Raw genomic sequence first — 127,878 nt, forward strand, 5'->3', positions numbered from 1 at the left:
ACATGTAAAAATATTTTAATATTTTTAAGTGAGTATGACTGTTCTAACTGTACTTATAAAGAAAAGCATTAATATTAAAGCAAACAAATTTTAAAATTGCAGTAATCTCCTAGGTTTAAATAATAAGAAAACCCCTGCTGTCCCCCCCAATAAAACAAAAAGGAAAAAACTCTATTCTCAAAAATAAATTAAGCTTTTGTTTAAAATGTTATAATCCTTAAAGTGTGCCTCATAAATTAATATAGTCCTTAATAAAAGTTATGAGAAAAACTATTAGCCTGAATAAAGGCTTTTTAGATAGTAATCAGATTTCCATTCTCCTGGGAAGCTAATCACTGTAACATCAAAACAAGAAGAATCCGTTTTCTTGTGAAGAAATCTCCATAGACTGAAAAATGTCTCCACTTTCACGTAAAATAGTAAAAAACTATTTTAAAGATCTTAAACTAACTGAGTTGTTTTTGTACGTGTTTAGTGTTAAAAAAAATGTATGGAAGAAAAAAAAGTAGTCTCAAGTTTTATTCTAAGGGATTTTTCTTATGGTTTCTAGTAATAAAATTTATCGTTATACCATTTAAAGTAAAGCCTGCTTTTTGTCTTCCTCCTAATCCTACCTCACAAAAAAAAATTCAAATTAATAAACCAAAACTACTACATTTAACCTCAGTGATTCCAGGATTTTGATTTCCTATTGTCCAAGGGTGTCCTCCGCAGCCAAATGGTGATGGACTGGGGCAAAGACCAAGATTTTGGAGACAGCTGGGGGGAAACTCCTCCAAAAAATGTTCTTCCCTCCCTCCCAAGCACGTTAATCCTCAGCTCGCACAGACACAGAAATTCTTTTATTTTGGCCTTGATTTGCTTTTCATTTCTCTTCATCCCTTTAAAACATCCAACACTGGGGTGAAAATAAAGACACTGAACTGAGACATGGGTGGGGACATGGGGGGACAAAGACATGGTGGGACACAGACATGGAGAGTGACATGGGGACACATGGACATGGAGGGGGACGTGGCCATTCGTGGGGACATGGGGGGACACGGGCATGGATGGAGATGTGGGGGACAGTGACAGGGATGGAAACATGGTGGGGACACAGCCATGGGTGAGGACATGGTGGGACATGGCCAGTGACATGTGGGGACACGGCCACGGCCGGTGCCATGGGGGGAACTTGCAGGGGCTGTGGGGGATGCTGGCTTGGAGGGAGTTGAGGGTTCCTGGCAGGGACTTGGGGCTCGCTGAGGCCTTTGGGGACCCCAGGCCGAGCGGCTCCGGCTGCGCTGGGAGACCCTGGCGGAGGTTCTGGGGCAGCTGCTCAAGGACCCCCTGCCCTGGAGCCCCAGCCGGGCATTGGGCTCCTGGAAGGGAATGAACGTTCTTGTCCCCAGCAGGACAGATTTCTTATTTCTTGCAGGTGCAAATGGTTCTCTTACCAGAATAGCTTGTTGTGTTCATTGTTTTCAGGTTTAAGATTGTTTTCACCTGGGAACAAGCAAGTAACTTAGCTGCACATAGAAGAAGTGACAGGCTAGCTATTAATTAGCAGAGAGCAAGACCTGATTTTATGAAGCCTTTTATAATTTGTCTACCTGACTGCAACATCTCACCATTTTTCATTAACTCAAAGAAGGCTCATATGTTCTGATGATAAAATAGCTCTCTCTTGTGAGGGTGTTATCTCATTAAGGTTATCACTGGTTATCTCTTAGATATGGGATAGGATACATAAAAGACAGATTACAATCAACAAAACTTAGCAAATTCTATCATGTCATTGACACAGGGTTTCACAGCATGATAAATAAAAGAATAATGTCCAATGTCTCCTAGGCAAATGGGAATAAATGACCATTGTTTTAAAGTCCAAATAGTCCATTAGCTGGAAATGTTGATCTTTGACATCACTGAATGTGCTCTTGGATCCTGGAACAGGGAATAACTGAAGAAGGTTAGTAGGAACACTATATCATGATGATGACACAAGGCTTTTTTTTGCGATTTGCCTCTAAATTTCCAGACACAGCGATGTCTTGGCAGTCCTACTTCTGATTTTGTTCTGGCCACGAAGGCTGCATGGTGATTAGGTTCCTTTTCTTCTCACTGGGCTTCATTTTCTTGGAGGCAATTGATGTTTGGCTGAATGAACAGGTGACTACTTTGAACTTGTTGATGATAAAAACACATGCATACCTTCTCCTTAAGTTAATGAATTAATTAGACTTTGTCATTGTACATTCAATTGAAGAGCCTTACATAAAAATATTTTACTTTTTTTGGAATAAATATTGAAAAAAAATTTTATAAATATGTAAATATTTAGGAGCTAATTCCCCCTTCCGTGTTTTAAAAACAGCATTCATGACTCTTGCCATGAACGTGAAGGGAAGTTCAAAACAAAACAATACATGTACTAAAACAAAAACTTACAGTAACTGGGAATAATTCTGATACAACAATCCAAAACATTTCCGATAACAGATATAATTAAAAACACTTGTGAAATTAGATTATTACCAAAAATTAAAACATTGTACCATCATCCCAGTGTCTGCAACAGCTGATAAACCTAAAATCAGTGAAGAATTGGATAAGCGTCTGTTGGGGGTTGTTTTTTCCTTTCCTCTCTGCCTGTGGAATTTTTTTCCCATTGACATGCTAAGAAGCACTGATGGTTGGGTCCCAGCACCAGGGAGAGCCTCCCTGGTTTTTTGGGAGTTTCTCTCGGAGGGTGGGGGGAGGGAAAGGGGGAACACGGTGAGATTGGAAGCAGGTAAAGGAGGGTGGGGGGCAGTTGCTGTCTCTCGCTCGCTTTTGGCTCTCGGAGCAGAAAGGTCATTGCTACCCCCCCACCATCCCAACGCCGGGAGCTGCCTCTCTGTTTTGGACCCCGCAGCCCTGCTTGGACGCCCTCCTGCTTCAGCTTGCTGTTTTCCCAGCATCCTGCCTCTCCTCCATCCCTTCCCATCTGGGACACAGCTGCCATCACCCCCAGCCCCTGCAGGTGCCGGGATCGTCACATCTGCCCCGTCCACCGGGAATCTGCCAGCGCTCACTGCCAGCGGTGACGGTGACTGCAGCACAGGGGAAAAGTGCCTGAGGCCCAGAAGGACTGGAACTGGGTTCCTGTTCTGCTTCTTGTTAATTCCAGAGTTGTTCTTCTGTTTGCATTCTTAGATATACTAGTAAAGAATTGTCATTCCTATCCCCAAAACTTTGTCTGATAGCCCCTTAATTTCAAATTTATACTGATTCATAGGGAGGGATTTACTTCCTCCATTTCAGGGGAAGGCCCTGCTTTCCCTAGCACACACCTGTCTTTTATTCAAACCAGGAGTGATTTTGGCACCCAACGCTGGAACCTGTGGGCATTGAGTGGAAAGGCTGGAAAAGCAATAACAGTTCTTGAGTGACCTGATTTTGTGTTTTAGGTGGCACCATGCTGTCCAGCTTACCCTGGTTTGGGCTGCACGTGGTCACAGCTACATCTCTCCCATTTGCAGGCCCTTATCTAAACACGGGTCCTATCACTAAGGTTACTGTGACTATTATCCAGTTCATTTTGTGGGTTGATAAGGTGAGGAATTCATGGGTTTTTAACTTCCTCTGGAAGACGGCTACGTGGATTCAGAGCTATTGCACTCTAACTGTGTGTTTTTGGGGTTTAATTCAATAATGGTACTTACTGTGAGGAAATGACAGAAGGGGAAATTTTCTCCCAACCCTTCATCCAGTCCACCGTTTAGGTCCACTGCACCAGTTTTCAAAGGCTTCAAAGGGTTCAAATCTTCTCTAAATGCTAATGCATTTACAGTGGCTGGCGTTGCTGATATGCCTGTTAAACCTGTTCTATTTAACATTCAGAGATAAGGGGAGATTGATTTGGATAACAACCCTGATACCTACCCCAGGAAATTGGGATGCTGCTGCAGAGACTGACCCTGCCCCACAGCCCACTTCAGAAATGAAACACCCGGATTGGGTGGGTGTTTTAGTGAAGGAGATGTGTGAGATGGGCCAGATGCTGAAGGAGTACCTTTCCCCAGCTGGTGAGAAACCCTCCCCCTGCCTTCAAGAGGGAGACTCTGATGGTGCAGCAGTGGAACCCACAGACATTACATCTGTCCAGGTTCCAGCTGAACTGCAAGGGCACTCACAGCCAGCAACAGTCGCGCCTGTGGAAACAAAGAAGTCTAAAATGAAAACAAGGCACCTAGATAATAAGGATAAGAAAGGAGGGCCCTCACAACCAGCAGGAGAGCCAGAGGTTGAGATCATCACCAAGTCCCTGTCGTACAAAAGTCTCCATACTCTGCAAAAAGACATTGAGTGATGAGGCCGTGAGGCTTTTACAATCTGGTTACTGCAGGTGTGAGACCTTATGGGTACAGGTGTGCAACTGGATGGTCCTGAGGCAAGGAATTTGGGACCCTTGACCTTGACTCAGGTGTGGATCAGGTATTTGTAAGGGAGCCAGGCCTCCTTTCCCTCTGGGAGTGCCTTTAATGAGTGTAAGAGAGAGGTTTGTCCACAGAGAGAGAATGCAGGAGCACCACCATAGAATGTGCTGGAAGACCCTTGAGGAAGGGATCCAACGGCTGAGAGAAGTGGCAGTGCTGGAGGTGCTCTTTGGGAGGGATGGACAGCATGACAATGACCCTGACAAGGTCAGGTGCACAGGGCAGATGTTGTGGGATCTGACAGACCTGGGCCCATCTCAATACACCACCTTCATTGCAACAATTAATGCTGATAATAACAGAGACAGTGGGTTCTGTTGCCAACAACCAACAAGCTTAGAAATTTTGAGAGTATAATCAAGGCCCAATGCAGGCTCATGTCTCTGCTGTAATTGTCAGCCTCCAAGAGGAGATGAGGAAGATGAGGGAGGAGGTGAGGAAGAACAGTTCCCAAGCAACACCAGTGCTGTCATATCACGAGTTCCTGGAACATATTTTCAAGCCCTTCCAGCTGTTTCTGTCTTGCATCACAAAATTTGACATGTGTTTTGCCCTTTTAAAGGACTTGTTGCATGCATTAACATCCAAGGGGTTGCTTTCATCGTGCCCCATCCCTCCCACACGGCAGCTCTTGCCATGGCCTGGAGGAAGCAGGAGACAGCAAGGATCAGCTGGAAGGCGCTGGCCACGAATGTCCCTCCCGCAGGCCCCTGGAAGGTCTCTGTGCTCTGCCCACGCCGCCCCTCGTGCGCGCAGGGAGCAGAGCCCTCCCAGCCGGGACAGGATTCCTAATGGTTGCTGGTGTTTTTTTCTAGGGAGACTTCCTGCTCAATGCAGGCTTCCCCTCAGGATGCCTGATGGTCTCTGGTGGTTTCTTGTGGGGACAGCTCCTGCTCAATGCAGGCTTCCCCTTGGGATCCCTCATGGCAGCTGTTGCTGAGGTTGCTGCATGGTTGCAGGCCTGAGCTGTCGCCTGTCCCCAGCCCCTGCCCGCTGAGGGCCTGCTCTTCCATCCTGCTGGGCATGGGGCTGGCTGCTTTGGAGTTGGGCTTCACCTTTTCCTCCTCCATGTGCAACTGTCTGGAGCACAGAGGTCCCAGGAGCTGCTTCCTCCTGAGCCAGTGGCACTCCTGGCCCTGGGCAGCGCAGGGCCCTGTGCCCTGTATATACCCCTGCAGGGCGGGGCTGTGCCATGTCACCAGGACAACAGAATGTCCAACAGCACCCAGGAACCCGATAGAACGGCCCTGTGTCACAAAGCGCCCAGCCCAGCACCCCTTCAGCAGCCCAAGCCCCTGGAAGTGGCATGGAGCAGCAGCCAGCCTGGAGGGCTTCGAGCCCCTTGTTCTGATCCATTGATGAAAATGATCAGAAATGGCTCTGCCTCAATTAGGGTGCAAATGAGACCATGTGCCAAAGTCAATAGTATGGATTTTATTGAAGAGTAAATGAGAGGCAGAGAGAATGACAAAGAGAGAAAAATAGAAATTGAATAGAGATGGGGGGAGGGAAAGAGAGTGACAGAGACAGATTAAGTAGAAAACCTCACCACTCTGTGGATCCCAGTGGCTTCCTGTGGATGCTCTACATCTCTGTCTTCTTGGTGCTCAGGGTCCCCCACAAACACTGAGTTCAGGGGGTCCATACACACTTGGGGCAGGTGGGAAGGCCCAGGTTCCTCCCCTGGCAGGGACAAGTCTGACACAGGCTCTGGCAGCAGCCTCTGGCTCTGCTGCATCCCTTTGCATCAGGAGCAGTGCTCTGCTGCAAGGCCTCAGCAGTGAGTCTGGGCAGCGCTTTGGGGCTCTTGGATGGATTCTGGCACCTCCTCAGCTGCCCCTCACGGCAATGTGCCGTGGATGTGGCCTTCCCGGGGTGGGGATTTTCCAGCAGAGCCAGTTTGTGTGAGGGAGGATGGGTGTTCAGTGCCTGTGAGCAGAGGTTCCCCCACAGCCCCAGAACTCTCCTCCTCCCTGGCTGGCTGTGGGCAGTGTGTGCAAACGTGGCCTCAGCAGATGAGCCTGTGGGCTACGGCCTCCCCCAGCCCCAGCCTGGCCCAAGCTGATTTTCAGGACAGCTGCTGGCTTTGCCTTGCTTTGGATACATTCTCCTGCCTCAGTCTTGTGTCCTTGTCCCTAGACCAGAGGCAATTGATCAATGGTGTCACCTTGATGGTACCTCAGGTGCTGTTAGGCCGCTCAAGTCCCAGGCCAAAGCTCCAGTCAGGTAAAGGAGGGCTGGGCTGGGGTGGTCTCAGCCTCTTTATTCAGTTTAGCCATAATGTGCAAATCTCCTTCCTGGCAGAGTTTAAGCCATTCCCCATAACATTTCAGTGTGTGACACCGCTGCTGTGCCCAGAGCCCTGTGAGGCCCAGTGGCCCAGGACAGACCCCCCGAGCCCCACAGTGCCAGGCCTGGCTTTGCAGGCTGGGCTGTGCGGGGCCAGAGGAATTGGCCGGATGGACGCAGGCAGGGAGTTGTGGTCAGCGGCTCCATGGGCGGCTGCAGGCCGGGGATGAGGGGTGTCCCTCAGGGAGGGCTCTGCCTCGGCCCCGGGGGGGCCCAATGCGAGGGCGAGGGGCTGGGGGGGCACAAAGGGGGGTCCGGGCCCTGTGCACCGGAGGGTGGTCGGTACACGAGGGGGGGGGCCAGTCCCGGTGCCCGAGGGGGCGTCCCGGTGCCCGGTCATTCGTGAGGGGGTGTCCGGTGATTTCTGGGGAGGTCTCCGCTGGTCCTGGTGCATGACGGGGGGGTCCCGGTGACTCATGGAGGGGTCTCCGGTGATCTCGGTGCCCGAGGCTGGCGATGTTTGAGGGGGGGTCCGGCGGTCCCGGTGCACGATGAGGGGGTGTCACTGCTCGATGGTGGGGGGAGTCCCGGTGCACGGTGACGGTGCTGATTGATGGGGGAGGTCCTCTGGTGGTCCCGGTGCCCGGTGATTGATGGAGGGGGTCTCCGGCGATTCCTCGGGAAAGGGGGGCGGTCCGGTGATGCCGGTGCACGAGGAGGGGAGAGAGGAAACTCGAGGGTCCTGAGGGGGTCCCGGTGCACGAGGACGGTTAAATTCGGGGGTCCTGGTGCTCGGAGGGGGGGTCGGTTCCTGGTGTGTGACACAGAGAGAGACCCCGGTGACACTGGGGACCCTGGCACGGGGCTGGTGACACTCAGGGGCTCCAGGTGGCACAGAGACTCTGCCCAAATTCTCTGGCACGAGGTCCTGGTGGCAGGAGGGGCTCTCGGTGATATGAGGAGCTGGTGGCACTCCAGGGGCTCCTGATGGCACAAGGAGTTGGGGGCACTTGAGGGGCTCTTGGTGACAGGGCTCTCAGTGTCACTCGCAGGCCTCTCGGTGACACGAGGAGCCCCCCAATTCCTCTGGGTGACACAAAGAGCTCCCCAGACTGGTCTGGGTGACACCAGGAGACGGTGGCACCAGTGGAGCCCTATGCACGAGGATCCGTCGCACGAGGACGCCCAAAATTCCTCGAGCGAACCCCCTCGAAATCCTCGCGCGGGACCCCCCACTCAGAGCGAGCCCAATCCCCCCCCCCCGCCCTGCTCCTCACCCCGGGGGTCTCCGGGTGATCCCGCCCCAGGTCCTCCCCTTTCCCCCTTTTCCCCCAGGACTGGGAAGGTCGGAGGGACTGAAGGGGGGGTGCAGGTGCGGGTTTTTCCGGGGGGGTCCCGGCGGCCCCCGGGGCGGGGTCAGTGCTCAGCAGCGGGGCCGCGCCGCTCGCACCCGTTGTCCGAGATCGGGGGGGGGGGCGGCCCGGGGAGCCCCTGGGCCCCCAAATCACACCCGGGTCTGCTACTTTAGTCCTGTGCTCCCAGCGCTGATTTTTCTCTTTATTTAGTCTTTTGGTGTATTTTTTTTGCTAAGATTTAATAAACCTTTAAAATTTTACAAAGTCAGAGTCGTTTATCCAACCCTGCACTGCCGGGGTAGGAGGTGCAGTTGGAAGGAGGAAGACGTGTGGAAAGCTGGTTTGAAGGGTCTTCATTTACCTCTCATTATTATCCTGCTCTGAGTTTTTGGAGTTTTCTGACAGAAATCTCTCCCCTCTCCCACTCATCCACAGGGCTTGTGGGGCAGTTTTCCCTTTTTGGGGAAAATTAAAGCCATGCACAGACGCTCCTAATTAGGGGTAGCGGCACTGAGGCTCCAAGGCTGCGCGCTGAGCCGGAGGCAGCGAACACGCAGGGCTGGGAAAGGCGTGCCGGGAGCTGCGGAGAACTTTGTTTGTGTTTCCAGGCCAATGGCGGCTCGGGCCCGGGCCCGTTCCAGGGCTGTTCCTCATCTCCGCCTTTGCCCTCCCACAGCCCGGGGGGCCCTGAGAGCGCGGGCCGAGGCTGGGCCGTGTGCAGAGCCCGGCCCTCGCTGCCATTGGCTGATTGTGGCAATGTCACTCCTGGTTGTCGCGCGCTGATTGGGCAGAGCAGCAAAGGCGCCATTGTGGCAGCGTCTGTGCGGGCCCGGCAGCGGCGGCAGCGGCCGGAGCCCGGGGAGGCGGCGGCGGAGCTCGGAGGCGGCCCCAGCGCAGGTGGGAGCCGCGCTGGGTTGTGCGGGGGCTCGGGGCTCGCTGCGGGCCGAGGGGGCGGCAGGGGGCTCTGGCGGGTTGGTTGTGCCGGTGCCGGCCCGTGTTGGCGCTGGGCTGAGGGCGCTGCGGGAGCGGCTGCCCGCGGTCTCCTTCCCGCTGGGGCCTCGGCAGGAGCCGGTGCCGGAGCAGCGCTGGCTCGTCCCGGTTGCTGTGGGTGGCACAGAGGTGTCTGCCCTGTGCCCGGGGCTGTGCGGGAAAATTCTCGTGGCCAGAGGTTTGTGTGCCCGCAGGAGACAGAGGAGTCCTGTAAAAGTGACTGTATTGATGAACAAAGGGAGACGCCATGCGGCATTTGCCATGCGGTCTCTAAAACGCAGCCTCCTTTTTATCCTCATTTTCCCTTCTGCACCTCCCTCTCCACTTCCCTACTGGCTGAGGTACTTGGAGGGTTCAGACTTCCCGATCCACCTACAGCATGTCCCTCCTAATATGCACTCCTACTACGATATTAATCTTACTGCTTTCAATCCCTCCTTCTCTCATTTTCTCAAGAATTGCCTTTGCTAACTTTTAATTTCCATCGACTCAATCTCTTTTCCTGCATCCTGTTTGACGCAAGGTGTCGTGCATGGTAAAAAGCTGAGAGTTGCTGCAGCACGTCAGAGGAGGAGCAGCATTCGTTTAAGCCATGGTCTGCCAGGAAACCACGAAAACGTGTCCCATTCCCTTCCTTTCCACATTTGACCGGAATATGAGCTACTTTCTCACTTCCTTTGTTATCTGTTTCACCACTTTTCCTTTGTGATCTGTTTGCAAACAGCAGTTTGAGTCATTTAATTTTCCACAAACTTCTCCACTTTCTGTTAATAGATCATCTGATTCCATTCCATCGGGAAACGTTGCATTCCTCATCTGAGTGGATTGGTCGGGAAGAAGGTGAGGAGCTGGAGCTGTCTGGTTGGGTGTTATTTTGAGGACATTGTGTAATCTAATTATGCTATTGAAATGATAAATGACTTCTCTGTCTCCTGATATGAATTCGTTAGGGCTACCTGGGGCTGGTCCATGGTGGTGTAGGATTTGTTCTGGTGTCTGTTCATCTTTTTTCCAGTTTTGGGGTGCTCCCTGCAGCCAGGGCTGCATCAATTGACCACGTTAATCTTATGAAATCATCAAATACTTGGATCCCCAACTGGTTTCTCTGGATTAGCAAAAACACCCCAGTGCTCTGGAGAGAGGGATGATACTCCCCCCCCCCCCCCCTCTATTTTTCATGAAGGTTGCACAAAATTCTGCGTTTGCTGTTTCCCTTTGCAGCTTAACCAATTTCTGTTGCAGTCAGATATCCTCACTATGGGCTCTGCCTTTAGTTGTGCAAATTCCATCTGTGCAAGCAGGCAGAGCTTGGGGTGAGGGGCAGATGGAATCAGCCCAATTCCTCCCCAGGCTAGAAGAGTTTGGTACATCTTGCACACATTGCCCTAGCAGTGTTAGTTTGCATTTCTAATTAAATCGCCACATACTCGAATTTCCAGCTCATTTCCCTGAACTTGTGGCTGCAAAAACACCCCAGTGCCCCAATACACCCTATATAACCTGGACAGTGACAGCACATGTTGGAGTGAGGAGAGGGATGATTTCCCCCCCGCTTTTTTTCATGAAGTCTTCCCAACATTCTGCGTTTGCTATTTCCCTTTGCAGCTTAACCAGTTTCTGTTGCAGTCAGATATCCTCACTATGGGCTCTGCCTTTAGTTGTGCAAATTCCATCTGTGCAGGCAGGCAGAGCTTGGAGTGGGGGACAGAGGAAATCTGCAAAATTCCTCCCCCAGGCAAGAATAGTTTGGTAAATTGTCCATACATTTCTTCAGCAGAGTTAATTTGCATTTCTAAAGCTGCTCTCCTGACTCTGCCTGGAATGAATCTTATAAAAGTAGGATTATTAAGAAAAAACCTTCTAATGGTGTAGTCTTGTCACCAAAACTGCGGGAAGAACTAAAACTCTTCAACACCATTTCTACTGTTAGAGAATCAAGGAATTGCTTGATTCTGGCCAGGATGTGCAACAGAAATAATTTCATCCACAAATAGCCCGGGTGTGCAGAGAAAATCATTCCATGACACGTGAGTTTTACTAGATTTTCCCTTAACTTTTTACAGTTTGAACTCATAGAAATCCATTGGTTTAATGTTCATTGCTTCCAAGTTGTGTAGTTGTTACTATTTAATTTCTTATCGGACCCGGATTTCTTCCCCTCTATATTAATTAAGTCCGCACTCCTGGATTTCCTTCTCAGCCTTTTGCAGACCAGGCATCTCCAACTATGCCGGGGGCAGTGTCTGGGGTGGGTGTTCCTTGATGTTTGCTGATGGCCTTAATGGTCGTTATCTTTGTGAGTATCTTTTGGGCTATTCCCAGTCTATTGAGATGTTAAACTCCTCTCTGTTGAGTGGAGGAACATTCCTTAGAAATCTCTTTCAAATTCGTTTCCCCAATGCAAAGCACATGAAGCCTGAGTATAGAAATAGATTTTTAAAATTACACTCGGTATATTTTCCGACCATGGAATCCCGGGCAGCCCAGTGTGTGAGTGTAACTGAGGGGCAGAGTGGAATTGTGCCGTTGTCTTCCCCAGCAGCTGTGGCAGTGCAGGCACAGAAAGCAGCGAAGCTCCAGCAGTGGCAGCAAGGATTGGCCCCAGTGTGTGGAGATGCCAAAGGAGGGTGCCCAGGCAGAGGATTTCAGCAGAGGATCTGTGGGCAGGCCCAGGGGCTTGGCCCGATGTGGAGCCCTGGCTGCTGCTGCGTTGCCTTCAGTGCAGGGTCAGTGGTGCCCTCCCATGCTGCTCCTGCAGCCGGGAATTCCAAATCTCCGGGGCTTGAGAGCCCCTGAGCCCAGGGTGAGGGGTCCCCCCGTGTTGAGCTGTGCTGGCGGCTGTTTCTGTGCTCAGGGATTCTTGGAATGGGCCACGGCACTTGGCCACCAGTGGTGCTTCTTTGCACTCCTTAGGCAGGACCCGATGGCCTGGGTGGATGCTGTGAACAGCAAAGTGCCAAGGCAGGCTCTGTGCCAGCCCAGCTTCCTGTGGGAGAGATTTCACCAGAGACAGGATTCTGGCCACAGACTGCTTGAAATATACATCCCTTATCTCCACCCTGCGCTATGTGGAGAATTACCAGGGTAAGGAATTCCAAAGATAATTCCAAGGGAAATAATTGAATATCTGCCCTGGGATTGGCTCTTACTCTTGCCAAAGCCAATGGCAAAAGCTGTATCCATGGCATCTTGGTTTCTATCACCAGCTTCCAAAAGAGTTTCTTTATTTCCCCATTCCTTCTTTCTACCTGCCCAGAGCTCTGGGGGTGCAAGGGCTTGTGGAGGTCCCATTGTATTCCTAAAGCAGCCATAACCCCCTGAAGGATCTTTGCTGTGAAAAGAGTTCCCCATCTGAGAGTCTGTTTTTTCCACAATTCTTTATCTTGGAGTTACTTGTTTTAAAAATACCTTAATAAGTGATTCAGAGATTGCTGAAGAAGTCACAATAGCTTTTTTCACCCTGTTAGCTGCCATGCTGTCACCAGAAGATACTTGAGCCTTCCTGCTCAGGGCATTTCAGTGCCAGGCTCTTCCAAGCACACCCAGCTCTGCCGGTTGAGCTGACCATGCAGGCGGTAACCTGAGCTTGGTCTAATTCCCTTTCCTTCATCAGAGCTTGTCTTGGAGCTCTTTTTCCTTCTCCTGCCCTTGAAGAGCCATCCATAAACACATTTTGTCCCTCAGGCCAGTGAATGTCTCCTAAATCTCTCCCAGCCTGGCTCTGGAGCTCTGTCACTTGACTGCAGTCATGGTGGGGAGCGCCAAGGCCGGGCCCCCCCGCGCTGTGGTGGCGGCAGCGGCTGCAGTGGGGAGCGAGTGTGGGCGGGAGCGGCCGAGAGCCCAGCGCTGCCCCAGCCCGAGCTGCCCCAGCTCCATCGCTGCCCCTGCGCTGGGATGCTGTGGGTTTGGGGGGAAGAGGGAGCCGGCAGTGGGTGCTGGGCCTGGGGGAAGCAGGAGAAGGGAAGGAGAAGCAGGGATGGAGAACAAAATGTTCAAAGGATGCACGGGGAGGAGATGGTGGGATTGAGAAGGAGGAATAGTAGGGACACAGGCGGAGGAAGAGCAGAAAGATGAAGGAGCACAAGGTTCCCCCCTCCCTGTATCTGCAGCCTCTCCCCAGGCCTCAGGAGCATTGTCCCCATCACATGCAGCAGGTGACCGGAGAGGGGGATCCATGATTTTCACATGGGTTAATCTTGGTATTTCTGAGCTTTATTTGGTTAAATGTTGGTGCTTTGGTTTTTTGCAGAGGCTGAATCTCAGTATTTTGGAGAGGTTTTTGTCTAAATCTTGGTGTTTGGGGGGGTTTTGTTCTGTGTCATGATGGGAGGATTTTTCGTCTTAATCTTGGTGTTTTGGAGGTTCTTACGCAAGATGCCCAATGTCTTCCTGAGTTGCACTTGGGCAGGGAAGAACCCCCAGCCCAACACACTCTTCTCTTCTTTTTTCCCCAAACCAGGATTTTTCATTCCCAAGACGTTGGCAGATGGAGGAGGAGGAAAAGCCCCAGAGATTCCTCTCGAGGAGCGGCTGCAAACCCAGCCCAGGGAGCTGCGAGGAGGAAAGACCCTCCCTGAGCTGGGAAGGCGGCCGGAGATCCAGGCAGAGCTCAGAGCTGGTGGAGAAGCCTCCTGGAGGGGAGAAGCCCCACAAGTGCTTGAAATGTGGGAAGGGTTTTAACTCCATCTCTCAGCTGATCCGGCACCAGATGATCCACACTGGTGGAAAGCCCTATGAGTGTGGGGATTGTGGGAAGAGCTTCAGCAAGAGCTCCCACCTGAGCCGGCACCAGATGATCCACACTGGGGAAAAGCCTTACGAGTGTGGGGAATGTGGGAAGGGATTCAGCGACAGCTCCAACCTGATGCAGCACCAGGTGATCCACACAGGGGAACGGCCTTACAGCTGCTTGGAATGTGGGAAGAGCTTTGGGTGGATGTCCGACCTGATAAACCACCAGCGCACCCACACTGGGGAGAAGCCCTACAAGTGTCCTGAGTGTGGGAAGAGGTTTCAGAGAAGCTCCACTCTCCTCAGACATGAGCGGATTCACACAGAGGAGAGGCCCTTCCGCTGCCCCGACTGCGGGAAGAGATTCAACCGCAACTCCACCCTCACTCTCCACCGGCGCAACCACTGTGGGGAGAGGCCCTACGAGTGTCCTGAGTGTGGGAAGAGGTTTCAGACCACCTTCAAACTCCTCGAACATGAGCGCATTCACACAGAACAGAGGTCCTTCTGCTGCACTGACTGTGGGAAGGGCTTCACATGCAACTCGTATCTCATCAGACACCAGAGCATCCACACCAGGGATGCGAGTGCCCCAGGTCTGGGAGGAGCTTCGTGCTCTGCTCCAGCTCCATCCCCCATGGGAGGATCGGTGTTGGATGATCCCCAGTGACCCCCGTTGGGCAGAGCCCTGGTGATCCGTGGTCCTGGTGATCCGTGTTGGGAAGACACCTGGCTGGGGGGGCTCTGCATCATCCTGTCTCCCTGTGGGCACCTGGATGAACTCAGGGGCAGGAACGTCAGGACACGACATTGGGGATTCTTTGGGGAGAGTGGATTTGTTGACTTTCAACCCTAGAAAATCTTCTTTGTTCAATCCTATATTCCGATGGCATCTAGGAATACTGAATGGTCATGGAGGTCTTTTCTACTGTGGTGGTTTGTAAAGATTTCCTGAAATTTTTTATCTGCCGAGACCTGGCCAGTCTCCCTTGTATCTGACAAGTACCAATCAGTGTAGGATTTTTAATACTGACACATTGTTACACCAATACGGAAGTTTATGCCTCTTTGTGAAACACATGTAAAGACAAAAAACCCGGGAAAGTTCTCTTTCCCTTCCGGCCTCTCACAAAGTAACGCCGGCCCAGGCTCCCTCCACATGGCCAGGGCCGGGCAGGGCAGGCGGGCTCTGACGCAGGGCTCAGGAAGCTGCCGGGCCCCGTTTCCAAGCAGAGACCCCGATAGGCAGGGAAGGGACAGGAAAGCCCCGTTGCTCAGATCCTGCCCCCTCCTTCCCAGCGTGGCCGAGGCTCAGCAGAGCCCTGCCCTGCCGCCGGCCCGGAGCGGCTCCGAACGGCCGGGCCCGCTCTGCTGCCCACGCAGGCTGGGGGAAAAACAACTGAGCCCTGTTCTGGCAAGGCCCTACACACTCCTGCCTGCTGGGCAGGGTGGGGGAAGAAGCCCCGGCCCGTGGCTGGAATTGAGTGCAGCGGGCGCCGGAGAACAGCCATGAAACCAGAAACTCATCACGGCTCCTCTGACTAAACCCTACAGTCCTCACCCAGCCCCCAGCGTGGCCTTGAAAGACTCTTTATCCTAAATAACTCCGACTGCCCCACCTGGAAAGAATCACAAAAACCTCTGCTGCCTGGGCAAGGTATTAACTCTTTCAATGCCCAGAATAAAACTTTACAGATACTTTATTCTCGCTCCTAAATTGAAAAAAACAACAACAACAACAAAGACAAAATAGTAATACACACAGAAACAATATAAAAACACCAAAATAAAACAAAAAGAAAAGTCAAATCCTAAATAAAGAAAGGAGAAAAGTCATGAACGAAAATTTCTCTTTTTTTAAACTATGGACAAAATACTTTTGTTTCCCTATAACACATACAAATATTATGAAGTGAATATGACTGTTTGTTGGAGGTTGGGTGTTCCCCTTTTTCTCTCTGTGGAATTTTCCCCATTGTTATGCTAAGAATCTGTGGCTACCCCCTGGCTCAGACGGCTGGTTTTCCCTCGAGGGGAGGGGGAGGGAAGAGGGGGAAACACCGCGATGTGCAGGCAGCAGGTAAAGGAGAGGTTTGGGAGTCGCTCTCTCTCTCGCTCGTGGAGTCGGAGGAAAGACGCCGGTGCTGCTGCGCCACCCCCTCGCCATCCCAGCGCCGGGAGCCGCGTTCTCTGCTGTGGGACACCGCACTGCTCCCTTTCCCGCTTTCGGTCTCCCAGCTCCGGACACCCTGCTGGGCACCGTGACCGACACCGTGAGCAGAGAAGTCTCTGCCCATCCCTCTCCCACCCGGGACGAGGCCGCAGCCATTGCCCCGGTCCTCCCGCAGCTGCGGGGACGGGACCTGCCCACAGCCCCGGTAACTGCAGGGCAAGGAGAGGGTGTCTGCGGCCAAAAAAGGACTAGAACTGAGTTATTGTTCTGTTGGCTGTTAATTTCATAGCTGTTGGTTTTGTTTGTCTTGTTAGATATATTAGTAAAGAACTGCTATTCCTACCCCCCATATCTTTACCTGAGAGCCCCTTGATTTCAAAATTATAGTCAAGTGAAGGGAGGGGGGTTTATACTCTCCATTTCAAAGAGAGGCTACTGTCTCTTTTGGCAAATACTTGTCTTCCAAGCCAAGAGATATTTGGGCCTGAGGGCATTGAGAGGAGGGTGAAAAAGGAATAACAGCTCTCTTGAGTTACCTAAGTTTTGTGGTAGGTGACACCACGCTGTCCAGCTTACCCTGGTTTGGGCTCCATGTGGTCACTGCTATATCTCTCCCATTTGCAAGCCCTTTTTTGAACATGGGTCTTATCACTGAGGTTCCTGTGGCCATTATCCAGTTCATTCTGTGGGTTGATCAGCAGAGAAATTCATGGATTTTTAACTTTCTCTGGAAGACAGCCACATGGATTCAGAGCTTTTGCACTCCAAGTGTGTAGTTTTGGGGTTTACTTCAATAATGGTACTTACTGTGAGGAAGTGACAGCAGGGGAAATTTACTCCCAACCCATCTCCCAGTTTTTTAAGTCCTCTCCACCAGATTTGAAGGAGTTCAGATCCACTCTAAATGCTAATGATATCATACAGTGGTTGGTGTTGCTGATATGCCTGTTCTATTTAGCAGTCAGAGATCAGGGGAGATTGATTTGGATAACAACCCTGATACCTACCCCAGGAAATCGAGCTGCTGCCCCAGAGCCTGACCCTGCCCCACAGCCCACTTCAGAAAGGAACTACCCAGAGTGGGTAGGGGAAAGAGATGAGCCAGATGCTGAAGGAGTACCTTTCCCCAGCTGGTGAGAAACTCCCCCTGCCTTAAAGAGGGAGAGTCTGATGGTGCAGCAGTGGAACCCACAGACATTACATCTGTCCAGGTTCCAAATGTACCACAAGGGCAGTCACAGCCAGCAGCAGTCACCCCTGTGAAAACAAAGAAGTCTAAGATGAAAACAAAGCAGTTTTTCCAGTTACCAGTAGGAATCAGCTTGTGATTTGGATTGTAAAATTTTGAAGACAGGTGTTGCACATAAAGGTTGTTTTTGTTTTTAAAGTCATCTCTCACACAGCTCTGCAAGCCCCTGTGAGTTTGAGGACTGTGGGCTCTCAGACAGCAAAATGTGCACGAATAGGAAACTTGTAGTTCCTATCTGCATTACACACAGCAAAATGTGAAATGTTTGGAATGGAATAAATTCTAACCTTTTTTTTTTTTTTTTTTTTTTTGCTGCCATGCCAATAAATTGTGTCAGATTCATCAATGAACTCGGTTCTTTCGGGATGGAGTGTGCAAGGATAATCCCTTAGCTCCTGTGTGGAGCTGGTGTGCACCAGGCCAGACACAGCACTGTCACCCATAGCCAGCCTCTGTCTGCACAGAGAGCAGGGAGCTGCAGCTCTGAGGAACTCAGGGCTTGGTGAGCAAACACACCAAATCCCTCATTTAGATCAGTTACTTTACTGGACTATTTGTTGCTATATATTTAGTATATATTTATTTATCGTATATGCTGCTGGTATATTTTTATATCCCCACCCAAAGCTGAAAAAAAAGAACCCTGGCAGTTTGCTTTAGCTGTGAAGTCAAGAGACTCATTTCAACAGGTTCCAGCTTTGCTCCCTGTTTGAATTCAAAGCAAGCAAAAACCTCTTCTGTTGGTCACATCAAACCAGCATAAGTCTGTGAAAGAAGAGTGTAAAAAATAGTTCATTTTCTAGTACTTACAATCTTCTAATTCAGCCATGGGATAATTATGCCATAATTCACTGGATTAAATAACTGGTAAAAGCAATAGAAAAGAAATTTTTTTAAAGCTAGGTTTAACAAAAGTGGATTAATTTCATAAACAAAACCATGTAGTAAAAATACAGTAATTTAAACTTCTCAAAGCCCTTTGATAATGGAGCCCTGCACCCCAGTCATGTGCAGTGCAGCCTCAGCTGTCCCTTTGAGCCCAGAACTGCCAAGGATCAGGGCTGGGATAAGCCTTCACCCAAAAGTGAATCCAAAATCAGTCGAGAACAGGGCTCACACACAGAGCAAAGTCTCAAGGCCAAGGCCAAACCTCCATCAGGTTGGATTTGTTTAAACACTGAATTGTAGAAAATTTGCTCATCCTGTAACATCATTATTACCATGAAACTTTACATGAGCTGCTAAATAACCACATTCCCATCCTGAAATGCATTCCCAAATATTGTTGTGAACTTGCTCTGCCTCTGCCGCTGCTCCTGGGGCTGCTCTTGGCCACGCAGCCTCAGTGGGAGCCAGCACTGGCTGCAGCCCCAGCGGGCTCCCCAGGAGAAGGCCCAGCAATTAAGAGGCCAATTAAAGCACTGGGCAGCAGCAGAACCCTTATCAGAGTTATTGGGACAACAGGGACTTGCCACAGCTCCACAGCAGCATGACCATGAGCCAGGCTACCAATGCAATGAGCAGAGTTTTAATAAAACTGCAGAGAAAAATCAGCAACTTACCGTCCTATCTGATAGAGCTTCCGAATGCCAAAATAGCAGCAGAGCAGGACAAGTGGCACAGTGAACATTGTCACTACTGTGCCGATCATGCAGGTCCTGCGCACATCCTGGGGGCAGACAATTCTTGGAAGGCGCTCTGGATCCTGAGCATCTATTCCTGTTTCAGGGATAACATCTGTGGGAGCAATGGGGAGCGTGAGCCCGTGCTGTGCTCCACTGCTGAGCTGGCAGCTCGCTGCATAGGGCCAGGACGTTCTCTGTTTGCCCCAGAGCTGGGGCCTGCAGGCACCTTGGCACCCCTTGGCACAGGCTGTGCCACCCAACAAAGCCCAGGAGGCCGGGAGGAGAGCCCGGGGCCAGCGCAGCTGCTTGGGCAGTCGCTGCTTCCAGGGAGCCGCGCCCAACCCATCCCTGAGCAGCCACTGCCAGCCCCGACCCTCCCAGCCCCGTGACAGCTCCCCCAGCCCAAGGGGACAGAGCCAGGCCCTGTCAGGACACACTGGAGCCCTGCTCTCCCCCTCTGCCCTTTCCCCACCATCGTCACCCCTTGCAGCCCCTCCCAGGTTTCGGGCGGTGTCTCCCACGGAGGGATCCCAGCAGGATTGCTCAGCCTGGCTGAGCCTGGCACAGCAATCACCTTCTGTGGCTCTGCCTGGCATCTCCTCCCTTTGTGTACCAGGGGCTGGCACGGAGCCATTGCTTCCTCCAGGAAGCGCTGCCTTCACCAAGGCCTTTTGGTCCACCTCTGGAGAAAGGAAGAGGCGCAGCTGGATCAGATGGAACCGTTCCCCATTGGGGAGGGGGCATCTTCAGTGAGTAATATTTGTCCTAGACATGGATATGGATCAGGAAAAGGCCCAGGCTCTTGGGGTTGCCACGGGGCCCTCCCTCCTCCGAACAGCCACCCCTCCTGATCTACCCTGAGACCAGGAAATTTCAGGGATCTCAGGATGTGCATGGCCTGTGGGGCACTTTGGGATCCCTGTCAGATGATGCCAAATGCCTTCGAGCAGAGGCTGGGGAGAAGCTGCAGCCAGGCCAGGCTGGGAAACAGCCCTGCAGGCTGTGACAGCAGCAGTGGGACAGCGAGGCTGCCATGGATCCCTTCCCGCTGTGCCGGGCACGGCGTGTCCAGATGTGCAGAGAAAGCCCCCGGCTGCTGAGTGTCAGGAGAAGGCTGAGGGAAATGCACCCACCACGGCGTCTCTGCAGATCACTCAGCATCTGGTCCAGCAGTTTGGCTGCCTCCAGGGATTTCTTGTTTCCTGTTTCTTGGGCCTTGCCTGTTGGTGGATCTTAGAGCAAAGTAATTCCACTTCATGTGGATGGATTCCACAAAAGCAGTGCTCAGCTTGTGGGGTCAGCAGGTACACACTACTCACTCCTGCTATGGGAATTGGATTTGGACACAGCATCCAGCCCTGGAGCTGCCAAAGTGCTCCCTGCAGACACACCTGTAACTCAACAGCCACAGAAGCTTCTGTCACCTGGTTTCTGCCAGGTTGCTAATGATTATGCTGTGAGGGGAAGTTAAGAACTTACCTGCAGAAGCTCCCAAGAGTTCCAAATCATCTTCCACCCAACTTCCTTGAGAAGCCTTCCCAGGAACCTCACCTAGAAGGGAGCACAGATGAGAACCATTTCCATGGTGTGCTGGGATCCCCTTCTGCCTTCGGGAACTGGGCAGTGCAAGGAAAGGAAATGCACCCACCACGGCGTCTCTCCAGATCACTTAGCATCTGGTCCAGATGTTTGGCTGCCTCCAGAGATTTCTGGTCTCCTGTGTCTTGGCTCTTGGCTTTTGGACGACCTTAGAGCAAAACAGTTGCACTTCATGTATATGCATAGGGTAAGGCTGTGGGAACCAGATGTGAATGGACATGGCCAAAGCTGCAGAGGGGCCTGGGGAGCTCTGGGCTGGCTCTGGTCACTCTGCACACTCTCTCCATGCCCTGTTCAACATCTCTGGAGGGAAAACCGGGCCAGCCCAGGGCCCATGTGGGCTCTCTGCCTCCCACTGAGGAAAGCCTCCCTAAAGCCCTATGGAAAACCATCCCCAACGCTTCCTGGGGAGAAGGGAGCGCTGTCCCAGGAAAGGGGAGCCAAGCCCCGAGCTCACCTGCTCCCTGTGCTCTCCACGGTGCTGCCTGGGCAGCCCTGGCAGGCAGGGCCAGTGCCAGGAGGAGCAGGGGGAAGAGGCGCAGAGCAAGGGCCATGGTGCCTTGCCCTGTGCCAGTCCCGCAGCTCTTGCTGCCCCCGCTGTCCTGACACCGCTGTCCCAATGTCAGCACCACTGCCGCCGCCGCCGCTGCTGCCGCAGCAGTTGTGCTCAAGGCCTGACTGCTCGGTGCCTGTGGTGCTGTGCAACCACGGGGCTCTGGCACCTCGGGGACCTCACAGCCTGCTGTGACCTCAGCCTGCTGTGACCCCAGAGCCTGCTGTGACCTCATGGCCTTAGCTGTGCCCCCAGAGTGTACTCCCATCTGCACGAATGGATTGCCCTGATTGTAAATGTTTTGCTCCATCAGAGGCCATTGCTTAGCAAAACCTTTGGTTTGCCTGCTGACACTGCTGGTCAGGCTGTGTCTCTGGAGATGCTCTCCATGGCTCCCCTTTTTTCCTGGTAATGCCATTGGAGGAGGTCCAGGCCCAGATGTGTCCTGAGAGGGCCTGGCTCTGTCCCCTTGGGCTGGGGGAGCTGTCACGGGGCAGGGAGGGTCGGGGCTGGCAGTGGCTGCTCAGGGATGGGTTGGGTCCAGGTCCTGGAAGGAGCGACTGCCCAAGCAGCTGCGCTGGCCCCAGGCTCTCCTCCCGGCCTCCTGGGCTTTGCTGTGTAGGCACACATATTGAGAAAGCAAGAAAATTACAGCCTGAAAAATATTCCAGGCTGGAGCTTCTCAGCTCTGTTCCCAGCTGATAAGCTGGTCCAGCTGTAGGCTAGGGAGAATTTCTCTCAGGGTGATAACTCGTTCAAAATGTAAAGGAATTAATAACACAGATAGAACACCTGTTGTGGTGTGTGACCAGGCCCTGGCAAGGGGGTGTCTTCTCTCTGAACCAATCACCTTTTCTCTACTCTTGGAATTGCGAGTCATACTATAAAACCAAGTGTGTTTGTGAATAAACTTGTCTCTTACTTTCCTCTCATGAAAGACGGCCATGTAGCTGTGCATCTTATTTCCGCTGCACTTAAAGGGTTAAAACCCCTTTCCATGGCTACATTTGGAAGGTTCCACCGATGGACATCTGAAGGTCCACGGGACCTCTGTCGAAAAGGGCACTGAAGAATTCGGGGCCTGAAGCCTGCCGAACCGGGGCAGACCCAGCGAGGCTGTCGATAACCGGGGCTGAGCTCAGAGCTGAGCTTTGTCTAGCCAGAGCTGTGCTGGAGCAGGCTGGAATACCCAGGAAACCAGGACACCGGTCTCTGGGGCTAGGATCGGACCCGTGACGACAGCCGGGACCGAGAGAGCCGTCTGGGAAGATCGTGGACCCTTACCCGACTGCAGCGGGACAGGACATCCCACGGAATTCGTCGGCTGTGCCTCCATCACAGAGGTAACGAGAGCACTTTTGCTCCAGAGCTATTGTTTAGCTCGCTTTAGGCGGCGGAAACCTCAGGATTATTCCTGGGAGGACCGGGTTTTTCTTTAAGTATGGGAATTCAACATTCTAAACAGCAGGACACCGTTCTCTCAACTCTGAGAGACATTTTAATTGATTTAGACTGCACCGGAACCTTTACCTCTCCGTGTCTCCCCATCTGCGTCCCGGGGCCCTCTACCTGCCGGGGCCTCACGGCCGCCCATGCGGGCTGTGCTGGCACAAGCCCGAGCTCTCGCTGTGAGCAAGATCGCAGAGTCCAGGCGCACAGAAATGCCGGCTGATCCCTCTCCGCCTGCCGCCGCTGCGAGCGGCCGGGACGGCTGCGCGGTGGTCCGTGCCTCTCCGGGGGCCCCGCGCAGCCCAGCGGGGGCGGTGATCAATCCCCTCGTCCCCCACCTTCCCCAAACCAAGGGAGGGGAGGCGGCGGCGACCGCTGCTCTCCCCCAGCCGCGCTCCGAGGGGCATCCATTCCCCCCCATCACGGGATGAGGCAGCCGAGCCACTTTCGCAGCGCCGGCTCCCCGCTCACGTGTCCCCCTCGCCCGCAGAGACAGAGTTTTTTCCAAGTGGCGTGGTCACTCAATTCATGGCCGTGATCACAGAACAAGTTATGCAAGCTGTAAATAAGGAACTAGAAGTTTTAACAGCCACTCAACTCGGCGCAGCAGTGCCCGAGACGCTCCCGGGCACCGCGAGCGAGAAGTTGGCAGCTCCCGGGGACTGCGCGTCCCCGGCAGCTGTGCCCGCTTTTGCTGTCCATGCACCGGCAGCTGCCGGCTCGGGGTCGCCGGCGGGGCCCAGCCCCGGCGCCGCCGCCACCGCTGCTGCTGCGGGGCCGCCGGCGGCTGACCCGCCCTTTCTGTCCTTTCCCGGGCCGGGCCCGGGCGCCGTTTCGCTCGCCCCCTCCTTCGCTGGGGCGGGGAGCGCTCCGGTCGCCGTAGCGGCTGACGCGCCCGCCGCCGCCCGCCCGGAGCTGACACCGCTGGCTGCTGCTGGGCAGCCTCGAGCTCGCCGTGAGCCGCTCCAACTCAGCAGCCCCCCCCGAGCCGCTCACGGGGGGCGCAGCCTCACGGCCAGCGCCTGCGGGAGCTGCGCTGCCCTCCGGGGCCGCCCGATGCTGGGAGGGAGATGCGGCCGCCAACCCCAGCCCGAGGGGCGGTGGCAACTCCCCCCTCCCCTGCCGGGCTGTCGCCCTCGCTCTCAGAGAGAGCGGTGGTGCTGGCCCGCCCTTTCACGATGACATCGGATCCCGACCCGCTTGCTGCTGAGAGGGGGACGCGGGCACCTTTCCCCAGCCCGGGGATGGTGCCGGCTCCTCCCCTCTCCTCTCCCTGGTGTCAGAGCCTGGCTCCTTTGTGGGGCCTGGGTCTCCGCCTTCTTTCTCTGCTGCGGCAAAGGAAAGGGTGTTTTCTCTTTCCCCCTCAGCCTCATCATTCATTCGCCAAGAAGAGATGATTTTTTCCTCGAATTTGCTGACCCCAGCACCGATCTCATCGACCGGAGGAGACCTGTCTGTCTGTCCGGTCTCAGGGGGTCTCCTCCTACCGATCCACCGCGCTGCATCGCTCCAGCCCTGTGCTGGCAGCAGCAACAACCCTGCTCTCGTTTCGAAAGGAGGAGGAGCTGGGTCTCGGTCCATTCTTGGGGTGGGCATGGGGAAACGGAATTCTCAGGCAGATGTTTCTGTGCTTGAGTCAATTTCTGCAGGAGAATTCCTGACAAATTGCATGGATGACAGTCAAATGGGAGAAGCACAGGTTTTTCCTATAGCTGTTGCTGTCTCAAATGCAGAACAGCAAAATTCTGTTGCTGTCTCCAAGGCAGGACAGAGAAATTAGAAAAAGAGAAAAAGAAATCAAAATAATCCTGTTCTTGTGAATCACCTTTGCCTCATTACAGGCTTTGGGTGAGACACATCTGGGTTTCTACTGTGACCTGCAAGAAATGCTCACTCTGTCCTGTGCCAGCAAAAGCAGAATGTGGTCACTATTCAGTTTCCATGCTGCACAACAAACCAAACACCAACGGGATGATCCCTCTACATGTGGGGGATGGACATTCATCTGTTCATTGAGCTGTTGATATGTGTTTGGGTGAAATAGTCGCAGTTTTCACAATTGTATTAGTATAATCACTTAGTGGTGAAATGTCCATTGTTTTACTTCACTTACTGATGGGATTTAGGCAGAAAAAAGACACCAAACCCTTGGCACTCAAATATCCTCAGGTCTTTGGGTTGTGTTTGTTTTTCCTGGCCCTGCTGGGAAGCACAAACACTTATCTCTTCCTTTTTTAATATATTTCAGAAGGGGGACCTGTAGGACACATATTGAGAAAGCAAGAAAATTACAGCCTGAAAAATATTCCAGGCTGGAGCTTTTCAGCTCTCTTCCCAGCTGATAAGCTGGTCCAGCTCAAGGCTAGGGAGAATTTCTCCCAGGGTGATAATTTGGTCAAAATAAAAAGGAATTAATAACAGAAATAGAACACCTGTTGTGGTGTGTGACCAGGCCCTGGCAATGGGGTGTCTTCTCTCTGAACCAATCACCTTTTCTCTACTCTTGGAATTGCGAGTCATGCTATAAACCAAGTGTATTTCTGAATAAACTTTTCTCTTTCTTCCTGTCATGAAAGGTGACCATGTAGCTGTGCATCTTATTTCCGCCGCACTTAAAGGGTTAAAACCCCATTCCACGGCTACAGGTGTATTGTGTAGTCCTAGTTTGTAGAGAATAAAAGGAGAGGCCAGGTCGCCAAAGGTGTGCATGTTTTTGGAAGAGCTATCCACCATGAATCTCAGCACTGAATAAATACACACCTACTCTTATAACTCATTTTGTGGGTTATTGAGTGTTTTTCCACGCTTCAATGGGGCCATGGTCAGTTCATCCCCAGTGGCTTCTCCCTCTGCTCAGGGAGAGGAGTCGTTCCCCTGCTGCACCTTGGGGTCTCTCCCACAGGAGATTTCTCCTGGACTTCTCCAACCTGAGTCCATCCCATGGGTACCAGCCCCCTTCACTCTGCTGCAGCGTGGGTCACTCTGCCACGGGCTCAGTCCTTCAAGGACAGGCTGCTCCAGCGGGGGCCCCTCTGCCTACGGGGTCACAGCCTCCTCTCAGGGATCCCCGCGCTCCTGCGTGGCTCCTCCAGGGGCTGTGGGGGGAACTCTGCCTCCCCATGGATCTCCAGGGCCTGCAGGGGGATCTCTGCCTCCCCGTGGATCTCCAGAGGCTACAGGGGGATCTCTGCCTCCCCATGGATCTCCAGAGGCTGCAGGGGGATCTCTGCATCTGGAACTGCTGTGTTTGGAGGCAGCAGGAATAGGCTGAGCTCCGCCTGAAGCTCTTCTCACAGTCCCCACACTCGTAGGGCCAATCCCCAGTGTGGATGTTCTGATCTTTCCTCAGCTTGTAGCTCCACCTGAAGCCTTCCCACATTCCAAGCACCCGTGGGGCTTCTCCATGCTCAGGCTTCTCCACCAGTTCCAAGATCTGGCCGGATCTCCCATTGCCTTCCTGGCACAGGGAGGGTCTTTCCTCCTCACAGCTCCCTGGGCTCAGTTTGCAGCCCCTCCTTGTGTGGGATCTCTGGGACTTTTCCTTCCCGTTGCATTTCAGTGCCACGGAGCCACTCAAAACGGCCTCTTCCACAAGGTTCTGTGCCAGGGATTTGTTGTCCCTGGTCTCTGTCTGCAGCTCAATGTCTGGGGGAGGAAGGACAAGGAGAGGAAGGGACAGCAAGAAGGGAAAAGGAAAAGGCAGGAGAGGAAAGAACAAGAAGGAGCAAGAGAGGAAGGAGAAGGGAAAGGAACGTGGATGGATGAAGGACAGGAAGAGGAGAGGAAGGAAGGTGGACAAGGAGAGGATGGGATTTGCCTCCATTGCAGATGGAAGGGGAAGGAGATCCCCCCCAATCCGTCCCTGGCAGGAGGTGTCGGCAGCGGGGTTGTCCTGCAGCCGGGGGTGATGCTGGGCTGGGAGATGGAGCAGAGGAGAGGAGGAAAGGGGCACCTGCCCCTTCACCTGCCTCCTACCCAGGGCATCTTCCTTTTCCTCGCAGCCTCCTCCTCCAACATCTGAACAAAGTTTGGGATTGACAGATTCTGGCTTGGGGGGGAAAGAAAGTGGTGAGCACCTTGCGTTTTGTCAGGAACCAGCCTCACTCTTTAAAATTTTTAAAAGTTTAATAAGAGACAAAAGGGACAATAACAGTGCTGGTATGTAGCCACAGCCAGAGGCACACTGGGTAACCATAAAATCTTTTTCATTGCATTGGTCAAATACATATTTATAAGAATTATACATATTCAAACATTGCTTTGAATTAGTTTACATCTGGCAATTCTTTAGCTTGGTTCGACCCCTGTCCCCCTTTCTGTGCAGTTTAGAGGGTCCTGTGTCACTTGCTCACAAGGGTCCCCTGTTTGGTAATTTCAGTGACAGTTATTGACAGTCAGCAGCAGAGTCCTCCTTACATCTGTTCTCTCAATGTTATCTGCGTGGTTCTTTCAATGATGTCTGAACATGCAGACGGTTTCAGCTATTTCCACTACTCTAAGTTTATTATAAGTACTTTGAATCAACATAGACATTTCACAAATATATTTGAGTTATTCTAAATATTGTCAGTTAGTTATAAAAATAAAAGTATTATTTATTATTTCACAACTACATTTATTTCTGTAAATATTAATATTATAATGCACAATACAAAGCCTCTACTTAAATATTTTGGGAAAGTTTTAACTATAATATACATTTATCATGTATTAGTCTGTATGGACCCCCTAAACTACAAGTTTGTGGGGGACTCTCAGCACCAAGAAAATGGAGATGTAGAGTATCCACAGTATGCCACTGGGATCCATCTCCAAGAGATCTGTGGATGCTCTCCATCAGAGAGCAGAATTCCATTGGGATCCACAGAGTGGTGAGGTTTTCTACTTAATTTGGCTCTTTCACTCTCTTTCTCTCCCCCCACCTCTATTCCATTTCTGTTTTTCTCTCTCTGTCATTTTCTCTGCCTCTCATTTACTCTTCAGTAAAACCCACACTATTAACTTTGCCACATGGTCTCATTTGCACCCCAATTGAGGCAGAGCCATTTCTGATCATTTTCATCAGTGGATCAGAACAAGGGGCTCGAAGCCCTCCAGTCTGGCTGCTGCTCCATGCCACTTCCAGGGGCTTGGGCTGCTGAAGGGGTGCTGGGCTGGGCCCTTTGTGACACAGGGCCGTTCTATCGGGTTCCTGGGTGCTGTTGGCCATTCTGTTGTCCTGGTGACATGGCACAGCCCCGCCCTGCAGGGGTATATACGGGGCACAGGGCCCTGCGCTGCCCAGTGCCAGGAGTGCCACTGGCTCAGGAGGAAGCAGCTCCTGGGATCTCTGTGCTCCAGACAGTTGCACATGGAGAAGGAAAAGGTGAAGCCCAACGCCAAAGCAGCCAGCCCCATGCCCAGCAGGCTGGAAGACCAGGCCCTCAGCGGGCAGTGGCTGGGGACAGGCGACAGCTCAGGCCTGCAACCATGCAGCAACCTCAGCAACAGCTGCCATGAGGGATCCCAAGGGGAAGCCTGCATTGAGCAGGAGCTGTCCCCACTGAAACCAGCCTGTACCAAGAAGAGCCCCATGAGGAAGCGTGCTCTGTGCAGGACCTCTCACCAGCAGACGAGGATGAAGGAGATAGAGTCAGCCTCCTGGAGCTGTAGGAAGACCAGGCAGAGAGAGAACGCAGATGGGCAGGTCTGTCAGCAGGCGTGTTCCCCTGGGCTGCCCCTCGCCAGGCCTGGGTTGAGCCGGGACCAGCTGAGCCGAGCTCCCCAGGCCCGTGCTGTGCCTGCCCTGCCCGTGTGGAAGCGCCTGCACCCATCAATAACCATCGATCCCGGCTGCGGCGGGCACTGCGGGCGCTGCGCCGCCTCTGCTGCTGCCCCTGCCTGGCTCCACTGCCCCAGCAGGAGGGCTGGAAAAGGAGAAAAATAAGAAAAAAGAAACAGAAAGGATAAGAAAAATAAGAATAATTTTAAAATGAATAGGACAAAGAATAGTAATTAAGAATAAGGAATAAAACCCAGTAAGAATAAGAATGAGACTATAAGAATAAAAGAATATAAGAATAAGATGTAGAAGGAAGAGAACAGGTTGAAGAAGCCAATAAGAATAATAGTAGTAGAGAAAAATAATGGGAAGAAGAATAATAAAAATACTAAGTTGAAGAAGAAATAGTGGTAGCAGTAAATGTCATAATCATTATAAGTAGAGACAGAAGAAGAAGAAGAAGAAGAAGAAGAAGAAGAAGAAGAAGAAGAAGAAGAAGAAGAAGAAGAAGAAGTCCTGCATGGTTGGAATCCCTGTCCCTCCTTGTCCCTAGCCAAACCAGACTGGGCACCTCGGGGCTGTCCCCACCGTCCTGCTGAGGCCAGGCCTCGAGGGCTTCTGCCACAGGCACCAGAGACGCGTCGGGGAAGCGCCAGAGCAGCCGGCTGGCAGGAAGAAGGTGGCTGTCTGGGGGCTGCTTATGGCCTCTGCCACCCAGTTCCTCAGGGCTTCCCACCAACCCATCCACACAAGTCCTCCTGGCCCATCACAGCCTCCCGCCACCCAGCGCCACACGCATCCCCCTCACGCCTTCCCACTGCCTTCTCCGGGCAGGCCTTGGCAGCACCGCAGCCCTTCATGGCCTCCCACTGTCCCGTGCCCTCCACGCCTCCCCCAGGCCTGCCTGGCTGCTGAAGGAGCTCCAGAGGAGCCGCATCAAGAGGCACCTCAGAGCCCTCAGCGATCCAGCCAGCAACACACGGGCAGGACACAGATGGCGCTTCCAGGCTGGCAGAGGGGTGCTGGCCATCTCCAGGGACCGGTCTCTCAGGGATCCCCGCCGCAGCTCCGGCCTCTGCCCGCCCGCTCTGTCAGAAGCCTTAAGGCTTTCACAGAACCACCAAAGGCCAAGGGCCTTTTGGCCACTTTCCCTTCCACTCCGCACGCTTGGCCAACTTGCTGAGCACAAGCACCCTTTTTGCCCTCTTCCCCATTGGCCTGAAGACTCTGGGCACCAAAAGAAAGCTCCTGCACCTCTGTGTATGACAACAGCAATTTACTAATCCTACGGTGGGGTGAAAGAACGTCCTTGAAGTGCAGAGGTGTTCCCTGCAGGCTCAGGTGGCCCCAGCAGACGCAGCCTCCCAGATCAGTTCTCCACAGTGCTCACACAGGACAACCAGCCCCCGCGACACAGGGAAGGCCGTGACTTCCAGAGCCGGCGGAATCCATCTCGCATCTGCTGGAGTCGGGAGGAGGGAATGCTCTGTACAACTCTGGTGATATACAGAGTCTGAAGAGCCAGGCATGAGATGGCAGGGCTGGTGTCATCTGTCATGTCCTGAAGGGCTGGAAGAGAGAGGAACAGAGCCACAGTCAGAGCCTGCATCTGCAGGGACCTGGGGAGACCCTCCTGCCCCATCCATCCCACACGGCAGCTCTTGCCATAGCCTGGAGGAAGCAGGAGACAGCAAGGATCAGCTGGAAGACGCTCGCCACGAATGTCCCTCCCGCAGGCCCCTGGAAGGTCTCTGTGCTCTGCCCACGCCGCCCCTGGTGCGCGCAGGGAGCAGAGCCCTCCCAGCCGGGGCAGGGAACGCAGCTGCCAGCGCCAGCCCCCGCTGACAGCCCGCTGGCCTCACTCACCCCTGCACATGAGCTGCAACTCTCGCTGCTGCTCTCTCAGGAACCGCCCGGCCATCCCTGCCAACACAGAGCCTGTCACGGCCCCAGCCGCACAGCTGCCCCGCAGCGGCGCTGCCAGCCCTGCGGCCACAGCAGCGCCTTCCCCTGCAGGGCTCAGGCCGGGCCCTAGCCGCATCCTGACGCCCAAGGACACGGCTGCGAGAGGGCGGCAGCGGCGCCGAGGGCAGGCGGGGCTCCAGAGCCCCGGCCCGGATGGCGCTGCCGGGGCAGCAGGCGGGGCTGGGGCCGAGCTGCGGCGGGGCGGGGAGGGAGCCGGGCTTGTGGCTCACCAAGAAACCTGACGGCCGCCTCTCGCAGGGGCTCCTGTGGGCTCCGCAGGTACGGCAGCGCCTGGCGCAGCAGCTCGGCCGCTCGGCTCCTGTCCTGTGCCAGCTGGAGAGAGCGGCAGGGCACGGAGGGAAGGGTTGGCGCGGGCTCTGTCCCTTGGCCCCGGCCTGCTCTGCCCGCACAGCCCTGAGCGGGGCAGAGGGCCCGGCAAGGCGCGGGCTTGATGGAGCTCGGGGCTCCATCAGCTCCTGGCCTGGGGCCAGAGGAGCCTGGAGAAGAGCCCGCGTGGGCAGCCCAGGGAAGGGAGCAGCGTTCTTACCAAGCACTCGCCAAACCTCCACATCTGATCCGCCATCAGCAGGTGCTCAAGATCTCTCCTCTTCAGGAAGCTTAGTGCTGAAAGCAGCGTTTCACAAGAGGCCTGCAGAGCAGCGGAGACCCAGAGATGGCACCGCAGCCCAGGGCACAGGACCTGCCTCCCTGTGCCAAGGCCAGGAGGAGGCTGGAGCCCATGAGGTGCCCGGGTGCAGGGAGACAGCTGAGCCCCCTGCCAGGAGGACAGCAGCGCCCAGGAGTCCTCACCTCTGCCACACGCATGTTCTCATCGTGGCAGTTGAAGAAGAGTGGCAGCAGGCTCTTGCTCACAAGCATCTTGAGGGGCTTTTTACTCTTGGCCGCTACCAACCTCATCACCTCTTGGAAGAGGCGAATGGAGAGCAGCTGCACATGGCGGTTGTCCTGTTGGAAAGGAAGCAAAAGCTCTCCTCATCAGCTGCTCCAGACCCCTCTGTGCACAGGCCCAAAAATCCACGGGGCACCACACTTGGGGGCAGCACCCAGTGGCCGTGGCTGGGGGCACAGAGCCTTACGTTGTCCAGCAGTGGCCAGAGCGCGCCAGCCAGCCGCAGGGCGATGGGGCTGGGTATTGCGAGGTGTCTGTGCGAGAGCAGAAAGCTGAGCACCGCGACGGTCATCTCAACGATGTCTTCATCTGCATCCCGCAACAGGTCCACAAGGCTTTCTGTCAGGCTGTACATTCTAATGTTCTGCACGGAAGACAAGGCAGGGCAAGCCCACGCTGCTGCTGCTGCTGCTGCTGTGGAGCCCAGGGGCCGAAGGCCTGTCCTGAAGCACTCGGGCAGCTGAACAGCAACGCAGGAGAGCTGGGAGCAGCTGCCACAGCTCCCAAAGCCCAGCCAAGCCCAAGGGGCTGCTTTCCCGAGCCCCACGCTGCCAGCACAGCTTCAGCCGCTGCTGTCTTCTCACCATCGAGGGGTCCTTGCTGAGCTGCACGAGGCCTCTGAGCACCAGGCGACGCATCTCCCTGGACGTGCTCTGCAGGCGCCTTGCCATGATCTCCAGGAGGCTGTCACCCCATTCTTTGATGTCCAGGAGGTCCAGGACCTGAAAGGCACAAAGCAGTGACCGGGGTGCCCAGCTGGCAGGAGCTCAGACCTGCACAGGCCTGAGCCAAGGCAGCAGCACAGGGCACGGGCACCGTCCCAGGCAGCTGCGGCTGTGAGAGGGCAGAGAGGTGGGAGGCAGCTCAGCTGTGCTGCCCATGGGGCTCACCTCCACAAGGAATGCCATGGCAGGCAGCTGCCAGTCTGAAATGTCTTGGCTGAGGAGCTCCAAGAGGCAGGAGATGAAGCTGCAACACCAGATCATGGAGACACAGCGCATCTCCCTGGTGGGGGGGAAAAGGCATCATTGCCCCTGAGCCGGGAGGGCAAAGCTCTCCCAGGAGTGACCCACGGAGCTCTGGTCTTTTCCCAAGCACCCAGTGGGCGCTTTGGGAGGCGGCTGTTCCCGGGCACCCTCCTGTGCCAGCCTTTTCCAGTCTGCTCGTCCGTCTCTTTGTGACAAAGCCCTCTCACCCATGCCCATGGGAACTGTGTGGGGCACCCTGGGCACAAGTGCCGGGGGCAGCAGGGAGAAGGGGGTCTCACCTGGCCAGGAGTCCCACTGCATAGTGGTGAGTGTCAGTACAGAGCAGCGTGTCCCAGCCAGCCTTGCCTTCCATGGCTACCACAACACGCTCACACTGCACTCGGCAGAGCAGGACCTTCAGGGTCTGCACTGCAAACCTGTGTGCAGAGCAAAGCCCAGGTCATGCTGGCAGCCCTGGCTCCTGCCTTGGAAGGGATGGGGACACTGGGAGGACTGGGATGGAGCACCTTTGGGGGTTGGTGGCAAGGCCCAGTTGCTCCTGGCACCCCTTCCAGAAGGTATCAACCTCCTCTGGCGTATCCAGTGCGCTGATGTAAACTTGGAAGAGGAGACACAGAAAGAGACGGGGAAAATACTCCAACACTATAGGTGGGCACCAGGTCAGGTTGAAGACCCTCCACAGTGTCACGGTTGCCTGCAAAAAATGAACCACCCAGAGACAACACTAAGTGCCAAGACATCCGTGTGCCAGGGCCCGAGCATGCCAGGGAGAGGCCGGGGAGACACCGCGGGGTCACCCAGCCTGGTGCCCCTGAACCTTGCCCCTAAGGCAGGTTTCAGCCCAGTGCCTGAGGCAGAGAGATGCAGCTGGGGGGAGGACAGAGAGCTAGCTGCTGGAGAGGTGGCCTAGGGACAAGCAAAGGTCAGTTGCAGGAACTCACAGCCAGGGCAAAGACTCCTGTGCTGTCCCCATCGGAGGTGTACACACTGTCCACTGGCCAGGCGTTCAGCACATTGAGGAGTATCTGCAGCGCCGGCTCCGCAGTCCCAGTGGAGGACATGATCACTCCCCACATGGCCGTAGCAGCTCTGTGGGGTCAGAGCTCTGTGTCAGGGGGGTCTGGGCCACAGCACTGTGGCCTGGGCTGCTGCAGGGGCCCGCGCTGGCCGTCAGCCCTGCCTCTGCCCACCGGCCCTCGCTGGCAGCACCCAGCCAGCCCACGGGGGTGCAGGCATCTTGAGGGGCAGGGAGGGAGCGTGGCAGCACGCTCAGGGGCTGACATGGCAGCACTGGCAAACGGAGGAGCCAGAGGCTCCTGGAACTGTCCCCCTGTCTGGCAGTCACCAGGGACAGGCTCTACAGGGTAACGGGCCGGGGAACCCTAAACCCTCAAGGCAGGTGGGGCTGCCGTACCTGTCACCCGATGGGGCCCAGCGCAAGAGAGTCATCAGCACATCGCAGGGGTATTCCCTGGTCAGCTCCAGAAGGGCCTTGTCCAGCCTGTGCCCAGCAGACTCATTGGCCGTGAGCCACTTGTGGATGTACCTCACCATGGCTGGCACCTGCAGAAGGCCCGGGGAGACTTGGACACCTGCCCGAGCAGCAGGTTCCCCAGCTTCCCCTGAGAAATGCTGCCCTTCCTACCCTATTGGTCTGGGCCTCAAAGACTGAAGGAACCCAGCAGAGCTGGCTTGAGGTGCCACACAATTCCTGGGGTGATCAAGCCCTGGCCACAGGCTGCTTACTTGCTTTGGATTGGAGACACCCTTCTCCACAAGCAAATCCAGCATGGCAGCCCCGGTCTCAGCAGTGAAGAGGGGAAAGTTTGCCAAGAGCCCAGTGCCCACACCGGTGGTCTCTCCCCACCAAATGCACATGATGAATTCATAGATCATCTGCAGGAGAAGGGCAGGAAGAGAGGGAGAATCCATGGAGTGCTCCAAGCACGGTGCTGGGCTGAGCAGTGACAGCAGGCCCAGCCCAGGTGGGGATGGCTGCAGTACCTGCGCTGTTCTGCGGAAGCGGCCACGGGCAGGGTCCTGCTCTTGTGTCGGGTCCATGGCGGCACCTGGCAAAGAGCGAGCGCAGCCAGGGCTGAGGGGCTGTGGGAGAGGCCGGAGAACACAGGCCAGCCCTGCATTCCCAGGCAGGGACAGCCCTGGGATGCTCCAGGGATGGGGTGTGGCTGCCAGGGGGTTCAGCCCCAGCTCCTCTTCTGTCCTATCCATGGGCATGTTGGATGGGATGGGATGGGATGGGATGGGATGGGATGGGATGGGATGGGATGGGATGGGGCAAAGCTGGCTGCAGGCACCAGCTCTGTGACCCAGCTCTGCTACTCACCCTCCTGCAGCAGCTGGATCTGCTCCAGCTCTTCAGGCTGCTGTGCTGTGGGAGCTGCAGCCTCCTCCTCCTCCTTCACCCAGGCCAGCTTGGGCACTCTGGGTGGTGTCTGCTCCATGTCAGTGTATGGAGTTGGGACTGCTTGCAGGAGAGATGTCTCGGAAAAGCTCCAGATGGGCAAGTGCTGCAGTTGTGCCTTGTAGGCAGCTGCAACAGAGAAGCCTTGGGAAGGCTACAGGACACCGTGTCCTGCAGTCTGTCCTCGAGGCCACCTGCAGAGGAAACGCTTTGGAAAAGCTCCGGGTCAGTAGGGAACAAGCTGGCTGTGTGGGGGCTCCTCACAGCACCGCTCTCTCCGTCCTGTCCCGACGAGTGCACCGAGCACTGTGGTGTGGCCGTGTCACCGCCAGCACCTATGTCACGACGTGTCACAAAGGGTCACCCTTGTACGCTCTGTCCCTTTCCTATTGCACGGTGACCACGGTGCACTGTGTCACAAAGAGCCCTAGGACACACCTCCACGTGCCCTGGGGACATCCCCACCCCCCCGCAAAGTGGCTCAGCTTGCAAGGAAGACGTTCCCCCAAGGTTCGAGGACAGCCCAACAGGAATTTTAGGAATGGCTCAAGCAACAAGCAGATGCTCCTCTGCTCTGCCTGCTCAGGGCAGCAGAAGGAGCCCCCACGGTTGCCAAAGCAGCTGCAGCAGGAAGGGCATCGGGGCCTTCCACAGCAGCTGCCAGGGCCGCTCTGGGACAAGACCCGGTGCTGGGTGGCCGTCACACACACAGGAGTGTGACACAGACACGGGACGTATGGCCCAGGGCACGAATGCTGCTCTGAGTCCTGGGAGCAGTGAAATCAGCAGGTGTGGCAGAGTCCCTGCCAAAGGAGACCTGCCGCCCCCAAGGCCTGCCAATGCTGGTGCCTGCTCCTGCCACAGAGACCTGTGTCCCCTGGGGACTTCTCTGCCAGAGGACAGCCAAAGCCCGCGTGCATTGGTGTGTGTGCTCCTTTCTGCAGGCGGCTGTTGGCAGGAGCACCTGTAAGAAGGTAGAAGCTGTTACTCCTTCCTGGAATGATTTTTGCATGGAAGTGATGATCTGCAGTGTCCACGCATCTCCCCAGCCCATCACTGCCTCACACACGAGGTGACCACCAAGCCACTCTCCGGCCATCTGACCCGCAGCTGAGCCCTTCCCAGAGTGCCCGCACCCGCAGGGAGCGCAGGGCTGGATTTGGCCGCCAGAGAGTTGGTGACCCTCGTGAGATCCTCGGTGCATTTAGTTCCTACAGGAGTGTGGGCACCGCTGGGAAATGATCTGCATGCCTTGTTAATTGGATGTTCTTCCACCGCTAGCCTGGGGCAGGATCTCTCCTGCTCCTCCTCTCAACTCCCGGACCTCTCCTCAGCCAATCAGAGAAGGCACCAAAATAATTGAGCCAATCAGAGCGCGCGGCGCTGATGACTCCTCAGGCAGTCCCAGAGCGCCCAGAGCTCCTCACCTGGACTCCACCCGCGCCCCGCCCCCAGCAGCCCCCGCCAGGAGAATTTGGGGAGGGGAGTATCGCGTTTTATCTTTTATTCTTCCAGAGTCGAGATTAAATGCTCTAGAGACGGAATTTCATGTTTGGACTCAGATATTTATTAATTCTTATCTATATTACAGTGAGTTCTACAGCACTTCTACTAACAGGCTAAAAATGGACACGTATCTCTCTTTCTCTGTCTCCAAGGCCTTTTAAGGGCCAATTTGTCCAATTAAGAACAGACAGCTAAATTCTTTTTACTATTAACCCAACAACCAATCACCCCCGACCTGCAATGCGGATTTTTCTATCTAATTACAAAAGTACCACCTATACCCGTGAAGAAGGTGAAAAAGAAAGAAAACTCCACCCTAAAACCTCCATCTTGTTTTATATATATTAATATATTCTAAAACCACAAATTCTAAATTTTCCACCATGGGGCATTACAAACTTCTATTCAAACTACACACCAGTGATCCCAGTTCTATCACACAATTCTGTAAAGCTTTTTCATAGCGTCAGGTCAAAAGCAGTGTTTTCCTGGAGGCCAATGCCTGTCAGCACAGAAAGCCCAAACCCCTCAGTTTCCAGAGTTCCTACAGGGGGGAGGTGTCAGACCCTGCCCGGCGCTGGCCATGGGGCGTGTGGCGGGGGCCCGGAGCTCTTGGCTACTCTGGGCTGCTGGGGGGCACCCCCGGACCTGTGTCCTGCACACACAGCGCTGTTCCAGGAGATGGTTTAGTCCGAGTGTCACTTCATTCACGGCACCGACCGGCTGAGGTTCGTGGAGAGGAACATCTCCAAGCGGGAGCAGTTCCTGCACTTGGGCAGCGATGTGGGGCTGCACGTGGGGACACCTCCTTTGGGGACAAGGCTGCCAGGCACTGGAACAGCGACCCGCAATGGATGGAGTACAGACGGGCTGCGCTGGACAGGCACTGCCGGCACAACTACGAGTTGTCCAGCCCGTTCCTCGTGGAGCGCAGAGGTGAGCGTGGGGCAGAGCGTGTCCCCTCGGGCCCTGCCCTGGGAATGACCCTGGAGCCCCTCAAAACCTCCCTGGGAATCACCCGAGACACGTCAGCCCTTCTTGTGCCCATCCCCAGAGCCTCCTGCCCCCTTACCCCAAGTGACTCCAGTGGCTCTCCCAGTCCATCCCAGTCTCTCCCAGTGTCCTCACGGTCCCTCCCAGTGTCACCAGAGTCCCTTCCAATTCCTCTCAGTCCACAGCCATTCCATTCCCAGTCCACTCCCAGTCCTTTTAACTCCACTCCCAAACCTCCACCCTCTCTCCCATTGCCCCAATCCAATCCACTCTCTCCCAGTTTTCCCCCACACTCTTCAATTTCATTCCCAGGCCCTCTCCACACCAGCCCTCTCCTGTTGGCACCTGGTCCTGGTGGCCACCACATGCCCTGAGAGCTCCTGCTGGCCCTGGAACCACCTCACCTGGATTTCAGCAGGGTAGAAATCCATGGAGCAGAGCAGGGAGGTGGGGCCGGGCTGGGAGCTCGAGGGCCACAGTGAGATGCACGCACTGGGATGGGCACTGGGAGAGAATGGGGACACACTGGGATCAGCAGGGGGGAACAGGGAGGGATTTGAGAGAGCCTGGAGGGGATGGAGAAAGATGTGGAGCTGGAAAGCAAAGGTTGGAATGAGATTGGCTGTGATGGGAAGAGACTGGGAGGAGTCCTGGTGAGTCCTGGTGAGACCGGACAGGGACCGGGAGAGGGTTTGGGGGTCCTGGGGTGGTGGGGGGAAACTGGGAGGGAGTTATGGGATCGTGAGAGGGACAGGAGGAGCGTTGGTGGGTCCTGGGGAGGCTGGGAAGAGACTGGGAGGAGGATTCAAGAAGTCCTGGGTGGGCTAGAGGTGACTGGGAGGGTAATTGGAGTAGCTTGGGGTGTCAGTGAGAGATTTTGGGAGGTCTTGACGCCTGTGGACCCCCAGAGATGCCGCTGGACACAGCCCGCAGCAAGGTGCTGATGGGGATCGGGGGCTCGGCTTCTACCTGTGCAAGAAGGGTGAAGGGAGGGTCCCGGGAGTCGCGTTCCCACCCCGGAGCGTGTGCACTCCCCATGGGGGCCCCAGTCAGGTGCTACCCCCTTTTCTCTGCCCACAGCGCTCCTGACCCAGCAGCTGCTGCAGCCCCTCCCCATGGCCTCGGGTGCGGCCAGGACCCCCCGCTCCGTCCCCACGCTGATTTTGGGGGGGTCGTGTGTTCCCCCCAGCCCTGCTGTCACTCTGCCCCAGCCTGGCTGCTCCCAGTGTTCCCAGTAAAGTTTCCCAGTTCGCCCCGTCCCGTTTATTGTGGGGCGGGACTGGAGAGGGACTTGGGGGGACCCCGGGGTGGGGATCGTGACTGGGCGGGGAGGGCGGGTCCAGGTGGGGAACACTGGGTGCTGCAGGTCTGCCCGGCAACCGGTGAGTCATCACAGCTCCTCTCTCTGATTGGCTGAATCTTCTTCATCGCTTTCTCTGATTGGCTGAGAACAGGCCCGGGAGGTGAGAGAAGGAACAGGAGAGATCCCGCCCCGAGCACCGGCACGGGAACAACAGAGCCAGCCTGGGCACAGCGAGGGAATTTATTACCAACCAAATCACAGCAGCACAAGGAGAAGGGAAAGAAATCTCTACAACCCCTTCCCTCACCCAACAGGGATCACCAGGGCCACGGATCACCAGGGCTCTGCCCAACGTGGGTCGCTGGGGATCATCCAACACCGATCCTCCCATGGGGGATGGAGCTGGAGCACAGCACGAAGCTCTTCCCACACTCGGGGCACTCACAGGGCTTCCCTTAGTGGAGCCTCCGTTGGTGTCGGGTCAAGTGAGAGCTCTGTGAGAAGCTCTTCCCACACTCAGGACACTCGTGGGGCCTCTCCCCAGTGTGGATGCGCCGGTGGACAGTGAGATGGGAGTTGCGGTTGAATCCCTTCCCGCAGTCGGGGCAGCGGAAGGGCCTCTCCTCTGTGTGAATCCGCTCATGTTTGAGGCAATCGGAGCTTCTCTGAAACCTCTTCCCACACTTGGGACACTCGTAGGGCCTCTCCCCAGTGTGGATGCGCTGGTGATATCTCAGGTTGGTGCTCCACTGAAAGCTCTTCCCACATTCCAAGCAGGTGTAGGGCCGTTCCCCTGTGTGGACCATCTGGTGCTGGATCAGGCTGGAGCTGTAGTTGAAACCCTTCCCACATTCCCCACACTTGTAGGGCTTTTCCCCAGTGTGGATCCTCTGGTGCTGGGTCAGATGGGACCTGTAGCTGAAACCCTTCCCACATTCCAAGCACTTGTGGGGCTTCTCCCCTCCAGGAGGCTTCTCCACCAGCTCTGAGCTCTGCCTGGATCTCCGGCCTTCCTGGCTCAGGGAGGGTCTTTCCTCCTCGCAGCTCCCTGGGCTGGGTTTGCAGCCCCTCCTCGAGAGGGATCTCTGGGGCTTTTCCTCCTCCTCCATCTGCCAACGCCTTGGGAATGAAAAATCCTGGTTTGGGGGAAAAACAAGAGGAGAGTGCCTTGGGCTGGAGGTTCCTCCTTCCCAAGTTCATCTCAGGAGGTCATTGGGCATCCTGTGTCTGTAAGAACCTCCAAAACACCATTATTCAAACCAAAAGTCCTCCAAACATCAAGACACAGATCAAAAACTCCACAAAAAGCAAGATTCAGCCAAAACTCACTCCTAAATATAAAGATTCAGCCCTCACAAAACACCAAAGCACCAACCAATTTAGCCCAATAAAGCTCAGAAACACCAAAATTCAACCCTGTGAAAATTGTGGATCCCCCTCCCGTGTCACCTGCTGCATGTGGGTGGCAACGCTCCTGGGGCTGGGGGAGAGGCTGTAAACACAGGGAGGGATGGAACCTTATGGTGTTTACTGATTCTGCCCCTTCTCCTCCTGTGTCCCTGCTCTTCCTCACACGCCTCTTCCTCCTACTATTCCTCCTTCTCCTGTAAAATCCCACCTTCTCCCACGGGCATCGTTTGACCATTTGGTTCTTCAACCCTGCTTCTCCTTCCCTTCTCCTGCTGCCCCCAGGCCCAGCACCCACTGCCGGCTGCCTCTTCCCCCCAAACCCACAGCATCCCAGCGCAGGGACAGGGATCAAACTGGGGCAGAATGAAACTTGTTCAGTGGCACAGGAGGATTTAGAATTGAGGACAGGGGAAGGGTTTAACCCAGGCTCCTGATTGAACAGCCTGCACAGGGGGCTGGGAACAAACCCATGACTGCATTCAAATGACAGTGCTCGAGACCCAGGGTAAGAGATATTGATGAGACTTTCCCTGGCCTGAGGGACAAAATGTGTTTATGGATGGGTCTGCAAGGGCAGGAGAAGGGAAAAGAGCTCCAAGACAAGCTCTGATGAAGGAAAGGGAATTAGACCAAGCTCAGGTTACTGCCTGCATGGTCAGCTCAACCGGCAGAGCTGGGTGTGCTTGGAAGAGCCTGGCACTGAAATGCCTTGAGCAGGAAGGGTCAAATATCTTCTGGTGACAACATGGCAGCTAACAGGGTGGCAAAAGCAATTCTGACTTCTTCAGCAATCTCTGGATCGCTTATGAAGGTATTTCTTAAACAAATAATTCCAAGAGGACAGATTGCGGAAGCAACAGACTGAGAGTCAGAACTCATTTTACAGCAAAGATCCTTCAGGGGGTTATGGCTGCTTTAGGAATACAATGGGACCTCCACAAGCCCATACACCCCCAGAGCTCAGGGCAGGTAGAAAGAACAAAAGGGAAATAAAGAAACTCCTTTGGAAACTGGTGATAGAAACCAAGATGCCATGGTAGCAGCTTTTGCCATTGACTTTGGCAAGAATAAAAGCCAGACCCAGGGCAGATATTCAATTATATCCCTTGGAATTGATCTTTGCAATTCCTTACCCTGGGAATTCTCCACCTAGTGCGGGCTGGAGATAAGGGATGTCTATTTCAAGCAGGCTGTGGCCAGAATCCTGTCTCTTGTGAAATCTCTGCCACAGGAAGCTGGGCTGGCACAGAGCCTGCCTTGGCACTTTGCTGTTCACAGCATCCACCCAGGACTCTGCCTCTCAATTACACTCACACACTGGGCTGCCTGCGATTCCACTGTTGGAAAATATACCAAATTTTAAAAGGTTTTTTTTACCTTCCATTTTACTAGTCATGCTCGGTTTGCCTTTCTCTCAGGAAAGAAATTTTAAAAGGTATTTTTTATGGACTGTTAGACTACTCAACAGAGATGAGTTTAACATCTCAACAGACTGGGAATAGCCCAAAAGATACCAACAAAGAGAACGACATCCAACAAAACATCAAGGAAACATCAGCAAACATCAAGGAACCCCCAACCCAGACACTGCCCCTGGCCCAGATGGAGACACCTGGTCTGGAAAAGGCTGGGAAGGAAATCCAGGAATGTGGATCTAATTAACATCAGAAGAGGAGAAATCTGAGTGCAATAGGAAACCAAATACTAAGAACTACACAACTTGGAAGCAATGAAACTAAACCAATGGATTTCAATGGGTTCAGACTGTAAAAAGTTAAGGAAAAATCTAGTAAAATTCACATCTCATGGAATGAATTTCTCTGCACACCCGGGCTATGTGTGGATGAAATTATTTCTGTTGCACATCCTGACCAGGATCAAGTAATGCCTTGACTCTGTAACACTAAAGATATTGTTGGAGAGTTTTTTATTGTCCCTGCAGTTTCAGTGACAAGATTACACCATGAGAAAAATTTTTCATAACAATCCTACTTTTATATTGTCAGTTAGGTTTAGGCCAGGGGTGTGAGAATCAATTTTTACTCCTAGGAGAAGAAGTAGAAAAATCTAGATTGCATTGGAATTTCTTTGTGTGTATTTGTGTGTGGCTCTTAATGATGGCAGAATTTCAGAAAGGGTTTTTCGATGCTCACCTTTATGTTGCATTTTGCAAAACTAGAAGAGCATTAATGCTGAGGCTTTAACACATAAACAGTTAGTACAAAATTGTTAAAAAAAAAGAGAAAAGAAAAAAAAAAACAGATTGTGGGGGTGCACTTGTGAATCACCTAATGGCTGCTCCGGAATAGAAGTATTAGATCCAGGCACCGCCACGAGAGGAGCCTTAGAAATGCAAATTAACACTGCTAGGGCAATGTGTGCACAATGAACCAGGATCTTCATGCCTGGGGGAGGAATTCCGGTGATTGCCTCTGTCTCTCTCCCCAAGCTCTTCCTGCTTGCACAGATGGAATTTGCAAAACTAAAGGCAGAGCCCATAGTGAGGATATCTGACTGCAACAGAAATTGGTTAAGCTGCAAAGGGAATCAGCAAACGGAGAATGTTGGGAAAACTTTACTAAAAAAAGTGGGGGGAAATCATCCCTCTCCCTGCTCCAACCTGTGCTGTCACTGTCCAGGTTATATAGGGTGTATTGGGGCACTGGGGTGGTTTTGGTGCCACAAGTTCAGGGAAATGAATTGGAAATCCAAGTATGTGGTGATTTAACTAGAAAAAAGTGGTCAATTGATGCAGCCCTGGATGGAGGGAGCACCCAAAAACGCAAAAAAAAAGGAACAGACACCAGAGCCAATCCTACAACACCATGGACCAACCCCTGGGAACCCTAACGAATTCATATCAGGACACAGAAAATCCATCCATAATTTGACTGGCAGAATTAGGGTAAAAAGCATCCTCAAAATAATAACCAACCACACAGCTCCACCTCCTGACCTTTCTGACGTCCAATTCACTGAAATAAGGAAGGAGACATTTCACATGGGATAGGATCAGATTATCTATTAACAGAAGGAGGAGGAGTTTACGGAAAATTACATGACTCAAACTGCTGTTCGCAAATAGATGAAACCGAAAAGCGATGAAACAGATAACAAAGGAAATAAGAAAATAGCTCATATTCTGGAGAAACGATGGGAATGGGACACGTTTTCGTGGTTCCCTGGCAGACCACGGCTTAAACGAATGCTGCTCTTCCTGTGATGTGCTGCAGCAATTCTCAGCTTTTTACCATGCACGACACCTTGCGCCAAAGAGGATGCAGGAAAAGAGATTGAGTCAATGCAAATTAAAAGTTTGTAAAGGCAATTCTTGAGAAAATGAGAAAAGGAGGGATTGAAAGCATTAAGATTAATATCGTAGTAGGGGTGCATATTAACGAGGACATGCCGTAGGCGGATCGGGAAGTCTGAACCTTCCAAAAACATCAGCCAGTGGGGAATGGGAGAGGGAGATGCCAAGGGAAAATGAGGATAAAAAGGAGGCGGCGCTTTAGAGACCGCATGGCAAATGCCGCATGGCCTCTCTCTTTGTTCATCAATAAAGTCACTTTTACAGGACTCCTCCGTCTCCTGCGGGCACACAAACCTCTGGCCACGGGAATTTTCCCGCACAACCCCGGGCACAGGGCAGACACCTCTGTGCCACCCACAGCAACCGGGACGAGCCAGCGCTGCTCCGGCACCGGCTCCTGCCGAGGCCCCAGCGGGAAGGAGACCGCGGGCAGCCGCTCCCGCAGCGCCCTCGGCCCAGCGCCAACACGGGCCGGCACCGGCACAACCAACCCGCCAGAGCCCCCTGCCGCCCCCGAGGCCCGCAGCGAGCCCCGAGCCCCCGCACAACCCAGCGCGGCTCCCACCTGCGCTGGGGCCGCCTCCGAGCTCCGCCGCCGCCTCCCCGGGCTCCGGCCGCTGCCGCCGCTGCCGGGCCCGCACTGACGCTGCCACAATGGCGCCTTTGCTGCTCTGCCCAATCAGCGCGCGACAACCAGGAGTGACATTGCCACAATCAGCCAATGGCAGCGAGGGCCGGGCTCTGCACACGGCCCAGCCTCGGCCCGCGCTCTCAGGGCCCCCCGGGCTGGGTGAGGACAAAGGCGGAGATGAGGAACAGCCCTGGAACGGGCCCGGGCCCGAGCCGCCATTGGCCTGGAAACACAAACAAAGTTCTCCGCAGCTCCCGGCACGCCTTTCCCAGCCCTGCGTGTTCGCTGCCTCCGGCTCAGCGCGCAGCCCTGGAGCCTCACTTCTCCTACCCCCTAATTAGGAGCGTCTGTGCTTGGCTTTAATTTCCCCCAAAAAGGGAAAACTGCCCCACAACCCCTGTGGATGAGTGGGAGAGGGGAGAGATTTCTGGCAGAAAACTCCAAAAACTCAGAGCAGGATGATGAGAAGTAAATGAAGACCCTTCAAACCAGCTTTCCACACGCCTCCCTCTTTCCAACTGCACCTCCTACCCCGGCAGTGCAGGGTGGGAGAAACGACTCTGACTTTGTAAAATTTTAAAGGTTTATTAAATCTTAGCAAAAAAAATACACCAAAAGACTGAATAAAGAGAAAAATCAGCGCTGGGAGCACAGGACTAAAGCAGCAGACCCGGGTCTGATTTGGGGGTTCAGGGGGGTCCCCGGGCCGCCCCCGCCCCCTCCGATCTCGGCCAACGGGTGCGAGCGGCGCGGCCCCGCTGCTGAGCACTGACCCCGCCCCGGGGGCCGCCGGGACCCCCCCGAAAAAACCCGCACCTGCACCCCCCCTTCAGTCCCTCCGACCTTCCCAGTCCTGGGGGAAAGGGAAGGACATGGGGCGGGATCACCCGGAGACCCCCGGGGTGAGGAGCAGGAGAGGGGGGGAATTGGGCTCGCGCTGAGTGGGGGGTCCCGCGTGAGGATTTCGGGGGGGTTCGCTCGAGGAATTTTGGGGGTCCTCGTGCAACGGATCCTCGTGCATAGGGCTCCTCTCGTGCCACCGTCTCCTCGTGTCACCCAGACCAGTTTGGGGAGCTCTTTGTGTCACCCAGATGAATTGGGGGGCTCCTCGTGTCACCGAGGGCTCCGCGAGTGACACCGGGAGCCCTGTGTCACCAAGAGCCCCTCAAGTGCCCCCAACTTCTTGTGCCATCAGGAGCCCCTGGAGTGCCACCAGCTCCTCGTATCACCGAGAGCCCCTCGTGCCACCAGGACCTCGTGCCAGAGAATTTGGGGAGAGTCTCTGTGCCACCCGGAGCCCCTGAGTGTCACCAGCCCCGTGCCAGGGTCCCCAGTGTCACCGGGGTCTCTCTCTGTGTCACACACCAGGAACCGACCCCCCCTCCGAGCACCAGGACCCCCGAATTTAACCGTCCTCGTGCACCGGGACCCCCTCAGGACCCTCGAGTTTCCTCTCTCCCCTCCTCGTGCACCGGCATCACCGGACCGCCCCCCCTTTCCCGAGGAATCGCCGGAGACCCCCTCCATCAATCACCGGGCACCGGGACCACCAGAGGACCTCCCCCATCAATCAGCACCGTCACCGTGCACCGGGACTCCCCCCCCCATCGAGCAGTGACACCCCCTCATCGTGCACCGGGACCACCGGACCCCCCTCAAACATCGCCAGCCTCGGGCACCGAGATCACCGGAGACCCCTCCATGAGTCACCGGGACCCCCCCGTCATGCACCAGGACCACCGGAGACCTCCCCAGGAATCACCGGACACCCCCTCACGAATCACCGGGCACCGGGACGCCCCCTCGGGCACCGGGACTGGAACCCCCCCTCGTGTACCGACCACCCTCCGGTGCACAGGGCCCGGACCCCCCTTTGTGCCCCCCCTGCCCATCCCGGGGATTCCGCCCCTTCCCTTTGACTTCCCCCGGGAACAGGAGCGGGAATGGGGGGGGGGGGGGCGTGCGCTGGGGGGGCACCGGGGTGTCCCCAGAACCGGGGGGAGTCCCTTGGGACTCGCTCCTTTCCCCCCACTCTCCTCCGGTTATCACCAGGGACCCCCCCAATTTACCGGGGCTCCCCCTATTCACTGCCCCCCCGTTCACCGACCCCCCCAAAGCGCTGGGACCCCCCCTCACTCACCGACCCTCCCCCATCCATGGGACCCCCCCACTCACCGCTCCCCCCCCCGTCACCAGGACCCCAAAATCCATGGGACTCCCCCCACACTCATCAAGACTCCCCCCAAATCCATCGGACCCCTCCCTCCCCCCCACTCACCACCCCCTTCTCAGCACTCCCCGGGCCCTCCCCATTGATCGAACGCCCCCATGGCCCCCCCAGCCCCTCGCCCTCGCATTGGGCCCCCCCGGGGCCGAGGCAGAGCCCTCCCTGAGGGACACCCCTCATCCCCGGCCTGCAGCCGCCCATGGAGCCGCTGACCACAACTCCCTGCCTGCGTCCATCCGGCCAATTCCTCTGGCCCCGCACAGCCCAGCCTGCAAAGCCAGCACCTGCTGGGCACCTGCTCCATGACACTTCCAGGGGCTTGGGCTGCTGAAGGGGTGCTGGGCTGGGCCCTTTGTGACACAGGGCCGTTCTATCGGGTTCCTGGGTGCTGTTGGCCATTCTGTTGTCCTGGTGACATGGCACAGCCCCGCCCTGCAGGGGTATATACGGGGCACAGGGCCCTGCGCTGCCCAGTGCCAGGAGTGCCACTGGCTCAGGAGGAAGCAGCTCCCGGGGTCTCTGTGCTCGAGACGACGTTACACATGGAGGAGGAAAAGGTGAACCCTGTTATAAATGAGAGACAAAAGTCTCGATATTCAGCAAAATTTAGATTGCTTTATTTGATATAGAAAGAGCAAGCAGCGCTGGGGAACGTGAGGGGTCACCGCCCACTCCACGCTCCACCCAACCTTGGTTTGCAGCCTCTTCTTATACTGTGGGTTCTCGTTGTACACAAATTCACAAAGCCTTTGGGTGATAATCAGTCACAGATAGCCATCCGGTCCTTCTAGATAAGCACCAGAGAAGTTCTGGGAGTCTGGTCCTTGAGATAGGCAGTATTGATCAGACAAAGGCAGGAAGGGCTTTTTGGGAAGTCTGATTTTGCAAGCTGGTAGTCGATACAACTTATTTGAAAAACATAACATAACATAATGTAAGATAATACAACATAATATGACATAACCAGGTGATTTTAAACAGAATTATTTAATCATATAATTTCCTTTATCTAGTGTCCATGCTTCATTTCAGAGCTTAGTATTCTGGTTTATAGAAACCCCAATGCTTTTGTGATTAACACGAATCTTTTATCAATTGTCACAACTTCCCCACTTCTCTTTTTTTATCCCATTGATTCGTGTTCTGGTTTCAAATTTTGTCAGTACCTCTTGTACTAGATTTAATTCATGTACTGCCATTAATTTTGTTGCCTTCTCAGGGTCTATTGGTATTGTAGCAACTTGCATTCCTTGAACCACCAACTGGATTAGTCGAATGAAGCGTGGAACAAGACAAGGGATGAACAGTAGTTCTAATAATGCACATGTCAACATAAACCCTAATTTCTTCCACCAAGCTCCCCCCAACAGTTTATTCCACCGATTATCATTAAGCATAGAGTTTCAGTTTTGTACAGGTACATGGGCTAATCGTTTTATTTCTTCTGCAATTTTAGTAATTACTTGACCATTACCATCAATTTCTAAGCAGCATTCAGAATTATTAAACTTCCCACACACTCCCCTTCGATATTTCTGTTTGATTTCACTGTAGCAACTGCTCTGGCCCTAATCCCTCCCCCCCTCCATGGCCATTGTTCAGTCATCTGCATTCCTCTACAGATCCAACAGTGATTTAAGATCAGTAGTAATTTATTTCATTAATTCTACAAATAAATTCTTTCCCAAGGTGGGTAAGTCCCGTTCGCTGAGTTGTTGTTTTATTTTCTCATACAAGTTAAAACGTCCCCCACGGTTTGTCCTTTTTCCTTTGAATATTTTAGCTATAATTTTTTAAAATCAATTTCTCCTTGTAGTGATCTTGCACTCCTCCCTGATTTGAATATCCCCACATACCTTCTTTTGTGAAGCAGAGGTGTGTCTCTCCTACTGGGCAACTTTGGTATGCTGATGGAGCCCACCCTCCTTTTCCCGAATTGGTGGCCACTTCTTTCCATAATAGTCCATAATGTGTTTATTACAGCAGGCCGAATTGATGTGTGTGTGGAAGGCAAGGGTGGATACCGTGCATCCCCGTACCCAATTGTCTGGTGACACTTGGAACAAGCATCAGCATTATTTCCTTTTATCATCATTAGCAATGGGATGACTCCCATGACCATTTTCATCCCTCTGCCTCCCTCAAGGCCTACGGGGTTGCTGCCAGTAGCCGAGGTTTGTTTGATCTTCTCAGCAGCAGGGAATATGTCCTGGGGTCTCCTACATCGTCTTTCTCTTTTGGTAGTATTTCTTAATTTTGTTCCAGCTTTTAGCTTTAACATTCTAGTACGAGGTACAGCAGTAACAGCACAGTATACACAACTTTTCTGACACTTTCTTGTCAATACCTCTGCTCTGGTTTTCTTTTTTTTTTTTTTTTCCTTATTTCTCCCACCAGTTATGATCATCAATTTCGATTTTTCCTTGTGCTGATAGGGTATTAATACTGTAATAGTTTCCTTACATTCATTGCTTCTACACCGGACACATAATGGGAATGGGGGATACCCACCATAGGAATAACACCACAACAACTCAGTACAATATGGACACCTTTTCTTGATGAACAGGCTACAGCCGGGTTTGGGGCAGGTGACTTTCAGTCCTGATTAGGAGACCTTCGAGACAAATTGATCCGATATTGACATCAAGTCTTCCGAATTCGCCCTTTGAGGTCTCCAGGCTCAGATGTCACTGCCCAACCTGCAGTAGGAGGGGTTACAGGACCCTTGACTCTACTCACATGTGTCCATCCCTTTCCAGCTGTCCTCACAGCTGTTTCAATTGTTAACAGAACTAAATACGGTCCTTCCCATTTTGGAGCTAGATTTTCTTCTTTCCATACTTTAATTAACACATGTTGTCCTGGCTTAATTTTATGTATGGCAAATCCTAGAGGGACTGTTTGAGCTAAAATCCCCTTCTCTCTTAATTCTTCCAAGTTTTTGCTGATTGTTATTATGGAATTCTGAAGAGAAGGGTCCTGAACTAAGGTCGGATCAAGGTGTACTCCTTTAGGGTCAGGCATACCATACAGCATTTCATATGGTGAAATCCCCGGTTTTGAATTTGGCATTGTTCGTATATTAGACAGGGCTAGTGGGAGGCACTTTGTCCATGGCATTTTAGTCTCAATCATTAATTTTGACAGCTGTTGTTTTAATATTTGATTCATCCTTTCAACCCTGCCAGAACTCTGAGGGTGCCAAGGTGTGTGATACTCCCAGCTGATGCCCAGTGCCGGGGTCAGTGACTGCAGCACCTTTGATGTAAAGTGCGTCCCCTGCTCTGAGTCTATGGCTCGAACCAGGCCATACCTTGGGATTATGTGTTCCAACAATATTTTGGCTACCACTTGTGATGTGGCTCTAGCTGCAGGGTATGCCTCTACCCAGTGGGTTAATTGGTCTACTATCACTAGTAAATATTTCCACCTTCCTATTTTTGGGAATTCTGTAAAATCTATTTCTGTTCTTTCAAGGGGTCTGTAAGCAGATTTCTGTCCTCCTGACGGACCTTGTCACATACCTTTTTTATTACTTTTCTGACAAGTCAAACAACTCTGGCTGCTCTGCTTTGCAATATCAAAAATGTTAATGCATCCAAAAGATTTTAAAAATGTGTCTGCTAGCACCATGGCTCCCCAATGAATTCGTTGATGTAATTCTCAATAATTTGACTGGCCTGGGTTTTGAGTAAAATTTCCCTGCCATTTGGTAAAACCTATTAATTCTCATGCTGTTCTGCCCTTAATTTCTTTATTGTTTGTTTTTCCTGAGGACTAATGTCTTCACAATCACATTCTAAATTTTCTCCTGGTTCCCAGTACAGGAATTGAGGAGTTGTTGTTTTTAGCTCCAAATCTGGGGAAGTGATTAGAATAGCTTCATATTTTAATATTCGGGCATCAGTTAACCATTCCTCAGCTTTTTGATTCAGAATTCCCCTTACGTTATGAGGGGTGTGGACCACTAGGGCTGCCCCAAAGGTAATTTTTCGGGCTTCTTCAATTAAAAGTGCTGTGGCCACTGGGGCCTGGAGGCATGTGGGCCAACCCCGACTGACAGGGTCGAGCAGTTTAGAATAAAATCCCACTGGCTTTCGACTGCCTGCCCATTCCTGGGTGAGTACCCCATATGCTGTTTGATCAGAGGTGTTTACAAATAACTGAAATGGTCTCTCCAAGTCTGGGAGACTGAGTACAGGGGCTTGAATTAAAGCATGTTTGACCTTTTCAAAACTCTTATCATCCTCTTCTGTCCATTTTAGGCGATTAGTGGTAAGTTTTTCATATAGAAATTTTACTTTCTCACTAAAGCCCTCTATCCATTGGCGACAATATCCCAGCAATCCCAAAATTTTCCTCACTTCTTTTTTAGTTTTTGGAGGTCCCAGACTTAATATTCCAGAGATTCTATTAGGATCCAATTTCTTTTTCCCTTTACTTAGCCAATGTCCCAAATATTTTACTTCTGCTTCTGTGAACTGTAATTTGGCTTTGGATACCTTCAATCCCTATTGTCCCAAAAAGTTTAAAAGTTTTATAGTCCCATTTCTAGTAGATTTCTCGTCTTTTCCTGCTATTAATAGATCATCTACATATTGTAACAATATTGTAAGGTCTGGTGACTCAAAAGATTGCATTAATTCTTCTAGGGCTTGTCCAAAGAGATTGGGAGATTCTGTAAAGCCCTGAGGCAATAGTGTCCAACGCAGTTGTTGTTTCCTGCCCTTATCAGGATCTTCCCATTCAAAGGCAAAGCAATCTCTGCTACTTTCCTCTAATGGGCATGCCCAGAAGGCATCTTTTAGATCTATTACACTATACCAAGTGTAGTCAGGGGACAACTCTTTTAAGAGAGTGTAAGGGTTTGCTACTACGGGAAATTTGGTAACAGTTCGCTGATTTATAGCTCTCAAATCCTGTACCAATCTGTAATTCCCGTCTGTCTTTCTGACAGGCAGAATAGGAGTATTATGTGGGGACATACATGGTTCCAAAGCCCCCTGTTGCAAAAGGTTTTCTATGAGAGGCTTAAGGCCCCGTCTCCCTTCCAGAGATATTGGATATTGATGAACTCGGATAGGTAAATCGGGATCAGTGATTTGCACTTTGATAGGTTTCATTTTTAACTTCCCTATTTCTCCAGGGGTGTACCACACCTCAGGTATATTTGCTCCTCGTCCTTTTGGGTTAAAGCAAAAATTTTAAGTTGCCCTTGGGATACTTCAATTTTCAAATCCTATGCTATTATTAAATCCCTCCCCAATAAATTATTTTCTGCCTCTGGCTGTAACAGCAGATCTTTTAATTCAATTTTGATTTGGGTCTCAATTTGCACATTTTTAATAATAGGGACCTGAAATGGTTCACCTTTTGCTCCAACCACGAGTGCCGTTTCTCTACTAGGTTTACAGCCTTTTGGTAGGTGTTTAATTGTGGATTTTTCGGTTTCTGTATCTACTAAAATTCCACCTCCTCTCCCTGGGGACCGATCCTTAATTTTATCAAGGGCTCTTTAGATGGTATGGTCCCCAGTACATACAGCCCCTGACACCCCTATTCATCTTCCTGTAACTTTTTTTTTTCATCCTGTATCTGTTCCTTACAATTTTTCCTTATTTGACCTTTCTTGTTACAGTAAAAGCAGGTTCGCCTTGGTGAATTATTTCCTGCTTCATTTCCTTGTTTTGGTGGGGGTTTCCGTGGTTTCCCTCCCCCTTTCTGCTGGGTTTCTTTCTGTGTTTCACGAACTGCAGCTATAAAGATTTTAGCTTTTGCTTTCTGCTTCTCTTAGCAATTCTTGTAACCCCCGATCTTGCAATTGTCTAACTTTTCTAATTTCTTTCTAATATCTCCCCATGATCGAGCAACAAATTGGGTTTTGAGGAGTACCTGACCCACTTGTGTGTCAGGGTCTATCCCGGAGTACATTTGGAGATCTTTCCTCAGCCGCTCCAACCACTCAGTTGGGGATTCGTCCTTTTTTTTTTGTTTTTGTTCACTAAAGGCTTTATTAATATTTTGTCCTTTAGGAACTGATTCTCGGATACCTTTAACGAGTATCCATCTTAAGTCCATCATGTTCTGGCGATGGACATCATTTTGATTATCCCAGTTAGGATTATTTAACGGCCATTTCTGGTCTCCCCTAGGTCCAATCTGATGCTCCCGGTCCCACACCCTCATTCCAGCCTGTCTGATCATTTCCCGTTCCTCCGTGGTGAATAGGATACTTAATATAGATTGTAATTCCATCCAAGTATACATACTTGGTCCGAGGAATTGATCTAGTCTCTCTGATACCCCTATAGGATCTTCTAATAGTTTTCCCATTTCTTTTTTAAAGTTTCTCACTTCCCCTGTGTTCAAGGGAACATTTACAAATCCAATTAATCCAGCCTGTTGTCCTGCTAATGGCACTTCCCTCAGGGGGTAAAGGCCTTTGTGTCGTTATCTCCCTCCTCTCTGGTGATACCATCTCTCCTGGTATTCCTTTGACTGGAGCGAGTTCTCAGAGCTATGGGAGTACCAGGAGGAGAAGTGGGTGCGTGGGGGGGTCTCCTGTGTTTTCTGTATTATACGGAGGTGGGAGATTATCGAGGGGTTCCCAGGTAACCTTTTTTTTATCCTCATCCTCTTTTTCTTTTAAAGTACATATCAAGGATGGCTTGGACTGTTTTGCCCACAGGGCAGCATACTCACATTCCTCTCTGTTAAATGGTTCTTTATGAGCCACATATGTGTTTAATGCCCGACAAATCCAACCCTCAAATGATGCAAACATGGGCCACTATAGGTTATCTTTACGGATCATTTCTCTGCTCTATTCCACCATGCAATATTGAATCAATTTTTCTTTACTTTTTCCTCTGTATATCGTCCGTGTCCCAACATTTTAATATTACTCCCAAAGGGCTGCCTGGTGCTATTTCTGGTAACCTACTTGTCTTGTCTTTATTTTCCCGGTCTCTTTGTGGACCAAATGAACTGGAACCTCTTCGTGGGTCCCTGGGACTCAGAATCTTACTCCCTCTTTGTCCCATTTTTACCTCAAGGGACTGTCTTGAGGTGTTTGTACTCCCCGATGTGTTCTGCTCGAACCCCTGCCTCTCCTTGGGTCAGGATGGACTGGAACCCGCCTCTACCTGGGCTGGGATGGGAAAAGCAGCTTTTCCCTTCTCCCTCCGTGACTGGTGTGTTGCCATCTGCTTTTCTTTTCCTCCCCCTTCCCCCCACCACCTTCGCGGGTCCTGCCTCTACCTGGACTAGGATGGGAAGGACCCAGCCTCTACCTGGGCTAGGACAAGAAAAGCAGTCTCTCCCTTTGTGCTCACTCGCTTCGTCCGGTCCCCGGCCAGGTCCCTCGCGGGATGCTGGAAACGCGGATAGAAGGACTCCACTCTCGCTTCGCAGCAAAGGCCACGTCTCATTCAGGCAAGCACACAGTCATCCCCACCAAACCACACAGATACTCACAGTCCGATGCTCCTGTCTGGCTCTTCGTGCACGAGAATTCCAGGTGATTTTGCCGCGGTCTTCCGGGGAGATTTTCCTTGCTCAGTCTCTATGGTGCGGGACGTCGATGGGTCCCGAGAATCACTGACGAACCGGGGCCACAGCAGTGGGGCGCCTCCCCGAAATCGCAGTGCCTCTCAGGGCTCCAAGGACGTCCCGGGTATCGACACCAAATTGTTATAAATGAGAGACAAAAGTCTCGATATTCAGCAAAATTTAGATTGCTTTATTTGATATAGAAAGAGCAAGCAGCGCTGGGGAACGTGAGGGGTCACCGCCCACTCCACGCTCCACCCAACCTTGGTTTGCAGCCTCTTCTTATACTGTGGGTTCTCGTTGTAATCAATAATTTTTGGATTTTTGATGTCATAAGCAGTGGTGGTTGAATAAACATCCTTACACAGATTCACAAAGCCTTTGGGTGATAATCAGTCACAGATAGCCATCGGGTCCTTGTAGATAACCACCAGAGAAGTTCTGGAAGTTTGGTCCTTGAGATAAGCAGCATTGATTAGACAAAGGCAGGAAGGCCTACGGGGAAGTCTGATTTTGCAAGCTGGTAGCCAATACAACTTATTTGGAAAACATAACATAATATAACATAATATAATGTAACATAATACAACATAACAAGGTGATTTTAAACAGAATGATTTTATCATATAATTTCCTTTATCTAGTGTCCATGCTTCACTTCAGAGCTTAGTATTCTGGTTTATACAAACCCCAATGCTTTTGTGTTTAACACGAATCCTTTATCAATTATCACACAGAAAAACCTTTTAAGTTCCGCTTTTGATAACTTAAGAGTGTTCACAACTTGGTAATAAATGTCCTTTTGAGGAGGGCTGAACTTAGCACTACTGATCAAATTGCCCATCCTCAAAACTCCAATCTCCCACCCAGCAGTAAAAGAAAAAACTAAAGGAAGAAGACCCCGGTATTTCTTAACTCACTCTTTTCTTCGGGCTAAGCAAAGCCCACTGGGTCAACAGAAAAGCTGCTGGGGAGGCCGTCGGGCCGGCGATTGGTCTCCAGAGATGTTCCACAGAAGGTCCCAGTCACCCCTCAGACAGCTTCCACTAGAACGTGGAGAGCTGTGCCCGGGGAGCTGGCCGTCCCGAAAAGCGGCTTGTGTCCTGCAGTTGGTGCTGCAGGAGACGCTTCTCCAGGAACTCTTTCGCGGAGGTCCCGGTCTTTGGGCTCCGGTTATCGCGGCGGCACCGGCCGGAAGGAGCCGGTGGGCGAGGGGCGAGCGCTGGTGCCGAGACCTTCCAGAGAAGCGTCTTTAGAAAGACGGCCTGGGGGTTACAGGCACGTTCCCGCTCTCGGGACGAGAGGGATTTCAGCTCTCTTGTGTGAGCCCCGCTTCTGCCGACGGTGGAGAGAGGGACGGGAGCCACGTGTGGTGATCCAAGGCGGAGTTTATTCCTTCTCGAAGGGTCCAGGGACGAAATGGCTCGAAGGGGCAGAGGGAACGGGGACACTGGGGTGGTGCCATGGGTGGCAGTGGTGATGCTGGGATGGCACTGGGGACACTGGGATGGAACTGGGAGCACTGGGAGGGGACGTTGGGATGGGGACATTAGGAAGGGACAGGTGACACTGGGGTGGTGACACCGGGATGGCACTGGGGGCACTGGGACAGGACCAGTGACACTGGATTGGTGACACTGGGACAGAACTGGTGGCACTGGGATGGAACTCGGGACACTGGGATGGTGACACTGAGCTGGCACTGGGAGCACTGGACTAGTGGCACTGAGACAGGACTGGTGGCACTGGGCTGGTGACACTGGTACGGGTCAATGACAGGGTGGCACTGGGCTGGCACGGGGACACAATTGGGAGAACTGGGACAAGAACACTGGGACAGGATGGGGGACACTGGGATGGCACTGGGGACACTGGGCTGGTGATGACATTGGTATGGGGACACTGGGGATGTGGTACTGGGACAGGACTGGTAGCACTGGGATAGGACTAGGGACACTGGGCTGGAACTGGGTTAGTGACACCAGGCTGGTGGCACTTGGGTGGTGACAGACAGAACTGGTGGTACTGGGTTGGTGACACTGGTATGGTGACAATGGGGGGTGGCACTGGGACACAACTGGGAGCACTGAGACAAAAACACTGGAACAGGATGGGGGACACTGGGCTGGCACTGGGAGGGAACTGGTTTGGTGACATTAAGATGGTAACATTGGTATGGGGACAATGGGGTGGTGGCACTGGGAAGGAACTACAGACACTGGTATTGAACTGGGAGCACTGGGATGGTGACACTGGGACACAACTGGTGGCACTGGGATAGAACTGGTTGCACTGGGACAGGGACGCTGGGACAGGATGGGGGACACTGGGATGGGACTGGAGACACTGGGAGGGAACTGGGAGCACTGGGATGGTGATATTGGTATGGTGGCAGTGGGGCAGTGACACTGGGCTGGCACTGGGACCACTGGGAAGGAACTGGGAACACTGGGCTGGTGACACTGAGACAGGACTGGGGACACTGGGATGGGAGTGGCTTGGTGGCACTGGGTTGGTGACACTGGGCTGGTGACAGTGGAATAGAACTGGTGGCACTGGGATGGAACTGGGGACAGTGGGTTGGTGACACCTTGGTAGCCCTGGTGCCACTGGGCTGGTGCCACTGGGACAGGGCTGAGGACACTGGGATGGCCCTGGGTTGAGGACACGGGGCTGGTGGCGCTGGGATTGAATGGGTGACACTGGGGTGGTGACACTGGGGCAGCCCTGGGGACACGGGGCTGGTGGCTCAGGGGTGTCCCTGGTGCCACTGCTCAGGTGCCACTGTGCTGGTTGCCCTGCTGCCGTGTCCCCGGTGCCACCTGTGCGGTGTCCCCATGTCCCTGCAGTGTCCCTGGACTCGGTGCACGCTGCACTGGGGGTGGCCAAGGACAGTCACCTGCTGCTGGCCCTGGGCACGGTGGCTGTGTCCGGCCAGGTGGCCCTGCAGGCCTCAGCGACATTGCGGTGACACCTGGCCACCATCGCCCGTGAGCACTGGGCCATGGCCCAGCGCCTGCAAGACCGCCCAGTGGGTGGCGAAGGCCAGGGCCAGTGGCGAGGCCACTGCGGCCACCAGCAAGGTCATCACAATGTCCAGGGGCGGCTGGACACGGTGACATGGCACCTGGGGTACTTGGTGAATGCTGTTAACCGGGACTTGGTGGTGACACGTGGGGGACATGGCGACAGGGGTTCCCCAGAGCTGGCCGGGCCCTCGGGGACATCGTGGTGGCCTTGGGGACATTGGTGGAGGGACACAAGGAGGTGATGCAAAAGCTGGAGGCGGCCGGGGATGCAGGCACAGGGTGGGGACATGGAAGTGGCACTGTCACCCCGAGGGACACTGGGGACCTTGGTGTCCTTGCCTTGGGGACATCAGGGCCACCCTGAGGTCGCCTGTCCTGTTTTGGGTCACTACGATGTCCCTGCAGTGTCCCCACGTGACCGCAGTTTGTCCCCCTGAATCCTTAAAAACCGGGATAATCACGGACAGAGACCCTCTAACTAATTAAAGTTACAAAGTGGTGTGTTTATTCACCGGCACGGGAGTCACCTCCCAAAGGCGTGACCGCCCCGAACAAGGTTCTTTGCCCTCTATTTATTGCCCAAGATCTTACATACAATACATGTGCATAACCCCAGCACCTCCCATCCCCACCCCATATTAAAATGAGCCCATTCGTCCTTCACGCGTGCGCAGTTCTTCTCTTGAATTGGGTCGGTGCTCTCGAAATGGGTCAGTGGTCTCAAAGGATGAAGTCAGGAGAGTCTTCATCAGGTCTCAGTGAACCTCTGGCATGATCCAAGGCCTCGTGCTTCATGATTAACGGTTTATTATTTTATGTTCTTCCATACATAAGTTCATAATAGCACATAATTATACCAATTAGCTCTTGCCTAAGCATCAAGTAATTACCTACCTAACGTACATCTTGGCCATGAAAACTCCTTCTACCCTTAGCAAAAATCTTAACTCTTTAAAACCATGATTCAACTCTCCATGTCTGTGCCCCACCATGTCTTTGTCCCTCCGTATCCACACCCATGTCTCAGTTCAGTGTCTTTATTTTCACCCGTGTTGGTTGTTTTAAAAGGATGAAGAGAAATGAAAAGCAAATCGAGGCTAAAAGAAAAGGATTTCCGTGTCTGTGTGAGCTGAGGTCCTATGTGTGAGTGGGAGGGAAAAACATTTTTTGGAGGACTTTCTACCCCACTGACTCCAAAATCTTGGTCTTTGCCTCAGTTCATCACCATTTGGCTGTGAAAGACAACCTTGGACAATAGGAAATGAAAATCCTGGAATCAGTGAGGCTGGAAAAGGTCTCCAAGACTGTTCCTGGATATTCCTGGATGCCAGCAGGAGATAGGATTGAACACAGATTTTCTGGGGATCAAAGTCAACAAATCTGCTCTCCTCAAGGAATTCCCAATGTCAGTTTGAGCCCTGATGGACGTTCCTGCCCCTGTGTTCATCCAGGTGCCCACAGGGAGACAGGATGATGCAGAGACCCCCCCCAGCCAGGTGTCTTCCCAACACGGATCACCAGGACCACGGATCACCAGGGCTCTGCTCAACGGGGGTCACTGGGGATCATCCAACACAAATCCTCCCATTGGGGATGGAGCTGGAGCAGAGCACGAAGCTCTTCCCACACTCGGGGCACTCACAGGGCTTCCCTTAGTGGTGACTCCGTTGGTGTCGGGTCAAGACTGAGTTGTCTGAGAAGCTCTTCCCACACTCAGGACACTCGTAGGGCCTCTCCCCAGTGTGGATGCGCCGGTGGACAGTGAGGGTGGAGTTGTGCTTGAATCCCTTCCCGCAGTCGGGGCAGCGGAAGGGCCTCTCCTCTGTGTGAATCCGCTCATGTCTGATGAGAGTGGAGCTTCTCTGAAACCTCTTCCCACACCTGGGACACTCGTAGGGCCTCTCCCCAGTGTGGATGCGCTGGTGGTATTTCAGGGCAGAGCTCCATCCAAAGCTCTTCCCACATTGCAAGCAGGTGTAGGGCCCTTCCCCTGTGTGGATCACCTGGTGCTGCATCAGATATGAAATAGTGCTGAAGCTCTTCCTGCATTTCCCACACTCGTAGGGCTTTTCCCCAATGTGGATCATCTGGTGTTGCATCAGCCCTGAGCTCCAGCTGAAACCCTTCCCACATTCCAAGCACTTGTGAGGCTTCTCCCCTCCAGGAGGCTTCTCCACCAGCTCTGAGCTCTGCCTGCATCTCCGGCCGCCTTCCCGGCTCAGGGAGGGTCTTTCCTCCTCGCAGCTCCCTGGGCTGGGTGTGCAGCCCCTCCTCAAGTGGGATCTCCGGGGCTTTTTCTCCTCCTCCATCTGCCCACACCTTGGGAATAGAAAATCCTGGTTTGGGGAAAAAACAAGAGAGCTCCATGGACTGGGTGTTCCTCCTTGCCCAAGTTCATCTCTGGAAGTCTTTGGGCATCTTGTGTCTGTAAGAACCTCCCAAACACCAAGATTCAGACCCAAAATCCTCCTGTCTTGGTTTGAAAGACAGGGGTCTGCTAAGAAAGGCACAAGCCTCTCTTTGAAATGGAGAATGTAAACGCCCTCCCTCCAAATTATTAAAATTTTGAAATTAAGGGGCTCATAGGCAAAGATATGGCTATAGGGATAACAGTTCTTCACCAGGTAAATTAAAATAGAAATACAGTATTATAAAGAACAAACCCAAAACACTGACCTAGTCAGAATACAACCTGACGCTCTGTCAGTCAGGCTGTTGGTAGCAGTCCCAATAAATGGTGGCTGCAGTCCTCCTGGAGTGACAGATGTGGTTCAGGTGAAGCAGTGCTCCTGTAGAGGGGTGCAGTTTTCCTCCAAAGGTTAATGATGATGCAGAAAGGTCCAGTTTTCCTCCGGAATCCAGTGGAAAAAGGTGCCTTGGTGTTCCAAATCTCAGTTTTTATCTAGGTAGGAAAGGCTTGGCTCCTCCCCCTGGCTGGAGCATCTCCCAATGGGATGATGGAATTTTATCAGTCATGCAGTGGCACTCAATGGCCCATTAACAGAAGATATCTTCCTGGAGGAAGGATAGATTGCAGTAAAGATAAAGAACACTGCCCCACCTGGTTTTAACAGATGGCCCATTAGCAGAGGATATCTCTCACACAGATAAGGATCACTGTCCCACATATGGTGATAGAATACATACTTTTGGTCACATCTGTGACCTAAGACACATCCCCTGCTAGTCAGGGCCACCAACAGCTTGGGGCATCTGCTCTTCTCTACAAATAACATATGGTATCTATGGATAACATCCAGAGGCAGTTTTCATACTGTTGGGCCTTCAACAGGAAGGGCTAAAAATGCTTCCCATGCCCTGCCTCATCCTTTGCTGTTTTGATTTTCATACACCTGGGTGCTGGCTGAATCTCTTCAAAGAACATTTTTAGCACTGCGTGTTTTACTCCACCTATCGAGGGAAAACAATAAAAATCTTCTTCAGTTCAGACTTAATTTTTTGTGTGGTTGGCCACTCACATTTTGAGCAACTAATTTTCCATGGTACCTCTTCCCTTTTCCTTATTATCTATAAAAAGTACATCTGGACATGAAAATCACGACTATTACTGAGATTCACCTCAAAGCCCTGAGGAGAATCTAGCACAAAATATTCTCCCTGTGTACTGCACGACAAGAAATATTCAGAGGAAAATACAGTGGCAGCTGAGGCTTGTGGAACTCCCAGAATACTGAGCCTGCATTGGAGGCAAACAGCCCTGGCAGTGCCTGAGGGGACATCTCCTCACAGACTCCTCTCAAAGTGTGTCACTTCAGCACGGGAAGGCTTTCAAACCCTTGCCTTTCCTTCCTCCTGAACTAAAATGTAAGGCTCCTCCTGAGAAAAACTGAGCTACAAACAATTCTCCATTCCTCAACAAAGCTACTCGGGTGTTCAACTTAGGAAAGAGCAAAACTAAAGGTGGTCAGAAATTTTTCATCAAGGCCTATTTGCAGAGAAACCCCACCATATGTCAGCAAATATTTATTAGTATCAGTTCAATCAAAAGAAACCAAACTCTGTATTAAGCAGCGTTTTAAACGAACTTGAATTCTTTTTCCTCTCATATCATCTGGACTCATTTGCTCCTTTTTTGCCCTAGAGAGAATATTAGAACGATTTGCTCTTGACAGGACTCCTTGGGTGGCCCCCAGGCCTGGCTCCTCACCACGCCTTGCCTGGGCTGTTAACGCAGCCTGTCAGCACCACCTGACTTTGGCAGCCTGTTCAGACCTCGGGCACGGCTGGTGCCACGGTCCCCTCTGGCTCCTGGCGTGTCCCTGCTGCTGGAGGAGCTCTGCTCGTGCTGCTGCCTGCGTTCAACAGCCCCGGTCCTACTTCCCAGGCAAAGAGAGACCAAAATCGCTGCTTTGGCCAGCTCGTTTGAACGAGTTGAACACTTACTCATCTCTAACACAGACCTCTTAACATCCACACACCAACACCAGGAAGTCACCTCATCTACAGAGGTGAGATAGCCTGAGCGAACAGAAGGTCGGCGTTCAAGCACATTGAGTTTTTAATTTAGTGGAAGCACTCACTCGTTCACAAGCCTTACTTGTCAAACTGGATTGTGCCATGCTATTGTCTTGCTTGTGTTAGAGAGAAACCAGGGAGAAATTAGCTAAGAAATAAGAACCACACTTGGGGCTCGGGCTTGGCAGACAAGGGGAGCAGGGCGGCACCTGCCCGCTTTGCCCGAGTCCCTGCTCCTGCCGGACAAAGGCGGACGCGGCTCCGTGCGGGGCGAGCCGGGCGCTCCGTGCCGGGGCCGGGGCCGAGCGCTCGGGCGGGCGGCGCTCAGGATGCTCGGGCAGCGCCGCGGGCCGGGCGGGCGCGATGGAGCCGCCTGAGGGCTGGGACCCCTCCGGGCGGCCGGCCCGGCGCACGCAGTGGCTGCTCAGCGCCCTCGCCCACCGCTCCGGGCTGGAGCGCGGCGTGGAGAACGAGATGGTCGTGCTGGCCAGCGGCCCGGAGCAGTCCCTGCAGGAGATCTTCCAGCAGCGGGACTGCGCCGGGCCGGGCCGCATCCCCGGCGAGGAGTCCCGCACGCTGTGCCGGGCGCTGGGGCCGGAGGAGGCGGCGGAGCCCGAGGAGTGCGCGGGGCTGTGGGACGGGCTCTGGGCCGAGCTCACCTTCCGCCAGCTCCACGCGCGGCTCCGCGGCCACTTCAGCACCCGCGCGGGGCCGCGGCTGCCGCTGGGCCGGGAGGGCGAGCACATCGAGAGCCACATCCGCCCGCGCAGCCCCCGCCGAGCCCGAGCGGCGGCCGCCGGGGCCCTGCTCCCGAGAGCGCTGCGAGGAGATGGTGGCGCTGGAGCGGGCCGAGGAGCGCATGGCCGAGCTGCAGCAGGAGAAGGGCAGCCTGCGGCAGCTGCTGGAGGACGTGCGGGCCGCCCTGCAGAGCAGCGATGCGCGGTGCCCGGCGCTGCGGCTGAGTCCGGGCCGGCTTCTGCACCGCGCTCCCGGCGGCGCCTCGGGTGGCCCCGACCGCTTCAGGAGAGATGCTGCTCTCGCAAAGTCAGTGTTTAGAACCCCTCCACCTCCGCACTGAGACCGAAGTTGCTCGTTCATCCTGAAAATTTAGCAAAGTTTAGTTATAAGGGAGGCTTTTAGGAGAAATGTATGGCATCGGTGTGCCATTAAATATGTTTGTGATGAGCACTGTTCAAAGTGTAGGGGAGTTCAGCTTAACAAACCCACGTGTACAATGCTGCTGCTGCTTCTCCTGCACGTGCAGCCAGGATGTGCTGATAGCAGATGCTGGGTATGCACTGCTGCAGGGTTTTTCCTGAAGTAAGAAAGAACTTTGGGATTCTTACCTGCACAAGCACATGCAGTGCCTCAGTCATAAGTGCCTCAGAAATATCAGAAGTGTGTCTTCTTCAGAGTGTGGTCACAAGGGTTCAGAGTTGGAGCCAGTTCTGCGGGCAGGCTGATGAATAGTCTGGGGCTCCTCTGCAGAGCCCCATTCATTCTGGGGCTGCTTTCTGCTGGTTCTGCTGGACTGGCTCGAGTGAAACACACACCCAATTAACAGCAGTTAAATTACTCTGGCATGAAACAGTGGGGAACAGGCAGAGCAGTGAAGGGCAGCATGGACCAGTTGTTCTGGCAGGTCTGACGAGGTCTGGTTTGATACAGCACTCACAGAACTCTGCTCCACCTGTGACACTTCCACTTGCAGTAGATGACTCTTGCTCTTCACAATATCCAGCAAGGCAGGTCAAAGACACTTTTATAATTTTCATCTTCAAAAGGGAGAAGAAATCAGCAGCAAATATGAAGTAACCAGTCAGAGGTCCCAGGAAGAAACAAAAGAACAAAGAGTGGTGGAAAAAAACAGGTGGAGCAGTGATCCTTATCTCTGTGTGGGAGATATCCTCTGCTAATGGGCCATCTGTTAAAACCAGGTGGGGCAGTGTTCTTTATCTTTTCCACAACCCATCCTTCCTCCAGGAAGATATCTTCTGTTAATGGGCCATTGAGTGCCACTGCATGACTGATAAAATTCCATCATCCCATTGGGAGATGCTCCAGCCAGGGGGAGGAGCCAAGCCTTTCCTACCTAGATAAAATCTGAGATTTGGAAGACCAAGGCAGCCCTTACCCACTGGTTTCCAGAGGACAAGAGCTACCAGACCTTTCTACAGCATCACTACTACAACAAGACCACTTCATCTGGACTGCTACCACCACCCTAACTAGCGGGGTGTCAGGTTGTATTCTGATTCTGTCAGTTGTTTTCTTTTGTGCTATTGCATGTATTTTTTGCTCTTATGTTTTTCCTATGAATTTGTATTTCTGACTGATTCTCTCACAGGTTTTGCTTTCAAACCAGCACAATTTTGGAGTGGATTTTGGCTGAATCTTGATATTTGGGGAGGTTTTGATCTGTGTCTTAAAGTCTGGAGGATTTTGGGTGGGAATCTTGGTGTTTGGGAGGTTCTTACAGACACAAGATGCTCAATGACTTCCAGAGATGAACTTGGGCAAGGAGGAACACCCAGTTTATAGAGCTGTCTTCTTGTTATTTCCCCCTAAACCAGGAATTTTCATTCCTCAGGTGTGCGGGGATGGAGGAGGCAGAAAAGCCCCGGAGATCTCTCACGAGGAGGGGCTGCAAACCCAGCCCAGGGAGCTGCGAGGAGGAAAGACCCTCCCTGAGCCGGGAAGGCGGCCGGAGATCCAGGCAGAGCTCAGAGCTGGTGGAGAAGCCTCCTGGAGGGAAGAAGCCCCACAAGTGCTTGGAATGTGGGAAGGGTTTCAACTACAGCTCCCAGCTGATCCGACACCAGAGGGTCCACACAAGGGAAAAGCCCTACGAGTGTGGGAAATGCAGGAAAAACTTCAGCACTATTTCTTATCTGATGAAGCACCAGGTGATCCACACAGGGGAACGGCCCTACACCTGCTTGGAATGTGGGAAGAGCTTTCAGTGGAGCTCCAACCTGAGAAAACACCGACGTATCCACACTGGGGAAAGGCCCTACGAGTGTCCCAAGTGTGGGAAGAGGTTTCACACCAGCTCCGATTGCCTCAAACATGAGCGAATTCACACAGAGGAGAGGCCCTTCCGCTGCCCCGACTGCGGGAAGGGATTCAAGCACAACTCCACCCTCACTGTCCACCGGCGCATCCACACTGGGGAGAGGCCCTACGAGTGTCCTGAGTGTGGGAAGAGCTTCTCACAGAGCTCTCACTTGACCAAACACCAACGGAGCCACCACTAAGGGAAGCCCTGTGAATGCCCCAAGTGTGGGAAGAGCTTCGTGCTCTGCTCCAGCTCCATCCCCCATGGGAGGATCGGTGTTGGATGATTCCCAGTGACCCCAATTGGTTGAGGGGGAAGGGGTTTGAGAGATTTCTTTCCCTTCTTCTTGTCCTGCTGTGATTTGGTTGGTAATAAATTTCCTCTCTGTGCCCAGGCTGGGTCTGTGATGCACATTTTGCTGTTTGGTACGGGATGTTTCCCCTTTTTACACCATCCCAGGAACTCTGGGTTAAACTTTCTCCCCACTGTTGCAGCTGGAGAGGCAGGGTCAGTGGCTTTGGTGGGTGCCTGGCATCGGGCCAGCATCACCCAGGCCATGGGCACCCCTGAGATCCCAGTGTGGTGAAGCATTCCCCCACTTCTAGAGAAAGTGCCAACCCAAACTGAGGCCAGAATGAAACATGGTTATGACTGGAGCCCACTCTCTTGTGACCCTGTCAGCAGAAATCCAAAAGGAGACCTTTGAGCTCTTCTGGGCCACCATGGGCTGTGACCAGCAGTCTCCCTCTGAGGGGCCTCTCAGAGCCAGCAAACCCTCGGCTTTGCTGTGCCTGGAGGGTCGCTGAAACACGACGTGTCCTGGGCCCATACCCTCACTGCTCAAGGCCCCATCCTTCGGCCAGTGGGAGATGCAAAAACATCTGAAGGGAGGATTTCACTGAGCTCTGGGGGAATTGTTTGCACTGACTGTTCCTGTCTGTGTGTGTGCCCCTGCACATATGCTATAGCAAATCTGGTAGAAAACAGCTTTCCTAGATGTGGAAGTACCTTGGAAATCTAAGTTAGGCCTGTAAGCAAGGTTCAGTTATAGTTATGAACATACTTAAATGCTGTTAAATGCTAAGTGTTTTGATAAGTTCTTAAATGTAAGTCATAAGTGTTGTTATTGTATTAAGTTGCTAAATACAACTTGGAAGTTACAGCTGTAAGTTAGGTTAAATGCTGTTAAGTGTTATTGCTCTGTTGAATTGTTAAGTTCTAAGTTAAGTTAGGTATAAGTTTGGTGTTGTTCGTCTGTTGATTTGCTAGGCCTAAGGTATAACTTAAGTTACAAATTAAGGTAGAAGTTCAAATGTTTTTAGGCCGTGTTCCTTTTAATCCCTGCATTCACCTAAACACAGCACACACCCACCCACACTCCCCTAGAGAGTTCCCAGTTAATTTCTGTTCTGATTGCATGGATTTTATTTGGTGTTGTTCTTGCCTTGTTGTGCCTCACCTCTCCTGTGGGCAGTAGAATGAATTTTGCCAACAAACTTATTGTACTTTGTTGCTTAATATTAAATCTGACTTTTGCTCATGCATTTGTCACCGATTTTTAAGCGATCTCAAACGCTCTCATTCATGACAGCACCACAATGTCCCGCATCACCGAGGGCCCTGACACACGCCCGTGTCACAAAGGGCCACCCCCGGCACCCAAGAGCAGAGGGACAGCCTGGAAGCGGCCCGGAGCAGCCCCGGCCTCGTGGCCTTGTAGCCCCTGGCGTGGCCAGAGCCCTGGGAGGCTTTGGGGTCCCCACTTCGGTGTCCCAGGGGTTCCCCGTCTCCAGGCTCATCCCTTCTCCAGGCTCCCCTCACTCCCGGCTCTCGGGGTCCCCCCTCTCCAGGCCCCCATTTCAGGCTCCAGCACTCCCGGGGCTCTCCCCTTTTCGCTTTCCCCCCCTCAAGGCTGCTCCCCTCGCCCTGCCAGTCCCGGGCGATCGCCACGGGGCTCCGGGGACCTCCATCCCCCACCCACCGCCGGGGCTCTGTCTGCAGCCACCACCCAGACATCCCCAAAAAACCACCCGGGGACCCCGCAGGATCCCCCAAAAGGGGATTTCGGGACAGCTTTGGAGGCCTGCAAGATGCAAACTTCGCTCCGCCCGCTGCCACCCAAAAAAACCTGGGAGACCCAAAGATACTTCGGGTGAGCTCCAAATATCCCTCCCCCTCTCAAAAAAACCCTGCCAGGACCGCCCAAGATATTGGGGTCGAGGTCCCTCTCCCGGGTCACCTACACAATACGGGGGGGCCGATACTGCGGGCGCGAAGGGGCTGCAGATCCAGAGAGCGATGGACGCACGGGCTGCCGCCTCTCGCTGCTCCTCCTCCTCTTCTTGCTCCTCCTCTACCCCTCCTCTTCCTCCTGCTCCTCCTCCCTCTCCTGCTCCTTCTCCTCCATCCCTCGGCTGCCGGCGAGGAGCTCTCTCGGGTGAGCGGGTCGGGAACGGGACCGGTGGGAAAGGGGTGGGAGAGGGGGTATAAAGGGAGATGGGACAGCGGGAAGAGGGTTCCCAGGGAGGGTGTCCACGTTAAGCCCAGGACCCCCAATCCCCTCCGTGTCCTGCCAGCCCCTCCCGGCGCTGTGGGGTCCGGGCCGTGCCCCAGTGCCGGCTCAGGGGGTGCTCCAGGCTGACGTGCTCCACCTGGAGCTGGAGCTGACCCCGTGCCGGGGGGGTTTCCAGCAGCACCAGGAGCTGGTAGAAATCCAGTCCCCATTGGGGACCAGGTCGGTGGCCACCACGTGGCCCGAGAGCTCCTGCTGGCCCTGGAACCAGCTCAGCTGGATGTGGGCAGGGTAGAAATCCATCAGGGAGCAGAGCAGGCAGCCGGGGCCGGGCTGGGAGCTCGAGGGAAGCAGCGAGATGGATACACTGGGATGGGCAGGGGGCCCCTCCAGTGCGGATCTGCCCCCCCATCCAAGCCGCAGATAATCGCTCCAGGGATCGAGTGCTAAGGGACAGGGAATCACCTTTCTTCCATCCCAACTCCACCTTTCCCTCCCCTCTCCCCCTCTTTCTCATCATTCCCCAAATCTACTGACCCCTCACGACTCAATGTGGGTTTCCCAGCCCCCTCCCCCAATCTTTGGGCGTCCCAGCTCCCTCTTTTCCCCCATTCTTTGGCCCATTCCCAATCATCACTCCACCATCAAAACCCCTAACCCGTGCTTGCTTGGGGTTCCAGGCCTCTCCTGCTCAATCTCGTGTTCCCAACCCCCTCTTTCACTCCTTTTGGACAGCTCCTGGCAGCTTTTTCCTGGGAGGAATCCCTGATTTTCAGTATTTTTGGGGTGTAGTTTCAAAGCGGACAGCTCCAGGTCCCTCCTGCTACCTCTGGGGATCCAACCCCCTTTTCCCCAATTCAAGCACCTCTTGAAAGCCCATCAGGTGACTCACATATTCTCTCCTTCCTCTCTCCCCTCCCCCCTCCCGCTGCTTTTCTTCTTTGGTCTCTTTTTAAAACAATATTCTATTAAATTATACAGGTCTTCTGGTTTTGCCATATGCAGCCTAAAGGTGAACAGTGAACATTACAAATTCCATACCAAAATTTTGCCATCACTAACAGCCACTCATGAACATACACAAAAAATCCCCAAAGGAATCAAGATTTTTTTCTGCTCATTCCCCTAACACACAAGGGTGGTTCTCACACCCTTGGCCCAATCTTAACTGAAAATATAAAAGTCGAATTATTAAGAAAAGATATTCTAATGGTGTAATCTTGTCACCAAAACTGCAGGAGGACCCAAAACTCTTCAACACCATTTCTACTGTTAGAGAATCAAGGCATTACTTGATTCTGGCCAGGATGTGCAACAGAAATAATTTCAGCCATACATAGCCCGGGTGTGCAGAGAAAATCATTCCATGATATGTGAGTTTTACTAGATTTTCGCTTAACTTTTCACAGTCCAAAACCTATAGAAATCCGTTGGTTTTATGTTCATTGCTTCCAAGTTGTGTAGTTCTGAGTACTTAATTTCCTATCGGTCCCGGATTTCTTCCCCTCTATATTAATTAGGTCCGCACTCCTGGATTTCCTTCTCAGCCTTTTCCAGACCAGGTGCCTCCAACTATGCCAGGGGCAGTGTCTGGGCTGGGTGTTCCTTGATGTTTGCTGATGGGCCTTAATGGTCGTTATCTTTGTGAGTATCTTTTGGGCTATTCCCAGTCTATTGAGATGTTAAACTCCTCTCTGTTGAGTGGAGGAACATTCCTTAGAAATCTCTTTCAAATTCGTTTCCCCAATGCAAAGGCACATGAAGCCTGACTAGAGCAATAGATTTTTAAAATTAGACTTGGTATATTTTCCGACCATGGAATCCCGGGCAGCCCAGTGTGTGAGTGTAACTGAGGGGCAGAGTGGAATTGTGCCGTTGTCTTCCCCAGCAGCTGTGGCAGTGCAGGCACAGAAAGCAGCGAAGCTCCAGCAGTGGCAGCAAGGATTGGCCCCAGTGTGTGGAGATGCCAAAGGAGGGTGCCCAGGCAGAGGATTTCAGCAGAGGATCTGTGGGCAGGCCCAGGGGCTTGGCCCGATGTGGAGCCCTGGCTGCTGCTGCGTTGCCTTCAGTGCAGGGTCAGTGGTGCCCTCCCATGCTGCTCCTGCAGCCGGGAATTCCAAATCTCCGGGGTTTGAGAGCCCCTGAGCCCAGGGTGAGGGGTCCCCCCGTGTTGAGCTGTGCTGGCGGCTGTTTCTGTGCTCAGGGACTCTTGGAATGGGCCACGGCACTTGGCCACCAGTGGTGCTTCTTTGCACTCCTTAGGCAGGACCCGATGTCCTGGGTGGATGCTGTGAACAGCAAAGTGCCAAGGCAGGCTCTGTGCCAGCCCAGCTTCCTGTGGAAGAGATTTCACCAGAGACGGGATTCTGGCCACAGCCTGCTTGAAATATACATCCCTTATCTCCAGCCCGTACTAGGTGGAGAATTACCAGGGTAAGGAATTCCAAAGATCGATTCCAAGGGAAATAATTGAATATCTGCCCTGGGTCTGGCTCTTATTCTTGCCCAAGCCAATGGCAAAAGCTGTATCCATTGCATCTTGGTTTCTATCACCAGCTTCCAAAGGAGTTTCTTTATTTCCCTGTTTGTTCTTTCTACCTGCCCTGAGCTTTGGGGGTGCAAGGGCTTGTGGAGGTCCCATTGTATTCCTAAAGCAGCCATAACCCCCTGAAGGACTTTTCCTGTAAAATGAGTTCCCCATCTGAGAGTCTGTTTTTTCCACAATTCTTTATCTTGGAGTTATTTGTTTTAAAAATACCTTAATAAGTGATCCAGAGATTGCTGAAGAAGTCAGAATTGCTTTTTTCACCCTGTTAGCTGCCATGCTGTCGCCAGAAGATATTTGAGCCTTCCTCCTCAGGGCATTTCAGTGCCAGGCTCTTCCAAGCACACCCAGCTCTGCCGGTTGAGCTGACCATGCAGGCGGTAACCTGAGCTTGGTCTAATTCCCTTTCCTTCATCAGAGCGTGTCTTGGAGCTCTTTTCCCTTCTCCTGCCCTTGAAGAGCCATCCATAAACAGATTTTGTCCCTCAGGCCAGGGAATGTCTCCTAAATCTCTCCCAGCCTGGCTCTGGAGCTCTGTCACTTGAATGCAGTCATGGTTGGGAGCGCCAAGGCCGGGCCCCCCCGCGCTGTGGTGGCGGCAGCGGCTGCAGTGGGGAGCGAGTGCGGGCGGGAGCGGCCGAGAGCCCAGCGCTGCCCCAGCCCGAGCTGCCCCAGCTCCATCGCTGCCCCTGCGCTGGGATGCTGTGGGTTTGGGGGGAAGAGGGAGCCGGCAGTGGGTGCTGGGCCTGGGGGCAGCAGGAGAAGGGAAGGAGAAGCAGGGTTGAACAACAAAATGGTCAAACGCTGCACGGGGAGGAGAAGGTGGGATTGAGAAGGAGGAATAGTAGGGACACAGGCGGAGGAAGAGCAGAAACAGGAAGGAGCACAAGGTTCCCCCCTCCCTGTATCTGCAGCCTCTCCCCAGGCCTCAGGAGCATTGTCCCCATCACATGCAGCAGGTGACCGGAGAGGGGGATCCATGATTTTCACATGGGTTAATCTTGGTATTTCTGAGCTTTATTTGGTTAAATGTTGGTGCTTTGGTTTTTTGCAGGGGCTGAATCTCAGTATTTTGGAGAGGTTTTTGTCTAAATCTTGGTGTTTGGGGGGGTTTTGTTCTGTGTCATGATGGGAGGATTTTTCGTCTTAATCTTGGTGTTTTGGAGGTTCTTACGCAAGATGCCCAATGTCTTCCTGAGTTGCACTTGGGCAGGGAAGAACCCCCAGCCCAACACACTCTTCTCTTCTTTTTTCCCCAAACCAGGATTTTTCATTCCCAAGACGTTGGCAGATGGAGGAGGAGGAAAAGCCCCAGAGATTCCTCTCGAGGAGCGGCTGCAAACCCATCCCAGGGAGCTGTGAGGAGGAAAGACCCTCCCTGAGCCGGGAAGGCGGCCGGAGATCCAGGCAGAGCTCAGAGCTGGTGGAGAAGCCTCCTGGAGGGGAGAAGCCCCACAAGTGCTTGAAATGTGGGAAGGGTTTTAACTCCATCTCTCAGCTGATCCAGCACCAGAGAATCCACACTGGTGGAAAGCCCTATGAGTGTGGGGATTGTGGGAAGAGCTTCAGCAAGAGCTCCCACCTGAGCCGGCACCAGATGATCCACACTGGGGAAAAGCCTTACGAGTGTGGGGAATGTGGGAAGGGATTCAGAGACAGCTCCAGTCTGATCCGGCACCAGGTGATCCACACTGGGGAAAAGCCCTACATTTGTGGGGAATGTGGGAAGAGCTTCAGCGACAGCTCCAACCTGATGCAGCACCAGATGATCCACACAGGGGAACGGCCTTACAGCTGCTTGGAATGTGGGAAGAGCTTTGGGTGGATGTCCGACCTGATAAACCACCAGCGCACCCACAGTGGGGAGAAGCCCTACAAGTGTCCTGAGTGTGGGAAGAGGTTTCAGAGAAGCTCCACTCTCATCAGACATGAGCGGATTCACACAGAGGAGAGGCCCTTCCGCTGCCCCGACTGCGGGAAGAGATTCAACCGCAACTCCACCCTCACTCTCCACCGGCGCAACCACTGTGGGGAGAGGCCCTACGAGTGTCCTGAGTGTGGGAAGAGGTTTCAGACCACCTTCAAACTCCTCGAACATGAGCGCATTCACACAGAACAGAGGCCCTTCTGCTGCACTGACTGTGGGAAGGGCTTCACATGCAACTCGTATCTCATCAGACACCAGCGCATCCACACCAGGGATGTGAGTGCCCCAGGTCTGGGAGGAGCTTCGTGCTCTGCTCCAGCTCCATCCCCCATGGGAGGATCGGTGTTGGATGATCCCCAGTGACCCCCGTTGGGCAGAGCCCTGGTGATCCGTGGTCCTGGTGATCCCTGTTGGGAAGACACCTGGCTGGGGGGGTCTGCATCATCCTGTCTCCCTGTGGGCACCTGGATGAATGCTGGGGCAGGAACGTCCATTGGGACCCAAACTGACATTGGGAACTCCTTAGGGAGAGTGGATTTGTTGACTTTTAACCCCAGAAAATCTTCTGTGTTCAATCCTATCTTCTGGTGGTGCCCTGCTGGGCAGGGTGGAGGAAGAACCCCCAGCCCTTGGCTGGAATTGAGTGCAGCGGGTGCTGGAGAACAGCCATGAAACCAGAAACTCATCACGGCTCCTCTGACTGAACCCTACAGTCCTCACCCAGCCCCCAGCGTGGCCTTGAAAGACTCTTTATCCTAAATAACTCCGACTGCCCCACCTGGGAAAAATCACAAAACCCTCTGCTGCCTGGGCAAGGTATTAACTCTTTCAATGCCCAGAATAAAACTTTACAGATACTTTATTTTCGCTCCTAAATTGAAAAAAACAACAACAACAACAAAGACAAAATAGTAATACACACAGAAACAATATAAAAACACCAAAATAAAACAAAAAGAAAAGTCAAATCCTAAATAAAGAAAGGAGAAAAGTCATGAACGAAAATTTCTCTTTTTTTAAACTATGGACAAAATACTTTTGTTTCCCTATAACACATACAAATATTATGAAGTGAATATGACTGTTTGTTGGAGGTTGGGTGTTCCCCTTTTTCTCTCTGTGGAATTTTCCCCATTGTTATGCTAAGAAGCTGTGGCTACCCCCTGGCTCAGACGGCTGGTTTTCCCTCGAGGGGAGGGGGAGGGAAGAGGGGGAAACACCGCGATGTGCAGGCAGCAGGTAAAGGAGAGGTTTGGGAGTCGCTCTCTCTCTCTCGCTCGTGGAGTCGGAGGAAAGACGCCGGTGCTGCTGCCGCCACCCCCTCGCCATCCCAGCGCCGGGAGCCGCGTTCTCTGCTGTGGGACACCGCACTGCTCCCTTTCCCGCTTTCGGTCTCCCAGCTCCGGACACCCTGCTGGGCACCGTGACCGACACCGTGAGCAGAGAAGTCTCTGCCCATCCCTCTCCCACCCGGGACGAGGCCGCAGCCATTGCCCCGCTCCTCCCGCAGCTGCGGGGGCGGGACCTGCCCACAGCCCCGGTAACTGCAGGGCAAGGAGAGGGTGTCTGCGGCCAAAAAAGGACTAGAACTGAGTTATTGTTCTGTTGGCTGTTAATTTCATAGCTGTTGTTTTTGTTTGTCTTGTTAGATATATTAGTAAAGAACTGCTATTCCTACCCCCCATATCTTTACCTGAGAGCCCCTTGATTTCAAAATTATAGTAAAGTGAAGGGAGTGGGGGTTTATACTCTCCATTTCAAAGAGAGGCTACTGTCTCTTTTGGCAAATACTTGTCTTCCAAGCCAAGAGATATTTGGCCCTGAGGGCATTGAGAGGAGGGTGAAAAAGGAATAACAGCTCTCTTGAGTTACCTAAGTTTTGTGGTAGGTGACACCATGCTGTCCAGCTTACCCTGGTTTGGGCTCCATGTGGTCACTGCTATATCTCTCCCATTTGCAAGCCCTTTTTTGAACATGGGTCTTATCACTGAGGTTCCTGTGGCTATTATCCAGTTCATTCTGTGGGTTGATCAGCAGAGAAATTAATGGATTTTTAACTTTCTCTGGAAGACAGCCACGTGGATTCAGAGCTCTTGCTCTCTAAGAGTGTAGTTTTGGGGTTTACTTCAATAATGGTACTTACTGTGAGGAAGTGTCAGCAGGGAAAATGTACTCCCAACCCATCACCCAGTTTTTTAAGTCCTCTCCACCAGTTTTGAAGATTTGAGATCCACTCTAAATGCTAATGATATCATACAGTGGTTGGTGTTGCTGATATGCCTGTTCTATTTAGCAGTCAGAGATCAGGGGAGATTGACTTGGATAACAACCCTGATACCTACCCCAGGAAATCGAGCTGCTGCCCCATAGCCTGACCCTGCCCCACAGCCCACTTCAGACAGGAACCACCCAGAGTGGGTAGGGGTTACAGTGAATGAGATGTGTGAGATGAGCCAGATGCTGAAGGAGTACCTTTCCCCAGCTGGTGAGAAACCCTCCCCCTGCCTTAAAGAGGGAGAGTCTGATGGTGCAGCAGTGGAACCCACAGACATTACATCTGTCCAGGTTCCAAATGTACTGCAAGGGCACTTGAGCCAGCAATAGTCAGCCCTGTGGAAACTAGAAAATCTAAGATGAAAACAAGGCACCTAGATACTAAGGATAAGAAAGGAGGGCCCTCACAACCAGCAGGGGAGCCAGAGGTTGAGATCATCACCAAGTCCCTGTCGTACAAAAGTCTCCATACTCTGCAAAAAGACATTGAGTGACGAGGCCCTGAGGCTTTTACCACCTGGTTACTGCAGGTCTGGGACCTTATGGGTACAAGTGTGCAACTGGATGGTCCTGAGGCAAAGAATTTGGTACTCTTGACCCAGGACTCAGGTGTGGATCAGGTATTTGTAAGGGAGCCAGGGCCCCTTTCCCTCTGGGAGTGGCTTTTAATGAGTGTGAGAGAGAGGTTTGTCCACAGAGAGAGAATGCAGGAGCACCACCATAGAATGTGCTGGAAGACCCTTGAGAAAGGGATCCAAGAGCTGAGAGAAGTGGCAGTGCTGGAGGTGCTCTTTGGGAGGGATGGACAGCATGACAATGACCCTGACAAGGTCAGGTGCACAGGGCAGATGTTGTGGAATCTGACAGACCTGGGGCCATCTCAATACACCACCTTCATTGCAACAATTAATGCTGATAATAACAGAGACAGTGGGTTCTGTTGCCAACAACCAACAAGCTTAGAAATTTTGAGAGTATGATCAAAGCTCGATGCAGGCTCATGTCTCTGCTGTAATTGTGAGCCTCCAAGAGGAGATGAGGGAGATGAGGGAGGAGGGGAGGAGGAACAGTTCCCAAGCAGCACCAGTGCGAGTCACAGACCCCAAAGTTAGAGTACACTCTGAGTATTTTATTGATAACTTACATCTTGCACTTCATGACATTAAATTGTGTTAATCAGACTCTGTCATATCACGAGTTCCTGGAACACATTTTCAAGCCTTCCAGCTGTAGCCCAAGGGAAGCTGTTTCTGTCTTGCATCACAAAATTGGCAGGTGTTTTGCAAAGACAGCCCTTTAAAAAGGACTTGTTGTATGCATTAACATCTAAGAGGTTGCTTTCAAAGACAGACAAAAAACCCATGAACAAACAGAAACCAACCAAACAACATATTAAAAACAAGTACTTTATTTCTAGCTCTTGATTATAATATTTTCCAAGCTGGCCTCCTCTTCCACTGCAGTGTTTTTCTTTGGACAGAAAAACACCCTTGCCAGAGGATGTGACTTAACAAGGCACATAGAACTTACACACAGTGGATATATTAAAGCTAAACAGGCAGAGTCCCATTTCACAATCATCATCATTTATTTTCTGTTTATTTTGTTTTCAGAAGGGTGGGAACTGTATCTCAGATCCCTTGGCTAGTTTGGTGCCATAGCCACTGATTACCTGTCCTTTCTAATTATCTGTCCTTTCTGTAGTTCCTCTGGCCATTTGTTGCTCTTTGATCGCTGCCTCCTTCACCTGATTTTTATATTTTTCTGGATTTGTGGGGGTTTTTATATGGGTTTTGATTTTTTTCTTGGTGGTTGTTTTGTTTGCCTGTTTTGTTGGGTCACAGTTTTGGTTTTGTTATTTGGTTGGGGTTTTTTCCAGTTACCAGGAGGAATCAGCTTGTGATTTGGATTGAAAAGTTTTGAAGACAGGTGTTGCACATAAAGGTTGTTTTTGTTTTTAAAGTCATCTCACACACAGCTCTGCAAGGCCCTGTGACTTTGAGGACTGTGAGCTCTAACAAATTGTGCATGAATAGGAAACTTGTAGTTCCCATCTGCATTACACACAGCAAAATGTAAAGTGTTTGGAATGGAATCAATTCTAACCTTTTTTTTTTTTTTTTTCTGCCATGCCATAAATTGTGTCAGATTAATCAATGAATTCGGTTCTTCCAGGATGGAGTGTGCAAGGATAATCCCTTAGCTCCTGTGTGGAGCTGGTGTGCACCAGGCCAGACACAGCACTGTCACCCATAGCCAGCCTCTGTCTGCACAGAGAGCAGGGAGCTGCAGCTCTGAGGAACTCAGGGCTTGGTGAGCAAACACACCAAACCCCTCATTTAGATCAGTTCCTTTACTGGACTATTTGTTGCTATGTATTTAGTATATATTTATTTATAGTATATGCTGCTGGTATATTTTTATATCCCCACCCAAAGCTGAAAAAAAAGAACCCTGGCAGTTTGCTTTAGCTGTGAAGTCAAGAGACTCATTTCAACAGGTTCCAGCTTTGCTCCTTGTTTGAATTCAAAGCAAGCAAAAACCTCTTCTGTTGGTCACATCAAACCAGCATAAGTCTGTGAAAGACAGAAGAGTGTAAAAATTAGTTCATTTTCTAGTACTTACAGTCTTCTAATTCAGCCATGGGATAATTATGCCATAATTCAATAGATCAAATAACTGGTAAAAGCAATAGAAAATAAATTTTTTAAAGCTAGGTTTAAAGAAAGTGGATTAATTTCATAAACAAAACCATGTAGTAAAAATACAGTAATTTAAACTTCTCAAAGCCTTTTGATAATGGAGCCCTGCACCCCAGTCATGTGCAGTGCAGCCTCAGCTGTCCCTTTGAGCCCAGAGCTGCCAAGGATCAGGGCTGGGATAAGCCTTCACCCAAAAGTGAATCCAAAATCAGTCCAGAACAGGGCTCACATACAGAGCAAAGTCTAAAGGCCAAGGCCAAACCTCCATCAGGTTGGATTTGTTTAAACACTGAATTGTAGAAAATTTGCTCATCCTGTAACATCATTATTACCATGAAGCTTTACATGAGCTGCTAAATAACCACATTCCCATCCTGAAATGCATTCCCAAATATTGTTGTGAACTTGCTCTGCCTCTGCCGCTGCTCCTGGGGCTGCTCTTGGCCACGCAGCCTCAGTGGGAGCCAGCACTGGCTGCAGCCCCAGCGGGCTCCCCAGGACAAGGCCCAGCAATTAAGAGGCCAATTAAAGCACTGGGCAGCAGCAGAACCCTTATCAGAGTTATTTGGACAACAGGGACTTGCCACAGCTCCACAGCAGCATGACCATGAGCCAGGCTACCAATGCAATGAGCAGAGTTTTAATAAAACTGCAGAGAAAAATCAGCAACTTACCGTCCTATCTGATAGAGCTTCCGAATGCCAAAATAGCAGCAGAGCAGGACAAGTGGCACAGTGAACATTGTCACTACTGTGCCGATCATGCAGGACCAGCGCACATCCTGGGGGCAGACAATTCTTGGAAGGCGCTCTGGATCCTGAGCATCTATTCCTGTTTCAGGGATAACATCTGTGGGAGCAATGGGGAGCGTGAGCCCGTGCTGTGCTCCACTGCTGAGCTGGCAGCTCGCTGCATAGGGCCAGGACGTTCTCTGTTTGCCCCAGAGCTGGGGCCTGCAGGCACCTTGGCACCCCTTGGCACAGGCTGTGCCACCCAACAAAGCCCAGGAGGCCGGGAGGAGAGCCCGGGGCCAGCGCAGCTGCTTGGGCAGTCGCTGCTTCCAGGGAGCCGCGCCCAACCCATCCCTGAGCAGCCACTGCCAGCCCCGACCCTCCCTGCCCCGTGACAGCTCCCCCAGCCCAAGGGGACAGAGCCAGGCCCTGTCAGGACACACTGGAGCCCTGCTCTCCCCCTCTGCCCTTTCCCCACCATGGTCACCCCTTGCAGCCCCTCCCAGCTTTTGGGTGGTGTCTCCCACGGAGGGATCCCAGCAGGATTGCTCAGCCTGGCTGAGCCTGGCACAGCAATCACCTTCTGTGGCTCTGCCTGGCATCTCCTCCCTTTGTGTACCAGGGGCTGGCACGGAGCCATTGCTTCCTCCAGGAAGCGCTGCCTTCACCAAGGCCTTTTGGTCCACCTCTGGAGAAGGGAAGAGGCGCAGCTGGATCAGATGGAACCATTCCCCATTGGGGAGGGGGCATCTTCAGTAAGTAATATTTGTCCTAGACATGGATATGGATCAGGAAAAAGCCGAGGCTCTTGGGGTTGCCACGGGGCCCTCTCTCCTCCGAACAGCCACCCCTCCTGATCTACCCTGAGACCAGGAAATTTCAGGGATCTCAGGGTGTGCATGGCCTGTGGACACTTTGGGCTCCCTATCAGATGATGCCAAAAGCCTTCCTGCAGAAACTGGGGAGAAGCTGCAGCCAGGCCAGGCTGGGAAACAGCCCTGCAGGCTGTGACAGCAGCAGTGGGACAGCGAGGCTGCCATGGATCCCTTCCCGCTGTGCCGGGCACGGCGTGTCCAGATGTGCAGAGAAAGCCCCCGGCTGCTGAGTGTCAGGAGAAGGCTGAGGGAAATGCACCCACCACGGCGTCTCTGCAGATCACTCAGCATCTGGTCCAGCATTTTGGCTGCCTCCAGGGATTTCTTGTTTCCTGTTTCTTGGGCCTTGCCTGTCGGTGGATCTTAGAGAAAAGTAATTCAACTTCATGTGGATGGATTCCACAAAAGCAGTGCTCAGCTTGTGGGGTCAGCAGGTACACACTACTCACTCCTGCTATGAGAATTGGATTTGGACACAGCATCCAGGCCTGGAGGTTGAAAAATGCTCCCTGCAGACACACCTGTAACTCAACAGCCACACAAGCTTCTGTCACCTGGTTTCTGCCAGGTTGTCAATGATTGTGCTGTGAGGGGAAGTTAAGAACTTACCTGCAGAAGCTCCCAAGAGTTCCAAATCATCTTCCACCCAACTTCCTTGAGAAGCCTTCCCAGGAACCTCACCTAGAAGGGAGCACAGATCAGAAGCATTTCCATGATGTGCTGGGATCCCCTTCTGCCTTAGGGAACTGGGCAGTGCAAGGAAGGGAAATGCACCCACCACGGCGTCTCTCCAGATCACTTAGCATCTGGTCCAGATGTTTGGCTGCCTCGAGAGATTTCTTGTCTCCTGTGTCGTGGCTCTTGGCTTTTGGAAGACCTTAGATCAAAACAGTTGCACTTCAAGTGTATGCATAGGGTGAGGCTCTGGGAACCAGATGTGAATGGCCATGGCCAAAGCTGCAGAGGGGCCTGGGGGGCTCTATGGTAGCTCTGGTCACTCTGCACACTCTCTCCATGCCCTGTTCAACATCCCTGGAGGGGAAACTAGGCCAGCCCAGGGCCCGTGTGGGCTCTCTGCCTTCCACTGAGGAAAACCTCCCTAAAGCCCTATGGAAAACCATCCCCAACACTCCCTGGGGAGAAGGGAGCGCTGTCCCGGGAAAGGGGAGCCAGGCCCCCAGCTCACCTGCTCCCTGTGCTCTCCACGGAGCTGCCTGGGCAGCCCTGGCAGGCAGGGCCAGTGCCAGGAGGAGCAGGAGGAAGAGGCGCAGAGCAAGGGCCATGGTGCCTTGCCCTGTGCCAGTCCCGCAGCTCTTGCTGCCCCCGCTGTCCTGACACCGCTGTCCCAATGTCAGCACCGCTGCCGCCGCCGCCGCTGCTGCCGCAGCAGTTGTGCTCAAGGCCTGACTGCTCGGTGCCTGTGGTGCTGTGCAACCACGGGGCTCTGGCACCTCTGCGACCTCACAGCCTGCTGTGACCTCAGCCTGCTGTGACCCCAGAGCCTGCTGTGACCTCATGGCCTTAGCTGTGCCCCCAGAGTGTACCCCCATCTGCACGAATGCACTGCCCTGATTGTAAATGTTTTGCTCCCTCAAAGGCCATTGCTTAGCAAAACCTTTGTTTTGCCTGCTGACATTGCTGGTCAGGCTGTGTCTCTGGAGATGCTCTCAATGGCTCCTTTTTTTCCTGGGATTGCCATTGGAGGAGGTCCAGGCCCAGATGATGGCACTGAAGGAGATGTGTCCTCAGCCCAGGGATGCTCAGCACGGGCTCCCCCAGCCCCTCGGGGCCCCGTTGCTGGTCACAGCAGCTCCTGCCTGGCTCCTGCCTGCCCGCACCGTGGGCATCCATGGCTGCTTCTGGACATGGAGCTCATCCAGTGCTGGTGCCGTCTGGGCTGTGCTGGTGGTACCACCCGGACACTGCGGTGACAGCTCCATCTCTTTATTGAAACAGAAAAGCTGATTTTGGAGGCTCTCAGTCAATGTTCAGTTGAGCTCGTTTCCTGGCAGAAATAGATGGCCAAACTTGCCCTTATCACAATCAACCAGCGTGTTCCCTGACAGAAACCCTTTCCAATGCCCTTCTGGCAATCAGGAACACGTGTTGAGGTGCTGGCTGCACCTGTGGGAGCAATGGGGAGCGTGAGCCCGTGCTGTGCTCCACTGCTGAGCTGGCAGCTCACTGTATACAGCCAGGACGTTCTCTGTTTCTGCCAGAGCTGGGGCCTGCAGGCACCTTGGCACCCCTTGGCACAGGCTGTGCCACCCAACAAAGCCCAGGAGGCCGGGAGGAGAGCCCGGGGCCAGCGCAGCTGCTTGGGCAGTCGCTGCTTCCAGGGAGCCGCGCCCAACCCATCCCTGAGCAGCCACTGCCAGCCCCGACCCTCCCTGCCCCGTGACAGCTCCCCCAGCCCAAGGGGACAGAGTCAGGCCCTGTCAGGTCCCAGTGCAGCCCCTGCCCAGTCAGAAGCCAGGGCTGGCTGTGGCCCTGGGCTCGTGGCCGGGCTCCCACTCGGGGCTGCTCCTGTGCGTTGATCCTCTGGGCACTCAGGGCAGCTCCGGGAGCAGCTGCAGCAGGAGGGACCTGGGCGCACGAGTCCCGTTTCCCACTGGTTGGGAATGAGCCCCAGAGGCCTCAAAGCCAAGTCGCCTCCAGCTTTGGCTGCTGCTGGGCCGTGCAAGGGCAGGCCCTGGGGGAAGAGCTGCTGCCACACAGCCCTGCCCAGGGCTGAGCCTGGCTCAGCAATTAGCTCCTGTGCCTCTGCCCGTGCCTGGTCTCTCCTCCTTTCCTTCATCAGGGGCTGGCACAGAGCCATTGCTTCTTCTAGGATACGCCAGCATCTGCACAGACTTTTGCTGCATCACTTGAGAAAGGAAAAGGGACAGCTGGATCAGATGGAACCATTCACCATTCGAGAGGTGGCATGTTCAGGAGGCAATGCTTGTCTAAGTCATGGATAAGGATCAGGAAAAGGCCCAGGCTCTTGGGACAGGGCTCTCTCTTGTCCACCACCCCTCCTGATCTACCTGGAGATCAGGAAATTTCAGGGGATCTCAGGGTGTGCATGACCCCGAGTCTCTTTGGGCTCCCTGTCAGATGATGCCAAAGGTCCTTCCTGCAGAGGCTGGGGAGAAGCTGCAGCCAGGCCAGCCTGGGAAACAGCTCTGCAGGCTGTGACAGCGGCAGTGGGAACAGCTCAGGCTGCCTGGGGCCGGCAAAGGAGCCACACAAGGCACAGCGCACAGAGGACAGTCCGCCCCGGATGACAGCGGCACCGGGGACTGGCGGGTCCTCCGCTCCACCGGCCGCCCCCGGAGCAGCGACGCCCCCGCCACGGAGCCGCCGACAGGGGGGAGGAGGGCTCGGCAGCGGTTCTCTCCCTCGGCCCCGGGATTCGGCCGAAATCTGCTGCCCGGGGACTGTAACACCCGCCCCAGCTCGCACGGCACCGGGCCGCCTGCCCGCCGGACCCTTCCCAGCCCACCCGGAGCCGGTCACAGCGCATCGCCACGGAGGAAATGCACCTGGCCAGGGCCGGCCACCGGCTAGGCAGGGGTCCCCGCACCGGCCCGGCCCCCTCGGCCTTTCCCCGCGGCGGGTGCCCGGGGGATGGAGGGGAGACGGAGGCGAGGATCCGCCGAACCCGCGCCGGCCGAGCGCAACTCGCCGGGTTGAATCCTCCGGGCGGACTGCGCAGCCCCACCCGTTTACTTTTAACGGTTTCACGCCCTCTTGAACTCTCTCTTCAAAGTTTTTTTCAACTTTCCCTTACGGCACTCAGTGGCTATCGGTCTTGTGCCGGTATTTATCCCGAGATGGAGTTTACCACCCGCTTTGGGCTGCATTCCCAAGCAACCCGACTCCGAGAAGTCCCGGGCCCGGCGCGCCGGGAGTCGCTACCGGCCTCACACCGTCCGCGGGCTGCGGCCTCGATCACAAGGACTTGGGTCCCCCGAGAGCGCCCATGGGGACGGGGGCTTCTGTACAGCACAGGTCCCGCTCCCCACCGCGGGGCGAGGATTCAGCGCTGGGCTTTTCCCTCTTCACTCGCTGTTACTAAAAGGAGTCTTCGTTAGTTTCTTTTTCTCCGCTGACTAATATGTTTCAATTCAGCGAGTCGCCATGAAATAAAGAAATTGAAATTTAAGAATCAAGCATTAAGAAATGCTTTGACTAAAAGGGGGACTGAATACAAAACTGTATTGTTTGCTATCATTTACGGCGCTTACAAGAACAGAAGGAGAGCAAGGCTACAAGGTGGGGTCAAGGGATAGAATGTGCAAACAGGCTGCAAGGACAAAGACATCACAGGATAAGGGGGTCCTCAGACCCGTGAGACCTGGAAAACTGATAGCAAAGTCTGGAGAGTGATCAAAGGACTAAAAAGAGAGCATGTGCAAGAAGGCAAGGTGAAAAGTTCAAACCGAGAGGAAGAGTGTTTACCTCATCCCAAAGAGTCCCAGACGACCACCAGAGCAACCTAAAAGGAACAATGCTCTGTAGGGACACATATTGAGAAAGCAAGAAAATTACAGCCTGGAAAATATTCCAGGCCAAAGCTTCTCGGCTCTGTTCCCAGCCGATAAGCTGGTCCAGCTGAAAGTCAGGGAGAATTTCTCCAAAGGTGATAACTTGGTCAAAATAAAAAGGAATTAATAACAAAGATAAAGCACCTGTTGTGGTACGTGACCAGGCCCTGTGAATGGGGTGTCTTCTCTCTGAACCAATCATCTTCTTTTACTCTCGGAGTTGTGAGCCATGCTGTAAAAACAAGCATCTTTCTGAATAAACTTGTCTCTTTGTTTCCTGTCATGAAAGATGACCATGTAAGCTTTGCATTTTATTTCCACCGCACTTAAAGGGTTAAAACCCCTTTCCATGGCTACAAATGCTCAGTCGAAAAGAGGAGTGGAACTATTTTCAATGTGAAGCTGGGATAGGCAATGAATATGTTTTAGGTGTATTGTGTAGTCCTAGTTTGTAGAGAATAAAAGAGAGGCCAGGTCGCCAAAGGTGTGCATGTTTTTGGAAGAGCTATCCACCATGCACCTCAGCGCTGAATAAATACACATCTACTCTTATAACTCATTTTGTGGGTTATTGAGTGTTTTTCCACGCTTCAATGGGGCCATGGTCAGTTCATCCCCAGTGGCTTCTCCCTCTGCTCAGGGACAGGAGTCGTTCCCCTGCTGCACCTTGGGGTCTCTCCCACAGGAGACTTCTCCTGGACTTCTCCAACCTGACTCCATCCCATGGGTACCAGCCCCCTTCACTCTGCTGCAGCGTGGGTCACTCTGCCACGGGCTCAGTCCTTCAAGGACAGGCTGCTCCAGCGGGGGCCCCTCTGCCTACGGGGTCACAGCCTCCTCTCAGGGGTCCCCGCGCTCCTGCGTGGCTCCTCCAGGGGCTGTGGGGGGATCTCTACATCCCCATGGATCTCCAGATCCTGCAGGGGGATCTCTGCATCTGGAACTGCTGTGTTTGGAGGCAGCAGGAATAGGCTGAGCTCTGCCTGAAGCTCTTCTCGCAGTCCCCACACTCGTAGGGCCAATCCCCAGTGTGGATGTTCTGATGTTTCCTCAGCTTGTAGCTCCACCTGAAGCCTTCCCACATTCCAAGCACCCGTGGGGCTTCTCCATGGCCTGAGGCTTCTCCACCAGTTCCAAGATCTGGACGGATCTCCGGTCGCCTTCCTGGCACAGGGAGGGTCTTTCCTCCTCACAGCTCCCTGGGCTCAGTTTGCAGCCCCTCCTTGTGTGGGATCTCTGGGACTTTTCCTTCCCGTTGCATTTCAGTGCCACGGAGCCACTCAAAACGGCCTCTTCCACAAGGTTCTGTGCCAGGGATTTGTTGTCCCTGGTCTCTGTCTGCAGCTCAATGTCTGGGGGAGGAAGGACAAGGAGAGGAAGGGACAGCGAGAAGGGAAAAGGAAAAGGCAGGAGAGGAGAGAACAAGAAGGAGCAAGGGAGGAAGGAGAAGAAAGGAACGTGGATGGATGAAGGACAGAAAGAGGAGAGGAAGGAAGGTGGACAAGGAGAGGATGGGATTTGCCTCCATTGCAGATGGAAGGGGAAGGAGATCCCCCCCAATCCGTCCCTGGCAGGAGGTGTCGGCAGCGGGGTTGTCCTGCAGCCGGGGGTGATGCTGGGCTGGGAGATGGAGCAGAGGAGAGGAGGAAAGGGGCACCTGCCCCTTCACCTGCCTCCTACCCAGGGCATCTTCCTTTTCCTCGCAGCCTCCTCCTCCAACATCTGAACAAAGTTTGGGATTGACAGATCCTGGCCTGGGGGGGAAAGAAAGTGGTGAGCACCTTGGGTTTTGTGAGGAACCAGCCTCACTCTTTAAAATTTTTAAAAGTTTAATAAGAGATAAAAGGGACAATAACAGTGCTGGGTGCGTAGCCACAGCCAGAGGCACACTGGTTAACCATAACAACTTTTTTATTGCATTGGTCAAATACATATTTATAAGGATTATACATATTCAAACATTGCTTTGAATTAGTTTACATCTGGCAATTCTTTAGCTTGGTTCGACCCCTGTCCCCCCTTCTGTGCAGTTTAGAGGGTCCTGTGTCACTTGCTCACAAGGGTCCCCTGTTTGGTAATTTCAGTGACAGTTATTGACAGTCAGCAGCAGAGTCCTCCTTACATCTGTTCTCTCAATGTTATCTGCGTGGTTCTTTCAATGATGTCTGAACATGCAGACGGTTTCAGCTATTTCCACTACTGTAAGTTTATTGTAAGTACTTGGAATCAACATAGCCATTTCACAAATATATTTGAGTTATTCTAAATATCGTCAGTTAGTTATAAAAATAAAAGTATTATTTATAATTTCACAACTACATTTATTTCTGCAAATATTAATATTATAATGCACAATACAAAGCCTCTACTTAAATATTTTGTGAAAGTTTTAACTATAATATACATTTATCATGGATTAGTGTGTATTGACCCCCTAAACTCCAAGTTTGTGAGGGACTCTCAGCACCAAGAAAATGGAGATGTAGAGCATCCACAGTATGTCACTGGGATCCATCTCCAAGACATCTGTGGATGCCCTCCATCAGAGAGCAGAATTCCATTGGGATCCACAGAGTGGTGAGGTTTTCTACTTAATCTGGATCTGTCACTCTCTTTCTCTCCCCAACCCCTATTCCATTTCTATTTTTCTCTTTTTTTTTCATTCTCTCTGCCACTTGTTTACTCTACAATAAAACCCACACTATTAACTTTGCCACATGCTCTCATTTGCACCCTAATTGAGGCAGAGCCATTTCTGATCATTTTCATCAGTGGATCAGAACAAGGGGCTCGAAGCCCTCCAGTCTGGCTGCTGCTCCATGCCACTTCCAGGGGCTTGGGCTGCTGAAGGGGTGCTGGGCTGGGCCCTTTGTGACACAGGGCCGTTCTATCGGGTTCCTGGGTGCTGTTGGCCATTCTGTTGTCCTGGTGACATGGCACAGCCCCGCCCTGCAGGGGTATATACGGGGCACAGGGCCCTGCGCTGCCCAGTGCCAGGAGTGCCACTGGCTCAGGAGGAAGCAGCTCCCGGGATCTCTGTGCTCCAGACAGTTGCACATGGAGAAGGAAAAGGTGAATCCCAACGCCAAAGCAGCCAGCCCCATGCCCAGCAGGCTGGAAGAGCAGGCCCTCAGCGGGCAGGGGCTGGGGACAGGCGACAGCTCAGGCCTGCAACCATGCAGCAACCTCAGCAACAGCTGCCATGAGGGATCCCAAGGGGAAGCCTGCATTGAGCAGGAGCTGTTCCCACAAGAAACCACCAGAGACCATCAGGCATCCTGAGGGGAAGCCTGCATTGGGCAGGAAGTCTCCCTAGAAAAAAACACCAGCAACCATTAGGAATCCTGTCCCGGCTGGGAGGGCTCTGCTCCCTGCGCGCACGAGGGGCGGCGTGGGCAGAGCACAGAGACCTTCCAGGGGCCTGCGGGAGGGACATTCGTGGCCAGCGCCTTCCAGCTGATCCTTGCTGTCTCCTGCTTCCTCCAGGCCATGGCAAGAGCTGCCGTGTGGGATGGATGGGGCACGATGAAAGCAACCCCTTGGATGCTAATGCATGTAACAAGTCCTTTAAAAGGTCAAAACACATGCCAAATTTTGTGATGCAAGACAGAAACAGCTGGAAGGGCTTGAAAATGTGTTCCAGGAACTCGTGATATGACAGCACTGGTGTTGCTTGGGAACTGTTCTTCCTCACCTCCTCCCTCATCTCCCTCATCTCCTCTTGGAGGCTCACAATTACAGCAGAGACATGAGCCTGCATCGGGCCATTGATCATACTCTCAAAATTTCTAAGCTTGTTAGCAACAGAACCCACTGTCTCTGTTATTATCAGCATTAATTGTTGCAATGAAGGTGGTGTATTGAGATGGCCCCAGGTCTGTCAGATTCCACAACATCTGCCCTGTGCACCTGACCTTGTCAGGGTCATTGTCATGCTGTCCATCCCTCCCAAAGAGCACCTCCAGCACTGCCACTTCTCTCAGCTCTTGGATCCCTTCCTCAAGGGTATTCCAAGGCCTTCTATGATGGTGCTCCTGCATTCTCTCTCTGTGGACAAACCTCTCTCTCACACTCATTAAAAGCCACTCCCAGAGGCAAAGGACGCCTGGCTCCCTTACAAATACCTGGTCCACACCTGAGTCCTGGGTCAAGAGTCCCAAATTCCTGGCCTCAGGACCATCCAGTTGCACACCTGTACCCATAAGGTCTCACACCTGCAGTAACCAGGTGGTAAAAGCCTCACGGCCTCATCACTCAATGTCTTTTTGCAGAGTATGGAGACTTTTGTATGACAGGGACTTGGTGATGATCTCAACCTCTGGCTCCCCTGCTGGTTGTGAGGACCCTCCTTTCTTATCCTTATTTTCTAGGTGCCTTGTTTTCATCTTAGACTTCTTTGTTTCCACAGGGGCGACTGCTGCTGTCTGTGAGCGCCCTTGCAGTTCAGCTGGAATCTGGACAGATGTAATGTCTGTGGGTTCCACTGCTGCACCATCAGACTCTCCCTCTTTAAGGCAGGGGGAGGGTTTCTCACCAGCTGGGGCAAGGTACTCCTTCAGCATCTGGCCCATCTCACACATCTCCTTCACTAAAACACCCACCCAATCCGGGTGTTTCATTTCTGAAGTGGGCTGTGGGGCAGGGTCAGTCTCTGCAGCAGCATCCCAATTTCCTGGGGTAGGTATCAGGGTTGTTATCCAAATCAATCTCCCCTTATCTCTGAATGTTAAATAGAACAGGTTTAACAGTCTTATCAGCAACACCAGCCACTGTAAAGGCATTAGTATTTAGAGAAGATTTGAAGCCTTTGAAACCTTTGAAAACTGGTGGGGTGGACCTAAATGGTGAACTGGATGAAGGGAAGGGAGAAAATTTCCCCTGCTGTCACTTCCTCACAGTAAGTACCATTATTGAAGTAACCCCAAAAACACACAGTTAGAGTTCAATAGCTCTGAATCCATGTACTTACCTTCCAGAGAGACTTAAAACTCCATGAATTCCTCATCTTATCAACCCACAAAATGAACTGGATAATGGCCACAGTAGCCTTTGTTATAGGACCCATTTTTAGATAAAGGGCTGCAAATGGGAGAGATGTAGCAGTGACCACGTGCAGCACAAACCATATGGTGCCACCTAAAACACAAAATCAGGTCACTCAAGAACTGTTATTGCTTTTCCAGCCTTTCCACTCAATGCCCACAGGTGGCACCATGGGTGCCAAAATCTGTCCTGGTTTGAATAAAAGACAGGTGTGTGCTAGGGAAAGCAGGGCCTTCCCTTGAAATGGAGGAAGTAAATCCCTCCCTCTGAATGAGAACAATTTTGAAATTAAGGGGCTCTCAGGGCAAGACATGGGGATAGGAATGACAGTTCTTTACTAGTATATCTAAGAAGGCAAACAGAACAACTCTGGAATTAACAAGAAGCAGAACAGGAACCCAGTTCCAGTCCTTCTGGGCCTCAGGCACTTTTCCCCTGTGCTGCAGTCACCGTCACCGCTGGCAGTGAGCGCTGGCAGATTCCCGGTGGACGGGGCAGATGTGACGATCCCGGCACCTGCAGGGGGCTGGGGGTGATGGCAGCTGTGTCCCAGATGGGAAGGGATGGAGGAGAGGCAGGATGCTGGGAAAACAGCAAGCTGAAGCAGGAGGGCGTCCAAGCAGGGCTGCGGGGTCCAAAACAGAGAGGCAGCTCCCGGCGTTGGGATGGTGGGGGGGTAGCAATGACCTTTCTGCTCCGAGAGCCAAAAGCGAGCGAGAGCCAGCAACTGCCCCCACCCTCCTTTACCTGCTTCCAATCTCACCGTGTTCCCCCTTTCCCTCCCCCCACCCTCCGACAGAAACTCCCAAAAAAACCAGGGAACCTCTCTCCCTGGTGCTAGGACCTAACCATCAGTGCTTCTTAGCATGTCAATGGGAAAAAAATTCCACAGGCAGAGAGGAAAGGAAAAAACAACCCCCAACAGACGCTTATCCAATTCTTCACTGATTTGAGGTTTATCAGCTGTTGCAGACACTGGAATGATGGTACAATGTTTTAATGTTTGGTAATAATCTAATTTCACAAGTGTTTTTAATTATATCTGTTATCAGATATATATATATATATATATATATATATATAGGTTTTACTACATGTATTGTTTTGTTTTGAACTTCTCTTCATGTTCATGGCAAGAGTCATCCATGCTGTTTTTAAAACAAGGAAGGGGGAATTAGCTCCTAAATATTTACATATTCATAAAAAATTTTTTGCAATATTTATACCAAAAAAAGTAAAATATTTTTATGTAAGGCTCTTCAATTGAAGGTACAATGACAAAGTCTAATTAATTCATTAACTTATGGAGAAGGTATGCATGTGTTTTTATCATCAACAAGTTCAAAGTAGTTACCTGTTCATTCAGCCAAATATCAATTGCCTCCAAGAAAATGAAGCCCAGTGAGAAGAAAAAGAACCTAATCACCATGCAGCCTTCGTGGCCAGAACAAAACCAGAAGCAGGACTGCCAAGACATGGCTGTGTCTGGAAATTTACAGGCAAATTGCCAACAAAAGCCCTGTGTCATCATCATGGAATAGTGTTCCTACTAACCTTCACTTATTCCCTGTTCCAGGATCCAAGAGCACATTCAGTGATGTCAAAGATCAACATTTCCAGCTAACGAAGTATTTGGTCTTTAAAACAATGGTCATTTCTTTCCATTTCCCTAGGAGACATTGGACATTATGCTTTTTTTTCTTCATGCTGTGAAACCCTGTGTCAGTGACATGATAGAATTTGCTAAGTTTTGTTGATTGTAATCTGTCTTTTATGTATCTTATCCCGTATCTAACAGATAACCAGTGATAACCTTAATGAGATAACACCCTCACAAGAGAGAGCTATTTTATCATCAGAACATATGTGACTTTTTTGAATTAATGAAAAAGAGTGAGATGTTGCAGTCAGGTATTATAAATTCTAAAAGAAAGGCCTCATAAAATCAGGTCTTGCTCTCTGCTAATTAATAGCTAGCCTGTCACTTCTTCTATGTGCAGCTAAGTAACTTGCTTGTTCCCAGGTGAAAACAATCTCAAACATGACAACAATTAACACAACAAGCTATTCTGGTAAGAGAACCATTTGCACCTGCAAGAAATAAGAAATCTGTCCTGCTGGGGACAAGGACGTTCATTCCCTTCCAGGAGCCCAATGCCCGGCTGGGGCTCCAGGGCAGGGGGTCCTTGAGCAGCTGCCCCAGAACCTCCGCCAGGGTCTCCCAGCGCAGCCGGAGCCGCTCGGCCTGGGGTCCCCAAAGGCCTCAGCCAGCCCCAAGTCCCTGCCAGGAACCCTCAACTCCCTCCAAGCCAGCATCCCCCACAGCCCCTGCAAGTTCCCCCCATGGCACCGGCCGTGGCCGTGTCCCCACATGTCACTGCCCATGTCCCACCATGTCCTCACCCATGGCTGTGTCCCCACCATGTTTCCATCCCTGTCACTGTCCCCCACATCTCCATCCATGCCCGTGTCCCCCCATGTCCCCACGAATGGCCACGTCCCCCTCCATGTCCATGTGTCCCCATGTCACTCTCCATGTCTGTGTCCCACCATGTCATTGTCTCCCCATGTCCACACCCATGTCTCAGTTCAGTGTCTTTATTTTTACCCCAGTGTTGGATTTTTTAAAGGGATGAAGAGAAATGAAAAGGAAATCAAGGCCAAAGTAAAAGGATTTCCATGTCTGTGTGAGCTGAGGATTCACGTGCTTGGGAGGGAGGGAAGAACATTTTTGGAGGAGTTTCCATCCCACTGTCTCCAAAATCTTGGTCGTTGCCCCAGTCCATCACCATTTGGCTGCAGAAGACACCCTTGGGTAATAGAAATCAAAATCCTGGAATCACTGAGGTTTGATGTAGTGGTTTTGGTTTATTCATTTGAAACTTTTTTGTGGTGAGAGACGATTAAGAAGTAGACAAAAAGCAGGTTAAACTTTAAATGGTAGAAAGAGAAATTTTATTGCTAGAAACTATAAGAAATATAAACTTAGAACAAAACTTGAGACTACTTTTTTTTTCTTCCACACCATTTTTTTTAATACCCAAAACACAGAAAAACAACTCAGATAGTTTTCCATCATTAAAAGTTTTTTACTCATTTACTTCAAAGAGGAGACTTTTCTTCAGTCTATGGAGATTTCTTCACAACAAACAGTTTTCTTGTGGTTTGGATGTTAGAGTGATTAAGAGAATGGAAATCTGATTACTATCTAAAACCCCTTTTTTCAGACTAACAGTTTTTCTCACAACTTTTAACAAGGACAATATTAATTTATGAGGCACACTTTAAGGATTATAACAGTTTAAACAAAAGCTTACTTTATTTTTGAGAACAAAGGTTTTTTTTTTCTTTTTCTTTTTCTGGAGAACACATGGGGATTTTGATTATTTAAATTTAGGAGATTACAGCAATTGTAATATGTGTTTAATATTACTGCCTTAGTTTATATTTACAGTTAGAACAACCATATTCACTTCGTAATATTTTTATGTGGTATAGAGGAAACAAGAGGTTTTTCACCATATCTTAAAAAAAGAGAAATTATAGTTCACGACTTTTCTCCTTTCTTTATTTGCGACTTGACTTTTCGTTTTGTTTGATTTTGATGTTTTTATATTGTTTCTGTGTGTATTACTTTTTTAATTTTTTTTTTTAATTAGGAGAGAGAACAAAGTATCTGTAAAGTTTTATTCTGGGCATTGAAAGAGTTAACACCTTGCCCGGGCAGCAGAGGGTTTTGTGATTTTTTCCAGGTGGGGCAGTTGGAGTTATTTACAATAAAGAGTCTTCAAGGCCACAATGGGGGCTGGGTGAGGACTGTAGGGTTCAGTCAGAGGAGCCGTGATGAGTTTCTGGTTTCATGGCTGTTCTCCGGCGCCCGCTGCACTCAATTCCAGCCACGGGCCGGGGGTTCTTCCTCCACCCTGCCCAGCAGGGCACCACCAGAAGATAGGATTGAACACAGAAGATTTTCTGGGGTTGAAAGTAAACAAATTCAGTCTCCCCAAGGAATTCTCAATGTCGGTTTGCATCCCAATGGTTGTTCCCGCCCCTGCATTCATCCAGGTGCCCACAGGGAGACAGGATGATGCAGAGCCCCCCCAGCCACGTGTCTTCCCAACACGGATCACCAGGACCACGGATCACCAGGGCTCTGCCCAACGGGGATCACTGGGGATCATCCAACACTGATCCTCCCATGGGGGATGGAGCTGGAGCAGAGCACGAAGCTCTTCCCACACTCGGGGCACTCACAGGGCTTCCCTTAGTGGAGCCTCCGTTGGTGTTTGGTCAAGTGAGAGCTCCTGGAGAAGCTCTTCCCACACTCAGGACACTCGTAGGGCCTCTCCCCAGTGTGGATGCGCCGGTGGACAGTGAGGGTGGAGTTGTGCTTGAATCCCTTCCCGCAGTCGGGGCAGCGGAAGGGCCTCTCCTCTGTGTGAATCCGCTCATGTTTGAGGAGATCGGAGCTTCTCTGAAACCTCTTCCCACACTTGGGACACTCGTAGGGCCTCTCCCCGGTGTGGATGCGCTGGTGGTATCTCAGGTTGGAGCTCCATCCAAAGCTCTTCCCACATTCCAAGCAGGTGTAGGGCCGTTCCCCTGTGTGGATCACCTGGTGCCGGAGCAGGTCTGAGCTGTCCCTGAAGCTCTTCCCACATTTCCCACACTCATAGGGCTTTTCCCCAGTGTGGATCATCTGGTGCCGAATCAGCCTGGAGCTGTGGCTGAAACCCTTCCCACATTCCAAGCACTTGTGGGGCTTCTCCATCAGCTCTGACCTCTGCCTGGATCTCCAGCCGCCTTCCTGGCTCAGGGAGGGTCTTTCCTCCTCGAAACTCCCTGGGCTGGGTTTGCAGCCCTCCTCGAGAGGGATCTCTGGGGCTTTTCCTCCTCCTCCATCTACTCACGGCATGGGAATGACAAATCCTAGTTTGAGGGAAAAAAAAAAAAGAGCACCTTGGGCTGGGGGTTCCTCCTTCCAAAGTTCATCTCAGGAAGTCATTGGGCATCTTGTGTCTATAAGAACCTTGAAAACACCACGATTCAGCCCCAAAATTATCCAAACATCAAGACATAGATCAAACACTCCCCAAAAAGTTAGTTTCAGCCCAAATCCCCTCCAAAATATAAAGATTCAGCCCCTGCAAAAAACCAAAGCACCAACATTTAGCCCTATAAAGCTCACAAACACCAAGATTCACCCCTGTGAAATTCATGGATCATCCTTTTCGGTCACCTGCTGCATGCGGGGGGAGCAAGGCTCCTGGGGCTGGGGGAGAGGCTACAGATACAGGGAGGGGTGGAACATTGTGCTGCTTCTCATTTCTGACCCTCCTGCGGTGTCCCTACTCTTCCTCACACTCCCGCCCATTATTCTTCTTTCTCCTGCACAATCCCACCTGCTCCTCCCACGTGCAGCGTTTGACCATTTTGTTGTTCAACCCTGCTTCTCCTTCCCTTCTCCTGCTGCCCCCAGGCCCAGCACCCACTGCCGGCTCCCTCTTCCCCCCAAACCCACAGCATCCCAGCGCAGGGGCAGCGATGGAGCTGGGGCAGCTCGGGCTGGGGCAGCGCTGGGCTCTCGGCCGCTCCCGCCCGCACTCGCTCCCCACTGCAGCCGCTGCCGCCACCACAGCGCGGGGGGGCCCGGCCTTGGCGCTCCCCCCCTCCCACCTCCCCAAATTCCCCTGCCGGGGGGCGCTGGGGCCCGGGCCGGGCGCAGGTGGCTCCAGGTGGGCAACGCTGGGAGCTGCGGCTCTGCCTGGACACTGCTGCGTCATCACCGCCGCGCGCTCTCATTGGCTCAGCGCTGCCCGAGGGGCGGGGCTGCACCAAGCCGGGACACCCTGCTCCAGGGGGGATGGCCCCAAAACGGGGGACCCCCATGCAAGGAACAACAGCAAAGGGTCTCTACAAACACATGCTGCGAATCCGCTTGGACACAGGGCCGGGGACGTGGACATAAGGAAGTGACAGCAGAAGCCATCAGGGTCAGAAAATTTTATTAATTGACCACACAGACTGCTGCTCAGCCAACGTCCTGCTCAATTCATGAACTCCCAGAAGAAGAACAAAACCTTAACAGAGCCACGAATATCACTAGCTATACAAAAGTGGTGTGCATATTAAGGCCCAAGCACCCAGGGGCTCTCACATCCTTACACCATCTTCAACCAGGTGCCCTCCTCACACTGACACCATTCAGTCCTTGATGGCAAAGATGCTTTCTGGGGATACCCACTCACACAGGATGGTAAACTGGATTTTGCCTTTGAGTGGGAACAAGAGGTAGAAGGGAAAATGGGAAAAACATGGACGGTCCTTCTGCAGGGATGCACGGAAGCACCAGCCTTATTGGGGCAAGCCTTGCAGAAAATATCACAAGAATTTACCCCACCCCAGGGACTGGGTTAATGCAGGATGTGGATGACTTGCTGCAATCAGGAGGACAAGAAGGGGCAGAAGAAGTCTGTGAAATAACTGAATGTTCAGGCTAAACAGCATCTTTGAGTATTTGATAAAAAAAACCGCAAATGCTGGAGAAAAGGGTTAAATATTTGGGACATAGTTTGATTGAAGGTTTCTGGTGTATTGACCCAGAGAGAGATCAGGGAATCTCAGAAATAATCCAGGATTAAAAAGGAGTTGCAAGAAGTATGACGATTAATAGGAAATTGCAGGATCTGGATTGAGGATTCTCTGTTCTAGCCAGAACACTTTGTGACTTTTAAACACCAGATATTCTCAATGCTGTGGTATGGATACAAGAAATGGAACAAAACCTAAGAAAATTAAACAAATGATTGATGCTGCAGCCATGGCTCTACTAGACTCAGAAAAAAAATTTGAATTGTATGTGGATGTTAAACAGGGCCATTCCAAAGGAATTCTCATGCTAAAATGTTTAGCCCAGTGGCCAGAGTGGCCTCGTCTGCAGAATTGTGCAGCCACAGCTTTAATGAGACCTGAGGCCCAAAAACTGATGGCAGGAGATCTCCTATTGTTCAAGTCTGGCACCAAGTCAAAGCTTTGATAACCAAAGGAGCCTCTACATGCATGAGCAGTGCTCGGTGATTACAGAATGAAACTTGTTCAGTGGCACAGGAGGATTTAGAATTGAGGACAGGGGAAGGGTTTAACCCAGGCTCCTGATTGAACAGCCTGCACAGGGGGCTGGGAACAAACCCATGACTGCATTCAAGTGACAGAGCTCCAGAGCCAGGCTGGGAGAGATTTAGGAGACATTCCCTGGCCTGAGAGACAAAATGTGTTTATGGATGGGTCTGCAAGGGCAGGAGAAGGGAAAAGAGCTCCAAGACACACTGATGAAGGAAAGGGAATTAGACCAAGCTCAGGTTACCCCTGCATGGTCAGCTCAACCGGCAGAGCTGGGTGTGCTTGGAAGAGCCTGGCACTAAAATGCCCTGAGCAGGAAGGCTCAAATATCTTCTGGTGACAGCATGGCAGCTAACAGGGTGAAAAAAGCAATTCTGACTTCTTCTGTTGAGTCGACTGGTGCTGTGCTTCAGACAGAAAACACAGCACTCTCTGATCCATGTGAAAAAGTCCTCTTTATTTTTCTGACTTTTTCTTAATGTTCCCAGGTAAGCGCCTGTGATTGGTTCCGAGTTTAGGCTGCTCAGCCCTCTGACCAATAGCCCCTGCAGCTTAGGACAGAATTGAAGACAGACAAGGATGTAACCCAATGAGTTCCAGCCTATCTCTGCTCTCTGGGGGCCTGTCTGTTAGGCCAGGCCACTTCTCTTATCAGTGGCCAAATTCACTGCCCAGTGTAAGCCAGCTAACACTGTGACACTCTTCAGCAATCTCTGGATCGTTTATTAAGGTACTTCTAAAACAACTCGAAGATAAAGGATTGTGGAAAAAACAGACTCTCAGATGGGGAACTCATTTTACAGCAAAGATCCTTCAGGGGGTTATGGCTGCTTTAGGAATACAATGGGACCTCCACAAGCCCTGGAACCCCCAGAGCTCAGGGCAGGTAGAAAGAACAAACGGGGAAATAAAGAAACACCTTTGGAAGCTGGTGATAAAAACCAAGATGCAATGGCTACGGCTTTTGCCATTGGCTTTGGCAAGAAAAAGTGCCAGATCCAGGGCAGATATTCAATTATCTCCCTTGGAATTGATCTTTGCAATTCCTTACCCTGCTAATTCTCCACCTAGTGCGGGCTGGAGATAAGGGATGTATATTTCAAGCAGTCTGTGGCCAGAATCCTGTCTCTGGTGAAATCTCTGCCACAGGAAGCTGGGCTGGCACAGAGCCTGCCTTGGCACTTTGCTGTTCACAGCATCCAACCAGGACATCGGGTCCTGCCTAAGGAGTGCAAAGAAGCACCACTGGTGGCCAAGTGCCGTGGCCCATTCCAAGAGTCCCTGAGCACAGAAACAGCCGCCAGCACAGCTCAACACGGGGGGACCCCTCACCCTGGGCTCAGGGGCTCTCAAGCCCCAGAGATTTGGAATTCCCGGCTGCAGGAGCAGCATGGGAGGGCACCACTGACCCTGCACTGAAGGCAACGCAGCAGCAGCCAGGGCTCCACATCGGGCCAAGCCCCTGGGCCTGCCCACAGATCCTCTGCTGAAATCCTCTGCCTGGGCACCCTCCTTTGGCATCTCCACACACTGGGGCCAATCCTTGCTGCCACTGCTGGAGCTTCGCTGCTTTCTGTGCCTGCACTGCCACAGCTGCTGGGGAAGACAACGGCACAATTCCACTCTGCCCCTCAGTTACACTCACACACTGGGCTGCCGGGGATTCCATGGTCGGAAAATATACCATGTTTAAAATTTTTAAAAATCTTATTTCTCTACTACTGCTTGATTTACCTTTGCCTTGGGGAAACGAATTTTAAAGGGATTGTTTGAGGGATACTCCACCACTCAACAGAGATGAGTTTAACATCTCAACAGACTGGGAATAGCCCAAATGATACCAACAAAGAGAACGACATTCAACAAAACATCAACGAAACACCAGCAAACATCAAGGAACACCCAACCCAGACACTGCCCCGGCATAGATGGAGACACCTGGTCTGGAAAAGGCTGAGAAAGAAATCCAGGAATGTGGATCTAATTAACATCAGAAGAGGAGAAATCTGAGTGCAATAGGAAACCAAACACTAAGAACTACACAACTTGGAAGTAATGAACATGAAACCAATGGAATTCTATGGGTTCAGACTGTAAAAAGTTAAGGGAAAATCTAGTAAAACTCACATGTCATGAAATGATTTTCTCTGCAAACCCGGGCTATGTGTGGATGAAATTACTTCTGTTGCATATCCTGACCAGAATCAACTACTGCCTTAACTCTCTAACACTGAAGATATTGTTGGAGACATTTTTATTGTCCCTGCAATTTCAGTGACAAGATTACACCGTGAGAAAAATTTTTCATAATAATCCTACTTTTATATTGTCAGTTAGGTTTGGGCCAGGGGTGTGACAAGCAATTTTTACTCTTAGCAGAAGAAGTAGAAAAAGCTTGATTGCACTGGAATATTTTTGTATATATTTGTGAGTGGCTCTTAATGATGGCAGAATTTCAAAATGGGTTTTTCTATGCTCACCTTTTGGATGCATTTTGCCAAACTACAAGAGGATTGATTGTGAGGGCTTAAACACATAAACAGTTAATACAAAATTGTTAACAAAAACAAGAAAAGAAAAAAAAGCAGACTATAGGGGTGCACGTGTGAATCACCTAAGGGCTGCTCTGGAAAAGAAGCATTGGATCCAGGCAGCCAGGAGAGGAGCTTTAGAAATGCAAATTAACATTGCTAGGGCAATGTGTGCACAATGAACCAGGATGATCTTCATGCCAGGGGGAGGAATTGGGCTGATTCCCTCTGCCCCTCACTCCAAGCTCTGCCTGCTCGCACAGATGGAATTAGCATAGATAAAGGCAGAGCCCATAGTGAGGATATCTGACTGCAACAGAAATTGGTTAAGCTGCAAAGGGAAACAGCAAACGCAGAATGTTGGGAAAACTTTACTAAAAAAGCGGGGGGAAATCATCCCTCTCCTCACTCCAACATGTGCTGCCACTATCTAGGTTATATAGGGCGTATTAGAGCACTGGGGTGTTTGTGCTAGTCCAGAGAAATCAGTTTGGAATCCAAACATTTGAGGATTTAATAAGATAAAAGTGGTCAATTGATGCAGCCCTGGATGGAGGGAGCACCCAAAAAAGATGAACGGCCACCAGAGCCAATCCTACAACACCATGGACCAACCCCTGGGATCCCTAACGAATTCATAACAGGACACAGAAAATCCATCCATAATTTGAGTGGCATAATTAGATTTAAAAGTGTCCTTGAAATAATAACCAACCAGACAGCTCCAGCTTCTGACCTTCCTGACGACAAATCCACTGAAATAAGAAGGAGACATTTCACCATGGGATGGAATCAGATTATCTACTTATAGAAGAAGGAGGAGTTTGTGGAAAATTAAATCATTCAAATTGCTGTTTGCAAATAGATGATAACCGAAAAGTGGTGAAACAGATAACAAAGGAAGTGAGAAAGTAGCTCATGTACCAGTGCAAAGAGGGAGAGGATGGGAATGGGACACGTTTTCGTGGTTCCCTGGCAGACCATGGCTTAAACGAATGCTGCTCCTCCTCTGATGTGCTGCAGCAACTCTCAGCTTTTTACCATGCACGACGCCTTGCGCCAAACAGGATGCAGGAAAAGAGATTGAGTCAATGGAAATTAAAAGTTTGTAAAGGCAATTCTTGAGAAAATAAGAAAATGAGGGATTGCAAGCAGTAAGATTAATATCGTAGTAGGAGTGCATATTAAGAGGGACATGCAGTAGGTGGATCGGGAAATCTGAACTTTCCGAAAACGTCAGCAAGAGGGGAATGGGAGAGGGAGATGCAGACGGGAAAATGAGGATAAAAAGGAGGCGGCGCTTTAGACACCGCATGGCAAATGCCGCATGGCCTCTCTCTTTGTTGATCAATAAAGTCACTTTTACAGGACTCCTGTGTCTCCTTTGGGCACACAAACCTCTGGCCACGGGAATTTTCCCGCACAGCCCCGGGCACAGGGCAGACACCTCTGTGCCACCCACAGCAACCGGGACGAGCCAGCGCTGCTCCGGCACCGGCTCCTGCCGAGGCCCCAGCGGGAAGGAGACCGCGGGCAGCCGCTCCCGCAGCGCCCTCAGCCCAGCGCCAACACGGGCCGGCACCGGCACAACCAACCCGCCAGAGCCCCCTGCCGCCCCCGAGGCCCGCAGCGAGCCCCGAGCCCCCGCACAACCGAGCGCGGCTCCCACCTGCGCTGGGGCCGCCTCCGAGCTCCGCCGCCGCCTCCCCGGGCTCCGGCCGCTGCCGCCGCTGCCGGGCCCGCACAGACGCTGCCACAATGGCGCCTTTGCTGCTCTGCCCAATCAGCGCGCGACAACCAGGAGTGACATTGGCACAATCAGCCAATGGCAGCGAGGGCCGGGCTCTGCACACGGCCCAGCCTCGGCCCGCGCTCTCAGGGCCCCCCGGGCTGTGGGAGGGCAAAGGCGGAGATGAGGAACAGCCCTGGAACGGGCCCGGGCCCGAGCCGCCATTGGCCTGGAAACACAAACAAAGTTCTCCGCAGCTCCCGGCACGCCTTTCCCAGCCCTGCGTGTTCGCTGCCTCCGGCTCAGCGGGAAGCCCTGGAACCTCATTTCTCCTACCCCCTAATTAGGAGCGTCAGTGCATGGCTTTGATTTCCCGCACAAAAAGGGAAAACTGCTCCAAAGGCCTGTGGATGAGTGGGAGAGGGGAGAGATTTCTGGCAGAAACTCCAAAAACTCAGAGCATGAGAAGTAACTGAAGACCCTTCAATCCAGCTTTCCACACGCCTCCCTCCTTCCAGCTGCACCTCCTACCTCGGCAGTGCAGGGTGGGAGAAACGACGCTCACTTTATAAAATTATATAGGTTTATTAAACCTTAGCAAAAAAAAATACAACAAAAGACTGAATTAGGAGAAAAATCAGCGCTGGGAGCACAGGACTAAAGCAGCAGACCCGGGTGTGATTTGGGGGCCCAGGGGGGTCCCCGGGCCGCCCCCCCCCGATCTCGGCCAACGGGTGCGAGCGGCGCGGCCCCGCTGCTGAGCACTGACCCCGCCCCGGGGGCCGCCGGGACCCCCCCGAAAAATCCCGCACCTGCACCCCCCCTTCAGTCCCTCCGACCTTCCCAGTCCTGGGGGAAAAGGGGAGGATCTGGGGCGGGATCACCCGGAGACCCCCGGGGTGAGGAGCAGGAGGGGAGGGGGGGGGGATTGGGCTCGCTCTGAGGGGGGCGGTTCCCGCGTGAGGATTTCGGGGGGGTTCGCTCGAGGAATTTTGGGGGTCCTCGTGCGACGGATCCTCGTGCAAAGGGCTCCTCTCGTGCCACCGTCTCCTCCTGTCACCCAGACCAGTTTGGGGAGCTCTTTGTGTCACCCAGAGGAATCTGGGGGATCCTAGTGTCACTGAGAGCCACGCGAGTGTCACCAAGAGCTCCTCGATTGCCACCAGGAGGAACGGGGGGATTCCTCGTGTCACCGAGAGCCCTGCAAGTGACACTGAGAGCCCTGTGTCACCAAGGGCCCCTCAAGTGCCCCCAACTCCTTGTGCCACCAGGAGCCCCTGGAGTGCCACCAGCTCCTCGTATCACCGAGAGCCCCTCGTGCCACCAGGATCTCGTGCCAGAGAATTTGGGGAGAGTCTCTGTGCCACCCAGAGCCCCTGAGTGTCAGCAGCCTCATGCCAGGGTCCCCAGTGTCATCGGGGTCTCTCTCTGTGTCACACACCAGACCCCCCCTCCGAGCACCAGGACCCCCGAATTTAATCGTCCTCATGCACCGGGACCCCCTCAGGACCCTCGAGTTTCCTCTCTCCCCTCCTCGTGCACCGGCATCACCGGACCGCCCCCCCTTTCCCGAGGAATCGCCGGAGACCCCCTCCATCAATCACCGGGCACCGGGACCACCAGAGGACCTCCCCCATCAATCAGCACCGTCACCGTGCACAGGGACTCCCCCCACCATCGAGCAGTGACACCCCCTCATCGTGCACCGGGACCGCCGGACCCCCCCTCAAACATCGCCAGCCTCGGGCACCGAGATCACCGGAGACCCCTCCATGAGTCACCGGGACCCCCCCGTCATGCACCAGGACCAGCGGAGACCTCCCCAGGAATCACCGGACACCCCCTCACGAATTACCGGGCACCGGGACGCCCCCTCGGGCACCGGGACTGGACCCCCCCCCCCTCGTGTACCGACCACCCTCCGGTGCACAGGGCCCGGACCCCCCTTTGTGCCCCCCCTGCCCATCCCGGGGATTCCGCCCCTCCCCTTTGACTTCCCCCGGGAACAGGAGCGGGAATGGGGGGGGGGCGTGCGCTGGGGGGGCACCGGGGTGTCCCCAGCACCGGGGGGAGTCCCTTGGGGCTCGCTCCTTTCCCCTCTCTCCTCCTCCGGTTGTCACCAGGGACCCCCCCAATTTACCGGGGCTCCCCCTATTCACTGCCCCCCTGTTCACCGACCGCCCCAAAGTGCTGGGCCCTCCCCTCACTCACCGCCCCTCCCCCATCCATGGGACCCCCCCACTCACCGCTCCCCCCCATCACCAGGACCCCAAAATCCATGGGACTCCCCCCACACTCATCAAGACTCCCCCCAAATCCATGGGACCCCTCCCTCCCCCCCACTCACCGCCCCCTTCTAAGCACTCCCCGGGCCCTCCCCATTGATCGAACGCCCCCATGGCCCCCCCAGCCCCTCGCCCTCGCATTGGGCCCCCCCGGGGCCGAGGCAGAGCCCTCCCTGAGGGACACCCCTCATCCCCGGCCTGCAGCCGCCCATGGAGCCGCTGACCACAACTCCCTGCCTGCGTCCATCCGGCCAATTCCTCTGGCCCCGCACAGCCCAGCCTGCAAAGCCAGCACCTGCTGGGCACCTGCTCCATGACACTTCCAGGGGCTTGGGCTGCTGAAGGGCTGCTGGCCTGGGCCCTTTGTGACACAGGGCCGTTCTATCGGGTTCCTGGGTGCTGTTGGCCATTCTGTTGTCCTGGTGACATGGCACAGCCCCGCCCTGCAGGGGTATATACGGGGCACAGGGCCCTGCGCTGCCCAGGGCCAGGAGTGCCACTGGCTCAGGAGGAAGCAGCTCCTGGGACCTCTGTGCTCCAGACGACGTTACACATGGAGGAGGAAAAGGTGAACCCTGTTATAAATGAGAGACAAAAGTCTCGATATTCAGCAAAATTTAGATTGCTTTATTTCATATAGAAAGAGCAAGCAGCGCTGGGGAACGTGAGGGGTCACCGCCCACTCCACGCTCCACCGAACCTTGGTTTGCAGCTCCTTCTTATACTGTGGGTTCTCGTACACAAATTCACAAAGCCTTTGGGTGATAATCAGTCACAGATAGCCATCCGGTCCTTCTAGATAAGCACCAGAGAAGTTCTGGGAGTCTGGTCCTTGAGATAGGCAGTATTGATTAGACAAAGGCAGGAAGGGCTTTTTGGGAAGTCTGATTTTGCAAGCTGGTAGTCGATACAACTTATTTGAAAAACATAACATAATATATTATAATGTAAGATAATACAGCATAATATAACATAACAATGTGATTTTAAACAGAATTATTTAATAATATAATTTCCTTTGTCTAGTGTCCATGCTTCATTTCAGAGCTTAGTATTCTGGTTTATACAAACCACAATGCTTTTGTGATTAACACGAATCTTTTATCAATTGTCACAATTTCCTCCACTTCTCTTTTTTTATCCCATTGATTCGTGTTCTGGTTTCAAATTTTGTCAGTACCTCTTGTACTAGATTTAATTCATGTACTGTCATTAATTTTGTTGCCTTCTCAGGGTCTCTTGGTATTGTAGCAACTTGCATTCCTTGAACCACCGACTGGATTAGTCGAATGAAGCATGGAACAAGACAAGGGATGAACAGTAGTCCTAATAATGCACATGTTAGCATAAACCTTAATTTTTTCAACCAAGCTCCCCCCCAACAGGTTATTCCACCAATTATCATTAAGCATATTGTTTCAGGTTTGTACAGTACATGGGCTAATCGTTTTATTTCTTCTGCAATTTTAGTAATTACTTGACCATTATCATCAATTTCTAAGCAGCATTCAGAATTATTAAACTTCCCACACACTCCCCCTCGATATTTCTGTTTGATTTCACTGTAGCAACTGCTCTGGCCCTAATCCTCCCCCGCCCTGCATGGCCATTGTTCAGTCATCTGCATTCCTCTACAGATCCAACAGTGAGTTAAGTTCAGTAGTAATTTCTTTCATTAATTCTACAAATATTTTTTCCCGAAGTGGGTAATTCCCGTTCGCTGAGTTTTTGTTTTATTCTCTCATAGAAGTTAAAACTTCCCCCACGGTTTGTCCTTTTTCCCTTGAACATTTTAGTTATTTTTTTTTTTAATCAATTCCTCCTTGTAGTGATCTTGCACTCCTCCTTGATCTGAATATCCCCACATACCTTCTTTTGTGAAGCAGAGGTGTGTCTCTCCTACTGGGCAACTTTGGTATGCCGATGGAGCCCACCCTCCTTTTCCCAAATTGGTGGCTACCCAATTTTTTCCATAATAGTGCATAATGTGTTTATTACAGCAGGCCGAATTGATGTGTGTGTGGAAGGCAAGGGTGGATACCGTGCATCCCCGTACCCAATTGTCTGGTGACACTTGGAACAAGCATCAGCATTATTTCCTTTTATCATCATTAGCAATAGGATGACTCCCATCATTTTCATCCCTCTGCCTCCCTCAAGGCCTACGGGGTTGCTGCCAGTAGCCGAGGTTTGTTTGATCTTCTCGGCAGCAGGGAATATGTCCTGGGGTCTCCCACTTTGTCTTTCTCTTTTGGTAGTGTTTCTTAATTTTGTTCCAGCTTTTAGCTTTAACATTCCAGTACGAGGTACAGCAGTAACAGCTCGGTATACACAACCCTTCTGACACTCTTTTGTCAACACCTCTGCTCTGGCTTGCTTTTTTTATCTCGTTCCATTCTCAAATAACTTCCACCAGTTATGATCATCAATTTTAATTTCTCCTTGTGCTGATAGGGTATTAAGTACCTTAATAGTTTCCTTACATTCATTTCTTCTACATTGAACACATAATGTGAATGGGGGATACCCACCATAGGAATGACACCACCACAACTCAGTACAATATGGACTCCCTTTTTTTTTTTAATGAATGGGCTACAATTACATCCTTTTTGATGACTCAAAAGACTGCATTAATTATTTTAGGGCTTGTCCAAAGACATTGGGGGATTCTGTAAAGCTCTGAGGCAATACTGTCCAAAGCAGTTGTTGTTTCCTGCCCTTATCAGGATCTTCCCATTCAAAGGCAAAGCAATCTCTGCTACTTTCCTCTAACGGGCATGCCCAGAAGGCATCTTTTAGATCTATTACACTATACCAAGTGTAGTCAGGGGACAAATCCTTTAAGAGTGTGTAAGGGTTTGCTACTACTGGAAATTTGGTAACAGTTCACTGATTTATAGCCCTCAAATCCTGTACCAATCTGTAATTCCCGTCTGTCTTTTTGACAGGCAGAATAGGAGTATTATGTGGGGACATACATGGTTCCAAAGCCCCCTGTTGCAAAAGGTTTTCTATGAGAGGCTTAAGGCCCCGTCTCCCTTCCAGAGATATTGGATATTGATGAACTCGGATAGGCAAATCGGGATCAGTGATTTTCACTTTGATAGGTTTCATTTTTAACTTCCCTATTTCTCCAGGGGTGTACCACACCTCAGGACATATTTGCTCCTCGTCCTTTTGGGTTAAAGCAAAAATTTTATGCTGCCTTTGGGATACTTCAATTTTCAAATCCAATGCTGTTATTAAATCCCTCCCCGGTAAATTATTTTCTGCCTCTGGCAGTAACAGCAGATCTTTTAATTCAATTTTGTTCTGGGTCTCAATTTGCACACTTTTAATAATAGGGACCCGAAATGGTTCACCTTTTGCTCCAACCACGAGTGCTGTTTCTCTACTAGGCTCACACCCTTTTGGTAGGTGTTTAATTGTGGATTTTTCGGCTCCTGTATCTACTAAAAATTCTACCTCCTCTCCCTGGGGACCAATCTTTAAATTTATCAAGGGCTCTTTAGATGGTATGGTCCCTAATACATACAGCCCTTGCCACCCCTATTCGTCTTCTTGGAACAATTTTTCATCCCGTATCCGTTCTTTACAGTTTTTCTTTATATGACCTTTCTTGTTACAGTAAAAGCAGGTTCGCCTTGGTGAATTATTTCCTGCTTCATTTCCTTGTTTCGGTGGGGGTTTTCGTGGTTTCCCTCCCCCTTTCTGCTGGGTTTCTTTCTGTGTTTCACGAACTGCAGCTATAAAGATTTTTGCTTTTGCTTTCTGCTTCTCTTAGCAATTCTTGTAACCCCCGATCTTGCCAATTGTCTAACTTTTCTAATTTCTTTCTAATATCTCCCCATGATCGAGCAACAAATTGGGTTTTGAGGAGTGCCTGACCCACTTGTGTGTCAGGGTCTATCCCGGAGTACATTTGGAGATCTTTCCTCAGCCTCTCCAACCACTCAGTCGGGGATTCGTCCTTTTTTTGTTGTTCACTAAAGGCGTTTTTAATATTTTGGTCCTTTAGGAACTGATTCTCAGATACCTTTAACGAGTATCCATCTTAAGTCCATCATATTCTGGCGATGGACATCATTTTGGTTATCCCAGTTAGGATTATTTAATGGCCATTTCTGGTCTCCCCTAGGTCCAATCTGATGCTCCCGGTCCCATACCCTCATTCCAGCCTGTCTGATCATTTCCCGTTCCTCCGTGGTGAATAGGATACTTAATATAGATTGTAATTCCATCCAAGTATACATACTTGGTCCGAGGAATTGATCTAGTCTCTCTCTGACACTCCTATAGGATCTTCTAGGAGTTTTCCCATTTCTTTTTTAAAGTTTCTCACTTCCCCTGTGTTCAAGGGAACATTTACAAATCCAATTAATCCAGCCTGTTGTCCTGCTAATGGCACTTCCCTCAGGGGGTAAAGGCGAGCCTTTGTGTCGTTATCTCCCTCCTCTCTGGTGATACCATCTCTCCTGGTATTCCTTTGACTGGAGCGAGTTCTCAGAGCTATGGGAGTACCAGGAGGAGAAGTGGGTGCGTGGGGGGGGTCTCCTGTATTTTCTGTATTATATGGAGGTGGGAGATTATCGAGGGGTTCCCAGGTAACCTTTTTTTTATCCTCATCCTCTTTTTCTCTTAAAGTCTATATCAAGGATGGCTCGGACTGTTTTGCCCACAGGGCAGCATACTCACATTCCTCTCTGTTAAATGGTTCTTTATGAGCCACATATGTGTTTAATGCTCGACAAATCCAACCCCCTAATGATCGGAACATGGGCCAGTATAGGTTATCTTTATGGATTATTTCTTTGGTCCATTCCACCATGCAAGATTGAATCAATTTTTCTTTACTTTTTCCTCTGCATATCGCCCCTGTGTCCCAACATTTTAATATTTCTCCCAAAGGGCTGCCTGGTGCTATTTCTGGCAACCTACTTGTCTTGTCTTTATTTTCCCAGTCTCCTTGTGGACCAAATGAACTGGAACCTCTTCGTGGGTCCCTGGGACTCAGAATTTTACTTCCTCTTTGTCCCATTTTTACCTCAAGGGACTGTCTTGAGGTGTTTGTACTCCCCGATGTGTTCTGCTTGAACCCCTGCCTCTCCTCGGGTCAGGATGGACTGGAACCCGCCTCTACCTGGGCTGGGATGGGAAAAGCAGCTTTTCCCTTCTCCCTCCGTGACTGGTGTGTTGCAATCTGCTTTTCTTTTCCTCCCCCTTCCCCTTCCCCTTCCCCTTCCCCCCCCCCACCCCCTTTCCGGGTCCTGCCTCTACCTGGACTAGGATGGGAAGGACCCAGCCTCTACCTGGGCTAGGACAAGAAAAGCAGTCTCTCCCTTTGTGCTCACTCGCTTCGTCCGGTCACCGGCCAGGTCCCTCGCGGGATGCTGGAAACGCGGATAGAAGGACTCCACTCTCGCTTCGCAGCCAAGGCCACGTCTCATTCAGGCAAGCACACAGTCATCCCCACCAAACCACACAGATACTCACAGTCCGATGCTCCTGTCTGGCTCTTTGTGCACGAGAATTCCAGGTGATTTTGCCGCGGTCTCCCGGGGAGATTTTCCTTGCTCAGTCTCTATGGTGCGGGACGTCGATGGGTCCCGAGAATCACTGACGAACCGGGGCCACAGCAGTGGGGCGCCTCCCCGAAATCGCAGTGCCTCTCAGGGCTCCAAGGACGTCCCGGGTTTCGGCAGCAAATTGTTATAAATGAGAGACAAAAGTCTCGATATTCAGCAAAATTTAGATTGCTTTAGTTGATATAGAAAGAGCAAGCAGCGCGCTGGGGAACGTGAGGGGTCACCGCCCACTCCACGCTCCACCCAACCTTGGTTTGCAGCCTCTTCTTATACTGTGGGTTCTCATTGTAATCAATAATTTTTGGGTTTTTTTTTTGCTGACATAATTTTGGTAGGTAAGCAGTGGTGGTCGAATAAACATCCTTACACAAATTACAAAGCCTTTGGGTGATAATCAGTCACAGATAGCCATCTGGTCCTTGTAGATAACCACCAGAGAAGTTCTGGAAGTCTGGTTCTTGAGATAGGCAGCATTGATTAGACAAAGGCAGGAAGGGCATTTTGGGAAGTTCGATTTCGCAAGCTGGTAGCAGATACAACTTATTTGAAAAACATAACATAATATAACATAATGTAATGTAACATAGTACAACATAATATAACAAGGTGATTTAAAACAGAATTATTTAATCATATAATTTCCTTTATCTAGTGTCCATGCTTCACTTCAGAGCTTAGCATTCTGGTTTATGCAAAGCCCAATGCTTTTGTGATTAACACGAATCTTTTATCAATTGTCACAGCGACAAGACGTTGGAAGGGCCCAGGGGCATGAAAGGCAGAACATCCACTCTGTAGGGGAGCACGTGGGGGTTTAGTCCAGTGCTCCCAGTGCTGATTTTTCACCTTTCTCAGTCAGTTGTTGAGTTTCAATACTAAGACTTAATAAACCTCATAAAGTTTTACACAGTGAAGTCGTTTGTCCCACCCTGCACTGCTGGGGTAGGAGGTGCAGCTGGAAGGAGGGAGGCGTGTGGAAAGCTGGTTTGAAGGGTCTCCATTTAATTCTCATTATTGTCCTCTGAGTTTTTAGAGTTTTCTGCCAGAAATCTCTCCCGTCCACTCATCCCCTGGGGTTTGGGGCAGTTTTCCCATTTTGGGGGAAATCAAAGCCATGCACTGATGCTCCCAGTAAGGAGGTAGGAGAAGTGAGGCTCCAGGGCTTCCCGCTGAGCCAGAGCCATCGAAAACACGGGGCTGGGAAAGGTGTGCCGGGAGCTGCGGGAACTTTGTTTGTGTTTCCAGGCCAATGGCGGCTCGGGCCCGGGCCCGTTCCAGGGCTGTTCCTCATCTCCGCCTTTGCCCTCCCACAGCCCGGGGGGCCCTGAGAGCGCGGGCCGAGGCTGGGCCGTGTGCAGAGCCCGACCCTCGCTGCCATTGGCTGATTGTGCCAATGTCACTCCTGGTTGTCGCGCGCTGATTGGGCAGAGCAGCAAAGGCGCCATTGTGGCAGCGTCTGTGCGGGCCCGGCAGCGGCGGCAGCGGCCGGAGCCCGGGGAGGCGGCGGCGGAGCTCGGAGGCGGCCCCAGCGCAGGTGGGAGCCGCGCTCGGTTGTGCGGGGGCTCGGGGCTCGCTGCGGGCCTCGGGGGCGGCAGGGGGCTCTGGCGGGTTGGTTGTGCCGGTGCCGGCCCGTGTTGGCGCTGGGCTGAGGGCGCTGCGGGAGCGGCTGCCCGCGGTCTCCTTCCCGCTGGGGCCTCGGCAGGAGCCGGTGCCGGAGCAGCGCTGGCTCGTCCCGGTTGCTGTGGGTGGCACAGAGGTGTCTGCCCTGTGCCCGGGGCTGTGCGGGAAAATTCCCGTGGCCAGAAGTTTGTGTGCCCGCAGGAGACGGAGGAGTCCTGCAGAAGTGACTTTATTGGTGAACAAAGAGAGACGCCATGCGGCATTTGCCATGCGGTCTCTAAACCGCAGCCTCCTTTTTATCCTCATTTTCCCGCCCCCATCTCTGTCCCTACTGGCTGAGGTACTTGGAAGGTTCAGAGTTCCCGATCCACCTACTGCATGTCATCGTTAATATGCACCCCTACTACGATATTAATCTTACTGCTTTCAATCCCTCCTTTTCTTATTTTCTCAAGAATTGCCTTTACAAACTTTTAATTTCCATTGACTCAATGTCTTTTCCTGCATCCTCTTTGGAACAAGGTGTCGTGCATGGTAAAAAGTTGAGCACGTCAGAGGAAGACCAGCATTCATTTAAGCCATGATCTGCAGGGAACCCCGAAAAACGTGTCCCATTCCCATCCTTTCTCTGGAATACGAGCTATTTTCTTATTTCCTTTGTTATCTGTTTCATCACTTTTCAGTTTCATCTATTTGCGAACAGCAGTTTGAGTTATTTTCCACAAACTCCGCCTCTTTCTGTTTATAGATAATCTGATCCTATCCCATGTGAAATGTCTCCTTCCTTATTTCAGTGGCTTGGTCAGCAGGAAGGTCAGGGGCTGGAGTTGTCTGGTTGGTTATTATTTCGAGGAAGCTTTTTATCCTAATTCTGCCAATCAAATTATGGATGGATTTTCTGTGTCCTGATATGAATTCGTTAGGGCTACCTGGGGCTGGTCCATGGTGTTGTAGGATTGTCTCTGGTGTCTGTTCATCTTTTCTGCGTTTTTGGGTGCTCCCTCCATCCAGGGCTGCATCAATTGACCACTTTTCTCTAATTAAATCACCACATACTTGGATTTCCATCTCATTTCCCTGAACTCGTGGCACCAAAAACACCCCAGTGCCCCAATACACCCTATATAACCTGGACAGTGACAGCACAGGTTGGAGCAGGGAGAGGGATGATTCCCCCCCGCTTTTTTTCGTAAAGCATTCCCAACATTCTCCGTTTGTTGTTTCCCTTTGCAGCTTAACCAATTTCTGTTGCAGTCAGATATCCTCACTATGGACTCTGCCTTTAGTTGTGCAAATTCCATCTGTGCAAGCAGGCTGAGCTTGGGGTGAGGGACAGAAGCAATCACCGAAATTCCTCCCCCAGGCATGAAGATCATCCTGGTTCATTGTGCACACATTGCCCTATCAGTGTTAATTTGCATTTCTAAAGGTCCTCTCTTGGCTGTGCCTGGATCCAATGCTTCTATTCCAGAGCAGCCATTAGGTTATCCACAAGTGCACCCCCACAACCGGGTTTTTTTTCTTTTATCTTTTTTTAAACAATTTTATACTAACTGTTTATGTGTTAAAGCCTCACCATTAATACTCTTCTAGTTTTGCAAAATGCAACATAAAGGTGAGCATCGAAAAACCCTTTCTGAAATTCTGCCATCATTAAGAGCCACCCACAAATACACACAAAGAAATTCCAATGCAATCTAGATTTTTCTACTTCTTCTCCTAGGAGTAAAAATTGATTCTCACACCCCTGGTCGAAACCCAACTCAGAATATAAAAGTAGGATTACTATGAAAAAATTTTCTAATGGTGTAATCTTGTCACTGAAACTGCAGGAAAAACAAAAACTCTCCAACAATATCTTAATGCTAGAGTGTCAAGGCATTACTTGATCGTGGTCAGGATGTGCAACAGAAATAATTTCATCCACACATAGCCCGAGTGTGCGGAGAAAACATTCCATGAGATGTGAATTTTACTAGATTTTTCCTAAACTTTTCACTGTCCGAACCCGGAGAAATCCATTGGTTTAGTGTTCATTGCTTCAAAGTTGTGTAGTTCTTAGTGTTTGGTTTCCTATTGCAGACGAATTTCTCCTCTTCTGATGTTAATTAGATCCACATTCCTGGATTTCTTTCTCAGTCTTTTCCAGACCAGGTGTCTCCATCTATGCCGGGGCAGTGTCTGGGGTGGGTGTTCCTTGATGTTTGCTGATGTTTCCTTGATGTTTTGTTGAATGTTGTTATCTTTGTTGGTATCTTTTGGGCTATTCCCAGTCTGTTGAGATGTTAAACTCATCTCTGTTGAGTAGTCTAACAGTCCATAAAAAATACCTTTTAAAATTTCTTTCCTGAGAGAAAGGCAAACCGAGCCTGACTAGTAAAATGGAATGTAAAACATTTTAAATTTTGTATACTTTCCAACAGTGGAATCGCAGGCAGCCCAGTGTGTGAGTGTAATTGAGAGGCAGAGTCCTGGGTGGATGCTGTGAACAGCAAAGTGCCAAGGCAGGCTCTGTGCCAGCCCAGCTTCCTGTGGCAGAGATTTCACAAGAGACAGGATTCTGGCCACAGACTGCTTGAAATATACATCCCTTATCTCCAGCCCGCACTAGGTGGAGAATTCCCAGGGTAAGGAATTGCAAAGATCAATTCCAAGGGAGAGAATTGAATATCTGCCCTGGCTCTGGCCAAAGGTTATAATGGCCGGATGCTTGGCCTTCAGCCAAGGGCACACACTGACTCAGAAAACACTTCCTAAATGCAGCAACATGTTGCATATTCATAGCCCTTCATGCATTATTCAGAATCATTCCCCTCCAACCTGTAAATCATTATTTTTTCCTTTCCTGGGGTTTTGGTGTCCCATAATTCCAAGAATGTGAAGAATTTCCTGATTATCTTTATTGCCATTCTCCAAGTTTGTTACATGAACATAAGATTATGACATTATACTGGAACAAAAATATATTTATCACACAACTAATTATAACTTTTGTTTATTTATGTATATTTATTTGTATTTATAAGTTTTGTTAATTGCAGAACTAAGAGAAACTATGTTCATAAAACAGTATTTTCCAGCATATGGCATTCATTTTAATATTTGCAAAAACTCAATAATATAATGTACACTTATAACACACATAGAATTCAAATTTCTTTTTCTCAGTCTGGAGGAGACATAGCTGGTGATCCAATCATTTTGTTATTTTTCATTTTCTCAGGTTTTTTTCCTTTTCTCCTGTCCATACCACAACACTGAGGATATTTGAGTTTAAAAAGTCATAAAATGTTGTGGCTAGAGCAGAGAATATTCAATCCAGGTCCTGCAATTTCCTATTAATCCTCAGAATTCTTACAGCTCCTTTTTAGTCCTGGATTACTTCTGAGATTCCCTGGTCCCTCTCTGGGCCAATACAACACAAACACTCAGTCAAAATATGTCCCAAATATTTAACCCTTTTCTCCACCATTTCCTCTTTTATTTCAAATACTCAAAGATGCTTTTTAGCCTGAACATTCAGCCATTTCACAGAGGCTTCTTCTGCCACTTCTTGTCCTCCTGATTGGGGAAAGTCATCCACATCCTGCATTAACCCAATTCCTAAGTAAATCCTAGGGAAAAATTCTTATGATATTTTCTGCAAGATTTGCCACAATAAGGCCGGTGCTTCCATGCATCCCTGCAGAAGGACCGTCCATGTCTTTTCCATTTTCCCTTCTATCTCTTGTTCCCACTCAAAGGCAAAATCCAGTTTACCATCCTGTGTAAGTGGGCATCCCCAGAAAGCATCTTTGCCATCAAGGACTGAATGGTGTCAGTGTGAGGAGGGCACCTGGTTGAAGATGGTGTAAGGATGTGAGAGCCCCTGGGTGCTGGGGCCCCCTTGGGCCCTGGGGTTCATCCCTCAGGGGCTGTAGAAACTCTGCCATGGCCTTTGCCTTCGCCTTGGCCTTTTCCTCATCCCTTCTTGCATTCCCCTGCTGTGCCTTTGTGACCAAGTGCTCCAGAGGCTTCTTCTGCCCCTCCTGCAGCCCCCTCAGTGCCTGGGGGTGCTCATCCTCTGACAGCTGCTGAGCTTTCTGCTAAATCATTCCTTTCTGCAGTGACCCAAGGAAAATGCTTAAAAGCTAATCTGGATCCTTGCATGTCCGATCCCCATTTCCCAGCTGTTCCTTCGTGCTGCTCCTTGTGCTGTGGCTGCCGTGGCCAGCCCGTATCCCAGAGCCGGTGCCTGTCCTGCCGCAGTGTCCAAACGCGGCCCCCCCGGCGGGCAGGGCCGGCAGCTCCACGGGGCCGGGCAGCGGCCGGGGCGTCCCGCAGCCTCCTGGGGGCCGGGGGCCACTGCCGGGCCTGCAATTGCCGGGGGGTGCTGGGCTCAGGCAGCGCCCGGCGCTGAGCCCCGGCTGCCCCACAGCCCCGGCCCGGCCCCGCAGCTCCCCACAGGCCCCCAGCCCGTGCTCCCGGTGCCGCCCCTCTGCGCCCGCTCCTGCCGCTGCCCAGCACAGAGAAACCCCCTGCAATCCTGACCTCCTTGTGTGCCTGTCCTGGCAACCGGGGATACAAAGGATCTGCAGCAGCTGGCAACTTTTGAGGATAAGAGCCTGCTGAAAAACATCCCCGTCCTCAGTATTTTTCTCTTCCTCCTCTTTACCGTCCTTCATTTTTTTTTTCCCAGATAGAGTGCTCCTGCTGCATCTTGCCTGAACCATATTCCTGCACACTTCTCTTCACCCAATCCCTTCCCAGCACACCAACACCATCCATCCCCTGTTGTCTAAATCCCTTCTCGACTTCCCTTATTGCCCCCCTGGGTGTCCATGTCCGTGATTACCTCTGGGAGAATGTGCAAACTCCCTCAACATGCTGCCAAGGGACCCTTCAGAGATATTTTGGGATCATCATCCCTTTGGCCAGGAGCCCTTCCTTGCTTTCCCTTTCTACCATTCACGGGTGCCCTGCCATGTTTAGTCCCCGAAGATGCCACTGTAGTCCCTGCTGAGATTTTCAGTGCTCTCTGGCTGCCGAGTCTTCCCAGCCCCCCTGATCTGTCACTCGTCTGTCTCCTGGCCCCAGCGCCCCCCTGGATGGGAATTTGGGGAGGTGGGAGGGGGGGAGCGCCAAGGCCGGGCCCCCCCGCGCTGTGGTGGCGGCAGCGGCTGCAGTGGGGAGCGAGTGCGGGCGGGAGCGGCCGAGAGCCCAGCGCTGCCCCAGCCCGAGCTGCCCCAGCTCCATCGCTGCCCCTGCGCTGGGATGCTGTGGGTTTGGGGGGAAGAGGGAGCCGGCAGTGGGTGCTGGGCCTGGGGGCAGCAGGAGGAGGGAAGGAGAAGCAGGGTTGAAGAACAAAATGGTCAAAGGATGCACGTGAGAGGAACAGCTGGGATAGTGCAGAGCAAGGAGCGTTAGTAGGAGGAAGAGGAGTGTGAGCAACAGTAGAGACATAGGAGGAGGAGGAGGAGCAGAAACGGGAAGGAGCACAAGGTTCCACCCCTCCCTGTATCTGCCGCCTCTCGCCCAGCCCCAGGATCCTTGCCCTCCCCACGTGCAGCAGGTGACCGGGGAGGGGATCCATGATTTTCACAGCGTTGAGTCTTGGTGTTTCTGAGCTTTATTGGGTTAAATATTGGTGCTTTGTTTTCTTTGCGGGGCCTGAATCTTTATATTTTGGAGGGGCTTTTGACTGAATCTTGGTATTTGGGGGGTTTTTGATCTATGTCATGATATTTGGAGGATCTTTGTGCTGAATCTTGGTGCTTGGAGGTTCTTACAGACACAAGATGCCCAATGTCTTCCTGAGTTTCACTTTGGCAAGGAAGAACCCCCATCCCAAGGCTCTCTCTTCTTGTTTTTTCCCAATAACAGGATTTTTCATTCCCCATGTGTGGGCAGATGGAGGAGGAGGAAAAGCCTGGGAGATCCCTCAGTAGGAGTGGCTGCAAACCCAGCCCAGGGAGCTGCAAGGAGGAAAGACCCTCCCTGAGCCGGGAAGGCGGCCGGAGATCCAGGCAGAGCTCAGAGCTGGTGGAGAAGCCTTCTGGAGGGGAGAAGCCCCACAAGTGCTTGGAATGTGGGAAGGGTTTCAGCTGGAGCTCCCAGCTGATCCGGCACCAATGGATCCACACTGGGGAATGGCCATACGAGTGTGGGGAATGTGGGAAGGGATTCAGAGACAGCTCCAAACTGTTGCAGCACCAGGTGATCCACACAGGGGAACGGCCCTACACCTGCTTGGAATGTGGGAAGAGCTTTGGGTGGATGTCCTACCTGAAGGAACACCGACGCATCCACGCTGGGGAGAGGCCCTACGAGTGTCCTGAGTGTGGGAAGAGGTTTCACACCAGCTCCAGTCTCCTCCAACATGAGCGGATTCACACAGAGGAGAGGCCCTTCCGCTGCCCCGACTGCGGGAAGGGATTCAAACAAAACTCCACCCTCACTGTCCACCGGCGCATCCACACTGGGGAGAGGCCCTACGAGTGTCCTGAGTGTGGGAAGAGCTTCTCAAAGAGCTTTAACTTGACTCAACACCAACGGAGGCTCCACTAAGGGAAGCCCTGTGCATGCCCCAATTTCGGGAAGAGCTTCGTGCTCTGCTCCAGCTCCATCCCCCATGGGAGGATCGGTGTTGGATGATCCCCAATGACGCCCTTTGCACGCCCTTTGGGCATAGCCCTGGTGATCCGTGTTGTGACGGGGGGGGGGGGGGGGGGGGGGCTCTGCACCATCCTGTCTCCCTGTGTGCTCCTGGATGAACGCAGGGGCGGGTACAACCATTGGGATGCAAACCGACATTGAGAATTCCTTGGGGAGAGTGAAATTGTTCACTTTCAACCCCAGAAAATCTTCTGTGTTCAATCCTATCTTCTGGTGGTGCCCTGCTGGGCAGGGTGGAGGAAGAACCCCCGGCCCGTGGCTGGAATTGAGTGCAGCAGGCGCCGGAGAACAGCCATGAAACCAGAAACTCATGACGGCTCCTCTGACTAAACCCTACAGTCCTCACCCAGCCCCCAGCGTGGCCTTGAAAGACTCTTTATTGTAAATAACTCTGACTGCCCCACCTGGGAAAAATCACAAATCCCTCTGCTGCCCTCTGGGCAAGGTATTAACTCTTTCAATGCCCAGAATAAAACTTTACAGATACTTTATTCTCGCTCCTAAATTGAAAAAATCAACAACAACAAAAAAGACAAAACAGTAATACACACAGAAACAATATAAAAACACCAAAATCAAACAAAAAGAAAAGTCAAATCCTAAATAAAGGAGAAAAGTCATGAGCGAAAATTTCTCGTTTTTTAAACTATGGACAAAATACTTTTGTTTCCCTATAACACATACAAATATTATGAAGTGAATATGACTGTTTGTTGGAGGTTGGGTGTTCCCCTTTTTCTCTCTGTGGAATTTTCCCCATTGTTATGCTAAGAAGCTGTGGCTCCCCCCTGGCTCAGACGGCTGGTTTTCCCTCGAGGGGAGGGGGAGGGAAGAGGGGGAAACACCGCGATGTGCAGGCAGAAGGTAAAGGAGAGGTTTGGGAGTCTCTCTCTCGCTCGTGGAGTCGGAGGAAAGACGCCGGTGCTGCTGCCGCCACCCCCTCGCCATCCCAGCGCCGGGAGCCGCGTTCTCTGCTGTGGGACACCGCACTGCTCCCTTTCCCGCTTTCGGTCTCCCAGCTCCGGACACCCTGCTGGGCACCGTGACCGACACCGTGAGCAGAGAAGTCTCTGCCCATCCCTCTCCCACCCGGGACGAGGCCGCAGCCATTGCCCCGGTCCTCCCGCAGCTGCGGGGGCGGGACCTGCCCACAGCCCCGGTAACTGCAGGGCAAGGAGAGGGTGTCTGCGGCCAAAAAAGGACTAGAACGGAGTTATTGTTCTGTTGGCTGTTAATTTCATAGCTGTTGTTTTTGTTTGTCTTGTTAGATATATTAGTAAAGAACTGCTATTCCTACCCCCCATATCTTTGCCTGAGAGCCCCTTGATTTCAAAATTATAGTCGAGTGAAGGGAGGGGGGTTTATACTCTCCATTTCAAAGAGAGGCTGCTGTCTCTTTTGGCAAACACCTGTCTTCCAAACCAAGACAGATTTGGGCCTGAGGGCATTGAGAGGAGGGTGAAAAAGGAACAACAGTTCTCTTGAGTTACCTAAGTTGTGGTAGGTGACACCATGCTGTCCAGCTTACCCTGGTTTGGGCTCCATGTGGTCACTGCTATATCTCTCCCATTTGCAAGCCCTTTTTTGAAAATGGCTCTCATCACTGAGGTTCCTGTGGCCATTATCCAGTTCATTCTGTGGGTTGATCAGCAGAGAAATTAATGGATTTTTAACTTCCTCTGGAAGACAGCCACATGGATTCAGAGCTTTTGCACGCTAAGTGTGTAGTTTTGGGGTTTACTTCAATAATGGTACTTACTGTGAAGAAGTGTCAGCAGGGAAAATGTACTCCCAACCCATCACCCAGTTTTTTAAGTCCTCTCCACCAGATTTGAAGGAGTTCAGATCCACTCTAAATGCTAATGATATCATACAGTGGTTGGTGTTGCTGATATGCCTGTTCTATTTAGCAGTCAGAGATCAGGGGATATTGGCTTGGATAACAACCCTGATACCTACCCCAGGAAATCGAGCTGCTGCCCCAGAGCCTGACCCTGCCCCACAGCCCACTTCAGAAATGAAACACCCAGAGTAGGTAGGGGAAAGAGATGAGCCAGATTCTGAAGGAGTACCTTTCCCCAGCTGATGAGAAACCCTCCCCCTGCCTTAAAGAGGGAGAGTCTGATGGTGCAGCAGTGGAACCCACAGACATTACATCTGTCCAGGTTCCAAATGTACCACAAGGGCAGTCACAGCCAGCAGCAGTCACCCCTGTGGAAACAAAGAAGTCTAAGATTTAAACAAAGCACCTAGAAAATAAGGATAAGAAAGGAGGGTCCTCATAACCAGCAGGGGAGTCAGAGGTTGAGATCATCACCAAGTCCCTGTTGTATCAAGGTAATCTGTGAAAAGACATTGTATGATGCACCGTGAGGCTTTTACAACCTGATTACTTTGGGTCTGGGACCTTATGGGTACAGGTGTGCAACTGGATGGTCCTGAGGCAAGGAATTTGGGACTCTTGACCCAGGACTCAGGTGTGGACCAGGTATTTGTAAGGGAGCCAGGGCCCTTTTCCCTCTGGGAGTGGCTTTTAATGAGTGAGAGAGAGAGGTTTGTCCACAGAGAGAGAATGCAGGAGCACCATCATAGAATGTGCTGGAAGACCCTTGAGGAAGGGATCCAAGAGCTGAGAGAAGTGGCAGTGCTGGAGGTGCTCTTTGGGAGGGATGGACAGCATGACAATGACCCTGACAAGGTCAGGTGCACAGGGCAGATGTTGTGGAATCTGGCAAACCTGGGGCCATCTCAATACACCACCTTCATTGCAATGGTTAGTGCTGACAGCAGCCGAGAAACAGTGGGTTCTGTCACCAACAAGCTTAGAAATTAGGAGAGTATGATCAATGGCCCAATGCAGGCTCATGTCTCTGCTGTAATTGTGAGCCTCCAAGAGGAGATGAGGGAGGAGGGGAGGAGGAACAGTTCCCAAGCAGCACCAGTGCGAGTCACAGACCCCAAAGTTAGAGTACACTCTGAGTATTTTATTGATAACTTACATCTTGCACTTCATACATTAAACTGTGTTAATCAGACTCTGTCATATCACGAGTTCCTGGAACACATTTTTAAGCCCTTCCAGCTGTAGCCCAAGGGAAGCTGTTTCTGTCTTGCATCACAAAATTGGCAGTTTTTTTGCAAAGACAGCCCTTTAAAAATGACTTGTTACTTGCATTAACATCCGAGGGGTTGCTTTCAAAGACAGACAAAAAACCCCATGAACAAACAGAAACCAACCAAACAACATATTAAAAACTTTATTTTTAGCTCTTGCTTTTAATATTTTCCAAGCTGGCCTCTTCTTCCACTGCAGTGTTTTCCTTTGAACAGAAAAACACCCTTGCCAGAGGATGTGACTTAACAAGGCACACAGAACTTACACACAGTGGATATATTAAAGCTAAACAGGCAGAGTCCCATTTCACAATCATCATCATTTATTTTCTGTTTACTTTGTTTTCAGAAGGGTGGGAACTGTATCTCAGATCCCCTGGCTAGTTTGGTGCCATAGCCACTGATTACCTGTCCTTTCTAATTATCTGTCCTTTCTAATTATCTGTCCTTTCTGTAGTTCCTCTGGCCATTTGTCGCTCTTTGATCACTCCCTCCTTCACCTGATTTTTATATTTTTCTGGATTTGTGGGGGTTTTTGTATGGGTTTGGATTTTTTCTTGCTGGTTGTTTTGTTTGCCTGTTTTGTTGGGTCACAGTTTTGGTTTTGTTATTTGGTTGGGGTTTTTTCCAGTTACCAGTAGGAATCAGCTTGTGATTTGGATTGTCAAGTTTTGAAGACAGGTGTTGCACATAAAGGTTGTTTTTGTTTTTAAAGTCATCTCACACACAGCTCTGCAAGGCCCTGTGAGTTTGAGGACTGTGGGCTCTCAGACAGCAAATTGTGCATGAATAGGAAACTTGTAGTTCCTACCTGCATTACACACAGCAAAATGTAAACTGTTTGGAATGGAATCAATTCTAACCTTTTTTTTTTTTTTTTTTTTTTTTTTTTGCTGCCATGCCATAAATTGTGTCAGATTCATCAATGAATTCGGTTCTTCCAGGATGGAGTGTGCAAGGATAATCCCTTAGCTCCTGTGTGGAGCTGGTGTGCACCAGGCCAGACACAGCACTGTCACCCATAGCCAGCCTCTGTCTGCACAGAGAGCAGGGAGCTGCAGCTCTGAGGAACTCAGGGCTTGGTGAGCAAACACACCAAACCCCTCATTTAGATCAGTTCCTTTACTGGACTATTTGTTGCTATGTATTTAGTATATATTTATTTATCGTATATGCTGCTGGTATATTTTTATATCCTCACCCAAAGCTGAAAAAAAAGAACCCTGGCAGTTTGCTTTAGCTGTGAAGTCAAGAGACTCATTTCAACAGGTTCCAGCTTTGCTCCTTGTTTGAATTCAAAGCAAGCAAAAACCTCTTCTGTTGGTCACATCAAACCAGCATAAGCCTGTGAAAGAAGAGTGTAAAAATGAGTTCATTTTATAGTACTTACAGTCTTCTAATTCAGCCATGGGATAATTATGCCATAATTCACTAGATCAAATAACTGGTAAAAGCAATAGAAAAGAAATTTTTTTAAAGCTAGGTTTAACAAAAGTGGATTAATTTCATAAACAAAACCATGTAGTAAAAATACAGTAATTTAAACTTCTCAAAGCCCTTTGATAATGGAGCCCTGCACCCCAGTCATGTGCAATGCAGCCTCAGCTGTCCCTTTGAGCCCAGAGCTGCCAAGGGCTGGGATAAGCCTTCACCCAAAAGTGGCTCCAAGGCTGATTGGGAATCAGTCGAGAACAGGGCTCACACACAGAGCAAAGACTCAAGACCAAAGCCAAACCTCCATCAGGTTGGATTTGTTTAAACACTGAATTGTAGAAAGTTTGCTCATCCTGTAACATCATTATTACCATGAAACTTTACATGAGCTGCTAAATAACCACATTCCCATCCTGAAATGCATTCCCAAATATTGTTGTGAACTTGCTCTGCCTCTGCCGCTGCTCCTGGGGCTGCTCTTGGCCACGCAGCCTCAGTGGGAGCCAGCACTGGCTGCAGCCCCAGCGGGCTCCCCAGGACAAGGCCCAGCAATTAAGAGGCCAATTAAAGCACTGGGCAGCAGCAGAACCCTTATCAGAGTTATTGGGACAACAGGGACTTGCCACAGCTCCACAGCAGCATGACCATGAGCCAGGCTACCAATGCAATGAGCAGAGTTTTAATAAAACTGCAGAGAAAAATCAGCAACTTACCGTCCTATCTGATAGAGCTTCCGAATGCCAAAATAGCAGCAGAGCAGGACAAGTGGCACGGTGAACATTGTCACTACTGTGCCGATCATGCAGGACCTGCGCACATCCTGGGGGCAGACAATTCTTGGAAGGCGCTCTGGATCCTGAGCATCTATTCCTGTTTCAGGGATAACATCTGTGGGAGCAATGGGGAGCGTGAGCCCGTGCTGTGCTCCACTGCTGAGCTGGCAGCTCGCTGCATACGGCCAGGACGTTCTCTGTTTGCCCCAGAGCTGGGGCCTGCAGGCACCTTGGCACCCCTTGGCACAGGCTGTGCCACCCAACAAAGCCCAGGAGGCCGGGAGGAGAGCCCGGGGCCAGCGCAGCTGCTTGGGCAGTCGCTGCTTCCAGGGAGCCGCGCCCAACCCATCCCTGAGCAGCCACTGCCAGCCCCGACCCTCCCTGCCCCGTGACAGCTCCCCCAGCCCAAGGGGACAGAGCCAGGCCCTGTCAGGACACACTGGAGCCCTGCTCTCCCCCTCTGCTCTTTCCCCACCATGGTCACCCCTTGCAGCCCCTCCCAGGTTTCGGGCGGTGTCTCCCACGGAGGGATCCCAGCAGGATTGCTCAGCCTGGCTGAGCCTGGCACAGCAATCACCTTCTGTGGCTCTGCCTGGCATCTCCTCCCTTTGTGTACCAGGGGCTGGCACGGAGCCATTGCTTCCTCCAGGCAGCGCTGCCTTCACCAAGGCCTTTTGGTCCACCTCTGGAGAAAGGAAGAGGCGCAGCTGGATCAGATGGAACCATTCCCCATTGGGGAGGGGGCATCTTCAGTAAGTAATATTTGTCAAAGACATGGATAAGGATCAGGAAAAGGCCCAGGCTCTTGGGGTTGCCACGGGGCCCTCCCTCCTCCAAACAGCCACCCCTCCTGATCTACCCTGAGACCAGGAAATTTCAGGGATCTCAGGATGTGCATGGCCTGTGGGGCACTTTGGGCTCCCTGTCAGATGATGCCAAATGCCTTCCTGCAGAGGCTGGGGAGAAGCTGCAGCCAGGCCAGGCTGGGAAACAGCCCTGCAGGCTGTGACAGCAGCAGTGGGACAGCGAGGCTGCCATGGATCCCTTCCCGCTGTGCCGGGCACGGCGTGTCCAGATGTGCAGAGAAAGCCCCCGGCTGCTGAGTGTCAGGAGAAGGCTGAGGGAAATGCACCCACCACGGCGTCTCTGCAGATCACTCAGCATCTGGTCCAGCAGTTTGGATGCTTCTACGGATTTCTTTTCTCCTACGCCTTGGTTCTTCCATCTAGGAGGACCTGAAGGGAAAGTAGTTCCATTTCTCTTCAGGCTGCAGTGGCAGTGAGTGCAGAGAGTGCTCCAAGGCACTCCCCCAGCTCTGCCTTCCACTCAGGAGCAGGGGCAGAGGGATCACATGCCTGCAGTGGCCCCACACTGGGATGGAAGGAGCCCCTTGTGGGGCAGTCAGGGGAGAAAGGACTCCCTGGAGCTGCCAGCAGCTCTGAACCCAGCCCCAGCCAGGGCCAGGGCTTGGCCAGGGCAGCGGGAGCAGCTCAGGCTGCCTGGGGCCGGCAAAGGAGCCACACAAGGCACAGCCCCGGGGCACAGCCCTGGGGCGTTCCCTTCCCTCTCTGCTCTTCTCCGTGGCTGCACAGAGCACACGGAAGGAGACACTGGCATTGCACATGGGAAGAGGATTGACAGCTAAATGCTCCTTCCTCCCACTGGCAGCGATCCTGTGGGATCAGTCAGGGCTCCGGAAGGGAGCAGGGCAAGGTTTCCACAATGCCTCCACCCTGAGATTATGGAAAGGGAAACATGACAGGAATGAGCTCTTGCCACAGTGACAGAGATTATTTTGTCAGGAAAGGCACACTGAGAACTTGCCTCCACCATGCTCTAGAACCTTCATCCTGTCATTCGCCAGTTTTTCAAAATAATCCATCTCAGGATCCCAGCCTAGAAGGAAGCACAGATGAGAACCATTTCCATGGTGTTCTGGGATCCCCTTCTGCCTTAGGGAACTGGGCACTGCAAGGGGATCGGGTAAGGCTGTGGGAGCCAGATGTGAATGGACATGGCCAAAGCTGCAGAGGGGCCTGGGGAGCTCTGGGCTGGCTCTGGTCACTCTGCACACTCTTTCCATGCCCTGTTCAACATCCCTGGAGGGGAAACCAGGCCAGCCCAGGGCCCCTGCAGGCTCTCTCCCTCCCACAGAGGAAAACCTCCCTAAAGCCCTATGGAAAACCATCCCCAACGCTCCCTGGGGAGAAGGGAGCGCTGTCCCAGGAAAGGGGAGCCAGGCCCCCAGCTCACCTGCTCCCTGTGCTCTCCACGGAGCTGCCTGGGCAGCCCTGGCAGGCAGGGCCAGTGCCAGGAGGAGCAGGAGGAAGAGGCGCAGAGCCAGGGCCATGGTGCCTTGCCCTGTGCCAGTCCCGCAGCTCTTGCTGCCCCCGCTGTCCTGACACCGCTGTCCCAATGTCAGCACCACTGCCGCCGCCGCCGCTGCTGTCGCAGCAGTTGTGCTCAAGGCCTGACTGCTCGGTGCCTGTGGTGCTGTGCAACCACGGGGCTCTGGCACCTCTGGGACCTCAGAGCCTGCTGTGACCTCATGGCCAGGGTGGAATTTTGTGGGGAGTGGGATCTATGTTCTTTGGGAGGGAGCTCATCCTCCCAGCAGCTCTGTCCAAGGGCTGTGACACAGTCCCAGCCCAGCTGATCTCACAGCCTGGGGGATGAAGGGATGGAGAGCAGCTCTGCCGGGAAGGGCTTGTGGGTGCTGCTAGATGAGAGGCTGGACATGAGCCAGCAATGACACATCCAAAGGAGTGAATGTTGAAGGAGGTGATTCCACCCCTCTGGTCTGACGAGACCCCACCTGGAGTACTGCATCCAGCTCTGGGTCCCAACACAGGAAGGACATGGTCCTGTTGGAGCTGGTCCAGAGGAGGGACAAAATGATCTGAGGGCTGGAGCCTCTCTGCTTTGGAAAGAGGCTGGGAAGCTGGGGGTGTTCATCATGAAAGAGAGAAGGCTCCAGGGAGACCTGATGGCTGCCTTTCAGTACCTTAAGGGGACTTGTAAAAAAGATGGGACAGAATTTTTAGTGGGGTCTGCCTTCCCCGGGCAGGCCTTGGCAGCACCGCAGCCCTTCATGGCCTCCCACTGTCCCGTGCCCTCCACGCCTCCCCCAGGCCTGCCTGGCTGCTGAAGGAGCTCCAGAGGAGCCGCATCAAGAGGCACCTCAGAGCCCTCAGCAATCCAGCCAGCAACACACGGGCAGGACACAGATGGCGCTTCCAGGCTGGCAGAGGGGTGCTGGCCATCTCCAGGGACCGGTCTCTCAGGGATCCCCGCCGCAGCTCCGGCCTCTGCCCGCCCGCTCTGTCGGAAGCCTTAAGGCTTCCACAGAACCACCAAAGCCCAAGGGCCTTTTGGCCACTTTCCCTTCCATTCCGCACGCTTGGCCAACTTGGCGAGCACAAGCACCCTTTTTGGCCTCTTCCCCATTGGCCTGAAGACTCTGGGCACCAAAAGAAAGCTCCTGGACCTCTGTGTATGACAACAGCAATTTACTAATCCTACGGTGGGAAGAAAGAAAGTGCTTGCAGAGCAGAGGTGTTCCCTGCAGGCTCAGGTGGCCCCAGCAGACACAGCCTCCCAGATCAGTTCTCCACACTGCTCACACAGGACAACCAGCCCCTGCGACACAGGGAAGGCCGTGACTTCCAGAGGCGGCGGAATCCATCTCGCATCTGCTGGAATCGGGAGGAGGGAATGCTCTGTACAACTCTGTTGATGTACAGAGTCTGAAGAGCCAGGCGTGAGATGGCAGGGCTGGTGTCATCTGTCATGTCCTGAAGAGCTGGAAGAGAGAGGAACAGAGCCACAGTCAGAGCCTGCATCTGCAGGGACCTGGGGAGACCCTCCTGCCCCATCCATCCCACACGGCAGCTCTTGCCAAGGCCTGGAGGAAGCAGGAGACAGCAAGGATCAGCTGGAAGGCGCTGGCCACGAATGTCCCTCCCGCAGGCCCCTGGAAGGTCTCTGTGCTCTGCCCACGCCGCCCCTCGTGCGCGCAGGGAGCAGAGCCCTCCCAGCCGGGGCAGGGAACGCAGCTGCCAGCGCCAGCCCCCGCTGACAGCCCGCTGGCCTCACTCACCCCTGCACATGAGCTGCAACTCTCGCTGCTGCTCTCTCAGGAACCGCCCGGCCATCCCTGCCAACACAGAGCCTGTCACGGCCCCAGCCGCACAGCTGCCCCGCAGCGGCGCTGCCAGCCCTGCGGCCACAGCAGCGCCTTCCCCTGCAGGGCTCAGGCCCGGCCCTCGCCGCATCCTGACGCCCAAGGACACGGCTGCGAGAGGGCGGCAGCGGCGCCGAGGGCAGGCGGGGCTCCAGAGCCCCGGCCCGGATGGCGCTGCCGGGGCAGCAGGCGGGGCTGGGGCCGAGCTGCGGCGGGGCGGGGAGGGAGCCGGGCTTGTGGCTCACCAAGAAACCTGAGGGCCGCCTCTCGCAGGGGCTCCTGTGGGCTCCGCAGGTACGGCAGCGCCTGGCGCAGCAGCTCGGCCGCTCGGCTCCTGTCCTGTGCCAGCTGGAGAGAGCGGCAGGGCACGGAGGGAAGGGTTGGCGCGGGCTCTGTCCCTTGGCCCCGGCCTGCCCTGCCCGCACAGCCCTGAGCGGGGCAGAGGGCCCGGCAAGGCGCGGGCTTGATGGAGCTCGGGGCTCCATCAGCTCCGGCCCTGGGGCCAGAGGAGCCTGGAGAAGAGCCCGCGTGGGCAGCCCAGGGAAGGGAGCAGCGTTCTTACCAAGCACTCGCCAAACCTCCACATCTGATCCGCCATCAGCAGGTGCTCAAGATCTCTCCTCTTCAGGAAGCTTAGCGCTGAAAGCAGCGTTTCACAAGAGGCCTGCAGAGCAGCAGAGACCCAGAGATGGCACCGCAGCCCAGGGCACAGGAGCTGCCTCCCTGTGCCAAGGCCAGGAGGAGGCTGGAGCCCATGAGGTGCCCGGGTGCAGGGAGACAGCTGAGCCCCCTGCCAGGAGGACAGCAGCGCCCAGGAGTCCTCACCTCTGCCACACGCATGTTCTCATCGTGGCAGTTGAAGAAGAGTGGCAGCAGGCTCTTGCTCACAAGCATCTTGAGGGGCTTTTTACCCTTGGCCGCTACCAACCTCATCACCTCTTGGAAGAGGCGAATGGAGAGCAGCTGCACATGGCGGTTGTCCTGTTGGAAAGGAAGCAAAAGCCCTCCTCATCAGCTGCTCCAGACCCCTCAGTGCACAGGCCCAAAAATCCACGGGGCCCCACACTTGGGGGCAGCACCCAGTGGCCGTGGCTGGGGGCACAGAGCCTTACGTTGTCCAGCAGTGGCCAGAGCGCGCCAGCCAGCCGCAGGGCGATGGGGCTGGGTATTGCGAGGTGTCTGTGCGAGAGCAGAAAGCTGAGCACCGCGACGGTCATCTCAACGATGTCTTCATCTGCATCCCGCAACAGGTCCGCAAGGCTTTCTGTCAGGCTGTACATTCTAATGTTCTGCAGGGAAGACAAGGCAGGGCAAGCCCACGCTGCTGCTGCTGCTGCCGTGGAGCCCAGGGGCCGAAGGCCTGTCCTGAAGCACTCAGGCAGCTGAACAGCAACGCAGGAGAGCTGGGAGCAGCTGCCACAGCTCCCAAAGCCCAGCCAAGCCCAAGGGGCTGCTTTCCCCAGCCCCACGCTGCCAGCACAGCTTCAGCCGCTGCTGTCTTCTCACCATCGAGGGGTCCTTGCTGAGCTGCACGAGGCCTCTGAGCACCAGGCGACGCATCTCCCTGGACGTGCTCTGCAGGCGCCTTGCCATGATCTCCAGGAGGCTGTCACCCCATTCTTTGATGTCCAGGAGGTCCAGGACCTGAAAGGCACAAAGCAGTGACCGGGGTGCCCTGCTGGCAGGAGCTCAGAACTGCACAGGTCTGAGCCAAGGCAGCAGCACAGGGCACGGGCACCGTCCCAGGCAGCTGCGGCTGTGAGAGGGCAGAGAGGTGGGAGGCAGCTCAGCTGTGCTGCCCATGGGGCTCACCTCCACAAGGAACGCCATGGCGGGCAGCTGCCAGTCTGAAATGTCTTGGCTGAGGAGCTCCAAGAGGCAGGAGATGAAGCTGCAACACCAGATCATGGAGACACAGCGCATCTCCCTGGTGGGGGGGAAAAGGCATCATTGCCCCTGAGCCGAGAGGGCAAAGCTCTCCCAGGAGTGACCCACGGAGCTCTGGTCTTTTCCCAAGCACCCTGTGGGCGCTTTGGGAGGCGGCTGTTCCCGGGCACCCTCCTGTGCCAGCCTTTTCCAGTCTGCTCGTCCGTCTCTTTGTGACAAAGCCCTCTCACCCATGCCCATGGGAACTGTGTGGGGCACCCTGGGCACAAGCGCCGGGGGCAGCAGGGAGAAGGGGGTCTCACCTGGCCAGGAGTCCCACTGCATAGTGGTGGGTGTCAGTACAGAGCAGCGTGTCCCAGCCAGCCTTGCCTTCCATGGCTACCACAACACGCTCACAGTGCACTCGGCAGAGCAGGACCTTCAGGGTCTGCACAGCAAACCTGTGTGCAGAGCAAAGCCCAGGTCATGCTGGCAGCCCTGGCTCCTGCCTTGGAAGGGATGGGGAGACTGGGAGGACTGGGATGGAGCACCTTTGGGGGTTGGTGGCAAGGCCCAGTTGCTCCTGGCACCCCTTCCAGAAGGTATCAACCTCCTCTGGCGTATCCAGTGCGCTGATGTAAACTTGGAAGAGCAGACACAGAAAGAGACGGGGAAAATACTCCAACACTATAGGTGGGCACCAGGTCAGGTTGAAGACACTCCACAGTGTCACGGTTGCCTGCAAAAAATGAACCACCCAGAGACAACACTCAGTGCCAGGACATCCGTGTGGCAGGGCCCGAGCATGCCAGGGAGAGGCCGGGGGAGACACCGCGGGGGCACCCAGCCTGGTGCCCCTGAACCTTGCCCCTAAGGCAGGTTTCAGCGCAGTGCCTGAGGCAGAGAGATGCAGCTGGGGGGAGGACAGAGAGCTAGCTGCTGGAGAGGTGGCCTAGGGGCAAGCCAAGGTCAGTTGCAGGAACTCACAGCCAGGGCAAAGACTCCTGTGCTGTCCCCATCGGAGGTGTACACACTGTCCACTGGCCAGGCGTTCAGCACATTGAGGAGTATCTGCAGCGCCGGCTCCGCAGTCCCAGTGGAGGACATGATCACTCCCCACATGGCCGTAGCAGCTCTGTGGGGTCAGAGCTCTGTGTCAGGGGGGTCTGGGCCACAGCACTGTGGCCTGGGCTGCTGCAGGGGCCCGCGCTGGCCGTCAGCCCTGCCTCTGCCCACCGGCCCTCACTGGCAGCACCCAGCCAGCCCACGGGGGTGCAGGCATCTTGAGGGGCAGGGAGGGAGCGTGGCAGCACGCTCAGGGGCTGACATGGCAGCACTGGCAAACGGAGGAGCCAGAGGCTCCTGGAACTGCCCCCCTGTCTGGCAGTCACCAGGGACAGGCTCTACAGGGTAACGGGCCGGGGAACCCTAAACCCTCAAGGCAGGTGGGGCTGCCGTACCTGTCACCCGATGGGGCCCAGCGCAAGAGAGTCATCATACATCGCAGGGGTATTCCCTGGTCAGCTCCAGAAGGGCCTTGTCCAGCCTGTGCCCAGCAGACTCATTGGCCGTGAGCCACTTGTGGATGTACCTCACCATGGCTGGCACCTGCAGAAGGCCCGGGGAGACTTGGACACCTGCCCGAGCAGCAGGTTCCCCAGCTTCCCCTGAGAAGTGCTGCCCTTCGTACCCTATTGGGCTGGGCCTCAAAGACTGAAGGAACCCAGCAGAGCTGGCTTGAGGCGCCACACAAATCCTGGCCACAGGCTGCTTACTTGCTTTGGATTGGAGACACCCTTCTCCACAAGCAAATCCAGC

The 127,878-nt window shown here is 52.5% G+C and overlaps 1 protein-coding gene across 1 annotated transcript; it reads left to right on the forward strand.

Moving 5' to 3' along the window:
- The first annotated feature begins 13,555 nt into the window (after nt 1-13,555).
- LOC148218047 (uncharacterized) lies at nt 13,556-114,683 on the forward strand. The gene is made up of 5 exons (XM_088158009.1): nt 13,556-14,320; nt 63,715-64,185; nt 70,572-71,033; nt 71,118-71,283; nt 114,082-114,683. Exons 1-5 carry the CDS (start codon nt 13,584-13,586, stop codon nt 114,580-114,582), a joined length of 2,337 nt encoding a protein of 778 aa, XP_088014135.1. The 5' UTR covers nt 13,556-13,583; the 3' UTR covers nt 114,583-114,683.
- The last annotated feature ends 13,195 nt before the right edge of the window (nt 114,684-127,878 follow it).

This window comes from Sturnus vulgaris, unplaced genomic scaffold (assembly GCF_052056855.1).
Source record: "Sturnus vulgaris isolate bStuVul1 unplaced genomic scaffold, bStuVul1.hap1 Scaffold_195, whole genome shotgun sequence".
NCBI classification, from domain to species: domain Eukaryota; kingdom Metazoa; phylum Chordata; class Aves; order Passeriformes; family Sturnidae; genus Sturnus; species Sturnus vulgaris.

Excerpts from the sequence above, each read along its gene's own strand:
- LOC148218047 (XM_088158009.1), top strand. The coding sequence starts at position 13,584 with ATGGAGGAGGAGGAAAAGCCCCAGAGATTCCTCTCGAGGAGCGGCTGC. Across the intron at positions 14,321-63,714 it reads GAACATGAGCGCATTCACAC|AGGGAAGAAGCCCCACAAGT; the intron begins AGAACAGAGGTC and ends GAAGCCTCCTGG. Across the intron at positions 71,284-114,081 it reads AGCGCATCCACACCAGGGAT|AAGCCCCACAAGTGCTTGGA; the intron begins GTGAGTGCCCCA and ends TCTGGAGGGGAG.